The sequence below is a fragment of the Natrix helvetica genome (assembly GCF_964273705.1).
Source record: "Natrix helvetica genome assembly, chromosome: 3".
In the NCBI taxonomy this organism is placed as follows: domain Eukaryota; kingdom Metazoa; phylum Chordata; class Lepidosauria; order Squamata; family Natricidae; genus Natrix; species Natrix helvetica.
Genome location: NC_138549.1, coordinates 61,978,506 through 62,100,401, shown reverse-complemented (window position 1 = coordinate 62,100,401; position 121,896 = coordinate 61,978,506). Strand labels below are relative to the sequence as shown.

At 40.9% G+C, this 121,896-nt stretch overlaps 2 protein-coding genes and 1 long non-coding RNA gene across 6 annotated transcripts in view; 1 reads left to right on the top strand and 2 right to left on the bottom strand.

Moving 5' to 3' along the window:
* Positions 1–10,559: 10,559 nt before the first annotated feature.
* FMO1 (flavin containing dimethylaniline monoxygenase 1) lies at positions 10,560–54,041 on the bottom strand. 3 transcript variants are annotated; one of them, XM_081948242.1, is made up of 11 exons: positions 53,885–54,041; positions 53,034–53,141; positions 51,929–52,004; positions 45,409–45,545; positions 44,144–44,332; positions 43,696–43,858; positions 40,764–40,906; positions 32,307–32,506; positions 27,171–27,526; positions 23,683–23,755; positions 10,560–16,007 (listed from the first exon to the last, which is right to left on the bottom strand). In XM_081948242.1, the coding sequence occupies exons 4-11, from the start codon at positions 45,538–45,540 to the stop codon at positions 15,665–15,667; spliced, it is 1,599 nt and encodes a 532-aa protein (XP_081804368.1). In that variant the 5' UTR covers positions 45,541–45,545; positions 51,929–52,004; positions 53,034–53,141; positions 53,885–54,041; the 3' UTR covers positions 10,560–15,664. The 3 variants fall into 3 exon arrangements, with proteins under 3 accessions (XP_081804368.1, XP_081804369.1, XP_081804370.1); XM_081948243.1 differs by lacking the exon at positions 53,034–53,141 and having other exon boundaries at positions 53,885–54,029; XM_081948244.1 differs by lacking the exons at positions 53,034–53,141; positions 53,885–54,041 and adding an exon at positions 52,353–52,955.
* A 13,632-nt stretch (positions 54,042–67,673) lies between these two features.
* Positions 67,674–117,246, bottom strand: LOC309389647 (dimethylaniline monooxygenase [N-oxide-forming] 2-like). 2 transcript variants are annotated; one of them, XM_081948240.1, is made up of 9 exons: positions 117,234–117,246; positions 95,062–95,198; positions 86,582–86,770; positions 79,875–80,037; positions 78,613–78,755; positions 76,810–77,009; positions 74,521–74,876; positions 69,509–69,581; positions 67,674–68,608 (listed from the first exon to the last, which is right to left on the bottom strand). In XM_081948240.1, the coding sequence occupies exons 2-9, from the start codon at positions 95,191–95,193 to the stop codon at positions 68,257–68,259; spliced, it is 1,608 nt and encodes a 535-aa protein (XP_081804366.1). In that variant the 5' UTR covers positions 95,194–95,198; positions 117,234–117,246; the 3' UTR covers positions 67,674–68,256. The 2 variants fall into 2 exon arrangements, with proteins under 2 accessions (XP_081804366.1, XP_081804365.1); XM_081948239.1 differs by lacking the exon at positions 117,234–117,246 and adding an exon at positions 96,348–96,388.
* Positions 117,247–118,486: 1,240 nt separating this feature from the next.
* LOC309389658 overlaps positions 118,487–121,896 on the top strand; it is a 5,304-nt gene continuing 1,894 nt past the window's right edge. Inside the window, exons 1-2 of the long non-coding RNA XR_014174983.1 lie at positions 118,487–118,592; positions 121,112–121,896. The exon at positions 121,112–121,896 is cut by the window's right edge and continues 1,165 nt beyond it. This is a non-coding gene — a long non-coding RNA (uncharacterized lncRNA). The remainder of the gene's footprint in view (positions 118,593–121,111) is intronic.

The following is a 121,896-nucleotide window of genomic DNA, read 5'->3' as shown; positions in this document are numbered from 1 at the left end:
ACAGCTCCGTATAAATAGCTGTCAGGCAGGAAAATGCTGAATTCCTTTGCTGTATATAGTTGATGCCTTGTTGTTAATAAAGTTGGCTGTTAGTTGCCTCAGACTGAGTCCTGCCTCATCCTTCGGCCAATCTTTTACAGATAACTCATACATGCACTGTATATATGGCTAGTACTTGACTTACAATTCATTTAGTGAATGTCTATGGAGATTCTCAGTCATCCAGGTCATGGTTGTCCCAAAGATGCTTTTCCAAAAGGCAAGTGGATTTTGTTTTTCCTTGAAGACATTTCACTTCTCATCCAAGAAGCTTTTTTAGTTCTGACTGAATGATGAGAATTGGAAGGATTTATATTCCTTGTGGTCATCTGGTCTTTAGTACTTCGAAGGTCGGTCATTAATACTCTGAGACTCGTTTTTTTTTTTTACCAAAAACTTTTTTATTTATTTTTAATTTTCAAAACAAACATAAAAATCCTCCTTCTTTACATCCTGTAGAAAGTGTATCAGTTGGTTACAAACGGTTTTTGTGCATCTCTTCTACCGTCATCAAGTATAATTCATATTAACTCTAGTATCTTAACTCAAATGTTTATACATATTACCATCATCATACCTCCACTTTTATTTGACTATACTTGTTTAAACGTCCTTCATCATGAAATATAGCAAAATTTAATACATAACCACATACTGGCATTTCATTTACTTATTTATAAAATCTTCCATTAACATTAAATCCTTATATCCTATTCTAGCTAAACATCCATAATATTTAATAACAAAGTTTTCTAATCCTCCTTTCCAAATCGCTGTTTACAATTTATATCCAGTTTCCTTATGTTGTACACACACACACACACACACACACACACACACACACACACACACACTATTATTATTATCATCCTTTCTTTATTTGGGTATATTCTATGTCACAACATTTTCCCCCTAATAATCAAAACTTAACTGTGTCAAAGAGCTCTAGCTTGGAAGGTTTTTTAAAGTTAAAACATGGATTCACAAAAGCCGTTTTTCCCCTCTTCTGAAAACACGCTTCAAAGGGACATTTGGCTTACCCCTATCTCTCTGTAATGAGCCGTCAAAACAAATGGTGAAGAAAGGGAAAAGTTCCGCTTGAATACACAAGCTCCAATCAACAAAGCCTCCCAGCACGTAGCACTTTTAAAATATTTCTTTTTTTTTATATCTGTTTTATATTTCAAATTAGAAAAAGAGGTCCAGTCTTTAAATAAATTAAAAAATAATAATACTCACAGCGATGAAAGAGGAAAGCTTTGGTTTATAAATCACCAAGAGTCACAGGAAAAAAAGATAGAAACAGAAGACTTAATCCGTCCATTTTAAAAAGCTTGTAAAGGTTTCATCCATGAAGATAGCATATAAAAAAAATGGGATAACCACTGTCCAGAATCGTTGCAAGATTAATTTCGCTGCTTGATTCTTCTATTCTTCAATTTAAATCAATTTTTAAGTTTTTATAAGCAGTCTCTCTTTTAAAACAATGAAGATTCCTCACCAGCTGGAAACACTTTCACTTTCCATTCCTTCCGTTTTGGGACCGCCCCGACTTCATCAGCCTTGGCTGGATTTTTTGTCACCGGCTTGAAGAAATTTCTCTTGCTTCTTTTGGGGATTTTGCGATATCCCTGAGTTTAGCAAGACATTTTCTTCCTGTTCACTGTCTACTGGACAGTTTAGATCCGTTTGGACCGCCCCCCCAAGGGCATAGTTTCAATCTAATTCTGAATGCCTCCCTTTGTGTGTGTGTGTGTGTGTGAGAGAGAGAGAGAGTGTGTGTATCTGCTTCCACAACACAGAAAATACAGACATTTTAAACAAAATCTCCCTTCCACTAGACAGAAATCTAAGGTGTTCAGAACTTGCTGTGCTAGCCATTCTCAAATACAATTCTTACATGAATACATTAAACTGATTACAAGTTTGACTCTCCTCCACACAAAGCTGCTCCTAGGTTGATTTTTGCCCTGGCACAAAAAAGCCTGAGCAGTGATATCTCCCTTTTAATCCCACGGGGGAGGGTCAATTCCCCTCAGGCAATTCCCCCACTTGAAGAGTAGCAGAAAGGATCTTCAAAACCTGAGCTGTGACTGACTCAAAAATGATGCTGCCCCATTGCCCAGTAAAGCAGGATATGTTGCACTGGTGGTCTCATGAATAGGAGTCCCCGGACTTATTGTGTGTAATTTTAAAAATACTAAATAGCCTGGATTGCACACTAGCTAAACTCAATTTGTCCTCACTAAAATAAGAGCTAGGGCAGGTTCAAGAATCATCCCTTTGAAATGGAAAGCCTGTAACTTAAAGGAAAAGCATGGCTGTGAAGAATTCGGGGACTTCTGCTTCCTTGAAACCTGTGTGGAAGCTCACAGAAAGTGATATCTGATATTAATTGGCATGGAAAATTGGATACTGTAAATTTCTTTCCAGAACTTGTGCCCTGGTTGCTAGACTTTCATGGTTGAAAGCTCTCTGGGAGCCACTGAAGGGATCTTTCTGCTGTCTCTCTCAATGTCTTTCCATTAGAAAAATTAAGTCTCCCTGATCTGACCAATTTTAATCTTTTGTCAAGAACATGTGTGTTCCACTCACAGGTTTTGAAAAAAAAAGGAGGGATTGTAGGAAGTTATCACCCAGCCCTCTCCCAGAAAAATGAAATATCCTAGGAAATATTGAAAAGGCAGAATATCACATTTCCCTGGATGTGAAAAGGAAGAAACATGTTTTATAAAGACAGAATAGCTTCCTGCAGCTTCCTACCCCCTCCTACTTTGTTAATGGGCCATTAAGAAGGCCAAGTCATCCCTTTACATAATTAAGAGTTCTCCCCTTCAGCTCCATGGGGATGGGATTAAGGCATGATAATATTGGCCCTTTACCCAACTCCCCACATGGCATCTGAGAACTCAACCAAACCTGGATTCAAAACGCAGCCTAGAGAGTTGCCCCTGCATGGCCCCATGGGAGTCTGACAACCAATCAGAATACAAGATCAAGATCAAAGGCCAGAGAGGGCATAAAGCCAGGGATTTTCAGCATCTTAGCCCTTCCTTCTCTTCTTCTCCACCAACATTGAAGCATGTGATCACCTTTTCTGTTTAGGACTCAAGCCATGTGGTCCTGTCCACCATTAATCCATCTTTTCAAGCAGCCTCCATGTCTCCAGTGTCTTTTTCCCTACTTGGAGCCGAACCCAGAAGGATATTTCTTTCAACACAGAGAAATGTAATATTCTGCCTTTTCAATATTTCCCAGGATATTTCATTTTTCTAGCAGAGGGGTGGATGCTAACTTCCTACAATATATCACATTGTCTCAGTGTTTTATCATTCGAGTGGACAAGCTTCTGCCTTAGTGTATTCTTAGGTTTAAGTGTGCATGTATGTTGCATTGGTTGAAAATCCTCCTAAGCTTTTCAGATATTCCTGCAATATATGGAATGACAACATTGCTTGCTTTGTTGCTTTTTTTCCGTCTGTTATGGAGGAGCTTCTGCTGGTCTTTTTTGGATTTGATGAAGATCCAGTTGGTATAGCCATATGTTCTGAGGGCTTCCTTGATTTATTTTAGTTCTTCTTTTCCCTCTTTGCTAGTAGGCAAACCTTCAGCCTGAGTTCTGATCACTCCCATTTTGTGTTCTGGTGTAACATTTTTTTCTTTTCAAATTTATGTTCTGTCCCACTCCATAAATGTTATCATGAATAAAACTAGAAATGCTTGCTAATTATTATGCAATGACATTTAAAATTGTTAATGTAGTTAATGTAAAATTATTTAAAGTGTTAAACTAGAATTTGTTAATTATAGCATCTGACAGCAAAATATCAATGGTATTAAACATATTTTATATGATATTATTTAAAGCAACGGTTTTCAACCTGTGGGTCGTGACCCCTTTGGGGGTCAAACGACCCTTTCACAGGGGTCGCCTAATACACGGGTGCATGCTGCCCTCTTCTCTCTGACAGCCGCCTGGTTAAAAAGCCATCCCTCATGGCGTTTTTCCCTGGGGGGGGGGTCACAGAACATCCAAAGACCGATGCTACCACATCTGCCCTCTTTGGGGCAGGTCCTCTTCAGAAGGATGAGGCCCCACTGATCCCCTTCGCATTCCTCACCTTCCAGCCACGGCCCCACGCCATGGAAAACATAGGCGCGCGCACGTCCTGCATAATTACAGCCCAGAGCAGAACCAAAGCCCCTCTCTCAACTGGCCCTTCCTCCCTTGGAGGGCTTCAGGGAGAAGCTTCTGCAGAAGCCCAGGTGAGTGAGAACCCACCACTACAAAGTCTCTGAGGCTGTAATTGTATGGTGTGTGTTCATGCGCCTATGTTTTCCACAGCGTGGAGCCACACTGAGGCTCTGGGCGGCCGGTGATTACTCCGGAGCCCATCCGTGGGGGGCGGGGTCCCCCTCACGTTTCTCGTCTTCCCAGATGGGCTCTGGAGTCATCGCTGGCTGCACAGGGCCTCAGCGAGGCTCCACGCCATGGAAAACATAGGCCCGTGCACTCCCCCGCACAATTACAGCTCGGAGTCTTCGTTAACAGTGGAAACTTGTTCTCACTTGCCCGGGCTTCTGCAGAAGCTTCCCTCCAAAGCCCTCCAAAGCCCTCTAAGGGAGGAAGGGCCAATTGGGAGAGGGGCTTTGGTCCTGCTCTGGGCTGTAATTGTGCGGGGCATGCACGAGTCTATTTTTTCTTTCTTTTTTATAAAAAGTTTTTTTTTATTTTTTGTTCTCTATATACAATTATAGGTATACATTCACATAATTATTATTCTTTTTTTCCCTTTACAATCATGGTTCTTATACATTTATCATTCCATTTATAGGATTATACTATAAATGGGTTGCTTTGTTTACCATCCCTCGCCTGTTCCTTCCTCCTTTCCCTTCCTTCTTCCCTTGCCTCTCCCCTCCTCCTCTCTTCCTCTTCCCCTTCCTACCCTCTCCCCTTCTCTCTTTCTCTCCTTCTCCCTTTCATCTTCCTCTCCTCCTCTCTATCTTCCTTCCCTCCTCTTCCTCTCCTCTCCTCTCTTCCCTTCTCTCCCTCCCTTCCTTCTCTACTTTCTTCTTTCCTCCTCTCCTTTCCCTTCCTTATAACCATACCTCTCCTCTACTTTTCTCTACCTCTTCCCCTTCCTACCCTCTCTCCTTCTCTCTCTCTCTCTCCCTTCCATCTTCCTCTCCTCTCTCCTCTCTTCCTTCCCTCCCTTTCCTCTCATTTCCTCTCCTCTCTCTACTGCTGCAGGTGTCTCTTCCAGCTTTTAATTTATATTTTCTTGGGGTGGTATTTCCGCGAACCCAAAAATAATTGAATATCATTTCTTGTTCCTTTTCCTTCTCTCTCTTAAAAAAAAAAAGAATATTTTTCTTTTTTGGACAGACATAGACAGACAACACATAACACATAGAACCTTCTTCAATCGCATACAGCATGTCGTTTGGTTGCCAATTTTTTGTGCGTCATTTCCATAGTCCTCAATTTAAATTGTATATAAAATCATAAATTATCAATCTGATATATATGTATACATTATTATCATTGTCATATCAGCAATCCAGTGTATTATATAAAAAGTTATTATAACTATTAAGCATGCATTTGACTATAAATTGCTTTTACATCCTTTTGTATGAAATATTCTAAATTTGAAGTAAAACTATAAAATGGCATTCCAGGAAATCCTCCTAAAATCATCCAGTGACCTTTATAACATATTCTAAATAAAAAATGGTTATATTTAATAACAAAGACTTAAACTTCCACTCATAGTCCTCATTTGCAGTTTGTATAAAATTTCATATCATCAAACTAGTGTGTGTGTGTGTGTGTGTGTGTGTGTGTGTATAAATAAATAAAGGGAGACTAGTATAGATCTATTTCAACCTATTTAGGTCTCATCAGCTAGCCATACACTTACTGGGAATTGAACCAGGGCTGTATGGCATATTAGGCCGATGTAATTGCCACTAAGCCACAGGCTCTCTTCCTTATCAGCTAGGCCAGGGAAATAGGTATGTATTGAGAAAGGAAGCAAATAACAAAGGCAACATTAAAAATAATAGCTTTCTGTCTGGATGGTCTCTTGGGCTGAGCCGATAGACAGAGAAAGGAAGCAGTATGCTTCCTCCCATATTTGGGCATACCAGGGGTTGTAACTCAATACATACATACATACATACATACATACATACATACATACATACATACATACATATGCATTATTATTATTACTCATTTATGTGACTATAACTATTCTCACACCATTTTATACATGATAGTCTAAATTTAACTAAGTTTGACTTAATTTTTATTATAAACTTTCATTACATCAACCTGTGTCTTTCCAAAAGTAGTGCAGTTTTATATCTCATGCCATTTGTAGAATTAATATTCTAGTTGTTTTCTTGATAGGTCTTATATGGGCTTCTCTTCACACCTTGTTGTTCATTGCATATTTTATGAACATTCAAAACCTTCCATTCGTTCCTTCCATCATTTTGGTTATCATCGATAATTCTGTCAAGATTTCTCTCCTTACTTACATCAAATTTTCTCTTTTTTCTTCTTCTGTACTTTGAGGTCTGAGATAGAGTTCCAGTCCATCTGTCTCCCCTTTCCATAGTCCACTCTTGCTATTTCCAACCACGCTCAGTTTACTGCCAGTATCAACAATTTCCTTATCTCTTTGCTCCTTTTTTCCTTCAATTTTTGGAACTCTGTCCTCAACTTTCTCCATTTGATAAATGTCCTCAATTTTCCCATCTCTTTTTGCTGATCTTCATTCTGCATTCTCCATTCTCGCCTCAATTTTCTCCATTATTACTAGTATTTTTTGGATTTCAAACATAATCATTTGCAATTTTAATGTTTCTTTTTCATGTTGCACCATTCTTCCAACATATAAACACTACCAGTATAGCTTTCAAAGCTTTTTATTACATTTCAAGCAAGTTCATTATAATCTTTCAGTTCAAGGCTTTGTCTTCACTCCAGTCCATAAAGCTCTCAAAGAGCACCTGCAAATAATTAGTGCTCTTCCCACTATCTCTCTCAATAAACAAACTGAAATGCCTTGAAGTGTAACTCCAATGATCAAAGAAAAGAAAGAAAAAAGAATATTTCCAAGCCTCCAGCCTTAAAATGGCAGTGTTACTTTTTTCTCTCTGTGCTGTTACAGCCCTTTTTATTTCCAAACTTACGGAGAAAAATTCTTAAGAGAAAAGCAATCCAATCAAGCATAAAAAAAGAAATTTATAGTCTAACAAGTATATAAAAAAAATGAAAGAAGAAAAAGTAGAAGAAGAAAAACTAACCCATCCAATTTAAAAAGTAGGAAACATTTGCAGAAATTCCATCCGTAAAAAGAAAAATTAGAAAAAGATAACACACTAAATTTATGTAGCTTAATCTCGCCACTTATTTTCTTCTGTCTTCTATTTTAATTTAGTTATGATTTTCTTTGGGTAATCTCTTTTCTAATAATAAAATTTCCTCACCAATTCGACGTACTTTCTCTTCCGCTTTCTTTCTGTTCTGGAGCTGTCCCAACTTCAGCAGCTTCAAGGCTGCATTTCTGTCATCAGAAAAAAGAGCTTTTCCTGGATGGATCAGGGACTTAGCGGTGTCCCTGAGATCAGCAGGACATACTCTTCACTATTACCATCTCTACGGGACGGTTTAGGTCCAAAAGGATCATCCAGTGACAGAAATATCGACTGCGATCTTGGAGCTCCAAGATCGCATGTCGTATCGTCGTGATGTCTGCTCACTCCCCAACGCACGCCTATGTTTTCTATGGTGTGGGGCCACGGCCAGAAGATGAAGAATGCAGGGGGGACCAGCGGGGCCTCGTCCTTCTGAAGAGGACCTGTCCCCGAAGAGGGGAGATGTGGTGGCATCAGTCTTGGGATGTTCTGCGAAGCCCCCCCAGGGAAAAATGCCGCTGCTGGTACTTTTAACCATATATTTTGGTCCTATGACTGTAGAATGCTGCAAAAAATCATAAATGCAGGCCAGTTGTTGAGTGTTTCAAATGTGATTGGAACACTCAACAAGGTGACCACAGTATGTGTGTCTGTGTGTGTGTGTGAGTGAGAGAGAGAGTGAGCGAGAGAGGGACAGAAGGAGGGAAGGAATCAGAGAGATACGGACAGACACAGAGAGACAGAGAGAGAGACAGAGAGGGGGAGGGAGGAAGGGAGAGACAGACAGACAGAGAGAGACACAGAGAGAGAGACACACACAGAGAGACACACAGAGGGAGAGAGACAGAGACACAGAGAGAGAGAGACATATACACATAGTGAGTGAGAAACACACACACACACACACACAGAGTGACAGAGATGGGGGGAGGGAGGAGAGAGAGGCAGAGTGATACAGAGAGAGAGAGACAGAGACAGACAGACACACAGAGAGAATGACAGATAGAGACAGAGAAGGAGGGAGGGAGAGAGAGAGACAAAGAGCCACACAGAGAGAGGCAGACAGAAAGAGAAAGAGAGAGAAAGAGAAAGAAAGGAAGAAAGAAAGAAAAAAGAAAAAAAAGAAAGAAAAAGAAAGTGGGAGACAGAGATGAAAGAAAAAAGAAAGAAAGAAAGAAAAAGAAAGAGAACTTATGACAACAATTGAGCCCAAAATTTTGGTTGCTAAGCAAGAACGTCATTAAGTGAGTTTCACCACATTTTGTGCAATTGTGGAACGAGTTGGATGCGTCGAATAATGCTCTGCTATTTCACATTGTGCATACTGTCGCAAAATGTAGCAATGTAGTTTACTGTTGTTATATTAAGACTGTTACTCATGCTACATCATGCTTCAAGACAAAATTTCATTTATTTGTAATTAGAAATAAATATTTCACAATATATAATTGCATATTGTTTTTGTGATTAATCACTATGCTTTAATTATGTTCAATTTGTAATAGTGAAAATATATCCTGCATATCAGATATTTACATTACGATTCATAACAGTAGCAAAATTAAGGTTATGAAGTAGCAATGAAAATAATTTTATGGTTGGGGGTCACCACAACATGAGGAACTGTATTAAAGGGTCGCAGCATTAGGAAGATTGAGAACCACTGATTTAAAGTATTTATAGTGAAATTTGCAAAGCATAATATCTTGACAACAAAGATACCTATTGACAAGGTCATAGTCTTATCAATTTAACATGTCAAAGCTAAGTTAACAATTAAAAAGGCTAATGGATCAATGGCTTTGAATTGTGACAGTGGAGAAAGTTTTTGAGAATATCTTGGGCTCTAAGAAGAATAAATTTTTCAGTACCAAAATAGAGGTAAAACCATACTGCTGTGCACTAGTAATAAAGTTAAAAGTTTAAATATTTTTGATGTCGTGCAAATTTCTTTCGAGAAGGCACCAATATATGGTAAATATAGAAGGAAAAAGAAGAAAAAGAAGTTTTAATAGGCATGACTATTAAAGCTGATATCCTGAACAATAGTTTATTTAAGATATGATTATGAAACTTCAGTTAAGAGTTCTGAAACTTGATATTTTTGTCAATTTTCTTTCACAATTTTTTCGATTATAGTTCCCATTATATCTGATTACTAACAATGATGTCTGAGCCTTGAGAGAATTATAGCATAAAATGCATATGCCAATATCTATTACTCATCATAGTAAAATCGAACTCTGAACTTAGTTGCCAGGTTAAAGAATCATATTACTTTCATGTTCCATTGATGGGCTGGCTGCTAAAGCAAGGTCATGGCACACACTTGAAAGTAAATCAGGAAGACTGTAATGGGGGGTGGGGGGGTGGGACTCTGTCTGGCAAGAACAAAGAATGCTTATGAACAGGAAATATGCATTATGATCTTTAAAGCGCTTCATGGCACAGGGCCTAGTTATATGCAGGATCGCATCCTGCCCCACACATCCCTACGACCAATTCGCTCACACAGAGAGGGACTTCTCCGGGTGCCGTCCGCCAAACAGTGCCGGGGGGCGACACCCAGGAGCAGAGCCTTCTCTGTGATGGGCCCAGCCCTGTGGAATGACCTCCCCCGTGACATCAGGATTACTTCCGATCTCCGCTCCTTCCGTGTACAGCTGAAGACCCACCTCTTTCAATTATCTGGCCTGGCTCAATCGCAATTGTAATTTTCGCATTCCTCCTAACTGTTTTTTAAATTGTTCTTAAATATTAATTCTTAACTGCATATTGGGTTTTTACAATTGGGGTATTTTAAAGCTGATTTTTAACTGTCTAATGATGTAATTTGTTTCCTCCTCCGTGTATGTATGTATGTGTGTTGTGTATGTATGTACGTTTTTGTGCTGTTATATATCTTTTATGTTTTATGCTCCATTGTACGCCGCCCCGAGTCCTACTCGGAAAGGGAGCGGCTAATAAATCCAAATTTTATATATATATATATATATATATATATATATATATATATATATATATATATATATATATATATATATATATATATATATATATATATATATATATATATATATATATATATATATAAAGCCTGTAGCAATTATGGGCAGCTAGAAAGCTGATAAAAAGTAACAATTATTAGAAAACTTGCAGACCTCAGCCAAAAGTTAGCAATGGAGATGGTCTGCAGCAAATGAAATCTCTATTAGATAACTCCTGGAGCATTAATTAGCCAAGGTTTAGTAATGGGACAGCTAGAGACCAATAGAACAAATTGTAGAATTATTACTAAAACGTTTATTAGATGATATTTCTTATTATCTCACCTTGTCCCTCCTCCTTCTGTAGTGAAAATGTATAAAGCTCACTTAATCCTTTGTTCTTGGTTCTTGGCCTTTTGACTAGGACCCCTTTTCTTTGGAGTACTCCAATAAAAAGCAATCAGAAAACTTGCACCTCATGTCTGGTGTCCATCATTGGCTTCGGCACCAGGCTCATACCTGAATTGGGGACAACAATCTGGGGGCTCGTTCTGGGATTCCATGCCTGGATTCAATTGGAAGACACCAAAGACTACCAGAGGAGGGCCCCTGGACAGGTAAGACTTAGTGGCTGAAAGGTGTGTGATTGCTCTGAAATAAAACTCCCCGTCAGTGACCAAGACTTTGTGTTTCTTCACTGCCAGCCGCCCTCAGGGCTCATGAGTCTTTTGACAGTGATTGAGTACTCTGAAAAGCAAGGGGTAATGCAGAGATCCGTGTGTCTCACTGATGCAAAGCGTGGATTGATTGAACGTTATGAGTCACTGTCTAAATGAACGTCCAGCCTTGGTAAGATCCTTGGTGACTTCTTAATTGAACTCAAAGGCTGAAGCCCTGAAGAAAGCAAGGAGTAGGAACCGGTGGAGGAACAGAAAGAGGCAAAACTTCGAGAAAAGGTAAGAACTGGACAGGAAATAAGGGGTATCCGCCTGCGATCTAGCCCTAAGTAAAAGGCAAAAAAAGACAAGGACTGGACAGGAGACGTGCCAGGGGATAAGAAGAATCCACCTGATCCAGCTTTGAAATGGGAAACTGGTAGCAAAAAGGCATCCAGTCCAGGAGCGACAGAGTTGCCAAAAGGGAAGCTGCCCAAAGATTTGCCGGTGGGTTGTATTTTGCCTCAATCTGAGATATTAGGAGGATTAGATATAGGGATCAAAGGCAGCCTTCTTCTCATTATTGTATGTCTGTCTGTCTTCAACTTCCCTTCGACAATCCAGGTGATTTTGGCCATTTCAGGTACCTCATAATATGGGACTTATTGAGCAACAAAAAGCAATATTGCAGAAACAAAAGAGTCAGACATACAATATTTGAGTTTATTTGTGAAACTTGTTAATAGTCCATTTCTGTTAGAGGAGTGTGAAGATAGTGTATACTTGTTTCTATGTTATGTCATTTCCAAGACTTGGGAGAGGAGTAAGACCCTCTAATAACAATAAACAAAAATACATTATTATTTATTATTTTACTTTTAAAAAAAGAATTTGGAAAAAATGGAGCTCATTGGCTTATGAAAGCTCCCTAAAATAATGATAATAATGATTAGTTTGCCTGGAGAAAGTATGAAAAGAAATATTTGTATGTGGATTTTTTATGCAAGCAGTTTGAATGGAGGATAAATGTGTAAGTATGATGATGTATAAATGCTTGTGTGTTGACTCCTTATCCTCAGACTGTGAAAGGGGTTAATTATTTTGATTCCCTTTCTTATAAAGAAACCCAGTGCTCCTCCCATTAAATTGGAAGACTCTGAGACTGGTCTGCCACCCCCTATTTAGTCATGGAATGGAACACTCCAGACAAAGAGATCTCAGAGGGCGGGGTGGGTGGGTGAGAAACAACGTAATCAAACAGTGAGTGACTCTTGTGACATCCAATCTCGTTCAAAACTAAAATCAGAGATGCAGGCTCACTCAGAGAAAATAGAGTGGTAGGAAATAGATTACGTTGAATGCTAGTTTACACATCATTTTCTACTTCTGACCTTTATAACTAGAAGCAACAAAATTCCAGTTATAGGGAAGACCCAGAGAAAATGCACTCTCTGTTCTTATCTATTATAAGGACACATAACCCCACTTGGGCAGACATTCAGACATTGCTGGGTGTCCTTTTAACACCAGAGAAATAGAGACTGGTGAGCGGGGAGAGCAATGGAGCGGCAGTTAAAAAAGAAAGAAAGAAAGAAAGAAAGAAAAAAAGAAAGAAAGAAAGAAGAAGCATGAGAATGACAGCCGCTGTGAATGCCCCCCTCACGGAGCCAGAATGGGATCTGGATGATGATGGGGACAACATGAGCTACAAAATTTTCAGCCTTTAGTCTTATATGGAATCCAAAAATGGAGTTCTCTAAATTAAGACTCTTGTAAAAGTATATGAAATAAGGCAAAAGAGAGATGAGAGTCCTGAGGACTTTTCTTGAAAGAATATACCAGGATTACAGGCAACAATCAGAAAATGATAAACATGATTATTAGAGGGAAGTTAGCAGAGGATATTAGAAGAAAGTAGCAGGAGGTCGTGGAAAGACATCTCAGAATTGGTTGAGATAGTTTAATGGAGGGTAAGAAGAAATAAGAAAGAAATTCAGAAGGCTTGCCGAAATGCTATCTTCCTAGCAGAAGCCCTTAGGCAGGAAAAGGTGGGAGGAAGAGGGAACATACCGGAAGAGGTGGCGAGGAGTGGAAGTTTAGGGAATCTGAAAGTAGTATGGGCATGGAAGAGGAAAGGTCCCCTTGGGACCCAACCAGTGTGCTATATGCAGAAGGGAAGGACACTGGAAGAATGAATGCCCAATAGCTAAAGCCATGTGAGCAGAAGAAGAAGAGTGAAGAGGCCAGGGGCAGGGAGGAACCCTTTTCCTTGGAGTACTCCAATAAAAAGCAATCAGAAAACCTGCTCCTCGTGTCTGGAGTCCATCATTGGTTTTGGCACCAGGCTCAGACCCGAATTGGGGACAACACCATTTCCCAAGGGATCAGGTTCAGCAATGCTAAAAGCAAAGTTCTGAGTCATCCAGTATTCTCTACAAGTTTCCATTCTTTCAAAAGATAGCACAATGCCCTATGGAGTAAATTAATGTCCTGGCATTGCAAACGTAAAAAATATATTTATTAATAAATATGTATCTATTAGCATATATGCATATGGTAGCTAAACATAGGAAACCACTTTGTGTGTAAATAGTGCATTAATAAGTATGCTACTTAAAAGTAGGAAGATATTGCTACCACAAATGCTAAATGACTACAATCCTTTGCTTCTATAAAATGATTTGGGGTATAGTCTAAAACATCTGGGGAGTAGTAGATTGGGGAGGCTGACTTGGTTAGTGCATGTCCAGTAACATAATTAACCTTTTTATATATAGTTTTTCTCTAATGAGCTCTGTAAATGGACACTATTATATTCATCAAAGCAAAATTAAAATGAAGGCAACATTCAAACAAATCTCTTAGCCTGGTTTTCTTGCAGTCAAAACAAGACATCTTATCAATGGGGGGTGGGTGGGTTGTGCAGTTATTGGTCACAGATTCTGAAGGAGAAGTTAATTCCTGCATGGGAGCCTTCCAAATGAAAACAAGTTGATTGGTTTAAATCTGCAACACTGGCATGGAACTCTAACCTCTCTTTGAACACCAAAGATAGATTGGTTTGGACCCCCTTTGGATGTTACCTTTTTACCTTTGCAAATGCATCCAGTTGGCCACTAAGTGCCAGACAATGCTGCATTATAGCCTGATGTGACAGAGCTGTTATGTTCTTATTATTAAGAGGAAATTACCATTTTTACATCTGATTTACAGTATACATCTCATCTCCAAGTCCTAACCCACCTAAAATCATGAGGGTATCAATGAATGGATTAAAAAAAAAGGAAAGTCAATGCTTAGAGGATCCAGAATTATGAGACATGACACACAGTTAGCAGAGAGACAAAGGGTAACAGTAAGTTCAAGCCATTAACTACTATAGTTAATAAACTTTGTGAAATGGCTATGTTTGCCCTTGAAGAGGTGTTTGATGCCATAGTAACATGGCAGTAACTCACATCGGAATGTTTCATACTGACTTGAAGTTTCATCTGGCAGTTCCAATACAAGTAGCCTTTGACTTATGACCACAATTCGTCCAGGACTACCTGTAATATAAATGCACCAAAGCCTCTGATTTTTTTCAAGTGTTGACTAGAAGGGTGATGTAATGGGCTGTGAAAATAACCTTGCAAGACAGAAGGAAGAGCTGCAGTCTAAACAATTGTCTGATAAACAAAATTTGAGACCAAATGACGAATGCAGGTGAAAAAAAATATCAAAAAGGACTCTTTCTAATTCTGTAGAAAGTAAAAGCAAGGGAAGGGGAAAATGCTTTTAGACTTGCAAGATTCTCTTACTGTAACCTTACAATAAAGGCAGCATTAGAACTCATGTTTTGTTTTCCTGCCTGAGTTACGGTACCTTGAAAGGCTGACAGGCAGGAAGAGTCTGCACAAGCATAGGAACCTCTTAGGCAATTAGAATTACCAGATGAAATAAGAGCAATGCAAAACAAACTAAAGCAATGTAATTGTTTTGCTTTTAGAACGAAGAGTGGGATCCTTCACATGAAATGCGGAATTTACTCAAACAATGTGGAGTTGAATTTGAATGATTTTGCAGGGGATTAGAAAAGGAAGTTTATCAATAAGTATTAATCACAATTGTCTGATTACTGGCTTTTGGGGAACGGGAATCACGAGCTACTTACATGGTCACAAAAAGATCAATTAATTGAAACTTTTATATATTCTAGCAGGACTTTTTATATTACCTGAATGACTATAAGAAACTCAAGAAAATGTCATGGCTAAAGCTGAAGACTAGATGATGGCTTTCAGGTGGCATACCAAGGCTGCCCTTCAAAAAAAATAGTTAACTGGTTCAGGTCAACATTTACATCTTCTTTTACTTTTAAGTAAAATCAAATGTAATTAATCTGATCTGGTCAAGTTATTGGAGTTATCTGGTCAAGACCACATTTAAAATTAATATTTTGTAATAACGTTTAGAGAATTCTAACTTTTTGAAGAGGTACTTGGAGTAGTATGTCCTTTTTAAAAAGAGAAATTTGCACATTGGTCGTTCCAAAGTGGTCTGCAAAAACTAATTGAAACTAAGGTAAATTCCAACCAAAATAACAAATAGGGCAAACCCTTTCAATAGGCAAGAGAAGCAATTTAAGGAATCTTCCACAACTCGGGTTCTTATGGGCTTCAGGACTCGTTCCCACTGGTTGAGGATGGCATTTCTAGCCCCATTCCACTTTCCTGGTCCAGTCAGACGATACTGGTAGGGAGAGCAGGGGCCAAAGAAAATCTTCATCGCTAGTATGGGATCTTTGAGAAGTAGAGCTGGCACACTAGGCTTTATACCAATGAAGGAACCAAGTTCATCGCAGTACACAAGGCAATCTGTCTTCAGGACTTCATCAAAGGTCAAGCCAAACCTGAATCGAATAGCACAAAGGAAGAGACAGGAAATACGTACAATTAGTAAATTAAATACACAACCTGACATTGAAAATTCTGTCCTTTTTCTTGGGGACTCTGGATCTTTAATATTTAGCTTCCTCCAAAACTTAAAATTTCTACAAATCTGTTTGGAGACAACATATTGTAATTGTTATGATTTAATTTAGATGAACAGAAATACCATTTATTTGCTTTTCTGATTAAAAATAAACCTTAGCAACATTTGAGATACTATTATTTGCCTCATACTGCAGGGGTGACACAATTCACCTTGCTGAAGTATAAAGGCAGTACAATTTCAACCAGCTTTTCCAGTATTTGAAAGGGGCTTTTTTGCACACAGAAAATATCTTCCAGCAATCAAAATGTGAATCCAGATTGTGAGGGAGGCCCTGGAGCACCTCCAAATGAAGAAGAGAGGCTGCTTCTGTTTAGAAGTGAGGACTACTGTTGTTAGATATTAACATATATCGGAGGAAGTCTCCTATCTGGTCCGCTACTACAGCGGGAAACAGGAGTCGCTCTGATTGGTCGAGAGGCGTACCCAAGTACTATAAAAGGGGAACCCTCCGGCCACAGAGCAAGCTGGATCACTACTACTACTAATAAAGAGCTGTTAAGTCACTTCGTGTCCGCAGTCTGTTCTTTCGTTGCCCAGATCTAACATTGGTGACGAGGATGGGATTGAGAGACAGATAGGATGAAGATCTCTACTCCAGAATCTCCGGATTTGATCCAGCCTAGGAATTCGGCAGAAATTCCGGCAGCCATCTCAGGTCACCACAGCGCGGCAAATTCGAACGAGAGAAGATGGCGATGCACACTCCCCCCGCTCCATTCGACCCAGCGAACGACGAATGGGAAGCCTTCATGATTCGTTTCGAGTGTTTTCTCGAAGCGAACGAATACAGGGGGATCACCGACGCCCGGAAGAAAAACATCTTCCTCGGCTACTGCGGGAAAGAAGTCTTCAACACGGCCAGAGACCTCACCGCGCCTACTCCGATACAGGCAGTATCATGGACGGCGTTGCAACAGACTCTACAGACTCATTACGCGCCAAAACCTTCCCGCCACGTTTGCCGCAAGGAATTCAACACGCGGAACCAGAAAGCGGGAGAATCAATCAACCAATATGTTGCAGCCCTGCGAAAAGCAGCAACTCACTGCGAGTTCAGGGATCTGGACGAGCATATCTTAGCACAGCTTATCTGTGGGTTAAGAGACATTTCACTACAAAAGAAGCTGTTGGCAAACCCAAATTTAACCCTACAGATAGCTCTAAACGAAGCAAGAGCGTCAGAGTCAGCGGAGAAATCATCGGTAACCATACAACGCGGTTTCAGCGTAAACCAGCCAGCACCAAGGCAAACCAGAGTTCACTACGAGGACACAAGCCCCGACTACGAGGATCCCGAGTTCGAGGACAGTCACCTGATGCGGAGCAGTCACTTGAGGCCAGGGGGGAGACCCGGATTCCGTTTGCCGCCCTGCGCAAGCTGTGGAGGGAATCACCCCAGGTCTACCTGTAGGTTCAGGAACGTTGTTTGTTCGCACTGCAACAAACTTGGGCACATCGCACGAGTGTGCCGGAGCAAAGTCCCTGCCTCACGGCAGCCACCTATGTACCGCCAACAGAAGCCCAACCCAGGGGCTTGGCGAAATCAAAAAGGGCGCCCAGAGAGAAATCCACAAGTGTTTACCCAGAGAGAAAATTCCCAAAGAGCTGAGCGAGCGTATCCCCAGAGAGAGTACACACAAAGAGCTGAAAGAGCGTTCTATCAAGATGCTCAACAAGAGTATTTTCAGGATACAGATGCTGAAATAGAGTTGACCCAGAGAGAGGAGTTGCGAACGTATCTCACCACAATAAGTCAGGTCCGCACCAAGCGGCCTAAAAAGCTGAAAGTCACAGTCCTCTTGGAGGGCTCACCTTGCGAGCTGGAAGTTGACACAGGATCGTCCCTGACGATCATTTCATGGGCATCCATGAAACAGGCTATCCCTAGCCTCAAAAAGAGCCAACTACGCGTTCCAGACATCCTGCTTCGAGACTACCAGGGGAACCGAGTCCCCATCGTGGGCCAAGGCACATTCCAGATCCGTTTCAAGGACATCGTAGCCCAGCTGCCCGTGACCATCACCAGCGCGCCATTGCAGAACCTTCTGGGACTAGATTGGTTTGAATCCTTGGGGTTAGAAGTCACCGGAATAAACGCCGTGGAGAACAGCAGCGCTGAGCAGATATTTAAGGAGTTCGAGGATGTGTTCAGCCCCGGTCTTGGTAAGTATGTGGGTAAACCAATCTCATTTAATTTAGACCCCAAAGTGGCGCCAATCCGACTTAAGCCGAGACGAGTGCCTTTTGCACTCCGCCCAAAAATAGATAAGGAGATAGATAAATTAGTAGAGCAAGGAGTCCTTGAGCCGGTGGATCACGCGCGTTGGGAAACTCCCATCGTGACCCCAGTCAAGCCTGATGGGTCAGTCGGCATCTGCGCGGACTATAAATGCACAATTAATGTCGCACTACAACAAAGCGCATATCCTGTGCCTGTAGTACAGCACTTATTGCACTCGTTGGGGCCAGGAAAGGTATTTGCTAAATTAGACATGGCTCAAGCTTACCAGCAGTTGCCCGTAGATAGCGCCACAGCGGAGGCCCAAACTATATTGACGCATAGAGGAGCATTCAAATGCAACCGGCTACAATTCGGTGTGAGTATTGCTCCAGGATTGTTCCAGAGCGTCATGGAACGACTTTTGCAAGGGATACCGGGAGTCGTCCCTTATTTTGACGACATCTTGGTGTCCGCTGCAAATGAGGAGCAATTAAATAAAAGAGTCAGAACTGTTTTGGCCAGAATCAGAGAAAAGGGTCTCCGCCTAAAAAAGGAAAAATGCCAAAGTAACGTGCCTAGCGTAGAATTCCTGGGTTATAGAATCGATGGTCAGGGAATACACCCCACTTCAAAGAAAATTAAGGCGATCCAGGACGCCCCCACACCACGAAATCAGACCGAGCTGCAGGCCTTCCTCGGACTACTTAACTTCTACAGCGTTTTTCTGAGACAGAAGGCGACCATTGCTGAGCCACTACACCGTCTACTCCAGAGGAACACACCATGGAAATGGGGACGATCCGAAGCAGCAGCTTTTGCCGGGGTAAAGCGCCTGCTCACCACTGACTCGCTGTTAGTCCAATACAGCCAGACCCTACCGCTGGTATTGACCTGCGATGCATCACCCTTTGGAGTTGGTGCAGTCCTTAGCCACCGGATGCCAGACGGAAGAGAAGCACCCATCGCATTCTACTCTAGGACTCTTTCATCGGCCGAAAGGAACTACAGCCAGATGGACAGGGAAGCATTAGCTGCTGTAGCTGGAGTAAAACGTTTCCACGAATACCTCTACGGCCGCGATTTTGAACTAATCACAGATCACAAACCGCTGTTGGGACTTTTGGCGGGAAACCGCCCCACTCCGGTCTCCCTTTCTCCACGCATGACCAGGTGGACTGTTTTCCTGGCGGCGTACTCCTACAAGTTAATTCATCGACCGGGCTCCACTCTTGGACATGCAGACGCACTCAGCCGTTGCCCATTACCTGACCTTCTGCCAGACCCCACTCCCGAAGTACCGGTATTGCTCATTGACTGTTTGGACTCTGGACCGGTCTCTTCCTGCGACGTTGCAAGGTTCTCCTCTAAAGACAATTTAATAAAGTAAGTTCAAACTTGGGTTTGGAGGGGGTGGCCGAAGGGAAACGTGGGCCCGGAATTCAAAGTGTTTTGGTCAAAACGGGACGAACTCTCAGTGTTACAAGGTTGTTTATTATGGGGGGGATCGAGTTGTTATTCCTTATGCATTACGTAGAAATGTGTTAGATGCATTACATGTTGGGCACCCGGGGATCGTTAGGATGAAGGCGTTAGCGAGAAGTTACGTTTGGTGGCCAAACATGGATAAAGAGATAGAGGAGTGGGTGGCCACTTGCGATCCATGCCAAGAATCGAGACCAGCACCCCCGGAAGCGCCCGCCACAGAATGGGAAAAGCCGAAAGCACCCTGGTCGAGAATACACATCGACTTCGCAGGGCCAGTTCAAGGTCAGACGTTCCTTATAGTTGTGGATGCATACTCCAAATGGCTAGAAGTAGTCCTAATGACTTCAACCACGGCAGAGGCAGTCATTAAGGTTCTACGGCGACTTTTCGCCACTCATGGCCTGCCCGACCTCCTGGTATCCGATAACGGGCCCCAGTTCACGGCCATGCAATTCGAAACATACTTAGCAGGTCAGGGAATTCGGCATGCCCTCATCGCGCCATTCCATCCGGCATCAAACGGACAGGCGGAGAGAATGGTGCGATCCGCAAAAGAGGCCCTCGCTAGGATGGGTCCAGGTGATTGGCAAACACGCATTGACCATTACCTATTAATCCAACACATTACTCCCAGCGCAACGATGGGTAGGAGCCCCGCTGAGCTACTCATGGGCCGCCGTCTACGGTCTCACCTGGACCGTCTTCACCCAAATTACTCTGCCACAGCACCCCCAGACTCCACAAGCAAAATTCGGAATTTTAGCATAGGGGATTCAGTATACGCCCACAACTATGCAGGGGGGACATTGTGGATGCCGGCAAGGGTCATAGGTATCACGGGTCCATGATCGTATCTGTTGGAACTGGAAGATGGGCGGAATTGGAAAAGGCACATCGATCAACTTCGGGGTCGCCTAGCACACTCAGATCTACGAACCGAGGACGAGAGCTACCTACCAATGCAAAGTCAGCCACTCGAGAGCCCCAACGCAGAGAACTACGACATCTGCGAGCCCAGGTCAGAACAAGAGACCGAGCACGAAGCAGAGCAACCCCCAAGCAACATAAGCGAGCAGACCCCGGAACGCCCAAGCAATGAAAGCACGAAACCCCCCGAACGCGAAGCAGAGAAAGCATCCGATCCTGCAACCACTTCTAACCAACCCGAACTGAGACGCTCCTCCCGAGTAAGGCAAACACCAACGTACCTAAAGGACTATGTTATTAACCGCAACGTTCCGTCTAGGAGGGGAGGGGTGTTAGATATTAACATATATCGGAGGAAGTCTCCTATCTGGTCCGCTGCTACAGCGGGAAACAGGAGTCGCTCTGATTGGTCGAGAGGCGTACCCGAGTACTATAAAAGGGGAACCCTCCAGCCACAGAGCAAGCTGGATCACTACTACTACTAATAAAGAGCTGTTAAGTCACTTCGTGTCCGCAGTCTGTTCTCTCGTTGCCCAGATCTAACAACTGTGCTCCTTTGTAGAACCTTTTTAAAGACGGATTTGTATGCCCTTTGACATAATGAAAGTCAGCTTTGTAAAGGCTACTAGACATTCTAGTAACGCTGGCCAATGAAAGGAGAATCAATCCATCAGTTCAGGTGTCCTAATATTTTGTACTATATTATGGTTTAAGCAGATTCACTCCTTCCATTTAAGATACATTAAAAGTTGGACATTCCATCAATTTTTTTATGTGACCTGCCTGCAAAACAAGTGCTTTGTGATTTAATTATGATGATTTGCCCTAGCCTAGAAAATCAAAAGATTTGAAGTGGTCCCAGGAGAGCCAGTTTTATTTATTATTTTATCCCTTTTTTGAGCTACAAGCATAATTCTAATCAAGAAATTGGTTCATATATTGATTGCTCCAGAAAATGGACAAAATCTGCATGCAAAATTCGAGATATCACATGAAGAAACTGTTCCTACACGTAGTCTTCATTTAATGACTGACTTACTTAGAATCTGCTTGCAGTTGCAATGAGGATGAAAAAATAACTTCGTGACCAATACCTGCCTATATGACTTTGCAGTTCTGTAAAGCAATTGAAAGCTGAAGAAAGATTATAAGTGTAGTTGTGGTTAGCAGGCACTTCACTTCATGACCAATTTTCTGGTCCCAATTGTGGTCATTAAACAAGATCTATTGTAAAGATTGTTTGATGTAAACTCATGATTGATTGGTGTCAAACTCATGGCCAGTGGGCCAGATGCATCACACGTTGGCTACACACGTCCCCGTTTTAGCGAAGGAGGGAAAAGTAGCGATACGTCCTGTGATGACAACGTGACGATGTGAGTTTAACTCCCCTGCCATAGACCGTACTTAATTATCACAATTGGGACTGGCAATTCTGTCATTAACCACTGTGGTTGCTAAGTGAAAAATCAAATGACTGCAACAGGCTTATGATGTCACTTCCCATTCAGTTGTTTGGCAAATCACCGTAAGTGATAAATGAGATATTACATGACTGTGACTTGTGATTTTATTTCTACATTCTCCATTAACTGTGCTTGTCAGAAATCAGTTGTGGAGCACATTAATGCAAGGATTGGTCACAAAGCTGATTTATTTTACATTGCTGTAACTTTGAATGCTACGAATATTGCTAAGTGAGGTCTAACCCTGTATTCTTCTGAGCTATGACCGCATCTGTTTACTGATTGGAAATACTGCCTGCTATTATCCTTGATTTAAAGCTAATTTTCTCCCTTTTGAGCCTTGTAATGGTATCATGAAAGTCAGCAATCATACCGCACTTTGCAAGCTTTCCCAAGCAAATATCTTTAATCTACTAGGTTTAGATGCCACCATGAAATGAAAATAAACTGTATTTTCCCAACTATTAAGACACACCAGAGTATAAGACGCACCAAGATTTTGAAGAGGTAAATTCTTTTTAAAAAGCTTTTGCTCTCCAGGGCCCCTAGGAGCACTTTGCAGGCCTCCCGAACCCTCTGCATGCCTGTTTTTCATGAAAATGGGGCATACAGAGGGTTTGGGAGGCCTGCAGAGTGTTCCTGGCGGCTTGGGAGGGCAAAAGCAGCCCCGTTTTTGTGAAAAACAGGCCTGGTTTCACTCATTTTTGCCCTCCCCAGGCCCTAGGATCATTCTAAAGGGCTAGCCCTCTAATAAAACTGAATTAAAATCAAGCTGCTGGTGAAATGGCTGTATACAAGATTAAATCTGGTTTAAGTCAATTAATATTTATGGAAATAATTTTTTTAACTATATTGCCAGTGCTTAGCCATGTGACCTGAACTAGTGGGCTATTAGCTCAGGATTTTATCCATGTCACTCCAATTCCTCTTAGTTCATTACAAAGAGATATTAGTTCCTTCTTGTCTCATTTAAAGCAGCTTTAGTTTATGATTAGCAATAGCAGATAGATTTATATACCATTTCACAGTGCTTTTACAGCCCTCTCTAAGCAGTTTACAGAGTCAGCATATTGCTCCCAACAATCTGGGTCCTCGTTTTATCAACCTCAGAAGGATGGAAGGCTGAGTCAACCTTGAGCCTAGTGAGATTTGAACTGCCAAATTGCAGACAGCCAGCAGTCAGCAGAAGTAACCTGCAGTACTGCAGTATAGCACTCTAACCACTGTGCCACCATGGCTCATTAGATTAGATTGTTTATCTGCCATACAGTACAAAAAGTTAGCAATCAATGTTTACACTGTATACATTTTTTAGTGTTTTCTGAATATCAAACATGTGCTGGAAGCTGGTCAGCTAATAATTATAGTGCATTTTTTTCCAGCCAAGGAGATTTGGTCCAGTATGGTCTTTATTACATAAAAGGACTTACCAATTGACTTTGTTTTTTTTCTTTTCATTGATTTCTTCCATCATGGTTTTGGGTGGAGGCAATTTACACAGACCTGAAAGGAGAGAGAATGTTTCAGCAATATTTCAGAAAGTTGTTGTTTTTTTGCTCCAAAGCAAGTAAATGATAACTTTAATGGAAGATTATTACCAAACAAAAAACTGTCTGTCTGTCTTTCAAAGAAGATGTATCAAATAAAAAAATGCCCAACTGGAAATGAACATGAGAGTATCTTGTAATTGTATTTAAATTATACTTGAAGGTATAGTTGTTTTCCTTAGAGATATATTCTAAGAATTGAAATGGCTGTAAGTTGCCACCCCAAGGCTCCCTACTACTAATTTCACCTTAATCATAAAAACAGCCCCCACCATCATGACACTGAGAAATGAAACAAGATGCCACCTCTGATTTGGGGAATTGGATCCTCCTCCTCCTAGAACTCAACTCTGCAAACAAGAGTGAAGGGATAGAGAGATGACTTCCGGTCCCCGAGGGCGACGGACGTGTGCGTCCGCTGCTCGCCTTTTCGGTGGGCTCCCTTTGGGAGCACAGGGTGCCTTGGGGGGGGGCGCTGCTGCAGGGCAGCTTGCTGGGACCCCCTGGATTGGCGGCGGCCGCAGGGGGGTCTCCAGCTTCACCCCAGGAGCCGGGAAGTGTGGGGTGTGTACGGCGGCGCTGCATGTCACCGCGCGTCTTCGCTGAGCGGAGCCTGGAAGGAAATAATCAATTTGAAGGCTACAGCTGAAGTGCGGTGAGGTGGGAAGTCTCCCCAAGTCTTTTGTTAATCTACTCAATTGATGAACTGCAGTCTTGTTAAAACTCTGTTTCAATCTTCGGAAGAGTTTAAGATTGGAGGGGGGGGATTCCACCCCCCTCGGAAAAGCAGCATTTGTAACATTTCTCCCTCTCAGAGGAGAGAGAGCTAAAAACTGACTTTCACTTCCCTTAAAAAATGGGAGGATGATTTTTCATTACAATTGCAAGAGAGAGGATGGCTGAGTTGATCTTTTTTTAAACCAGTTATGAGAACTTTGGACTTGTTGTTTCCTGACCTCCTGTGGAAGCTGAGCCAAGATGGCCAACTTCCTCCTTCTTCTTTGACTTCATGAATGAGATTCCCCTTTTGGAAGATTTTCTGGCTTTGAACTATTTTCCACCCCAGAGACCTCTAGGACCCTCTCTTATTATATACTTCCCTTGGATCTTGGATATTGGACTTAACTATTTGGCTAAGAGCTGCACTGGAAGACTAATATTCCCTTCTGGGTTTGCCTGCCTCGTGATCTCTCCTGGTTGTGCTTTTCCACAGACGCCATTTCTTTGTATAGATTTATAACTATCTCTGAGCTTTATGATGGGTCCTAAAAAATTACCGCCTGGTAAGGCTTCTTCGGCCCCGACATCTTTTACATCTAGTCCGATTATTCAACAGTCACAATTGGGGTCATTTCTACAACCTAAAGCCCCCAAAGAGAGTTCAAAGGACTTATCCATCCACCAGATGCTTCAATCTCTTTTAAAGGGACAGGACAAACTGAAAAAAACAACTGACAGACTTAAATGAGCAGCTCAGAGAAATGCAACAACAAGCCACACAAAATAAACAGAGAATAGGTGTACTGGAGGAGGGTGAGGTTGGGATGAGGGAGGAGGTTAGGACAATCCAAAGGGGGAACGTAGAATTTGAAAACCACATAATAAAAATGGAATTCGAAAGGATGTCTTTTTTCCTTAGGTTTCAAAATCTGCCAGAAACTGAGAATGAAGACCTTAAGGAGATTATGACCACAATATTCGCAGAATACATCAACAGAGACAAACAACAGCTCTGGTGGGATATTGACCTGATTTATAGGATTAATTCAGTATATGCTAGAACACACAATGTTCCAAGGGAAGTCCATGTTAAATTTCTTAGAAAGACCACAAGAGATGAGGTCCTAGGTGCCCAAAGGGTGGGACCACTAAAATATAAAGACAAAGAAATAACCATCCTTAAACAGATCCCAAAGAAAGTAAGAGATAAGAGGAAGAAATATTCCTCTTTAGCAAAAAAATTATATAATAAAGGGGTCTGGTTCAGGTGGTTATTGCAAGAAGGTATGTTGATTTTCTGGGAGGGCAGTAGAATTAGAATTAACACAGTGGTGGATGCGGAGGCTTTCATTAAAAAACATAATGCTCTTCTAGACGAAACAGGGGATGGTACACAAGATATGAAGGAGGGAGGGGCTGAGGCTCTGCCAGAAGACAGGGGGGAGGATCCAACACTGAGAAGACTCAGGTCACAAAAATGAATTGAAACTTTATTGCAATTGTTGTTACAATGTGATTTTTGGAAGTGACACAAAAAATGATTGAATACACTGATGATTTAATGTAAAATCAAAACTGCTAATATCTACTCAAATGTTGATGCTTTTTCTACCTTTTTTTGTAAAAGTTACGAGATTTGGGGGGATTACCCTCCCCCGCATGATGTAGCTGTCAAAATTTTCTATACCCTTTCTTTACCCCTTTTCCTTCAAAAAATTTGTAAAAACCAATAAAACTTTTTCAAAAAAAAAAGAGAGTGAAGGGATAAAGTAAACAAATGGCTTTAAAGAATAGAAGTGAGAAGGGGTTTGTGCCTCAAGTCATCTGAAGCATGCAATGGGTGCAATCTTTGGAAAGGAAGTTATTCTGGAAATTGAATGGGAATACTATGAAATTAGAATAGGCCCCTTGAATCTCCAAACAGCACACAAGATGAACACAAGTTTGTAATGAATAATCTCAGATTAATAAAGTAGGATAGTTTCAAAAACTAAACAACAAGGGGATATCATCTAAGTCAAAAATATAAAAAGATAGAGGATGTAACCACTCTGTTAAGGACAAGCAAGTATGGATCTAGTTAGTGTTTCAGAAGGGGGCTACTTGGAGTTAATTATTAAGATTGGAGATATGATAGTAATACCATTGTCAGTAATGACCTTGGCTGAGCTGGTTATCTACAGTTTTAAGATTGGAGATATGATAGTAATACCATTGTCAGTAATGACCTTGGCTGAGCTGGTTATCTACAGTTTTAAGATTGGAGATATGATAGTAACAGCATTGTCAGTAATGACCTTGGCTGAGTTGGTTATCTACAGTTTATCTATGATGGTATTGAGCAGGGGTATTTCTGAAAGCAGGCTGGTAACTCTTGTTGAGAAGTTAGTTACTATCAAACAATACCTAATTTAGTTTATATCATCACTCTGTTGTCCAGCAGCATTTTGATATAAAATAGATATGCTCAAGGACTCATTAGACTGCAGGGGTGTCAAATTTGTGTTGTCACGGCAGCATCACATGACATATTGGGACTTTTTCCACCTTCTCCTAACCAGGCAGGGGCAGGGGCAGCACCTGACGCATCCGCCCTGCGGGCCGTGAGTTTGACACCCCTGCATTAGAGGATTGCAACTCAATCTACATACCATTAAAGACACGTGTGGCCCAACGTGCTTGGATTTCCACCACTGGCATGATTGCACCAAATGGCTTGATGAAGCCTATAATGGCTAGTGTTGGTTTCTCTAGTTGAGGAAGAAAGATGTATTTGTACAAGGAAGCATGACGGTTTTCAACCTTGAGGATTGATTCATCAATGAAGGGAAAAGAAGCTTTGTATCCAGTAGCAAAGACAACAATATCTACTTCCTCTGCAGTGGGAGCATTGACAAACACAACAGCATTCTCTTTGAACTCTTTGACTGCAGGCATAATAGAGATCTTTCCAGTGATAATGCATGAAGGAAGTAAATCATTTAATACAGGTTCTCTCATCACACTCCTAGGAAGAAAAATAAATGCAATTAGTAAATTGCAGGCAAAGGAGATACCCCCTGGATTATCTTTTCTTTTCAGCATTTTTACAGATCATTCTTATTGGAGAAAGTTATGAGAAAGACATTCTCCCCTTGACTCAGAGTCTGGAATTTTCATTCATTTAACTATGAATAGTTAGTGGCTAGTAAAGTTACCCTCCAAGAATGCATATGTTTGTGTGCGTGCATGTGCATGTTCTAGGCTGGCTAAACTAATGGTAATAGCTTGTACAAATAAAGTCCACTAGCATGATGTAAAGATGTATTTCCTTTGACGTTTTCCAAACCTCTTGCCCATTAATTCCATTAGATGACCCAGAGATCTAGTAATATGGTGAGGGGAAAATTCATTTATCTCTCTCTTAAACAAGATAAAAGAAGTGGAGTTTGCAAACCTCTGCTCTTCTCTAGCATAGCTTACAATCCTCAAACTACGGCCTGCATTGTCCATTATGGATGAAGTATGTGTTGGTGACAAAGATACAAACAGATAGAAGGAGCACCCATGGGATCACCCCTCTCACCTGTCATTGCAAACTTATACATGGAACATTTTGAAACCAATGCCTTAGACAAATCTGAATACAAACCCAAACTCTGGCTTAGATATGTTGATGACACTTTCGTGATTTGGCCACACGGAAAAGAAAAACTGGACAACTTCCTCACACATCTCAACAGCCTACACCCCAAAATACAATTCACCATGGAAATAGAAGCAAACAACCAACTTCCCTTTCTGGATGTCCTAATCTACAAAAAACCTAATGGCTCCCTAGGACACACCATCTACCAGAAAAAAACACACACCAACCGCTACTTAAATGCACAATCCCATCACCACCCTGCACAGATCAACTCTGTAGCCAAGACCCTCATCTCCAGAACCAAATGCCTAGCCGACAAAGACCACCTGGAAACTGAATTACACAAACTCACAAATGTATTAATCTCCAATGGATTCCAAAGAAAAACAATCACCAACCTAATCCAAAAGGAGACTCCCCAAAAAAACCAAGACACAGAACAGGACAATGGCATCGCCCTCCTCCCTTATACCAAAGGCACCACAGATAAAATCAGCAAAATTCTCCACAAGCACAATATCAGGACAGCCTTCACCACTGACCAAAAAATAGCCAACATCTTAAGAAACCCCAAAGACAAAATCCTGCTAGAAAACCAAGGAGTCTACAAAATACCATGCAAAATCTGCCCAGCAATATACATAGGACAAACAAACAGAAGGATAAATGCACGCACCACAGAACACAAGAACGCAGTAAGAAAAAAAGAAAAAACTTCCTCCCTTTTCCAGCACCTTAAAGCTACAGGACATGAAATCAACTTTGAAGGAGCCAGGTTAATCTCCAAAACAGAACACCTCCACAAGAGAATAATCATGGAAGCCATCGAAATAGAGAAACACCCCCACAACATGAACAAACGTGATGATACCTCCCGCCTACCAAACATCTGGAAACCAGCCCTAGCCAACAAACGAACACCACCCACCACCCAAGCCGTTAAAATACAAAACAACAATGCACACACAGCCTGCACCAATCAGCACCAATCTACCAATCATGATACAACCACACAACCAATCATTCTACTTACTGAAACAAAGCAAGCACCCCATCCCCTCCCACCAAGACTTACAGAAAGACGGCAGCTCCGATCACATTTTAAGCCCACAGCTTGAAGATGGCAGGTGAGATCCTGCCGAAACGTTGCAAAGACAATCTCAACCTTACACGGGAAAAGACCCGAATACAACAAAACCAGCATACCTACACCCGTGAAAATCTACGAAAACAAATATATATATATAATATTATATACATCCGTCCGTCCGCGCCCGGGAGCTGCGGAGGGTGGAGGCAGAAATGTTGTGGGCGCTGCCGGATGATGAAGGCACGAAAGCGACAGTCGCTTTCGTGCCTTCGTCATCTGGCAGCGCCAACAACATTTCTGCCTCCACCCTCCGCAGCTCCCAGGCGCGCCTGGACGGAGGTAGCCAGAATGGCGCCGAGGCGGTCCGAATGGACGAAAGAGCGAGTGAGGCAGCCTGATCCTCGGTCGCTCGCCCACCGGACTGCCTCGGCACCATTCTGGCTACCTCCGTCCAGCCGCGCCCAGGAGCTGCGGAGGGTGGAGGCAGAAATGTTGTCGGCGCTGCCGGATGACGAAGGCATGAAAGCGACTGTCGCTTTCGTGCCTTCGTCATCCGGCAGCGCCAACAACATTTCTGCCTCCGCCCTCCGCAGCTCCCAGGCGCGCCTGGACGGAGGTAGCCAGAATGGCGCCGAGGCGGTCCGGGCAGACGAAAGAGCGAGCGAGGCAGCCTGATCCTTGGTTGCTCACCCGCCGGACTGCCTCGGTGCCATTCTGGCTACTTCCGTCCGGGCACGCCTGGGAGCTGTGGAGGGCGGAGGCAGAAATGTTGTTGGTGCTCCCGGATGACGAAGGAACGAAAGCGACTGGGGAACGATGAGAACCTTCCTGCTTCTGCTGGATTTCGCGTGCTCCTCGCGACTGCAATATGCAGTCGCGAGGAGTGCGCAAAGTCCAGCAGAGGCAGGAAGGTTCTCGTCGTTCCTCAGTCGCTTTTGAGGACTGCGGAACGCGAGCCGGCGGAGCACACTCAGGAAGCGGGGAATGGGATCACGTGTGTTGGAGGCTGAAGCATCCTGAGCCTCCAGTACACGTCCCATTCCCCGCCTTCCTGATGATGTCACCAGCCTCACCAGCCATAAACCTCACCACATGTCACAGATAGATAGATAGATAGATAGATAGATAGATAGATAGATAGATAGATAGATAGATAGATAGATTAGATAGATAGGGAGGGAGGGATATTTCTCAAGCTCCTTGGGGCTGAGAAGAATTGCTGCAAAACTGAGTTTCTAAAGTGAATCACTAGACTCCTAAACAACTGAAAAAATGATCTAATAAAAAGAAAAGGCAACCAAAAGAGCAATATGCAAACAAAAGCAAATAAAACACCCCTAGGAGCATTGTTCAATGGACTGTCAAATTGGCCTAGTCCTAGTCACATGACCTAGTGACACCCACCCAGTCACATGACCACCTAGCCACACCCAGACAGCTGGTCCATCCCTCCAACAGTCTGAGGGACCATGAATTGGCCCCCTATTTAAAACGTTTGAGGACCCCGGCTTAGGAAAATTGTACATTCAGAGAGAAGCTTTAAGCATTATGTAAGAAAAACCTCTCAAATCTAGAATTTAAAATGCTTGCTATCTTGTTAATTACAGATAGATTTGTACAGTACATCTTTAATTAGCAAATTGGTCTGCTTGTCTCCAGAAGAGGGCTGCCTTGTGCTGAAAGACTGAGGCGAATCTGCTCAAGGCAAGGAATGCATAGTAATTCAACAAAATAATGTAAACCCTTGAGTCCCCTTTAATATTCATGTTTTGAATGGAGACTATATATCCATGATGGTGAACCTATGGCATGTGTACCATGGGTGGCACGCGGAGCCATTTGTTAGGGCACACGAGGAACTGCCCTTGAAGCTTCCTGAATGTGAAAAACCAACCCTATGGGCAAACAGGAAGTTCGGAAACAGATTTCCAGTTTGGCTGTAGGGCCGTTTTTCACCCTCTGGAGCCTTCAGGAAGGCTCTGGAGGTCGAAAATTGGCCCTACGGACAAACTGGAAGTCAAAAAACCTTGCCAAAAGCAGGGGAGGTATTGCTGGTTGCACGCACATGCATGCGGCGGGGAGAGTGTCACATGCATAGCATTATGGGTATGGCACTTCTGCGCATGACCCCCCTGCACTCCCCCTGCTTTTGGCACTGGAGCCAAAAATGGTTTGCCATCACTGCTATATAACATATTGTATATGTACAATCCATAACCTCTTGCGCGAGGAATGGCTTTGTCACATATAGGTCAACAGCCATTCTCTCCTTCACAAATAAATAGCTTAATCTTTTTAAAACAAAGGGCAAGAATCTGAAGAAGGAAATTGGGAAGGAACATAAATAGTGCTGGGTTCCTACTTGGCCAAACCAGTAATGGTATGGTAGACTGGGTCACTGGAACAGGCAGCGACCCAGGCCTGCCACGCCCCCGAACCAGTTCCCTCATCACTGCCATTGCCACCACCATCTTGTTTTTAGTTCTGCGCATGTGAAGAACAATTTTAATTGAATTGCACCCTTCTCCGTGCTGACTCATTCTCTCTGGAACATCATTCCCCCAGATATTAGGATGGCCCCCACTCTAGTACTCTTCCGGAAGGCACTGAAGACCTGGTTCTGCCAGCGGGCCTGGGAAACGCAGAGCGGGATAGAGCCCAATGAATAGCTTGTTTGATGTGGGACGGGGGGGGGGGGTTATTTTATTATATTATATTAATTTATTATATGATTCTCTCTTTATTAGTTTTATTGGTTTTTTTATATGAGGTTTTTATATTCTTGTAATCCGCCTTGAATTGGCATGTGTGAATTGGCAACAATGGTTTAGTTTATTTGTACCTCATACAATGAAATAAAATGTCATCTTCAGTATACATTATAACTATAAAAATGAAACACAAACGCACATCCTTCACATTATATACAATTGAATTGAAAACCCGATATTGCATTAATATTGCACTATAAAGTAGAATTCAGTATAGTTACAATATACATTTTGTAAACAAACAAAGAAACAAACTTTATTATCTACCCGTCTTTAGCCTCCAATTTATTCCCAGTACCTGTCTTGGGGAATTATGCCATAGTTTGCATGGTTAAACCACTGGTTCATTCTGTTTGCAATCATCCACGTTGTGATACGTCCAGGAAGGCTATTTCGGATAATATTCAAAAAACGACTTAGGAACACCATGTCCCAAGGGTAGCCATTATCAAAAACACGGCTCAATACCCAAGCACCTCTTTCTGTGCTGATCATCACCTAAAAATAGAAAATGAAAATAGAGCAGTAGCCTGATATAGTCAACAATCTTAAGTCATATCTATACCTCACACAAAAATATTTAAAAGTGTTATCTCAGTCTAGGTTTGGGACTCGTACAATGAGAACTTGTATTCACTCACTCACTCATTGTCTCTCTCCCATATTATGTACAATATAATGTTAGGCCATGAAGTGCTTAATGCCAATTGTAATTGAGGTGATATAAAGCTTCATAAATAACATTAACCCATGTAGGGCTGACCCTCTTGAAAGGCATTAGTTATGTAGATAAATTCCAGACTTCTTGCTGGGTTGAGACAGGTCTGAGAACTGCTTGCGGTACTTCTTCTAAGTGCCCACCTGGTTCTTTTAATTCTGCTGGCTATATTATGGCCTGCCAATATCCATCTAACTGTGCCCACTAAGTAAAAGAAATATCCAATACACACACACACACACACACACACACACACACACACACACACACGCCAGCTGAGGCCACAATAAAATATCAACTTTCCCCATGTAATTTATATATACATGTCAAAGCTACAGTAAATTAACATCCAGGCCCTATTGCCTGGGAGATGAGCCAAAACATCATGGTTTTCTGAAAGGCCAATATTTTGACTGATGAATTTCAGTTTTGAGGCTGCCCAACTTAACAACTCTGAGCAGCTTATAATTACAAAAGAGAAATAACTCTTATTATAATAGAATAATAATAATAATAATAATAATAATAATAATAATAATAATAATAATAATAATAATAATAATAATAATAATAATAATAATAGAAAAAGTGACATATAGAGGTACATGACAGGAAGATTAACTCAGTACCAATTTTAAAAAACCCAATTTATGGAGATGCCACAACTGTTGCACCACAATGTTTGGGAGAACAACCAACTTTTAAAGGATTTTCTGAATGTAATTGGGGTGTATGGATTTTGGGGGTGAGTGGAAGATGACAATGTTTAATCAATGGGACCCAGAGGGCACTCTGCCTAATCTCACCGGTCAGGAAGAAATAACTAGAGGCTATCCATATCCCTAGGACAGGGGTGTCAAACTTGTGGCGTCACGGCAGTTCCAAGTCATGTATCGGGACTTTTTCCCTCTTTGCTAAACCAGGCATGGAAGTGGCCAGTGCGTGATCCATCTGGCCCACAGGCTGTGAGTTTGACAGCCCTGCTCTAGGGGGTGGCTGTTCCATAAAACAAAGGCTGTGACAGAGAAGGCATCTTCCCAGGACTACAGGTAGTCCTTGACTTTTGAGCACAATTGAGTCTAAAATTTCTGTTGCTAAGTGAGACAGTTGTTAAGTGAATTTTGCCCCATTTTATGACCTTTCTTGCCACAGTAAATAAATGAATCTCTGCGGTTGTTAAGTTAGTAACACAGCTGTTAAATGAATCTGGCTTCCCTATTGACTTTGTTGTTAGAAGGTCACATAAGGGGATCACACGAGCTCAGGATGCTGCAACGGTTGTATAAGCGTGAAAAGCAATCATCAGTCACTTTTTTTTTAGTGCTGCTGTAACTTTGAACAGTCACTAAATGAACTACTGTAAGTCGATACTTCGTCAAGAGGACCCAGAATGTTCCCTTTGTGGCAGACCTAGTGTGATATGCAGAAAACATCAGGGATAGGCAGTCCCACAAGCATCCTGGCCCCGTGCCATGTATGGGTTAAAAACTGACAGACAGTACTGGAAGCCCACTGGGAGCCAGTGCAGCTGATTCAACAGTGGTGTTACATGAGTATGCTGTGATGCCCTCAGAACTGTATGTGTTCTGCCTTTTAGACCAGTCACTGTTTCCAAAAACTGTTCAGGTCAGCCCTGTTGCAGTAGTGGAAGTAGGAGTTGATTAGTGACAGAGAGCAGTGCCTCCCAGCTGTAACCACACAAGATGTATTTCTGCAAAGGCTGTCTTGTTCTGTGAGCAAGCACTTTGAGTCCAGGAGCATCCCCAGAGGAATCAACTTTACCTAGGCCAGCGATGGCGAACCTTTTTTGGCTCGTGTGCCATAAGTGGGGGGAGCGCAGGGGGGGTCGTGTGCTGGCGTGCCACATCCATAATGCAATGCGCGCTCCCCCCATTGTGCATGTGGACACTACAGCCGTGACCCCCCCATTTTTGCATGTTTTTTTCGCTCTCCCCAGGCTCCAGAGGCTTTATAGGAGCATGGGGAGGGCGAAAACAGCCTCCCCCACCCCCGGAAACCCTCCGGAGGCTTCAGGGACCTTCAGGAGGCTTCCCTGAAGACTCCGAAGCAGTCAAAACGACCCTCCGAGCAAACCAGAAGTCACTTCCGTTTTGCTCCGAGCGTCGTTTTAAGTGCTCCGAAGGCTTCAGGGACCTTTAAGAGGCTCCCTGAAGCCTCTGGGGCAGTCCAAACAACCCTCCGAGCAAACAGGAAGCGGCATTTTTTTGCGCTCCAGAGGCTTCAGGGAAGCTCATGAAGCCTCCGGAGGGCCTTGGGGGGGGGGCGGGGGAGGCTCTTTTCGCCCTCCCCAGTCTCCTATAAAGCTTCTGGAGCCTGGGGAGGGCGAAAAATGGCTTTAAAAAAGGGTGAACTCAGCTGGCCAGCGTGCACATGCGCGCTGGCCAGCTGACAGGGCAGCGCCTTGCGTGCCCTGACAAATGGCTCTGTGTGCCACCTGTGTGACCTAGGCAATTGTAACCCCATGCAGAGTTAACAGTAGAAAATAATTAGATACCAAGGCTCCTAAAGCCTTGTCAGGGTTGAGCCAAAACTCTTCCCCACTCAGACTAGACAGTCTCTAGGCACAGGGAGAACATTTCAGTTTCATCACTTGGATAGCCTGGGCAGAGATGCATAACTCAATGCCTTTAGGATCCTGATGATACAATTTCATTTATATATTGGAGCACTGCAGTCTTGTAAGTCTCGGTCATCAGACGTCCCTCATTTTGTTGCTGTGTAAGATATAAGGTGGCAATTAAAAAAAAAAGGAAGTGTTCGGATTATGGGTTGCTTTTTGGTGGAAGCTTGCAGTTACTACTGTGTGTAGTTTGCACCCAAATATAATATTTATTTTTTTCTTAGGCTTCTCCATTCAATTTTCATCTGGTCTAATTTTGAGAGTTTTCATTATTGCTCATATATATTTTGCTACTTTTTGAATATTTTCCATTCCATTGTTTTGTCTTGTGAAATTTAAATCGGAGGAGGGAAAATAAGATTGTAACTATTCACTAGAACAGTTGATGGGCAGTACATTTTCCCAAGGGGCCACATGAGAAACTGGAAATGTTCTGAAGGGCTACCACCACCCGTTCTCCCACCACTGTCGCCCTGCCTCCTGATGCTACAACTGCCCTGCCCCTTACAGCCAATGCCACCAACCCCACGGCCTGGACAAGGATAGCCTTAGAGTCAGATGTGGCCCTTGGGCTATGAAATTCCCAGATCTGCACTTGAAAGAAGTCCAGAAGTCATTAGAGATAGAGATCCCCTTTAAATTTCTATACATAAATTAAATAAAGTTTAATAAGAATAATTTTAAAATACAATGTAAATGGCAGTGTAATTCATACTCCTTATGTGCCCCTTTCCTTTGTGTGAATAAGCTCCAGTGATATCATTGACAAGGATTATCAGAAGGCCTTCGTAAATGATTTTAACTGTACAGTCAGGGTTATATAGGGCAAAATTCTTCTGCTAATTTGTACAAAATCCTGTTGTGGGAAAATCTGGAGATAGTTATTAGCATATGAAGAATCTCTCCATTGGCTATAGAAAAAAAATATTCAGGACATAGTTTTTCACACAAGATGGAGCTACCATTCCACTTAAAGCTTCAAACAATAATATGGAAAATCTGAATTTTTCCTAAACCTTATTTCAATAAATTCCTCTGTAACTTGTTTTGAGATATACTGTATGTAGAAAAATGAAGATTTTTCTATATCAAACAGCTTTATGTCATGTCCATCCAGTTATTAGTTATAGTTGTTGATCAATGTTTCCAATAGATGATTTACCAAACCCAACCTGGAAAAGGATGGGTTATAATTCTCTGCATGAAGAACACATGGTCTGCAAATAAACATGCCCATGCTTTTGTATGAAGGACAGGAAATGTAATGTGGTCCAAAAATTTCAGATTTTAGGTTCTACCGTGTTTCCTGGAAAATAAGACCCGGTCTTATTTCTTTTGGGCTTGAACATAAGCACTTGAGCTTATTTGATTTAAGTGTGCGGGCCGATGGGAATGGGAGCACAACTACCACTGGCCCCACCCTCTCTGTCCCACTGTCTGCTTGTCCGCAGCTGCAACGGCCAAGCTCTCAGCATGCCCCAGCCTCCACCCACCCTGCCCGCTGGTCCAGCTGCTGCTGAGACACTTCTTGGCCACAGCACCTCATGGAGGCTCTTTGCCCTTCTGGCAGGGCAGGTGGAAACTGGGAAAAGCCAAGAGCTTGGCCCCAATTGATGCCGTGGGCAAGCAGATAGTGGGACGGAGAGGGCGGGGCCAGTGGTAGCTGCCCAAACACTTTTTGTCAGAAGTAAACTAAGCTTTGTCTGCTTGCAAAGGGTATACTTCGAAAAAGAGCTAATCACTCCATTTCAAACTGTCCCCTTTGCAATCACACAAAGCTTTGAGTCTCCATCATTTCTCTGTCCAGGTGAAAAGTTCTGCCGTGAATGGCTTTCTGCTGTGAGCAGCTCCACCTTTGCTATGAGCCTCATGGGGTTGTGCTGCAAGCGGCTCCAGCGGTGCTATGAGCTCGTGGCATTGTGCCACAAGTGGCTCCACCGGCACAACGAGGTAAGCAGGTGCAGGGTGTATGGGGCAACTCCGTCTCCCCACCCCAGCCCCAGCCCCAGCTTGATTTTTACACCTGTGCCTCACCCCACTGCGTACAACCAGATGGTGGGCAGGGCTTAACTAGGGCTTATTTGGAGGGGGGAGGGTGTTAGGGATGTAACCCTAGGCTTGGCTTGGCAATGTATATAAGCTATGATTACCTTACTGTTACTTTAAATCAGGCATGTCCAAAGTGCGGCCCGGGGGCCAAATGCGGCCCTTTTTCAAATTGCAAGCAGCCCGCAGCCTCTTCTCCCCACCGAGTTATTTGTTTAGTCTTTCATAAAATACCGTAATTTTCGGAGTATAAAGATGCATCTTTTTCCCCTCAAAAAAGAGGCTAAAAATCTGGGTGCATCTTATACACTGAATACAGCATTTTTTGCCTCCCAAAACTCTGCCCCCTTTACCAAAATGGCTGTGCATAGCCTTTAGGAGGTTTTCAGAGTGGTCCTGAGGGCTGTGGAGGGCATAAATGAGCAAAAAACGGGCCGTTTTTTGCTCAACTTTCCCCCCCCCAGCCCCCAGGAGCACTCTAGAAGCCTCTTAAGGGCTATTCATGCCCTTTAAAAAAAAGGCCCGTTTTCACGAAAAATGGGCCGTTTTGGGGAGAGTGCAAAAACTTTTTTTTTAATTTGCCTCTTCAAAATCTTGGTGCATCTTATACTCCGAAAAATACGGTAGTTAATTCGCATTTAATGTTAAGGGTTCAAAGAATGTCAGGCTGAATGATCGGCCCCACACATTTTCACCTCACCAAATCTGGCCCTCCTTGCAAAAAGTTTGGACACCCCTGCTTTAAATGCTTAACAGATGTAATTGGCTTGTTACCTCAAGCAGCCATAAGAGGGAGCCAGAATGGTTGTTAGATCTCTCTCTCTGTTTTGTTAGAAGCTGATCGGTGTATTTTGAGGTATTGTGGCTTGCTACTGTTTAGCTATACTTTGTGTGTTAGACTGACTATTTTGATAACTGAATTACTGAACTGTGTATGACTTGGACTGTTAACCGAACTCTGAATACCTCTATATTTCTACATAGTAAACTACTATATTTTTATACTATTCAGTGTCTCTGTATGCTGGTTTGTGCGTGTTATTCCATATCAGTCTCATTACGCTTCTCTGCATACTTGCTCTTCTAACGGGGAGCTTAATTACTTAACAGAGGGCTTATTTTAGACACAGGTGTGAAAATCTGGCTAGGGCTTTTTTTCAGGTTAGGTCGTATTTTCAGGGACAGTAATGTAATGTTCAATCAATGTGGACAATAGCAAGGGATTGAATGAGGGAGATGTTACTTATGACACAATTTCTTCCCAGTGGTATCTATTCATCCTGTTGGATCCAGCAGGAGTAGAAGCTGCTCCCGATCCTGTTTGTGACAGAACATTAGCTGGTGGGACCCAGGAAGGTGAGCTTTTCTGTCACAGTCCTCACCTCTAGAACATCATCTCTTTGATATCAGACACATTCTGACCTTTGGTGTTTTGCAAGGCCTTAAAGACCTGGCATCCTGAGGGTGAGCCTCTTGGCTCTATTGATTGGGGATGACTGATCAAGTCTGTTTGGATAACACATCTTTATGAATCTGGAGCCCCAAAAGTCCCTTCTGACCAATAGTCAGGCAGATAGACTATAGCAATCAGTCAATACTCCCTGCTCAGGTCTATGTATAAACATACCAAATTTCATCTTTCCATAAAAATGAAAGAATTGCATTTTCCCGTGTTGCTGCATTCCTCATGGCAAAAACAAACAAAGAAACAACCCAGAGCCCCACCTTCTCTGCCTAACAAATTCCTAACAGTAAAGTTAAACATTCTGCTATGGTCCTTAAATCATACTTTTTCTTTGACAAGCTTGAACCTCTGTAACTTTCTAAGCTGAGCAACACATACAGTAGTGGACTAGAATCTGTTGGGAATGCTGCATCGTTATTCCCTTTTAAAACATATTTGGAAAAAGCTACTTTGTTGAGGCAACTCTGCCTTTGTCTTTAACATAAATGGTTGCACACTCATATTTGAACCCTTTTCTTGTTAAATTTGCTTTTGTTTATTTCTTATGGGAGGTTGAAAGTTCAAAATCCCCAGGTCGTCTGTATTACTAAAGCTGGGGTGGCAAGTAATTTGCATCTGAGCTCCTTTCGAATGCGGCCGCACGGGTGATTATGGGGAGTACAAGGTACTCCCATGTGACACCGCTCCTGCGCGAGCTGCGCTGGCTTCCTGTGGTTTATCGGGTGCGTTTCAAGGTCCTGATTACGATCTTTAAAGCGCTCCATGGCTCAGGACCTAGTTACTTGCGGGATCGTATTCTGCCCCATACATCCCTACGACCCATTCGCTCGCACAGAGAGGGACTTCTCCAGGTGCCGTCCACCAGACAGTGCCGAGGGGCGGCGCCTAGGAGCAGAGCCTTCTCTGTGGCGGGCCCAGCCCTGTGGAATGACCTCCCTCCGGATATTAGGACCACCACTGACCTCCGCTCCTTCCGTGTAAAGCTCAAGACCCACCTATTCCAAATAGCTGGCCTGGCTCAACCATAACCTCATATCACTCCTGACGGGTTTTTAATTTGGTAATTTTATTCAATGGGATTTTAAATTGTGTTTTTTAATTGTTTTCACTCATCAGTCTACCTCCTCCATGCACATGTATATGTCTTTGTTCTTATGTATGTTTGTCTTTATCTGTATTTTATTTGTTTTGATTGTACGCCGCCCCGAGTCCTTCAGGAGAGGGTTGCAGCTAACAAATAAAATTATTATTATTATTTATTATTATTTCCCTCATCATGCTACCACAGGGGGATTCCAGAATGAACCAAGAAGTTTAGATCCAGTAAGTTTGTAGCTCACATAGTCAAGCAAAAGGCAGTGATAGGCTGTCATTTATAAAATGATATTTGCTGCTTTGAAACTACATTTTCAGTCCATAGATACAAAACCACTGGCAAAGGACTATACTGAAGGTGCTTGTATCCACAAGCCCTTTGTTTAAGCCATATAACATGTGATTGGCTCACTTAGTCACAGGCATTATGCCTTCACTTGGAAGATCTCATCTGTTAGCAATACAAATTTGGTGTAGAACAAGCATTACCAATCTTAAGTTCTGAACTTATTCAGTACAGTAATATGGAGCACCTTTTACTGAATGAATTAAAAAAAAACCAATTCTCATTTTATTATTCTCATACTCATATTAGCTGAGTGGTGTGTTTTTCAGGAAGATTTACCTAGACGTTCCTCACACATTAGAACAATACTGATAAGATAATAGTTTAAGTGACTATTCTCTTATCAGTATTGTTCTAAAGTGTGAGGAACTTCTCTACCAAAATCAACTCTAAAAAGTAGCCCAGTCAAGTTCCCCAAAGTGAAGCAGTTCTGAAGTACTTTACCTTTTTTGCTGTTTGAGTGGCTTCTACAGCAATATCAACTCCAGAATTCCCCATGCCAATCACAAGTACCTTTTTATCTCTGAATACCTCTGGGGTTTTGTATTCCCGGCTGTGAAAATAGTGACCATTAAACTTTTCTAAGCCTGTGGGGAAACAAAGGCAAATCCAATCAACTTTCAAATAAAGCTTATAATAAATAATAGCAGATTTCATCTTGATTGCAGTGGTGGCATTTATATAGAACAAACCTAATATGCAAAGAGCTTGACATATATTATCCCAGTCACCCTTACATGAGCCCAACAAAGTATATTGTAGCCCATCATTGGTGAGAAATCTGAAACTGTAGTTTGCCAACTAGATGCTATCTAAGAAATTCATAAAGCATTTTCCTCAATATTCCTACAAACACGCATAGATGGGTAGCATTTGGGGGGATTTTAAGGGCTGCTGATAATCCTTCATTTAATGCCCATATCTGAGTTTCATAAAACAATATTCAATCATATGTTTCTGGAATAGAGTTGATGCTAACAGTCTTTGCTGGACCCTGTCACATAAATTATCTTATAGTCCTCCATTGCTGTTCCCTGCTGTAAATTAATTCTGTTTGTTTTTTTGTGAAGATTTTTAGAAGTGGGCAGAAGGTCAACCTTTCTAGTCATAGATTTCTTTGTTTCTTGTGGAGAATGCTGACTTACCTACAGCTTGGTCATCCAGCAAGACTATTATCTCATTCTAAAGTAAACAAATATTTTAATTGTTCTCAAGCTTCAATTCCTATCAATCAATGACCAAGATGAAAATTGGTAGGATTAGAAGTTGATCAACATTTGGAAGGCCACAAGTTGTCTATGTCAACTTTTAAAGTGTTGCCATGACTATTATCAGGTTGGCATTCGAGGGAGGATTCCATGCATATCTTCGGCCAGAGTTGGATCTCATAATTCTACAGCCTAGTTCGTGAATATGATCTATGTCACATGACAGAAGGGAGGAGATAGAGGGGTGCAATTAAGTAGAAGCCAGTTTTGGCTCCGCAGGAGTACATGCCAGAATGTTGATTCTAATAAATGAATGGATTTCTTTTTAACTTTGTCTCAAGGCTCGTAAATTAATTAGGTCATCTTCTGGGAACTTCACAGTCTGTGCCAGTTCTTAAGTAAGACAGCATAATTAGGATGACTTAATTTTTTAAAGAGATCCTGCTTTGTAAATTAAAGTAAATTCAATAAATACTTTTGTAAAAACAGAGAAAAACCCAAAGTGACAGAAATGAAACCATCTCATCATAAAGAGGGGAAGTACAAGCTAACAGGGAAACCAGAGACCAGGATAATGATGGAGATGCAAAACAGGATACAGCCATGATGGCGAACCTATGGCATGGGTGCCGGAAGTGGCATGCAGAACCATCTCTCTTGGCACGCAAGCCATCACCCATTGCTCTTCCGGGTTCTGGCGCACCAGCCAGCTGGTCGTCACACATGTGGGAGCACTGGAAACCAGAAGAGCAGGCACTGGTGCGCATGCGCACCCCAGGAAGATGATCTTCTGGTTTCTGACGTGCACATGTGTACCAGCCACCTGGTCTTCTGGTTTCTGGTGCGCACAAACACCAGCTACTCTTTGTGTGCAGCTGCTGTTCCGGCTTCCAGCACACGCTCCTATTTTGGCACTCAGTGCCGAAAAGATTAGCCAACACTGGGATACATCAAGGCTCTCTAATATTGCTTGACTTTCTTATTTTTTTAAGAAATTGTTTTGTTGATGTCCATTATGTATCAATATACCTAATTACAATGGGTCATTGTAACTGAGAGGTAGAAACTGAACTGGAGAAGGATTTAGTCTCCATTTTGTGCCCTATAGAGAGCTCTCATATGGCTGCAGCAAAATGATAATTTTCAAAGGCATTTATTTTGGGTGGGTCAGGGGACTCCTGTAAAAGGCCAAAATGTATTAAGTTTGCACATTGTTTAGCATAACAATTTATCAGTATAAATCTCCTCAAATAATATTCCTTTCTCCTTCCACCTCAGATAGTACTGCTTCCCTACATTTTCTGTTTCACTAAGACACCAAAATGCAAACAAAACTCCTTTACTATTCCAACAAACTCAGCTCTGAGTACAAGAAGCTAAAATTAAAACATAATTCAAACTTTTCTTTAGCACAGTTTATTAAAATGATTGTGTAATGCTTTGAGAATTCTAGTAAGTGAACTAATGTCCAACTTAAACCCAATAACTCTCAGTGTCTATTAAGGTGGAGAGTTTCTAAACTTTTTTTTCACAGCCCTATGGTACAAGTATCTCTACCAATAATGGGGAGGTTTGTTGCAAACCTGGTTTGTTCACTTAAAGGTTGCTTAAATTTGGATAAGTCTTAGAACCAGCTCTTACACCCTTCTTCATCTTAACATTGCAAATGTGATGTCTATGTTTACAAAGTCCTTGGACAGCAAAAGCAATTAACAAGCAAGTGTTAACACCAGACATGTCACTAGAAGGCAAAATCATGAAACTGTGTCTCTCTCACTTCACTGGACTTCATTGGAGAAAGCAATTATATTTGGAAGAGTTAGCGATAAAAGGAAACCAAGCCATCAAAGAACATGGTGGCTGGACACTATCAAAGCTGACACCAGCCGGAACATAGAAAAATGCAAAGAAATTGTGCAAGATTGGAAGACGTGGAGAGACCTGGCCCATAGAATTGTCGGGTTGGACTTGACTGAATGGATAAAATCATCATCATCATATTTACAAAGATGCTTAAATGTGTATGTACATAGATATTATATTGTCATTTCCTTAAGTATTACAATCTGTAATTTAACAAATGAAACAGATGTATTAATGGCAAAAATCCCTGCTCATGAAGCACTCTAGATAACACAAGTTGAGCAAAGTGACAATTGATTACTTACCTGGGTAACTCTTGAGTGGCAATAAAGGCTCAGTAAGGTAGCCCACACAAATCATCACAGCATCAAAAGTGGTTGAGCTCTGCTTCCCATTGGCCTCTGTAACAACTTCCCATTGGCCAGTGTTAGAAAAATCAGGACACTTTGTTATGTTGATTACTTTTGTCTGAAACATTTCCAGAAAATAATCAGTTGTGATGATGCAAAAAGGACTGAACTTGCAAATACATGTGGCTTTGAGTTCGTAGGCAACTTTTTAGGTTAGAAATAGATGAATGTACTAATATGAACACAAGTGAACAAGTGAATAAACCAAATCATATATGTGTTCTGGAAAGTTTAAACTTTGAGAGGCGAAGTCTGGGTTGGAGTTTCACTGAACCAAAACCTCTAAAAATAAATGTACTACTTTTTTTAATGTGAACATTCAGCTAATACTTTTAAAGCTTACCTTTACTTGAATATATTTCTGGAGGTCAAAATGTTTTGTATACATCCTCAAATATTCCAGAAGTTGGTGATGGGATAAAAAGGCTGGAAAGTTTTCTGGATATGGAAAATCTGTGAAGGCAGACATCTCCTTAGAGCTGTTACTAACCACTGACCTGTACATGCTGGGTCTTCCATCTTCAATATAGTCCTATTCATAAAATATTACAAGATTATGTATTAAAAGACCAGTTTGTTAAGGCATCAGACAAGAAACCAGGAGACCGTGATGTTTGTCAATATCTGTTAAACTATGCCATTTTCAGATTAAACGCAATACTTGTTATGAAAAGGATATGTGAGGTGATTAAAGAAGGCTAACTGCAATTCTATTACCTGTAGGCAATATCTGTTAAATACAAAGATTTTGACCCAAAAAACTGGAAGGCAGATAGATCAAATACTTTGCAATACTTGGAAGGTGGGTACATTATTTCATGATTCTCCCACTGTGAATAAAATATGAAATTTATTTTGCACAATAAATGGCATAACTGTAAAAAAGAAATAAATTAAGTGATATTGATATTACTGTTTCCATGACATAACTCCTCATAAGTTTACGCCTGGAGAACATTGAGGTTAATGAGACACTAAGATATATAGAAAATTATGGGATTTTGCCATTATTTTGCAGTATCATCTGTTTTCCTTATATGAAGTATAACCATGTGTGTGTATGTGTGTATTATACAGTTTGTTCTGTTTCCACCTACATAGGTGCAGTGATTAGAATGCAGTACTGCAGGCTACTTCTGCTGATTGGTAGCTGCCAGCAGTTCATTAGTTCAATTCTCACCGACTTAAGATTGACTCAGCCTTCCATCTTTCCAAGGTCAGTAAAAATGAGGACCCAGCTTGTTGAGGGCAATATACTCATTCTGTAAACCTCTTACAGAGGGCTGTAAAGCACCGTGAAGCGGTATATAAGTCTAAGTGCTATTGCTATTTTAAAAGAGAATTGGAAAAATAGATATTGTACAATTATTAAATATTTTGTGAATATTTTGAAATTATTGGTAGGATAAATATATTGAATACTTTTCATCAGGACCTGCTGAGGGAAAAATAGTTTTATTTATCAGTTACTTTGCTGTTTAAATAATAAAACGTGCAATAAAAGCCAATCTCTCAAAGTATAAACATTCAGTTGTCTCTTTTCATAGTTAAGCAACATAACACATGGGCATGGTAGAGATGGGTCTACCCTCTACTGTCATAACTTACTGTGAATCGCCACAATCCCCCTATGTCATCACTTTGTTCAAAACAGGTTGGCTCTAGTCCTTCTTCCAAGCAGCACTTAATGGAGGTCAGTCCACTCACACCAGCTCCAACAATGGCTACTTTTTTCACCATAGCTCCTTGCAGCAAGAAGAGCAGAAATATATGGGCTTACTATTTTAAAAAATGAAAGTAGCTACCTGTTTCAACTTGTCATGACAGCTAGCTGGACCTTTCTTAAAAATTGTGTTTAACTTACACTTTCAAGTCTGAATTTTGAAATTTGCTTTTCTTACACAGGAGGTTTCATTCAAGGTACTTTTATTTCCCATCTTTTGTTTGTAGCTTCCTTTCAGTAACATACCTCTGTCTGTTTCAGATTTGCTCTTGGTAGAATATAGAATAACACAGTTGGAAAGGACCATGGAGGTCTTCTAGTCTATCCCCCTACTCAAGCAGAGACCCCATACTATTTCAGACAAATGGTTGCCCAGTTTCTTGTTAAAAGCCTCCAGTGATGGAGCATCTACAACTTCAGAAGGCAAGCCATTCTACTGATTAGTTGTTCTCACTGACCGATAATTTCCCTTTATTCTAGGTTGGGTCTCTCTTTTTTAAGCTTCCATCCATTATTTCTTTTCCTGGCATCAGGTGCTTTTGAGAATAGGTTGATTCCCTCCTCTTTGTGACAGCTCCTCAAATATTGGAACACTGCTATCATGTCACCCATAGTTCTTCATTAAATTTGACAATCCCAATTTCTGCAACTGTTCAGCCTCCAGTCCCCTAATTATCTCTGATGCTCTTTCTGTACTCTTTCTAGAGTCTTAACATCTTTTCTATCCCTCTTAGATGTAGCCTAGAACTGTATTGGCCTTTTTGGCAACTGCAGCATACTGCTGGCTCACAATGTTGTCTATTAGATTTTTCTTGCCTGTGAAAAACCTTATTTTTCTCACCACTGAATTACATTCTGTTAGATAGGATGTTCAAGTCTATCAAGATCCTTTTAGATCTTGAGCCTATCTTCTAGAACAGGAGTGTCAAACTGGTGGCCCATGGGTTAGATGCAACATGCACAGGCCACACCCATTCCAGTTCTGCAAAGGGGAAAAACATCGCAAAATGACGGCAATGTGACACTGCAGGTTTGACACCCGTGTTCTAGAGTGTTGGCTAATCCCCCCAGTATCACCAAGAATGATATCACTATGTAGGAGATAAAAAGGGTGCATAATTGAAAAGAGGTTTGCAGAAAGTTACATCTCATCAATGGATTGTTGGTCAAATTCACATGGCCTGTTAATAGATTATTATTTATTAGAATTCTTGCAAAAAAAATGTGGAAGAGGATAAATGCTTTTATGATGCCTGCTCTTCAGACCCATGCCCAAGCTCGGTACATGATCTTGTGAGACAAACTGTTAAATCACCCATAAGATATAGTAGTATATGTATTCTGGTTGTTTATTCTTATTTCTAAAGATGCAGACATTCAGATATTATGATTAATTGTATCGATTATTCATATTTTGATTATCTCTAGTATAACTTAAATGCAGCCATTTTTGAGCATAAATGGAATATACGCTAAGTAGGAAAAAATTTAGGAAGCAGAAGAACAGGTAAAAGTAGGTCATGAAAATAGAAATAAAGGAATTGTGCAGATATTTAGAATTAACTGGAAAATTGAAATTGGAACTGAGCAGGAGACTCTAGTCTGAAAGAGATAACTAGATATAAGCAACAATTGTATGATTCCCAGGAACAGTCAATCTAACCTATATCAGCAAACACTTTTGAGGCAGCAGGTGCATCCTCAAAGCCCTGGCCTGGGGAAAGACACCATATTACTAAGCAAAGCTACCTTTGTTGCATGATTGTGTGTATCTGAAGGAACATAGCTCATAAACACATCTTTTTAATACAGCTAGGTGATGGTCTCAGCTTGGGCTGTTCAATCTCTCTGCATCTCTATCTTGAAGAGCAGAACTATCATCCACATTTGTATAGGATACAGATCAGAGGTGAGTTGCTCCTGGTTCGGCCTGGATCAGGCAAACTGGTAGTAGCAGTGGCGGGAGGCTCCGCCCACCCACCTGGACGCTTCTCTGCATTTGCAGAAGCGTTGCACGGGAGCGCACCTGAACTGATCGTAAAAAAATCAGCAACCCACCACTGATACAGATATGGTCAGATAAACAGAATAGTGTCTTAGCTTTGTGCGTAAGAATTCTTTGCACAACAGTGCATATTATTGGAGAGATGTCAATAGTCATATATCTTGGCAAATTTTACATTGAGTCCCAAGTTTCTTGGAAGTGGATGTGAGAGGTAATATATTTATTACACTCACAAAATATTAAAATGTTCTAATGATTTTATTTGGTTTAGTTTACAGTGATACAGGACATGGTAAATTAATATATAGCAAATGATTATGTATGTCTTACAGGGTAAAGACTGAACACTCATATCTGTGCCAATAGGAAGATTGAAATTAGTCAGATTAAGGTATTCAAGCTCTTGTGAGTTAGAAAAAACAACACAGAAGATGAGATATATAGAAGAAGAAAAAAGGAGGAATTTTGTCGTAGTTTGTCCCAAGAATAAACTTTATATTATCTTTAATAACCTTTCAAAAATAAAGTTACCTGAGGTACAAAAGTAGTTCATCAATATAAGTATCCAAAACTTGTAAAGGGACTGATACTATCCTCCTAATGCCCAGGGTGATGCAATTCATGCCTTTAAAGCTTGACAGAGATTGAGGGCTCCAGAATCTCTCTATGCTTTCATATAACTAAGCTTGATCAGTGTGGAAATATTTATAACTTAACATTCTAAAACATCTTAATTAGCCATTAAGTATTTATTAAAGACTAAAGGTTCTGCTTTTTATATAAGGTATAAAGGAGGGCATAAAAGTACACACGTAGATTTGGTGAAATCTATATGTGAATAACTGTGGCAGTAACTGTGAGACAGATCTTAAAGTCTTAGTGGACAATCAATTAAATATGAGCCAGCAGTGTGCAGTGGCAGCCCAAAAGTCAATGCAATCCTAAATTGCATTAACAGAGGGATACAATCAAGATCACATGCGGTACTAATACCACTCTATGAAGCCTTAGTAAGACCACACCTAGAATACTGCATCAGTTTTGGTCACCACACTATAAAAAAGTTGTTGAGACTCTAGAAAGAATGCAGAGAAGAGCAACAAGGATGATTAGGGGACTGGAGGCTAAAACATATGAAGAACGGTTGTAGAAACTGGACGTGGCCAGTCTAGTGAAAAGAAGGACCAGGGATGACATGATAGCAGTGTTCCAATATTTGAGGGGCTGCCACAGAGAGAAGGGATCAAGCTATTTTCCAAAGCACCTGAAGGCCAGACAAGGAATAATGGATGGAAAATGATCAAGAAGAGATTCAACCTAGAAATAAGGAGAAATTTTCTGACAGTGAGAACAATTAACCAAAGGAACAGCTTGCCTTCAGAAGTTATGGGTGCTTCATCACTGGAAGCTTTCAAGAAGAGACTGGACAGCCATCTGTCAGAAATGGTATAGGGCAGTGATGGTGAACCTTTTTGGTACTGAGTGCCCAAACATGTGCATGTGAGTGCGTGAATGGGCATGCATGTTGGAGTATCCGGCATGTGCATGCATACCAGACAGCTGATCTTCGCAAGTACCAGAGTGCCAGAAACCCGAAGACCAGGTCACCAGTGCGCTCATGCACACCGGCCAGCTGGTCTTCAGGTTTCTGGTGCTCTGGCACTCACAAAGACCAGCTGGTTGGTGGGCATGTGCATGCCGGAAACCAGAAGAGCAGATGGTGATGGCGCATGTGCCCAGAGAGAGGGCTCTGCGTGCCACTTCTGGCACACTTGCCATAGGTTCACCATCCACGGGTGTTGTGGCCCAGCAGGCGCCGTTGCCGCTGCCACCAGACTCCGAGAGTGAGGGTCCCTATGAGTCGGCTCCAGAGGAGGTGGGGGACCCTGGACAGGATTCCGACGCTGAGCAGGGATCGGAGAGTCTGGTCGGCCACCAGGAGGCGCCTGAGGCATGGAGCAGCAGTGAGAGCCAGAGGAGGGGGGCTCCCGATGCCATGCCTTGGAGCAGCAGGGAGGAGTCACGAGACAGTGAGTCAGAACTGAGCAGGGAGTTCCTGGACGCTCGTTACCGCCACGCCCATAGACGCAAGGAGCGTGGGCGTAATTATCGGCGATAAGAGTTCTCAGCTGCTGATCAGGAGGCTCCTCTCCAGGTTATAAAAAGGGTTGACTGTGCATACGCCCTTTGCAGCAGTCAACAGAGGACTTATGCCAGAAGTTCTAGTTTGGAATTCTAGCAAGCTGGATAGCTGCTTTCGTGTTTTGTTTTTGTGAGTTTTGTCTTGGTGGTTTACTGCCACGGAACCTTCTGTTTGTTTGTGCAATAAACCTTGTTCCCTTGTACTGTTCCGGAGTGTGTTCTGTGTGGGCAAAGGAGGAAGGGGGGTCAGAACACACGGGTATAGGTTCTCCTGCTTGAGCAGGGGGATGGACTTGATGACCCAAATGGTCCCTTCCAACTATTCTATTCTATTCTATTCTATTCCATTCCATTCCATTCCATTCCATTCCATTCCATTCCATTCCATTCTATTCTATTCTATTCTATTCCATTTCATCTCATTCCCATTTCCATTTCCATTCCCTATTCCTATTCCATTTCCTATTCCTATGGCTGCAAATGTTCCACTGATGTTCAGTGTTAATACCACATTTCCCAAAAATAAGATGGGGTCTTATTTATTTTCTTTTGACCCCCGAAATAAGCGCTTGGCCTTATTTTAAGGGAGGTCTTATTATTTTTGAGGTTCAGGAGGCCCCTTAACCTCGGCCTGTGGGCCCCAAATCAGCTGATCCAGAGAGAGCCAGAAGTTCTGCCTCTGTTTCTTGCACTCTCTTGCTAGCCCTAGTGTCGCTGGGCCTGCCACTCTTTTTGCGGTTGCCACTAAGAGAAGGGGCACGGTAGCCAGGGTTTGTGGTAGCGGCCTTTGTGAGGCATTCTTTGTATGTGGGGCATGTTTCCACCCCCAGGAAATGGTGAGGACCGGCTGCACATGCATTTAAATATTTTAGGAGAGGCTTATTATTTTAGCGCATGTGCTCAAAAGCCCAATTGGACTTATTATCTGGGGAGATCTTATTTTCAGGGAAATAGGGTAGTTTTCTACCCTTAAAGCACAAGGGCCAAAAATAACAGATTCAATATCCTGCCCTGCCATGAGGAATGATATGGATAAGACAAAAGGCATAAAGAGTCAGAGGGGGAAAAATAACTGTGGCCAGTTCCTCTCCTATTAAGTAATGTGTAGTTGAGAGTATTCAAGTAGAGTTTTTCTGTCTCCCAGATGACAAGTGTGGCCAACATTCTCTTCACAACTCTACAAAGCATAGGAGATTCCTCCTCTTTGGTACCAATTACCATATCACTGATACCATCTTATTAGCAACTGATGCACCCCTTCACCATGATAGTATGGTGAAAGAAAGCATGCAGCTTGTAAAGACTGTAGTGTTTGCTTTCTTGCTTCTTTTTGCTGAAACACTTAAATTCTTATCTTGAAAATATTGCATAACTTTTTGAAAATGGATTGCTCCCAGCCATTTGGAAATCCCTCTATTACAAAATTAATTGAGTTCCAGGATCTTGAAGTTTTCCTGCACTGTTGACTTAAACCTGTACATTTAAAATATCACATGGATCAGCTGTAGTCCTCATGAAATGGAAATCCTCTCACTGTTAACTTTTAACTGATGATGAGTTGGCGTTTCAACTTTCAGTTAGAGTTCAATCAGCTTGTCAATCAGAAACTGTAGATAGGAAGCTGTACTAATTGTTAGAAAGATATGGCTGTTTTTCTGTATTGAAATCAAATGGAATCCTGCTAAAAAGAAAATTACACAGCAGATAAATTTATTCTTAACACAGTTTAAGGTAGAATAACATCTCTTTTCCATTCTTTGAAGAGATTTTGCTTTCTAAATGCCAAGTGCAATGCATACAGCCCTTGGTTTACAGCAGTGTACTCCATACCAAACTCTGGCTATGGACCCAGAATCCATACATTTTAAAGCCAAGTTTGGAAAAAAATAGTTTAGAGAAATAGTTGATAGTACAAATTCTTCCAAATAAGAGGATTGGATAGAGCTGCCGTTGTGACAAAACAACATCTAGGGAAGGAACAGGGTTGATTATAAACTGCAGGAAAAGAGAGCAAATATTGTAATAATACTAACATTTTGATGTAAAGTGTAAGCGTTTTTATGCATGGGAAAAGAAGCAATTAGCGGAATATTATCATACATATATTGACATATATGAAATTATAAGGGAAAATCATAACAATTATACCCAATATTAGTAGAACTCGAAGACTGAGATGGTGAATATAATTACAGTAAATCAAAGATGAAAACTAAGCATGAACAGATGAATTAATACATTTAAAAATAAAACAATACCTTTAATACGACAATTTCAGATATCTTAAAAAGTATGCAAGCTTTCAGGTTCTCCAGTACTTTTCTTCATGCAAGACTGTAAACACAGCAATCAGTTAGTAGATAAAGTGAAGAAAAAATGATGATAAACATAAATCTACACAGGGTATGATGGCACATTTTAATGGTATTTTGGTTAAAATTTTAAGGATTGGCTTATTCACAGATGGGCTCATCCACAATAGTCTTAAAATAAACCATTTTTTCACAGAAAGAACAAGATAGGTATGAAGTGAAATTTCTATTTCTTAGCTAAGTCATAGAGAATTTTTTTGTACTGGACATCCATTTGAAAATATGAGGTGAATGGGTGGGATAGCTGCTCATAAAATGGCTGGCACATGTGGCTGTGACTCTACTTTTTCTAGTTCCTTGAAATACTTACAATACAATTATTGCCTTTGTCTGTTCCCCTGGCAGTGGGTGCTTCCAAGCACGGCACACTTATTGCAACACCCTTCCCTCTATTTTTATTATGTTCATGCAAGGTACAAAAATAAGGATACTGTCAGAGATTTTGTTATATATTGTATGTAGTGTCAAATTATTTTCTAATTAAAACATTTGTTAAGCTGGAAAAGAAATATAAGAAAGTAGTACTGTATGTAGCAACTGTGGCAACAACGTTGTGGAAATAATAAATTGTTTCCTAGAAACAATTAGAAGATTGTCTTATAAAATGAATGAAGCTAGCAGAAAGGCAAAGCTGACTAATTTGGTCAGGGAAAATACAATAGAGACTTTTAAAGGATTAGAAACTTTATAGAGAAGTTTTGCTGAAAGAAAAAAAGACTGAACTGGTGATTTATGGATTTGCAGATTAAAAAGGGCTGAAGAGGCAATTACTTAACAGACAGGTGGAAGTCATAATTCTATGCTTTTTTTCTTTTCTTTTTTCCATTATTTTTTGTTTAATTTATATATTTTTATTGTATTGAAAAATTCTCATGAAAATATTATAAACCAATTTAAAATATCAATTATTTGTCCATCCATTAAAAAGTGTGGTAGAGATTATAAGAACATTATAAGAGAAAAAGTCATGATTCTTAATTGGTTTGCTTACCTTTTTCTTAGCTTAAATCTTCAACTATGAGCAAGCACTCCTAAGAATTAAACCTGGATTCAAAATTTATCCTTAAAAGGATATGTAGATTAAAGTACCAGACTTCTCCTAGGATGTGAAAAATGAATAATTTGGAAAGAAGTAGAGAGCCAGTTCACTTACAGACATTAGAGTTTCCACAGAATTTCTTTTGGGGACCTCATTGGCTACCTCCTCTGGATACAAATTTAAGCTACTGCGCCTTTTGCAGCCTAATATATTCAGTTAAAGCCTTTATTGGTTTCATGTACAGAAATTTGTGGATAGCCAACATGTGAGGTAGTTTTATGAGCTGCAAAATGTGAGGGAAACCTTGGTTTTAGTCCCCTTTTAGGCATGAAAACTAGCTAGGTTAGTTTGATTGTGCTCTGCTCTCTTAGCCCTTGTTTCAGGCTCCGTGATCTCCTGGCTGGAAAATAATCATAAACTTCATTGCAAGAATTAGGGGAGTACAGTATGAAAATAAGAAAAGCCTGCAACTAAGCAGAGCAAATGCTGTGAACATGTGCTGAAATTAATTATTGACAGCACATACAGTATCACCACAGAATATACAGTATATCACCAGAAACACATATAAGATTACTTTCCATATTCAAAACTTCTGTAAAGGCAAATTATAGTTATTCTGGTCAATTGGCAAAATTAACCCTCCCTGTATTATATAATTCTAAAAAGCAATAGAAAAGGATTTTAGTGACAAATCAATCCCTAGCTACATTCAGCAGCAAAATTTTATTTATTCTCATTATACATATTTCCCTACTTTGGAATGTTTTTAGCAGAAGACTGTCAGATTGTCACAATCTTACCTCATTTCATAAGTCCCCTTCAAATCTTCTTCAATTTTACAGGCTTACATAAGTTGCTTTGAAGGAGTTGCTTTGAAATACAGTACTGCAATGGATATGCATAGCAAGATGTTGCAAGACTGTGTGGAAGGGTGGAACTGCTTTTTCTGGGAGGGCAAAACAAACATTCTTTTGATTAATATTGGATTACACAACAGAACTTTGTAAACTGACATGATCAGCATGTGGAAAGAAGCTGTTTAATCAGATTCGATCAGAGGAATCTGATCGAAGTTTCAGCAGACATGAATTGTTTGTGACAATCTCATGCTGTCTCCTCTTAATTGTAAGACTACTCACAAACGAACTGCTTTTCAAGGACCTTTCCCAGAAGAGATGTCTTGTATTTTCTGTTATGGATTGCACCAGTAGAGGCTAAACCAATTTTGTTGTATACATGATGTACAATGACAATATTACTCATTAAACATGAAACTCAGTCAACTGAACATTTAAAAATGTGTCACAAATACCATTGACTGGTGCTAATGATTGATACGGGTTGCTGCCAGCGTCCTCGGTAACAACCAAGTATCTTCTTAAAATATATGATGTTCCAAGTAGCACACTTTTTTGCAGTTCCGCTGGTGTTATTGCAGGAAGCTGCAATTTTGTAAAATTCTTGGACATGGTACCAAGTGCCCCGATGACAATGGGTATCACTGTTACATGTTTCATCCATAGCTGTGTAGTTTCAATGGCCAGTTTGCAATTTTTTGTGATTTTTTTCAAGTACTTTTTCTTCAACTCCGGCGTCTTTTGGTACAGCAATATCAATAAACTGTACGCTTCGGCCATCAATAACCATGATATCAGGTGTGTTGTGTTCCAAATGACAATCTATCTATATTCGAAAGTCCCATATGATCTTCACTGGCTCATTTTCGGTAACTTTTTCCACTTTATGTTCCCATAGCTTTTTGGATACAGGTAGAGTGTATTTTTTACATAGTGACCAGTGGATTAATTCAGCAACTCGATCATCAAATCCACTCTTTATCAAATCCTCTCTTCTGAAATCCAGTTTGCAACTCCAATTCTTCTCATTTGCTCCTCTTTTGGATATCACAAATTCAAAGATATGGTAATCATTTTCTCTAGGATGCCAGTCACTTTCACTTCTTCAGCCATTTCTTTTCTGACAATTATGTCTAGGATAGAAGACCTCCATGTTGTTTCTTCTATAATCTTCTGACAAATGATGTTACCAGCAAGAGAGGACAAGAATTTGTTAGACTACTTACTCTTGTCTGAATTAGTTCCTGTAAAGCTCTTTGAAAGATTACTAATCTTCTGACCACATCTATACTTTCTGTCTGCTTAACTGGTCTATAAAAACATCCCTTCAATGTTTTTCTCTCCTTTTAATCTTACACAAATACTTTCAAGAGAATGTCTATGGCCTGGTTCTTCAATTTCTGTACAGGTTTATTTTTTCTTTACATACAAAATGTACAGCAAGTTGCCAAAATGTGATTCTTCCAGCTGGGTGGGAAAATCTTATGTTTTATTGTCGTAGGTTCATTTTTGGCAATAAGAGTGAAAATATGAAATTTAAACTGTCAGAAAATTCACTTGGACTGACTTTTGGGCTATACATCAAGTAATAATTGTGCAAAGGTGATTGATTTTTGAATTTTAATAGAGATTTAGTTACTAAAGAAAGTGTTTGCTTTTGCATTTTTTAAAATAAGGTAAGGACGCCAATACGGCATACCTAAGTTTCATACCTTACATAGCTGAGATGTTAGGCTGGCTGTCAAACCACTGATAAGGGGGTAAGGGGCACTTAAGAAAAGTTGGATGAGAATTGGAACCTGAATCTATACATTTTGTTATCCTTCAAATGGATCAAGTGACTGTAAATAAACCTGTCAGGTGTGATGGCCTTGGAGGCATTTATATGGGCATACTGATGAGTGCAGGAAGGATTAAATGCTACTTTATACTTGGCAGTTCTTTTTAATAAATACCTAGTTCTGCATTCATAGGAGCTTGGAAAATTCTAACAATGTGATGGTAAGAATTACTTAATGGAACTGTGCTTTAAGATCACTCTTCACTTCTCAAATAAAAACAAAATATATTATAACTCTCAATGCATAGTTCACTTTTGTAGGCCATTTAGAATACAAATAAACAGTTCACCAGAATATTTTTATATTGCAGAAACAGGTTCCCTTGAGGAATAACTACAGCATAATCAGTTATACTGTAACTTCCTGCAGTTAAAACAGTTTAACACTTCAGTACTTTTTAAAAAATGACTTTGACTTTGTCTTGTCTCCTGACAATTCTCAGGACAAGTTCATGGCTGTATTTTCAAAGTGATTTCTCATTGCCTTCTTCTTATTGCTGTGGTGGAATTAATGATATACCTACTTATCCACTTCTAGACAACTCCACAGTACCAGCCCAATTTTGTTCAAGTGTGCTACATTTATATTTTAGTACTAGATGTACCTGGCCATGCGTTGCTGTGGCCCTGACTGGTTAAATGGAAAAGAAAGAAAAGAGAAAGCGCACAGGGATCGGTCCTCTTGCCTCTCCTGTTCAACACATATATGAAGCCGCTGGGTGAGATCATTCGTGGTTTTGGGGTTGGATACCATCTGTACGCTGATGATACGCAGCTGTACATCTCCACCCCGAACCACCTCAACGAGGCTGTCGAAGTGATGTCCCGGTGCTTGGAAGCCGTACGGGTCTGGATGGGAGGCAACAGACTCAAGCTCAACCCCTCCAAGACAGAGTGGCTGTGGCTACCGGCGCCCCGGTTCAACCAGTTGACCCCATTGCTGGCCATTGGGGGTGAGCAACTGGCCCCCGTGGAGCGGGCGTGCAATTTGGGCGTCCTCCTAGATGCCCGGCTGTCAATGGATGACCATGTGGCAGCCGTGGCGAGGGGGGCGTTCCACCAGGTTCGCCTGGTGCGCCAATTGTGTTCCCTATTGGACCGGGACGCCCTTCGCACAGTCACTCATGCGCTGGTGACGTCCCGTCTGGACTACTGCAACGCTCTCTACATGGGGCTCCCCTTGAGATGCACCCGAAGACTACAGCTGGTCCAGAATGCGGCCGCGCGGGTAATCATGGGGAGTACTAGGTACTCCCATATAATTTATTTATTTATTTATTTTCAATATTTCTAGACCGCCCCCTCTCCCTGAAGGGACTCGGGGCGGTGTACAGGTGTGTCATTAAAACGAATACAAAAGACGAATATCCCATACCCTTAAAAACGAATTAAACCTCATACAACTGTACAAAAATTAAAAATTAAAAATTGAATTAAAAAACAACTAAAAGTATATCCCTAGAAAATTTTAAAAAATGCAGGCTTGAGGAACTAAAATTGGGAATTAGGAATTAGGCCAGGCTGGCTAGATTGAACAGGTGGGTATGGGATATTCGACCTCTCCTGCGCGAGCTGCACTGGCTACCTGTGGTTTTTCGGGTGCGTTTCAAGGTGTTGATTACCATCTTCAAAGCGCTCCATGGCACAGGACCTAGTTACCTGCGGGATCGCATCCTACCTCATACATCCCTGCGACCAATTCGCTCTCACAGAGAGGGACTCCTCCGGGTGCCGTCCACTAAGCAATGCCAGCGGGCGGTGCCCAGGAGTAGGGCCTTCTCTGTGATGGGCCCAGCCCTCTGGAATGACCTCCCCGCCGATATTAGAACCACCACTGATCTCCGCTCCTTCCGCAAGAAACTCAAGAACCACCTGTTCCAATTAGCCGGCCTGGCCCAATTATAGTTTTATCCTTTAATCCTCCTGGCAGTTATTTTAAATTCTGGTGTAGATCCTAATGTTGTTTTTATTTTCATCAGTATTGTACAGATTTTATGTAATTGGTTTTATGGGTTTTGATGCCTCCTCTGTAAATGTCTATGTAAATGTTTATGTATATGTATATGATATATGGTGTTTTTAACTTTTGATTGTACACTGCCCCGAGTCCCTTCGGGGAGAGGGAGCGGTTTATAAATTTAATAAAATCAAAATGAAATCAAATCAAGTCCCCCGGCAGAGGTGGCCCCTGCATGGAAGTGAGCCACAGTGGCCCCTGCAAGAGCCGCCACGGAGGACGCTCCCACAGGCCCTGGCCTGGCCGAGCTGAGGAAGAGAGGAGGAGGAGGAGGCCACCGCCCCCGACCCAGCTTCCCTCAGAGGTGGCAGTGAGAGGAGGCGGCCGGTGGCCCCTGAGGAGGAGGAAGAGGAGGAGGAGGAGGAGGAGGAGGAGGAGGAGGAGGAGGAGGAGGAAGGAGCCACCCTTGACGACACAGCCGTGAGGCAGCCCCCGCTGGCCACAGCCCCATCCAGAGACACCGTTGCCTCTGCAGTCGCTACCTCACAGGGCACCCAGTGACCGCCCTAGCCCCGCTGAACCTCAGGCTGACACCGCTGCTGCCCCGCCAGAGCCGCCTTGGCGAGGCCGTAGCTGGCTCCCTGTGAGAGGTTGGAGAGTGTGCGCAGCTGGCCGGGCTGAGGAGACACTCTGCCTCCACCTCCTCTGGAGTTCCACTGAGCTGGGCGAGGGGAGGCCAGCTTAAGGGTGGGAGGAGGCAGCCGAGGGATGGGGCAGGCACCATCCCGCCACAGACAGCAAAGGCCTGGCGGGAGGGGAGGAGAGGGGAGGGGGAGGCCGAAAGGCTTTGGCTCCCCTTGGTGGAAATGGCGAAGCTTGTCGGAGGAGAGATGGAAAGGGGAAAGGGTGCAGCTGCAGCCCAGCCACACATACAAAGGGACCATTGGGATGAAGCTGGAGAGAGGCTGAACTGTTCCAAATATACTATACTTAAGAAATGAACGCTATGGTAAATGACACAGCTGAATTCCAAAACAATGTCACACGAAATAATTAAATCAAAATGAAAATAAATCAAAATCTGTGAACATTCAATATAACAATGCATTTGGAAACATTGAAATGGAAGAGTGAAATATTTAGTATAGCGTGTATTGCTTTTACGTCCAGCAGATGGCGCTGGTTTTCAAAAAAGCATGTTTTTGCAAAAAGCATGTTTTTTCCTGTCATGTATATAATATAATTTATGTATATAATATATAATATATACTATCCATATATAAAAACATGCACGTCGTTGAATGCAATGTTGTGTCAAAATTCCAAAGCAATCGGTGAAGAACTTTCGGAGATTTGATATTTTGAACAAACAAACATTACATTTTTATTTATATAGATTAAAGGAGTATGGTGTAATGGGTTACTGTTAAGTGGGAAGGGAAAAGGCTGTATGTTGGCTTAAATCTCTATCTTGTTAATATTAACTTAAGGATGTATTAAGAAACCTAAATTATTATCCCTATTAGTTTGGTTGTTAGCACTTGATTTTATGTTTTACTGAACAGCTTATTTTTATTGTCAGAGTCTGTCAAAATAATGGGGTGAGAGATAGCAATACTCACATTTTTGTAATGTTAACACTTGCAAATGCAGCTAAGCAGCAGTCATTCCTCCGTTAAGTTTGAAAACATTTAAAATGTCTCTATAAAAATAATAGAAATGCAATTAAGTCTACAAGCGTGACAGTATATTTAGTTTGGGAGAATATAATTTATAGCCAATTGAAGAATACTGATAAAAGGTGAGGGTAGAGGTTCATTCTTCGAGCTTGTGGGTTAATTTCCAAACATTTCATTACCAGGCTAGGTAACATCTTCAGCAGAGTTTAAGGGGGTGTCAGTGTTTTTCTGTTTATAAGGGCATCTGTGGTAAGTGCGTCTTATAATGGATCAGGTGTGAATGTGTCAAGTGAGAGTCTTGTAATGAGTCTTGTGATATCTCCGGTGGGAGTCATCAGTGAGAGTCTTTTTATAGGTCTTGTGATGGGAAGGTTATATCAGGTGAAGGTCATTGGGAGGTGAAGTGCTGGTGGAGGTGCTTGCATGGGTTGGTTGAGGGTCGATCCTGTCTCTGCTTAGCTGTGTGGTTGATTTGGGTTCTGAAGGGTTTGTAGGCTGGTTGTAGGTCAATGTGTCTGTTAATGGAATTGCTTGTAGAGTGCCAGCATGAGCATGGTGGGTGGTAGCATGGCCAATGAGTATTGCATTGCTCCAATTGAACTGGTGCTGTTTGGTGTCAGTGTGGGTAAAGGATTTGTGATTATGATGTTTGATTGATGAAAGAATTAGCTTTTTGTCTTAAATGTTGGGCATCATTATCATGTCAGTTAGAAATGTCTGGATTTTTTTTTTGCCTATATGCACTGTCAATCTTTTAAAAATTATTCCTTTTATAAAGATCCTGGAGCACTGGGGAACTGCCAGAGGACTGGAAAAGAGCTGATGTATTTCCCATCTTCAAAAAAGGAAAAAAATAGATCCAGGAAGTAGATACAGACCTATTAGTCTGACTCAATACAAGGGAAGATTCTGGAAAAGATAATCAAGCAACGAATCAGCAAACACTTAGAAGCAAACAAAGTAATAACCAAAAGCCAACATGGATTTGCCAAAAACAGATCATGCCAGACTAATCTTACTGCATTCTTTGACAAAGTGGCAAAATTAGTGGATCAAAGGAATGCTGTCTATATAGTTTACTTGGACTTCAGTAAGGCATTTGATAAAGTAGACCATAACCTACTACTAGATAATATAGAAAAATGTGGGATAGACAGCATCACCACTAGATGGATTCATAACTGGCTGACCAACCGCATTTAACGTATAGTCCTCAATGGAACTGCATCTATATGGAGGGAAGTATGCAGTGGGGTACCCCAAGGCTCTGTTTTAGGCCCAGTACTCTTCAACATCTTCATCAATGATTTGGATGAGGGAATAAATGGGGAACTCATCAAATTTGCAGATGATACCATGCTAGCAACAATAGTCAACACTCCAGAAGATAGGCCTAAGATCTTGACAGACTTGAACATTGGGCGCTATCTAACAAAATGAAATTCAGTTGTGAAAAAAGTAAGGTTCTACGTTTAGGCAAGAAAAACAAAATGCACAGATGCAGTATATGTGGTACCTTGCTTAATAGTAGTAATTGTGAAAGGGATCTTGGAGTCCTAGTGGACAATCATTTAAATATGTGAGCCAGCAGTGTGCTGCAGCTGCCAAAAAAGTTCTAGGCTGCATAAACAGAGGGATAGAATCAAGATCACGTCAAGTGTTAATACCACTTTATAATGCCTTGGTAAGGCCACACTTGGAATAGTGCAGCCAGTTTTCATCGCCACAATGTAAAAAAGATGTTGAGACTTTAGAAAGAGCGCAGAGAACAGCAACAAAGATGATTAGGGGACTGATTAGGGGACTAAAATATATAAAGAACGGTTGCTGAAACTGGGTACATCTTTAGTCTGATGAAAAGAAGGATTAGGGGTGATATGATGGTCGTATTCCAATATCTCAGGGACTGCCACAAAGAAGAGGGAGTCAAGCTATTCTCCAAAGCACCTGATGGTTGGCAAGAAACAATGGGTGGAAACTAACCAAGGAGAGAAGCAACTTAGAACTAAGGAGAAATTTCCTGACAGTTAGAACAATTAATCAGTCCAACACTGGTTGTTTTAAAGAAGAGTTTGGATAACCATTTGTCTGAACTGGTGTAGTATTTCCTGTCTAAGCAGGGGATTGAACTAGGAGACCTCCAAGTTCCCTTCCAACTCTGTTATTCTATTCTATTCTGTTCTGTTCTGTTCTGTTCTGTTCTAGTCTAGTCTAGTCTAGTCTAGTCTATTCATCTACAAATTGACTAACTAGTAAAAGTCAGCATGGACTGTCATCTCATCTACTCTTATGGCTCCTGGATGAAAGACAAATTAAGCTAATTTTCATTCCACCCCCCCCACCCCCCAATGTGGCTAGAATGCTTTGTTTTGAATGTCACTGCATTAATTGGTTTGCGCATGTCACAGTTCTTATCTGCAATGATTTACTGCGCAAGTCGCACATTCTTTCTTAACTTTCACTTCTGATCTTTTGTTTGCCTGCCAAGAGAGGTAGGCACATAGCTCTGCCAAGATGTAATTAATTCAGTTAGCAAGTTTGTATTTTTACTTTCTTTTATATTAAAATGTTTTTTTTTATTAGATCATGCCTCGGGTTTATTTTTGCTTATTCAAGAAGTATACTTTGAGGAGAAGCCACGATCCATCATCATTAATTACAAAGGGTCTAAATTATATCCTTGTCATGGTAGCAGAGGATGGTTGTCTATTTTATGGCTTTCTCCTTGTTTCATTACTTTGAAGATAAGTGTAATAGGCTAATCTAGATAAAAATGATTTATCTCGTGACTGAGGAACGCCTGGCTTAGATCATTTTCTAACACGCTGAAGAAAAAAAAGAAACCAAAAGATTTCTCTTCAAGGCATTCAGATATTTTCACCCTCTCCGATGAAGAGAAGAAAAGTATTTTACAAAGATTTACAACCCTTGATGCAACCAGACCGGGTGAAGAACCTACTGTGGGAGAACGATCTCAACAAGATGGGACTGCTCCAGGAGATGACAATCTACAACTGAGGTCAGTAGAGTATCTTCCTGATTATGCATGCTCCCAAACTCTTAGAGATTTTGAAACACTCGGTGCCAGGCCAAAGCTCTCGCAGCCACAGCAATTTCACTCCCACACACAAGGAGATATGTACAATTCTCTCCGCACCTCTGAGCAAACTATGGAAAGCTTTCGTAATCACACAGAATTCTTTGAAAATGAGTTATTTCAAGCAAAAAGGGCTTATTCCATGCTCAAGTCAGAGAAGAGAGATTCCTATGCTTTTCAAATTTCTGAAAACACCATTTTGCCTTCTTCTCCAAAGCCTAAGACACACCCCCTGGTGGATATTGTGTCAGGCAAATCAGAACAGAAAGATGTGCACACGTCACAATTGCCATGTGATCTTCTTTGTTCTCCAATTACTCATGCCACACAGGCAGAAATATTACAGCAAAATGATGTAACCACAGCACCATCTCCTGGCAGAAATAATTTACTTAAAAGGGCTGATATGCATGTAAGAATTCAGGAACAATTTGAGACACTGCAGCAAACTCTCACACATGTCATTAGATTACTCAGATATTCAGGCTGCAACGTATCAAGTGCCTCCACAGGCCCAATCTTCAGCACCCCCTGGTGGTGCACGTGCCTTCTCAGATGGAACACAACAATACTTAATGCAGCAAAGGCAGATACCTGCTCCCCAAGCAAGCCATGTTAATTTTGCTACCCAAGCACCAGCCCCAGCTAGATTTCAGCAACCACAGGTGCAACAGCAGCAAGCTTTTCAAATGCACATCCCTCAACAAGCATTTTTTGCTCCTCCATTGACTAGTGAGTCGAAACTAAAAATGTCAGGACAGAATTATAAAGCCTGGGTCATTGAGATTTCAATTTTGCTTCGCAGAGAAGGTACCTATTGTATGGTGTTTAATCCTCCTGCCTAGCCATGGACTCCTGCAATAAGAGACTTAGAGACTAAGGCTTGCACAACATTATTAATGTCCATGGAAACTGAACTGCAGGTTATTTTTCTGTCTAATACAACAGCCCAACAAATTTGGGCCCATCTGGAAGATTGCTACAGGCCCATTTCAATTGAATCTTCATGTTTGCTCATGTCTGAGTTCCATGGTTCGAAATTGAAACCTGGTGAATAAATAGGTGGACATTTAACCAAACTGAAAGGAATGAGAAAAGAATTGAGAGAAAGAGGCCATTTTATTGATGATGTTCAAATGATCAGCATTATCATTAACTCATTGAATTATGAATGGAAAGATGCCATTGCAAAGATTAACCATGTGCCTATTGCTCAACGAACAGTCAATAATGTTTGCAGGCTCTTAATTGAAGAGGAAGCTATCAAATTAGCCACACCACATTTGCAACGGCCACCCACATCGAGAGCTCCAGGTAGATGTCCCTTCCGAGGAAGAACCTATGCTCCAAGGATGCCAAGATGCTACATCTGTAACCGAGTGGGACATGACACCCAGGATTTTCCCCAACGAGTTCCAGCTCCCGTCACATACCAGCCCAGAGGAACAGACTCCAGAGGCAGAGGTGGAAGACAAGGTCGTTGTGGTCCAAGGCGTGATCCACAAGCTCCACTCGCCACGTTGGCCTTAACCAACAATCCACAACCTGATCCAGAGTACGACAGACGGCTTTTGTGGACTTTGGATAGTGGAGCAGCATTACATGTTACATTTAGAAAGGAACTTTTCACAGAGCTGCACAAGCTAGAATCTGATCTACGTGAACTTTATTGTAAGGTCATGGGAAAAGGAACTGTTTACATTGAAGAGCTCGATACATTCATCCCTGATGTTTATTACATACCTTCAGCAACCAGTAACTTGCTTAGCTAGAGTCACTTGTCTAGAATGTTAAAGTTCCAGGTTCACCACCTTGAAAAAGCAAGTTACATAGTTAAAAATGGAGATATTGTTGCTGAAACCATGCTAATTGGTGGTGTTTATTACATAAAGCCAAAACCTAAACCGCAAGCACAGGCAAGTATACAAACTCCAAAAAGGGAGGCCCAGAGAGAGATGGTCCAGTGAGAGATCCTGTTGCTACTCCATTTATTTATTTATTTATTATTTATTTCTTAGCACTTATAGACCGCCCCCTCTCCCGAAAGGGACTCGGGGCGGTGTACAGTCCGTATCAAAATACAACAAATTAAAATATAATAAATAGATACATAAATACGTATATGAGAGGAGGATAAAAATATGCAAAACTGTACAGCTAAGTAAATAAATCAGAATATACAAAATTTAAAATCCCAATATCATGAAGATTAAATTTAAAAGAGACAATCTCTCTAAAAACCAGTAAAAAATGTGTATGCCAGGAGGTAGACGTTATAAATTATGCCAGACCAGCCAGTCGGAACAGGTGTGTCTTCAATTTCTGTCGGAAGGAGTGGAGGTCAGTAGTGGTTCTGATGTCGGGGGGGAGGTCATTCCAGAGGGTTGGGCCCATCACAGAGAAGGCCCTACTCCTTGGTGTCGCCCGTTGGCATTGCCTAGTGGACGGCACCAGGAGAAGGCCCTCCCTGTGAGAGCGAATTGGCCGCAGGGATGTGTGTGGGAGGATGCGATCCCGCAGGTAGCTAGGCCCTATGCCATGGAGCACTTTAAAGATGGTAATCAGAACCTTGAAACGCACCCGAAAGACTACAGGCAGCCAGTGCAGCTCGCGCAGGAGAGGTGTTACATGGGAGTACCTAGTACTCCCCATGACTACCCACGCGGCTGCGTTCTGGACTAGCTGCAGTCTTCGGGCGCATCCCAAGGGAAGCCCCATGTAGAGAGCCTCCAAAGGCTCCTAAAGCCAACAAACAGAAAATAAGGAAGCAGGTTGCTGAGAATTAGCCTGAGGTTCCTCATGAAACTGTTAATGTTGAAAATTCAATAACTGGTAAACCTTTGCATTCTAGGTGTATCCACAAGTGGCATAGAGGATTGGGGCATGCCAGTTTCGGTGTTCTTAGGAAAATGCCGGAGTTCGCAAAAGGTTTGGATCTAAAGGGGTGTAGGGTGTTTTTGGATTGTGCAGTTTGCAGGAAAGCTAAATCCAAAGCAGCAGCCATTCCCAAACACACTGCATGCCTGTCAACACGCATTTTTGATTTGGTACACACTGACATAGTGGGTCCTTTTCCACCAACAATTGGTGGTAAAAAGTATTTTCTAACAATTGTTGATAATCATTCTAGATATGGATTTGTATATCCTATGAAAGAGAAATCTGAGACCTTTCAGATATTTAAAGACTTTGCAGCATTTGTTTCTACCCAATACCAAGTTCGCATTGCCAGAATCCAGAGTGACCGTGGTGCCGAATTCATGTCTCAGCATTTCCAGGACTGGATGCATAAGAATGGAATTCTTCATCAGACATCTGCTCCGTACACACCGGCTCATAACAGAGTCGCAGAACAAAGACAAGGGGTCCTACAAACCATGATGAGTTGTCTCCTAGAAGACGCCAATCTCAGTAACATATACTTGGGTGAAGCTATCAAGTATACAAATTACATTGTCAACCGTACTTGGAGTAGTGTAATAAATCAAACTCCTTTCTTCATGATGTATGGCTACAAGCCTGATCTCAAGAACCTCCACATTTTTGGTTCATACACTATGGTGAACATTTCCTTATCTCAAAGAAGAAAAGGAGATCCAGCAGCAAAGAGACTGAGATTTATGGGTATTGATGATAATTCAAAATGGAGCAAATTTATTGACCTTAAACATGTAATTGTGATTTCACAATCTGCTAATTTTGAGGAAGATATTGACTGGTCCAGGATTCATTCCAATGATCCTGGAGTTTATTTTCCTAGAGATGATGTTGCAGACGCCACGCAGCCTGATGACCAAGATTTACAGGCAGGTATTCAATCTACTTCTTCACAACCTGATGTTCCGTCTTTGCGAGCCGCAGATGCTGATGCTAGCGATGAATATGAGGACGAGGATGAATCAGAAGAAGAATGGACTGTTGTTCCAAGACGTTCCAAGAGGGCCACAAAGGGAATATAGCAATATTCTTCGCAATTGACAAAAACACCCTTGCCTTTGATTTGCAATGTTACACTTCCTCCTGATACATTTACACAAATCAAGCAGCTTCCTGATTTAGAGCTACAGAAATGGTATGAAGCAATGCAGGATGAAATGAACAGTTTAAAGAAACCCAATGTATTGCTAGAACCAACACATACTGATTATGCAGAATTATGTTGTTATGCAGATTCTGATTGGGCAAGTGATAGGAAAACATGCAAAAGTACTTCAGGTTACATGATGTTCCTGAATGGATGTCCTGTTTACTGGCAAGTGAGAAAACAGAATTTTGTTTCTTGTTCATCTACTGAAGCTGAATATGCTTGTGTTTCAGATGCATGTAATTCTCTAACATGGTTTGATGCTTTGATCGCAGATATCTGGACACGTCCGATTCGACCAATAATCGGTATATAAACCGATAATGAATTGGTGGTTTATATTTCTGAGTCACATTTCACAGGTTCTAGGTCCAGACACATTGACATCCGTTATCAAAACATAAATCAATTAGTTAAACAAGGTTTTGTTAAATTGCAATATGTATCTACAAATGATCAAATTGCTGATATGTTCAACAAACCGCTTCCAGCAGCTCAACACGAGTATCTGCGGAAGAAGATGTGCCTTAGTTGATGTTATTCACCCAACTAGCAAAAGAAGGGGTGTCACTGGGAGGATGGATCATACTTATTTGTAATGAACTTTCAGCCAATAAATACTAATTCTTTTTAGTAATACTTGTGCCCAGAGAATTGGCAACTAGTTAGCATTTGGCTGCTGACCAGTAATAGCTCTTCAGAGAAACTGAAGAGGAAATAATATTTGATGAACTCATGTTTTTGCTCGCTATGCCTGATTTCAGCCTCCTAAAATGATTGATGTTGTCATGTTAAGATTCCTGATATTTGGTTCCTTTGTCCAGTCTAGTCAATATTGCTATAATCAGAGAATTTGGGTTGGGAGGCAGAGCAGCCATGACACTCCTAGTAGGGCAGAGGCTACCTATTACCTATTCCCACAGGGAAACAAAATCTGTATAAAACCAACTGAAACACAGGAAAACAGAATTTTCTTGTTTTCATAAGCTTAAAGCTACAATGTCATCTGATGAGTGTGTATGCATCTCATTTTGATCTGCACAACAATCTGAAAATTCTCTTACTGAAGGTGATGTTAAGAAGTAAAAGATCTTTATTTATTGGGCCATGATTTATTGTATAAAGACAAATTCGGTGATTTTGCATAAAACATTAAGCCACACTTCATACTACACCAAGTATGATGGCAAATTTCATATAAAAACTAAGCTCCTTGAGCAAGGCCCCACAGAGGAACATCACAGCATTTCATGAAATATATATTTCTGCCTTTAGACATTAATAGACATGTTCCGGATAGGATTTTATATAATTCAAGTATGAAATCCAATTTTGCTCCTTTTTTAAAATTCAAGAATGAATTGCAATTCACAATGCTATCTAATGTTAAAAGGAATCAGAAAAATAGGCATGTTGTTGGGGCACCTTAAAGCTGCACTTGGCATGTTTCCTTCCCTTTCTGAAAAAAATCTTTCTTGCATCCCCCCATTTTCCATATCTCTTCCTCGTTCATAATTTCCCAGAAAGTTGCTCAAACAATCCTCTTTTATGTTTGTGAGCATACAGAACTAAAGTACAATAGATGGTAATCATTAGAAGAATAGAAAGCGTGGTTTTGACATAAGCAATTGTCATTTTTTTGTGTTTTAGGAGGGACATCAGTGCTGATCAAGGAAAAGGAAAAAAGCAGCCAAGATAAGAAGGAGACCAATGGCTGTGAGCAGGGAGAACAGAGTGTGGTTTGAAGAGCTGCTCACAACTCGTGTTTTTGTGGGTTTAATGATCCGCTCCCTCTGGGTGAGGATGGCATCCCTGGCTCCAGTCCACTTTCCTGGCCCTTTCAAACGGAACTGAAAAGGGTTGCAAGGTCCAAAACACATGGCCCAAGCCAGTATGGGATCCCACAATAGCAGTGAGAACAGATCTGGTTTTGATCCCAAGGCTGCAGCAAGCTCGTCCAGGTAATCAATGAAATTGGTTTGGATTGACTGACTGCGGCTGGTGCCAAACCTTTGTGGGTGGGAGAAATAAAGAGACGGTAGTTGAGAAGAGTTACAATTCTGTAATGGAAATACTTATTCTCCTTCCAACAGCAGATTGTCAATTCTACCCTTCCCACTCACCACATATCCTTGGTACGAAGTGAATTAAGATGTTGTGGAATATTATTAAAAATAATGTTGAAATGTCATGTTTTGATTACTTGATTGGACTATTCCTATTTTAAAAAGTGAAAACTCTCAATCCTACATTTTGTATTTTCTTTCTTCCCTGCAGCATTTTGTGTCTGAACAGAAATAGTTGCTAAAGAAAATTCTAGATGATAGAGTTAGAAATAAGAAAACCAAATAATAATGCTACTATCCAGCTCCACTCTGATATTGGGTTTTACATCATTGATATGAAAACATTCTTAATTATTTCATGGTGAGCAAATAAGTATATTTATAATATTTTAATGTTATAAATCCATGCCAAAGCATGTTTCCTGATATTTCTCTCAAGTTAAACTATTTTAAAAAATCATTGCCCACTGATTTATAGCAGAATTTATGAACATATTATCATGTTTAGTCCCTTCACATTTGTTCCCATTTGGGAAGCTTTATAAGATGGAGAAGTGTTTCCAAATAAGAAATATCAATGTTCTTTAGGAATATAACTATCAAGTCCTAATCATGCTAATGCCCAAATGTCAAAATGTGTGTTGTGATGTCACAAGGCAACTTCTGTTTTTCTCTACTTTTACTTTTTACTTCTACTTTTTTTCTACTTTTCACCATGCATGATGATATTGCATTCAAATATATAAAGGACAATGTTTGCACTGTAACCATTATAACACAAGTTTCATTACTTGCTGCCTGTTACCCTCTCTACATATGCCAAAGCCTAGGAGAGTTCTCTTACCACTTAGTCCTCTTCTCATTTCTTTTAATAGTATCAGCCATCATGGCACGCTCTGAAGGCAGAAGGCTTAACCCTAGGGGGAGAAAAAGTTTGAGTCTGAACAAGCCACTTATGCCTCTCAGAAGACACCATAGTCATCTCAGTATAGTTCATTCCAATTTCACATAAGGCATATAGATGTACAAGCTTAATTGGTTTATAACTCACTCTTGCCCTCCAAAAAGATAAAATCCTATTTTCCTTCCCAGTGATATAAAAATCTTGGATGTGGTTGCTATTGTTTTTATAATCATTATCACTGTCATCTACTTTTTCTTATAATTTTGATAACTAATATAGAGATTATATGTCATTCTTTTTAGAGTATGTAAAGTGGGTGACAGTAGCAGATAAAAATTTTAAATATCACTTCCTCTTACCATTTCTTCAATTTTCCCATACTCTATGTATTAATCCCTTTGTCTGTGTTTACTTAAAATGTACTTTTGAATAAAAAATGGAAAAATCATTCACTGCTTCAATGATTTTTTTTTGGGGGGGGAGGAATGAGGATTAAAAGGGCAAGCATACAATATCTTTATATTCTAATGATGAACACATACACAAACCTATACACATACATTGTCCATCAATTTCATGGACAACTAGGAATACAATTTATATAGCTCCACCAGGCATTTTTATTCTTTCCTTTGCTGAAATTTACTATTTTGAAGGATCCTTGATGCTCTCTGAGCTTTGTTGTTTTCTTGCAGAAGTTTCATTACCCAAACTAGGTAATATCATCAGTCTGCAAGAAAACAACTAAGCTCAGAGAGCACCAAAGACCCCTCATTTTAACACTGAGCTACAAATATTCTCCTTTATTGGTTTATTATTTTAGTTTATGTACAACTAACCTGTCAAATTCATTTGCATTGGGTGGTAGTCACCAGTTTAGATGCTTTTAAAAGTGGATTAAATTTGGGATGAATTGGGTTATCAATGGTTTCTAATCCTGAACTTCCTATTTCACAGCCATAAATATTAGGGAGCAACAGTAGAAGAGTCCAATTGATTCTTTGAGTTTCCTAAATGTATCTTTTTGGCCAAGGTAGGAGACCTTATTCCATCCTGATTGGTTGTTCAATTTTTTCTTGAAACCTACAGCAATGGAGCAGCCACAATTCTACAATTCTGGAAGGCAAGCTGTTTCATTGATTAATTGTTCTCACTGTCAGGAAATTAGATTGGATCTCTCTTTAATGAGATACTGTCCATTACTTTTTGTCCTGCCCTCAGGTACGTTGGAGCATAAGTTGATCCCCTATGACAGCCCTTCAAGTACTGGATGACAGCTATCAACCCTAATACTTATGTTTGTTGGGCTATAGTTAAACCCTTAGCTGTTCATCCTGCAGTTTAGGCTCTAGACAAACTTATAATCTTTGCTGCTGTTATTTGCATTCTTTCTGGGTCTCAGCATTTTTTTAATATTGTGGTGACCAAAACTGGACACAGTAACTGTGGCCTTATTATTTAGAGAGTTATTATCATTTTTATGACCTTGATGTTCTCCCTCTGTTGATGCAACCTAGAACTGAGTTGACTATTTTGACAGCTGCAGCACACTGCTGGCTCATTCTGAAGTGGTGATCCACTAGAACTCCTTGATCGTTCTCACAAGTACTACAGTTGAGCCAGATACTGCCTATTCTGTACCTGTGCAGGACCTTACTTTTTTCACTTTGTTGCATCTTGTTGGATAGGGTCCCAAGTCTGTCAAGTTCATTCCAAATCTTGAGTCTTTCTTCCAAAGTATTACCAATTTCCCTCAGCTTAGTGTCATCCACAAATTTGATGAGCTCCCTTTCAATTCTCTCATCTAAGTCATTTATGAAGATGTTGAAGAGAACTGGTCCAAAGAAAGAACCTTTAGATAACCCATTGCATGCTCCCCTTCATGTGGCTGCAATTCCATTGAAGACCACATGCTGAGTACAGAAATTGCTATACCTCAGGATTTTCTAAAAACGACAGTTGGGATTCTTGCAAAAGATACTAGAAGAATCAATCACATCCAATCAATAAGATACTCTGATTTGCTAAAGAAAGAGCATATTGAAGATTACTCGCATAGAAACCACAGAACATTTAATTATATTCTCCAGTACACAAACTCTTGTTTGCAAATGTAAAGTGTCTTAGTGCAAAATTAACTTGGGATTCTTTGAGTCTAAGGATTAAAAAAAAATAGTTCACTCAAATTCAGCCAATCTTCTATCACTAGTACCTTGTTTACTACCGTATCAAGTTTTTTTTCTTTTACCTAATAAGTTTCAGAGCTTGAAAAGGTTTACAAATTGTAGACCTGGAAGATTGTGATACTTTTCTTTCTCTTCATCTTCTTTTACTTTTAAAGATGCACAAAATTGAGAGAAATATAGACTTCTATGTAAAGTAGACAGGCTACAAAGGGAAGCAAAAGCTACCATTTGCTCTAACCAGCTATTCTATATCTTAACCAGAGTTCATGTTAGTGAAGTTGTTTCTAGGGGAAGGATTTAGAAAACAAACGTTTCTTGATTTAAGGAATATATAAAGATAACTTCTGCAACCCCTCAGTATACACTGCTTTATAAAGAAACAGGCCTCTTTCTTATCAACAATCTTTTCTTGCATTATTATTGGCTAAAATCTACTCAGTGCTTATGATTGGAAGGAGCTAATAAGTTTCTTTGTTTATGTATCTTTCATTTTCCTTTCCTTGACTTGATATTTATTTCCAAGATATCAAAATATGGAAAGAATCCCCATCGTACATAACCACCCAAAATCTGGCATATAGTAGCAACGATTATGTTTCAGATTTCAGCCATAAATTCACTAGTCTGTCATTACCAGCTTCCTAGGCTGAAATCTTCTGTAGGATGAGAACCAGAGAAAATTATGAAGCTCACTAAATAATTTAGGATTAGTATCTGAGTTCATTGTCCCAGACTAAATTATGTTTTCTTTTAACCAGGATTTTAGAACAAGCCAAATTTACTAATAAAGATAAAATTCTAGCTGGCTGGCTGGCTGAATGCTGATTTATTTCAATCCTCTTCTGGACTTTAGCTGTTCTCTTTTTTCGTTTTCCTTTATGCTGTTGTTCTAAATAACTTTTGTTTTCAGTATGTAAACTTAGTGTGCTTGTCGATTATGAAGTGTTTTCATTTATTTACATTAATATTGGACTCTCACCACAAGGTTTTTGTTCCTTTTCAATTTCAAAATATTTGGAGTTTGTTTCTTTTAAAAAAAATTTAAATCTTCGATCGAAATCCAAGAAAACACTTTGACAGAAAACACATTTTACATTTCCTTCTGCTTCAGCTTCTTTGTTCTCTGGTCAAGCTTCATAGAGCAACAATGTTTCAGAGGACAGACAAGCAATGGCTGAAATATCAGAAAATACATTTTGGCACCATACAACTTCTAGTTGAAAGCTTTTTTAAAAAGTTTGATGGGATGATAATGGTTGTGGAACATATTCGGAGGCATGTAGCTTTGGAGGAATCTGATTTGAAATCTGTAGATCAAAGAGATATTGATTGTACAAACAGAGAACTGAATTAATTCCATGCATCTCTTTGAACTTCAAATGTGCATTTGTTTACAATACTGGGAGCCTGATATGGAAAAGTGACAAATTGTTTTTTTTATTAGAAAGATAGCAGAGATTAGGGAATGGATTGATTATGCTTAATTGCAAACCACTTTTATCTGAACTTTATTAGGAAGATAGACCAATTGTGGAGATTTAATATATTATATTTAACTCATCAAGAAACAAATGTGGATATTTGATCCAGGATGAATTACTCTTTTGGGATGATTTGGGATAGATAAGATGCCATGGTAAATTTTCAACAAGTTGATTACAATAATAGTTCGTTAACAGAGGGTTTTGAAACTCTAAACTTGTCCTTTTCTGATTATTATTGTTCTTACTGTTAACTGTTTTGTTTGACAAGCAGATTTATTAGTTTTTTTAAAAATTAGGGGGTCTGTTTCACAAAGTGTAGCCTTGTATTAATCAATACTCAACCTAGGGGGGATAGTATGTGTATATGTGATGGTTTTTTTTTCTTTTCCTTTTTAATGCTGTTTTTAATGTCTCGCGTGTTTGGTGTCTTTTGTTTGTTGTTTTTAAATTTCTTTGAGTTTTATATTTTAACATTTTTTGAATAAAATACAAATTGCTAAGAAAAAATGAACTTAAATCTAAATTAAATTATATTTAATAAGTATTAGAGGTAAAAAGGCTGCAACTTTGGTGGACCTTTAAACTGTACTTGTTATCAAAAAGTAAACAGCAAGCCAACATTTCAAACTGTGGTTTATCAACCTCAAATAAATTCTGGTTTGTTTATGTATGTGAATAATATATATTACAGTTGGTCCTTGACTTATGACCATAATTGGGACCAGATTTTCTGTAATCAGTTTTTGTGGTTGTAAGTCGAGATGGGCCTTATTTGCAACAATTTTTATTGAAAACATTGAGTGAATCATGTAGACATTAAGCAAATCATGTGGTCGTTAAACGAATTCAAATTTCATTCAAAATTCAGTTTCTCCAATTGGTGTTTTTTGTCATTTTTTTTGTTGGAAATCAGTAAAAAAGTATTGCAAATGACAGTCACGTGACTGCAACCATTGTTAATGTGAGCCAGTTTTCAATGCCTGAATTGCAATCTCATGACCACAAGGATGGTGCAATGATTCCCTAAGTGTGAGTAGAAGACATAAGTCACTTTTAACAAAGCCATTGTAACTTTGAAGTGTCATTAAACAAATGGTTGTAATTTCAGGACTACCTGTACCTTGAATAAGTATAGTGTTCTTCATTTTCTATCATTATCCTGTATCAAATTTTAGATTTCAAGTTTCTTAACTTAGCATATTATCCCTCTGTACTCTGCAGGTCAGGATGCCCACTGTTGGCATCGCTTTATATAAAATATTCATCCTCTTTATAATCTTACCCTTGAAGACTCTTGTAGCCCAGCGTGCCTGCAGTTCTGAAGTAGGCATAATAGGACCAAGGGGCTGGATGAGACCAATAACAGCCAAGGTTGGCTTCTCCAGATGAGGAGGGAAGACATGTTTATACAGTGGGACACGATTATCCTCTACCTCAAGGACGGATTTGTCCAGGAAAGGGAATGCAACACTGTAGCCTGTTGCAAAGATGACAATGTCTACATTCTCCACCACTGTCCCATCTTCAAATACGGCTGAGGTTTCTGTGAATTGCCTGACAAGTGGTTTCACGTTCACATATCCACACAGGATACGGCTGGGCAGATCATCATTGAACACTGGTTCTTTCATCAAGTACCTAAAACGTATAGAACAATAGATGGAAAACACTGCTAAGAAAAATATATTATCACCAGTTGACTTTTCATAATACTTTGTACAATTCGATTTTGTCATATTCAATGAAGAGAAGAGCATTTCCTAGAAGGGGAAATTATCTTCCCTCAGGAACTCATTCTAGTTTTCTTAAGCCAATCTACACTAACACGCTCCTTTGTTTTGTAACAACTCTCACTCTATACAAAACGGCTTTTCCCACTAACATTTGATGACATCTCCCATTTTTCTTCTAAACTAGTTTTAAACTTAATTTTAAACTGTACAATGTTTAATTGAAAATTAATTAAAAATTTGAAACGAGCCAGTTAGGTCTAGTGGTGAAGGTATCAGGCTAGAAACCAAAAGAGTTATAGTCCTGCCTTAGGCATGAAAGCCAGCTGGGTGACTTTAGGGCAGTCACAACCTCTTAGCCCAATACACTTCATAGAGGAGTTGTTATGGGGAAAATAGGAAGAAGAACTTCAAAACTCTAGAATTTGTTTTGCAACATTTTCTGCCATTTTAATCCTGTAAGTAGAGATGGGAGGGATTTGTTGAAAAAACATTTTTAAAAAGGATATAGTTATGAATAACTCATTATTTATTTTAAATCTGCATCTGTACATACCTGAGAAAGTGCATATGTGATTAATTTTCTTTTTTTTAAAAAAAGAAAGAAACAAAAACCTTGAAAGTGGAAACTAGATACTTGAAGGCTTGATTTCTCACATAAAGCAGCCTGCTTTTCTACACAAATGTAATGTATAAATACACTTGCAATTAAGATGATTGAAAGACTATTAAGTCATTGAAATACTCCACACTAGCTTCTCCTACATACTCTAAGCCAATAAAGACTTGGCTGTTCCCCCAGGCATTTTGGGTTGGGACAGGAAGAGATAGGAGGTATTGAGTGAGCTCAGGATTGGTTTTTATTGTTCTTGTCTCTATTGGAATATTTTCTGCAACTTTAGACATTTGGATTATTTATTTTTGCTATTGGTTTTAATTCCTATATGTCTGTATAATACAGTAAAGAACATGCTGTATTCATTAGAGTCCTCATATTGCATTGCAAAAGCAGCCAGCAAACTGATACTGAAGAAAAGAAAGGATTTCAAGGGTAGATGCTGTTGTTGAATAAATCCCTGTGTCAACTCACAAAGCCTTCCCGACCAACTCTCGAGCTGCCATCGGCAGCGGGATGGGGAATTGAGCCTCGCAGCTGTATCAGGGAGTTTGCACCTCAGTCAAAACAAAGCACATTCCAGCCGACAAATATCAAGGCCATCTCTACGGACATCCACAGTGGCCGGAAGGAGTGACTTTTGCAACCCGTGAAATTGCTTCATTGGGGAATGTGACTGATGATACACCTTGGGGGGGAGGGGGAAACAGGATCAGAGCCAAGGCGTGAATTAAGTGAGGTCAGAGTTGGTTTCACTTAGTACATACCGACATGACACTCCTAATAAATAACTGGATTTCTTTTGAACCTCAGCTTGAGATTCATGTTTTAATTAGGGCATTGGTCAGAACTCTGACACTCTGGAGATCAGCAAGGCAACAAAAGTTATCCATGAAGAGACACAATAAGAAACATGTTTTTACAGATACGTGAGTTTTAAAGTGGGAATTGCATATGGTTTTTCAAAATAGAAATAAATGGAAGCTAATACTGATAGTCAAAGATTATTTAACTTTACTCATAAAAATTTATTTTAAGCAACATACCAATTCAATTTTGCTTGGTTTTGCAGAATGGTACAGGAGGTGAAATTCAGCACAATTCAAAATCTTGACTAGCTTTAAGGTTAAATTACTAATTTTGCAAGTGATTGTTGTAATAACTAGCAATAACTATAAAGACAGTTTCATGACAAATATATAATTATGCATTTCTCCTCATATACCTGTTTTGAGGCACCAAGCCATAGTTTTCATGATTGAACCATTGATTCATCTTCTGTTCTGTCATCCATTTCAAAACAAACCATGGGACAGAATTTCGAATAAAATTAATAAAGCGAGTGTGGTAAATGGTGTCCCAGGGGTAGCCATTGTCATATACTCGACTCATCACCCAGGTGCCTCCCCTGGCACTGAGGACCACCTATATAATCACAAGAGAAGGGTTGAAGGTATCTATTTTGATGCTATCCTTTTCCTGAAACCAACTTTCTTTTCCTTAGCCTACTACAACATTTGAGCATAGGTACATAATGCTCTCATGATCATTTCCCACTCTATAAGTATGAACCTTTCTATAGTACTCTGTTATTTTTAATCGTTTAATTTATAATTAGTGGGGTTATTGTTTTGATTCTCAAAGAAACAGCTTTTTTCAGCATAGACCTCAAACTCATGCTGTAATTACAGGAGGGGTACTATAGATTTTAGCTCTTGTTAGATTGTGATTCTGTGCTTTGCTGGTAGAGGTTTGGAATTTAAATATGTCCCACCTAGTGGGTATTTTCTATGCAAATAAAAGATGAAAATAAAAATACTACAGAACCATGATACCAAGTCAGATAATAGGCCAATGTACATAAAACCTAGCAAATTTAAGGAAGGAAGGATAGAGACTCATTTTTCACCCCATTGATATTTCAGTGTCCAAAGAATATCCAGAGATCTGAGAAAAGGAAATGTTAGTACCCTAAAGCTCAGAAATGAAGAGCACTTAATGTGGCTATAAGATCAATGAATGCTCAGAGATCTTAAACATCCATAGCTCTTTGCAAATATATTTGCCATTAAATTAGCTTGAAATAGATTTCTCAGAAATTGAAATCCTTACAAACTTGTAAAGTTTATCTAGTTTTAATGAAGGTCATAATATTCAACTGTTGTAACAGATTTCAAAATATGTGAGATTTGTGATGCAAGCATCACATATTATTCAAAAAGCAATGTATACAGGGAAAATTCAGGAACAAGATTAGCACTAAATTGGGCTGGACTATCATTCATTTGAATTTGGGAAATTATTTTTGCCTTTTTCTATGGTGTTTGTCCTGGGACATTTAAAACTCACTTGTTTGCATTGTTTTTTCTGTGGTTTATCTGCTTTCTGACACACTGAAATTAGAAGGGGAATTATCCTCCCTTCCTTGGTAATCCGTTTGGATACAGAATAGGTGGGATTATTTTAATATGGCAAATTCTGAGTTTATTCCAGATTATTACATGAATCAAAATGTTTGCACAGTTGAAAAGTGAAACCTCTTGTATCCACTCCAGGTGGTTTTAATGAAGTTAGGAATGAATTTGTTTTGCTTTCTAATAACTAGATTTGGTTTTATGTTTTGGCAAATGGATTTTACAATTCAAGAAATGCGGAGAAGGCCTAGGGAAAAAATTCTTTTTATAAGAAACTGATGATCCAGTATCATATTACTCTTGTTTCAATGATTCATTCTAAACATTTGTTTTTGTAAAAAAATATCCCAAGAGTATGGTATGCAATTTTTATATTTATACCTATATTGTTCTGTATCCCTTTGACTTCCCCTATTCTTGTTCTCTCGTGTGTATGGATGCATGTTCTTTTCAAATTGAGTAATCCACTTTCATGCTTTGGGCCTACTGCAAAATCTTAAGACCACATCTGAAATATTATAACCTCCCCAAACAACCTACTCTCTTATTATACCTTATATTATATATAATATAATTAGTATATTATTATACCTCTCTTATTATACCTACGATACCTTATTTGCTTTCTTGCAGATCTCCACAGCAATGTCAGCAGCTGAATTTCCCATTCCAATGATCACAACAGTCTTCCCTTCAAATCCTTCTGAATCCTTGTAATTTTGGCTGTGGAATGAATTCCCCTTGAATTTTTCAAAACCTGCCGTGAAACAAACCACAACTATAGTACAATAATTTTAGGCTGCAAAAAATTGGTTTTGATGTGCCAGATTCTGATCCCTTCTCCTCTGTGTAGAATTTCAATTCCTTCCCACTTTAAAGAAATCAAAATATGAGCTTGCTATCATATAAAAATAAAGAGTATTATTACATGATTTGCTTTCATCATTTTGTTTGCACAACTGGACATAAAGGATACATTTCAAAATCTGTAACTTTTTGTAACATTTTGTTTGGACTGAGGACAAAACGTTACATCAAGAATGACAGGGATAAACATAGATATCATGAGTGACAAATGCTGCACCTATACAACAAAACATAGAAACAGAAAACTGACAGCATAAAAAGTCCTAGTGGTCCAGCAAGTGGACCTAGTGGCCTTTGAGGTGTTTTATTTCTTTGGTTTTTAAAAATTGTTGTTGTTAAATTTGTGTCAAATGACATATATGTATTTATCCCAGGCATGTTTAAACTCGGTTACTGATGACTGACTCACTACCTCTGCTGGAAATTGATTCCAAGCTTCCACTTCTCTTTCTGTGAAGCAATACTTTCTACCATTACTTTTCAACTTCCCTCCTGTCAGTTTGAAGTTATGCTCCTATGTTCTTGATTTTTGCTTAATGGTGAAAATACTGCCTTCTAGAACCTTACTCACACCCTTAATATTATTAAAGTTTTCAGTAATGTCCTCCCTTTTCCTTCTATGTCCCAAGCTGTACTTATTCACTTCCTTCAATCTCTCCTTATATGTAAAAACTATAATCTATAAAACTATAATCAAATATAAAAAGCTAAGCAAAATAGTGTTTCTGATCATATTTTTCAGGTCTGTAACATTTCCCCTTCCATTTCCAAATGCATCTGTGTGGCAGGCAAGAAGTCAGGTTCTTAGTTATGTACCATTTTCAAGATATAATTAAACATCACCCCGCATTCCAGCATTCCAGCACGATCCATGGCTATTTCATTAGTCTCTATGGCAGAGCTGAATTTATCTCATCCCCAATCGCTGGATGCTGGGGCTAGAATGTGCTATTCCTAAACATTTGCAAAAACATTCAAAGCTTCGATGTTCTGTTAAGCCCAGTCATACCAGGAAAATAATTCAGTGGAGCATATGCTTCTATCTGGTGTCCTGAACAGATCATGACAGCATCAAAGGTGAAGGATTCCTGTTTTCCATCTTTCTCTATAGTCACATTCCATTGGCCAGTGGTAGAGAAATCTTGACATTTTTCTACACGGACAACTGGAGACTAATATAAAAACAGAGAAGGAACACAGTTATTATACACAGTAATTGTTGGCTGCTAAAATAGCTTGTCTCATTTTGTTTTCTTGAATGAAGTTAAAGAACAAGTCTGGAATTTACACAATTTCCATGTTTGATGTGCATTTCTTCAGCCAGGAGAAATGAAAAGGCTGATCGGTTGAAGTTGTATTTACAGATTTTATGTGGAACAAATTAAGGTGAATTCCTCCTGCTTTCTTTTATCTCTCACTGAATGTCACCTGCCATGAGAAATAAATATGATACACCAATCATTCTTCCTGTGGACTAGAGGAAGCAGAGACTTTTGAGTATTACAGCAGTATACATTTTGGGAATGAGGAACACTGTGAAAAAATTACTGAGGCACTAGGGAGCAAACTCACAGTGTCTTTTTAAAAATAACAGTGTCTCCACAAAGGGAGCCTCCTTAAAAACAGAGTCTCCCCACAGTCTCTTGAGAAGTACCACTTGCTAGGAGATTAGCATAAGTTTGGCCTAAGGCTGGCGGCCTCTGCAACAAAAGCTTCACCTCACCTCGCCTGGCCCAGGTTCCTCTGAAAAAATAAAGGTAAGTTGGATGTTGCTTGGCCCTAGAAGTGAGTGTGGTCCCTCAGGTGGCTGGATGGGCAATTGGCTAAGGCCTACAAACTATAACTTTCCTCCCTGCATTGATAGCTCCTTTAGGCTCCGTTGCATGGCTAAAAGGCCAGCTTGCTAGCAGGACTCGGCCTGGGGAAATCCCAAGGGAGAGGGAGCATCAATCTCTCAAGGGTGGGAGAGGCCTGGAGCAGGTGGGCCTGAGTCTGTGCTAGGCCTCCAAGGGTCTGCCCCACCCCTGAGGCATCTAATTCTCCACCTAACAACCTGTACATTCATTTAACGATTCATTGATGAGAGCAGGGATGGGGCATTAGGCTTGACTGTTAGATTCGGGCAACGAGAGAACAGACTCCAGACGATAGTGACAAACAGCTCTTTATTTATTATGTAGTAGTGATCCAGCTTGCTATGGGGTCGTGCAGGTCCCCTTTTATAGGGATCTGGCAGACCTCCCGTCCAATCAGAACAACCCCTTGTTCCCCCCCTAGTGGCGGACCTGAGTGGAGACTACAGCAGTTTATGCAAATATCTAACACCCCTCCCCTCTTAGATGGAGTGTTCCGGTTAGTGACAAAGTCCTGTAAGTATGCCGGTTTCTGCCTTGCTCGGGTGGACCTGCGAAGTTCGGGTTGTGCCGGAGCGGGCGTGAAATCGGAGTGTCCTTTTTGTTCCGTTGCCCTGGCTGGGGATGGTAGGTTCCTCTCGTTGGGAGGGTGCTCCGCTCTATCGTTGGTCTCAGGTTCCACTCCAGGCTCTGCGGTGCCGTAGTCGTCTGTGCTGGGAGATTCGGGTTGTTGCATCGGCTGTCTTTCTGATGGGATGAGTTCTTCATTTGATGATCGTAGGTTGGAGTGCGTTAGGCGACCTCGGAGTTGGTCGATGTGTCTTTTCCAGTTCCTGCTGTCCTCCAATTCTAACAAGTAGGAACGAGGACCGGTGATACCTATTACCTTTGCCGGAATCCACAGTGCCCCCCCTGCATAGTTGTGGGCATATACTGAATCCCCTATGCTAAAGTTCCGAATTTTGCTTGTAGAGTCTGGGGGCGATGTGGCAGAGTAATTTGGGTGTAGTCGGTCTAGGTGAGATCTTAACCGGCGACCCATGAGGAGTTCAGCGGGGCTCCTTACGGTCGTGGCACTAGGGGTAATGTGTTGGATTAAAAGATAATGATCGATCCGTGTTTGCCAATCACCCGGGCCCATCCTAGCGAGAGCCTCTTTTGCAGAGCGCACCATTCTTTCCGCCTGTCCATTCGATGCCGGATGGAATGGCGTGACGAGGGCATGCCGAATTCCCTGACTTGCTAAGTATGCTTCGAATTGCATGGCCGTGAACTGGGGCCCGTTATTGGAGACCAGGAGGTCGGGCAGGCCATGCGTGGCGAAAAGTCGCCGTAGTACCTTGATAACCGCCTCTGCCATGATCGAAGTCATCAGGACTACTTCTAACCATTTGGAGTATGCGTCCACAACTATTAAGAACGTTTGCCCTTGCACTGGCCCTGCGAAATCTATGTGTATTCGCGACCAGGGTGCTTTCGGTTTGTCCCACTCCGTAGCGGGTGCTTCAGGGGGGGCTGGTCTGGACTCTTGGCACGGATTGCAAATGGCTACCCATTCTTCTATCTCCTTGTCCATGTTTGGCCACCAAATGTAACTCCTAGCTAATGCTTTCATCCTTACCATCCCTGGATGCCCAACATGCAAAGCCTCTAATACATTACTCCGCAGTTTGTACGGTACAACAACTCGATCCCCCCACAATAAACAACCTTTTAAAACCGACAGTTCATCACGCTTAGACCAAAACAGTTTGAATTCGGGTCCCACAATACCTTTGGGCCACCCCCTCCATACCCAAGTTTGCATTTGTCTGATTACGTTGTCCTTAGCAGAAAACCTAGCAACGTCCACAGAAGAAACTGGCCCTGTGTCCAAACAGTCAATCAAAAGGACTGGTATTTCTGGAGTGGGGTCGGTTAACAGTTCCGGTAGCGGGCAGCGGCTGAGCGCGTCTGCATGCCCCAATGTGGAACCCGGTTGATGTACCAGTTTGTAGGAATACGCAGCCAGGAAAACAGTCCACCTGGTCATGCGCGGGGAGAGGGAGACTGGTGTGGGGCGGTTTCCCGCCAGAAGACCCAGCAATGGTTTGTGGTCTGTGATAAGTTCGAAATCGCGGCCGTAGAGGTATTCGTGGAAACGCTTGACTCCAGCCACAGCGGCTAACGCTTCCCTGTCCAGTTGGCTGTAGTTGCATTCCGCCGAAGACAAAGTTCTTGAGTAGAACGCGATGGGGGCTTCGTTCCCGTTTGGCATTCTGTGGCTGAGTACTGCGCCGACGCCGAAAGGTGATGCATCGCAGGTCAATACCAGTGGTAGGGTTTGGCTGTACTGGATGAGTAGAGAGTCGGTCGTCAGCAGGCGCTTGACTGCGGCGAAGGCGGTCGCCTCGGAATATCCCCAGGTCCATTTCGCGTTCTTGGCTAGAAGTCGGTGTAACGGCTCAGCGACGGTGGCTTTCTGTCTGAGAAAGACGCTGTAGAAGTTAAGAAGTCCGAGGAAGGCCTGCAACTCGGTCTGATTCTGTGGTGTGGGGGCATCCTGGATGGCCTTAATTTTCTTCGATGTCGGGTGTATTCCCAGTCCATCGATTCTGTAACCCAGGAATTCTACACTGGGCACGTTAATTTGGCATTTTTCCTTTTTAAGGCGGAGACCCTTTTCTCGAATTCTAGCCAAAACAGTCCTAACACGTTTCAATAATTGCTCCTCATTTGCAGCCGACACCAAGATGTCGTCGAAATAGGGGACGACTCCTGGTATGCCCTGCAAAAGCCGTTCCATGACGCTTTGGAACAATCCCGGAGCGATGCTCACACCGAATTGTAACTGGTTGCGTTTAAAAGCACCCCTGTGCGTCACTATAGTTTGGGCCTCCGCCGTGGTGCTATCTACTGGCAGCTGCTGATACGCTTGTGCCATGTGTAATTTTGCAAAAAATTTTCCTGGCCCCAACGAGTGCAATAGGTGTTGAACCACGGGCACAGGATATGCGCTTTGTTGTAGGGCGACATTAATTGTGCATTTATAGTCCGTGCAGATACGGACTGACCCATCCGGCTTAACGGGGGTCATGATTGGGGCTTCCCAGCGAGCGTGATCCACCGGTTCAAGGATCCCTTGCTCTACGAGCTTATCGATTTCCTTATCAATTTTGGGATGGAGCGCAAAAGGCACTCTTCTAGGTTTGAGTCGGATTGGCGCCACATTTGGGTTCAAATTGAATGAAATTGGCTTTCCCACATACTTACCCAGGGCGGGGCTGAACACATCCTCGAACTCCTTAAAAATCCCTTCAGCGCTGCTGTTACCCACGGCGTTGATTCCGGTAACTTCTAGCCCCAGGGCTTCAAACCAATCCAGTCCCAGGAGGCTCTGTAATGGTGCGCTGGTGACAGTCACGGGCAGCTGGGCTGTGATGTCTTTGAACTGAACTCGAAACGTGCCTTGACCCACGATGGGGACCCTGTTCCCCTGGTAGTCTTGAAGCAGGATGTCTGGTGTTCGTAGCTGGCGCTTCTTTAGGCTCGGGATCGCCTTTTCATTGCTGACCACGAGATGATCGTTAGGGACGATCCCGTGTCGACTTCAAGCTCGCAAGGGGAGTCCTCCAGGAGGACAGTGAGTTTCAGCTTTTTAGGCCGCTTTGTGCGGACCTGACCTATCGTTGTAAGATAGGTTCTCAACGGTTCTCTCTGGGTATACTCTCTCTCGGCTCCCTGGGAATACTCTCTCTCACCTCTCTGGGAATACTCTCTCTCAGCTCTCTGGGAATACTCTCTCTCGGTTGACTCCCTCGGGTCTCTCTCTGGGCGCCCTTTGTTTTTCCGCCAAGCCCCTGGGTTGGGCTTCTGTCGGCGATACATTGGAGGCTGCCATTGTGTGGCAGGGACTTCGCTCCGACACACTCTTGCAATGTGCCCAAGTTTGTCGCAATGCGAGCAAACAACGTTCCTGAAACAGCAGGTAGACTGGGGATGATTTCCTCCGCACCTTGCGCAGGGCGGCAAACGGAATTCGGATTTCCGCGCCGGTCTTGTGTGACTGCTGTGCATGCGATGGCTGTCTTCGTACTCACTGTCCTTGGCTTCTTGATCGGTGGCCTCGTGATGCACCCGGGCTTGTCTGGCTCCTGGCTGGATTGCGCTGTACCAGCGTTGTATCATTTCTGCAGATCTGTCCGCTGATTCAGAAGCTCTTGCCTCATCTAGCGCAATCTGCAGGTTTAGGTTGGATTTGGCCAACAATCGTTTTTGCAACGAAATGTCTTTTAACCCGCATATGAGGCGTGCCAGGATTTGCTCGTCCAGGTCCCTGAATTCCCAATGCGTTGCTGCCTTTCGAAGTGCTGCAACGTACTGATTGATGTATTCGTCCGCCTTCTGGTTCCGCGTGTTGAATTCCTGGCGGCGAACGTGGCGGAAGGTTTTGGCGCGAAATGTGTCTGCAGTGTTTGCTGTAGTGCCGTCCATGTTACCGCCTGGATGGGGGTTGGCTCCGAGAGATCCCTGGCCGTTTCGAAGACTTCTTGACTGCAGTAGCTCAGGAACATATTCTTTTTCCGGGAGTCTGGTACTCCCATGAGATCGTTTGCCTCGAGGAAGCATTCGAATCTCAGCATGTAGGATTCCCAATGCTCCGTGATTGGGTTGTATGGAGTCGGTGGAGCGTGCATCGCCATCTTGTCCTGCGTTTGAATTTGCCGCGCTGAGATGGCTGCCGGAATTTCCGCCGAATTCCGGGGCTGGATCGGATCCGTAGATTCTGGTGGTAGATCTTCGTCCTATCTGCCTCTCGATCCCACCTTCGTCGCCAAATGTTAGATTCGGGCAACGAGAGAACAGACTCCAGACGATAGTGACAAACAGCTCTTTATTTATTATGTAGTAGTGATCCAGCTTGCTATGGGGTCGTGCAGGTCCCCTTTTATAGGGATCTGGCAGACCTCCTGTCCAATCAGAACAACCCCTTGTTCCCGCCCTAGTGGCGGATCTGAGTGGAGACTACAGCAGTTTATGCAAATATCTAACATTGACATTTCTCTTAATGGCCATTGCAACTTGCAACTGTAATGGTCAGGCTCCATTACAGTCATAACCTGTATTTATTTTTACCCTGTCTTTATTTATTTATTTTTATAAATAACTCAAGATGGTGAACAAACCTAATAGTCTCTTCTCCTATTTCCCCAACAACAAACCTGTGAGGTAAGTTGGGCTGAGAGGGAGTGGCTGGCCTGAAGTTACCTGGCTAGCTTTTAAGCTTAAAGTGGAATTAGAACTTAAAGGGTCTTGAGTTCTTCACCTCTAGAGTAATTAGATAGATAAACTACATTAAGTAGAATTACTCTAGCTTGGGAAGTTTACCAGTCAGGAATGGAGATCTGCAACCAGAACAGGACAAGCTACACTCTCTTTCAAAGTTGAAGTGCTGTGTCTGGGGTTGATGGAAAACAAATACATCATCAAAGGGATGCCTTTTACAGTTCTGATTATTTCACTGCTCCTCTGTATAAAAAATGGGTTATTTTCTCAGTTATAATTTATCTGGTTAATAGACTACTATACTTCATTCTATTTACAGTTGCCTTGGTTTATTTAAACTGGCATATATGTATGTATATGTGTATGTGTACAATACACATGTTATGTAGTCCTTTGAGATATACATTATGCTTAATGCTATTACACAGATGATTTCAATTTTATTTTATTTAAATCAGTGTTTTTCAAATGCTGGCTGGAAAATTCTGGTAGTTGAAATCCACATATCTTAGAGTTGTCAAGTTTGAAAAAAACACTGATTTAAACAGTGCTAGTGTGATGCGTCCATATGGTCACTTGGAAATTCAATTCTACTCACCTTGAATCTGATATATTTGAGCAGCTCAAAATGTTTTGCATACAGTCGTAAATATTCCAGGAACTTTATATTGTGCAGAAAGTTTGGAAAGTTATCTGGCATTGGAAAGTCACTGAAGCAGCTCATCTCTTTGGAGGAATTACTGGTGAGTGACCTGTAGATACTTGCTTTTCTCTCCTCTACAGTTTCCTAAAGAATATAAAAAGAACATTTTCTCCAATATTCTCTATACAGAAAGCCACCATGTATGATGATACATATGATGATTCTGACTCTTTAGTATCTCTAACATCAATTCTCAACAATGAACAAGAACCAGACTTCATTCTGCATTCTAAACAAATATTGATCACAGGCCTAACTTTTGACTTGAGCTGATTGCTCACATTTACCTGCATTCTTCTGATGAAAGAAATATCCTTCGGGGTTCGGCTCCAAGTGGGGAAAAAGACACTGGAGACATGGAGGCTGCTTGGAAAGATGGTTTATTGGTGGACAGGACCACATGGCTTGAGTCCTGAACAGAAAAGTTGATCACATGCTTCAATGTTGGTGGAGAAGAAGAGAAGGGAGGACTGAGATGCTGAGTCCCTGGTTTTATGCCCTCTCTGGCCTTTGATCTTGAGCTTGTCTTCTGATTGGTTGTCAGACTCCCATGGAGCCATGCAGGGCAACTCTCTAGGCTGCATTTTGAATCCAGGTTTGGTTGAGTTCTCAGATGCCATGTGGGGAGTTGGGTAAAGGGCCAATATTATCATGCCTTAATCCCATCCCCCTGGAGCTGAAGGGGAGAACTCTTTATTATGTAAAGGGACTGGCTTGGCCACCTTATTGGCCCATTGACAAAGTGGGTGGAGGCAGGAAGCTACAGGGAGCTATTCTCTCTTTAAACATGTTTCTTCCTTTTCACATCCAGGGAAATGTAATATTCTGCCTTTTCAATGTTTCCTAGGATATTTTATTTTTCTGGGAGAGGGCTGGGTGATAACTTTCCACACTTCCTATAAAAATGAATTTGGAACAAAATGTATCCAAATCTATTCCATCAAAATTGCAAGAATCTGAGCTTTGAAATTTTGAAATTGAAATTTTGATGTATGGAAAACACAGACTACCTAAAAGAGAATCTCTTTCCTTCAGGTGGAAAGCCATTTAACTATAAGAAATATATTGCTTTAGAAACAACATGGAGGATTACTTATACCATAGTACTATTTTTTTAAAAAAAATGACATTTTCCAAACATTAAAATCACAATTACACTTTTACAGCTTCTGTTATCAGTATTTCTTTTTTCTGATTTCGGGTTTTCCATTTTCCATTCTATTATTTTATACATATTCTTCTTTGTTTACTTTCTCATTTTTACAATATATACATCTATATAAAATATTTCCATCTCTATTGCTTTCTAAATATATACTATCTCTTTTCATTGTGTTTACTACGTGTTCCTTATGCATTGATTTTACATCTCTTTTCAAGCCAGTTATACCACCTGTTCCATATCTTGTAGTACTCTGTTTCCTCTCTATCTCTTAGTTCCATCGTTAGTTTGTCCATTTCTGAGCATTCTAACACCTTTTTTATGGTTTCTGCATTTGATGGAATGGTTTTTAGTTTCCAACTTTGGGCAAATGAGATTCTGGCAGCAGTGATTATATGAAGCATTAATATTGGAGATCCTTCCTTACTAATATTTTTTTTAATTATTCCTAGAAGAAACAACTCAGGGTTCATGTCAATTTTTTGTTCTATTATTTCTTCAAACCATTTTTGAATGGTTTGGTTTTCGTACATGTCCATCACATATGATAGAAGGTCCTCTGTTGGTGGTTACATTTCCAACAGTTTGGAGATCTGTTTGGGAACATTTTGGCCAATCTCGCAGGGGATAAATTTTTTTGTAAATGTTTTCCTTGTTGGATGCCGACATTGTCAATTTATAATTTTTCCCCCCATATTTTTTCCCAGTGGTCCAATTCAATATTATACCCGAGGTTTTTAGCCCAAATTATCATTGTTTCCTTCACGGTTTCCTCCTCCATTTTGAATTTTAAGAGACAATTGTATGTTTTGTAATAATTTTTTCTTCTGTTCCTGTTACTATTTTGTCCAATTCTTTGTTCATTTTATTTATTTATTTATTTATTTATTTATTTATTTATTTATTTATTTATTTATTTATTTATTTAACTTATTAGTCGCCCCCTCTCCCCACAGGGACTCGGGGCGACGTACACAAGCAACAGTCAGCACAGTGTCGTACAGAGGAGGTAAAATAAATAAATAAATAATTGCAATACTAAAAAAGGTTAAAACCCCAATAACATTAATAGTTTAAAAACTAAAATTAACAATTAAATATGACCTAGGGGTGGAAAAGTTGTCGAGTTATGCCAGGCCGGCTAGCCGAAACAGGTGGGTCTTCAGTTTACTGCGGAAGGAGCGGAGATCGGTTGTTGTTCTGATGTCTGGGGGGAGGTCGTTCCAAAGGGTAGGGCCCGCCACAGAGAAGGACCTACTCCTGGGCACCGCCCTCTGACAATCTCTAGAGGACGGCACCCGGAGGAGACCCTCTCTGTGTGAGCGAATGGGCCACAGGGATGTATGGGGCAGGACACGATCCCGCAGGTAACTAGGCCCTATGCCATGGAGCGCTTTGAAGATGGTAACTAACACCTTGAAGCGCACCAGGTAGGCCACAGGAAGCCAGTGCAGCTCGCGCAGGAGCGGTGTTATATGGGAGAACCTCGATCTCCCCATAATTACCTGCGCGGCTGCATTCTGGACCAACTGCAGTCTCCGGGTGCACCTCAAGGGGAGCCCCATGTAGAGAGCATTACAGTAGTCCAGGCGAGACGTCACCAGCGCGTGAGTGACTGTGTGCAGGGCCTCCCGGTCCAAAAGGGGTCGCAATTGGCGCACCAGGCGAACCTGGTGGAACGTCCCCCTCGCCACGGCTGCCACATGATCTTCCATAGCCAGCCGGGCATCAAGGAGGACGCCCAAATTGCGTGCCCATTCCACTGGGGCTAATTGTTCATCCCCGATGGCCAGCGATGGAATGTGCTGGTTGTACCGGGGTGCCGGAAGCCACAGCCACTCTGTCTTGGAGGGGTTGAGCCTGAGCCTGTTGTCACCCATCCAGACCCGCACGGCTTCCAGACAACGGGACATCACTTCAACAGCCTCGTTGGGGTGGTTTGGGGTGGAAATATACAGCTGAGTGTCATCAGCGTACAGATGATATCTCACCCCAAAACCACGGATGATCTCGCCCAGCGGTTTCATATATGTGTTGAACAGGAGAGGCGAGAGGATCGACCCCTGTGGGACCCCACAAGTAAGGGGCCTCGGGGTCGACCTCTGCTCCCCTGTCAACACACATTGCATCCGGCCAGAGAGGTAGGAGCGGAACCACCGCAATACGGTGCCCCCGATCCCCAACCCTTCCAGACGGCGCAATAGGATACCATGGTCGATGGTATCGAAAGCCGCCGAGAGGTCTAATAGGACAAGGATGGAGGAACAACCCCCATCCTTTGCCCTCCAGAGATCATCCACCAACGCGACCAAGGCCGTCTCCGTGCTGTGACCGGGCCGGAAGCCGGACTGGCGCGGGTCTAGATAATCATCTTCCTCCAGGTGGCGCGGGAACTGCTGAGCCACCACACTCTCAACAACCTTCGCTAAAAAAGGAAGGTTGGAGACCGGACGATAATTTGCTAGCTCCATTGGGTCCAGGGAAGGCTTCTTGAGCAGGGGTCTCACCACCGCCTCTTTCTTTTTTTTTTTTTCAAAAAATTTTATTGGTTTTTTTAAACATTTATAGGGAAAAGGGTAGGTGGAATAGTGTACAAATTTTGGCAGTTGCAAGTGCGGCAGGCGCCCCCTCCCTCCAAACTCATTAATTACATCTAAGTATATAACATTAATACATGATCATATAAAATCAGCATATTAGTTCTAGAAAAATTTTCAATCAATTTATATATTATAATATAAAGTCTAGATATAATTTCATTATTACTTTCGGTCTGTTTATAACAATGTGTTTTTCTTATTCAGTTCCGGCGGCTATGGCGACGGGCAAGTTCCTTGCCTGCTCCCGCTTCCCGGTGGGCTTCCCCCGCCCTTGGGGGGGCACAGGACGCCCCGGAGAGGCGTCCTGCTGAGGGAGCGGCTCGCGGAGGACCCTGGCATCGGCGGCGGCTGGTGGGGGCTCCTCCGCTTTGCTCCAGGCATCGGGGAGCAGTTTTGGAGGGCGCGTGTGCGTCTCGCTCCATGCTGTTCGGACGATGCAGAATTGAAGGTGCAGCGGCGGTGTGGTGAGGCGCTTCCTCTCTTCATTCCCCTTCTCTTGATTTAATGGACTTTTCAGCATTTTTAAAAGTAAAACTCTCGGATCCTTTTTGAGGTGCGGCTGGAGGGAGGGGGATTTCCCCCCCCCTTGGACAAGCGGCTTGAAAACCACCGCCTCTTTCAAGGCGGTTGGTAAAAGGCCATCACCCAACGAAGCGTTCACCAGTCCCAGTAGCCAGCCTCGTGAACCCTCCCAGGAAGCCAGTACCAACCAGGAGGGACACGGGTCCAGTAAACATGTGGTGGCTCGCAGTCGCCCGTGCAACCTGTCCAAATCTTCGGTGACAACAGGGTCAAACTCCTCCCAGCGCGGAATCTCAAGACTAGCCTCGGACGCCCCCTCTGGAGTACTGGAGTGGGTCCACCCCCTCCGAATCTGATCAATTTTATCCTGCAGGTATTCCCCAAACTCCTCTGCCCTGCCCTGCAATGGGGGGGTCCCGCTGTCCCTGCGACAGCAGGGAGTGGGTCACCCGAAACAGGGCGGCAGGGCGGTTCTCTGCGGACGCTATAAGGGTGGCACAATATTGACGTTTGGCCACCCTTATTGCCACAAGGTAGTTCCTTGAGTAGGCTCTTACCTGTGTTCGATCGGATTCGGAGCGGGAGGATCTCCACTTGTTCTCCAGGCGTCTCCTGTGGCATTTCATCGCCCTTAGCTCACCGTTAAACCAGGGGGCCCGGGTCGATCGTTGCCATTGGAGAGGCCGCAAAGGCGCAACCCGGTCCAAGGCTCCGGCGGCCGCACTGTTCCACGCGGCCACCAGGTCCTCTGCCCGGGAGCGAGACAGGTCTGCAGGAGGTGGCCCAAGCTCCGCCTGGAACCTATCTGGTTCCATCAGACACCTGGGGCGGAACCATCTGGGACCGTCTGGTTCCGCCTCCCCGCGGCGGGGAGTAGCGCCAGGGAAGTCCAGTTGGAGAAGTGAGTGATCTGACCATGACAGGGGCGTTGATGACTAAATTCCCTCTTCCCAGATCACTCGTCCACTGGTCGGAGACAAACACAAGATCCAGTATGTGGCCTCTCTCGTGTGTGGGGTCCCGAACTACTTGAGTCAGATCCATGGCTGTCATGGAAGCCATGAATTCCCGGGCTGCCTCGGATGCCTCTCCCGTCGACGGCAGATTGAAATCCCCCATCACTAATAACTTGGGGGTCTCAATCGCCATCTCCGCGATCAGCTCGAGGAGTCCGGGCAGGGCCGTTGATGTATGGCGGGGAGCCAGGTATACTATCAACAGACCCAACTGACTCCCTGGGCCCCATTTCACGCCCAGAGACTCACAACCAGATGTCTGCGACACAGTGAATTCTCTTGGAGCCATTTTGAAATGCGTACTGTTCTAAGTCCTTTTTGTATCTTGTTTAAATTTTAAATTTAAACGGCCACCAGCCTATTCAATTCCCTGTAATTTTAATTCCTGATTTGTTTTAAGTTTTCCTTTCCCATCCAATAACTTCATATATATCAATATCCTATTCAAATCTATTACATTGGGGTACATAATTGTTTCCATGGTTGATATGCATCTGTGAATTTTTGTGTAGAAGTTTTTTTTTTATTTTCATCCATATTTCTCGTAAGGCCCCTCTTACCTGATGCCTCTGGAAATATTTATGGGCTTTACTATTTCCGTCCCAGATAAAAGCATGCCAGCCCAGCTGTAAATCATGATCCTCTATCGTCAATATTCTTTTATTTTGAAGTACTATCCATTCTTTGAGCCATGTTACCACTGCTGCCTGATAGTACAGTTCCCAATGTGGGAGGCCAAATCCTCCTTTGATTCTAGAGTCCTGTAATTTTAATTTTATCCTAGCTTTCCCCCCCAGCCAAATAAATTTTAAAATTATTTTATTTTGTTCCACGAAATTTTTTCCCCCTAATTTTATTGCTACAGTTTGGAATAGAAATAAAAATTTTGGTAGGATATTCATTTTTATGGTCGCAATTCTTCCAATCAGCGATAATTGTAATTTAGCCCAATTTTCCAAGTCCTTTCGTATGTCTAAGTCCTTTCGTAATAATTTTGAATATCCTTTTGGGCATCCTTGTCTGACCCCTTTATTTATATTGACTTTGTCTGTTAGATCTTCATTTACCATTATTTTAGCTGTCTGGTTTGAGTATATTGCCTTAATCATTTGAATAAAGTTTTCTCCAAATTTCATAATAGCTAATTGTGTGATAAGAAACTGCCAATTGAAATTATCAAAAGCTTTTTGCACGTCTACCAATGCTAATGCTAATTGTTTTTCTGGGTGAGCTTCATAGTATTCCAATACATTAATTATAATTCTTATATTATTTCTTAATTGTCTTTTGGGTAGGAATCTGTTTTGATCCGAATGAATAATTGTATTTAATATTTTTTTAAGTCTTTCCGCAATGATCGTCATAAATATTTTATAGTCAGCATTTAGCAGCAAGATTGGCCTATAGTTTTGAATCAATTGATTGTCTGTTTCTTCTTTTGGAATTAATGTTATAAATGTCTCAGTCCATGAACTTGGCATTTTTGCTTGTTCTAGTACTTCATTGTACAGTTCTAACATGATTTCCTCAAAAGTTTCTTGAAATTTTTTATATATCTCTGCAGGGATCCCATCTGGTCCTGGTGATTTATTGGTTTTGTTTGTTTCTCAATTGCCTCCTTTATCTCTGTTAGAGTTATTTTCTCATTTTGCATTTCTCTTGCTTCCTCTGAAATACTTGGTAGGTTTCTCTCTTGTAAATAATTTTGGATTTCTTTTTCTGAAATGTTTTCCTGACTGTATAGAGTCCCCTCTCTGTTGCTGGTCCCTCCGAGACCCAGCTTTGCCTTTGCAAGCCTCCTGGATGGAAAATTGAGGGTAACTCCACCCAGAAGTCCCCAATACCATAGTACTCTTAATGATAGGAGAAAATGTTTGTTTTAAAAAGCACACTAGGCAATAAGTAACACATAGAATACAATCATATATTCAATTCTGGATGAGAGGCTAGAATATTTCATTGGTAATAGTCAATAATAATAGGTGGTATTGATTAAACACTAGGACATTAGCTGAGTTGCTAGATAAGAAAGATGCATTCAATCTTTGTAACACCGAAAATAGAAAGTGATCTTATTTTGAGGCAATGTTTTTATGCTAGTAGGTCTCCAGGCAGATTTGCCTAGTGAGGATGTATTTACTGGGAATTTTTGAGCAAGTATTACTGTGTGATGACAAAGACCTGAAAGATCAGATTAGGGACGGATCATCATGGAGCAGATATATCTATGTGGGTGACTAAGGGTAAGTAACCACAGAGACGTCTTCAGACAGCGCTGGCTCTTTGACTTTGAAACGAAGATGAGCACTGCCCCCTAGAGTCAGGAACAACTAGCACATATGTGAGAGGAGAACCTTTACCTTTAAGGGTAAATAGTAGGTTAATGGTGCATAATTGATCAATTACTGTAATGAAATGTAACTACTACTAGTATGCAGTTCATGGGGAGGAAGGCTGTAAGGTTCATTTAGATTTTTCATGCAATTCACAAAGTATCTTTAGTTCAACTCTACTATATTGAAGGGTCAGCCCACAGCCAAACTAGAATTAGACACAGCATTCAATTGTAATGTCTGTCTGTCTGTCTGTCTGTCTGTCTGTCTGTCTGTCTGACTGTCTCTCAAAATGTTAATTGTTTGCACACAGTTAACATCATGCCTAGTTGGCTTTTAGGATTAATTCTTGACGAATGTTATGTTGTTAAGAGAGGGCTGTACACTTTTTTACATATATCATACATCTGATCCACATAAATAGGGTGAGTGTTCAATCATGTAGTTATGGTCACCTTAACTTTTTTAACCTACCTTATCTGCATATGCCCTTAGAATCCTGTCTAAGAAATACAAATTGCTAAATTAACCTCAAAATTCAATTTATAAAAGATTTTACACAACTACATTTTTCCTACTGGTAGGATTGCTATCAGATTTAGAGGAATACTCTGTATAGGATTCTTTCTCTTCTGAAGAGGAAAATTCCTAAGGGGATTTCAAAACTCCAATTTTCCAAACTTTGCCTGCATATTATACTTGTTTCTATAAGAAAGCAATTAAAAATTTTCAGTCTACTTACTGTGAATCGCCATAGGCCACCAATGTCATTGCTTTGCTCGAAACAGGTGGGTTCAAGTCCTTCCTCCAGGCAAGCTTTGATGGATGTCAGCCCACTTACTCCAGAACCAACAATTGCTACTCTCTTTGACATGGTTCCTACAATACAGAATGATCAGGAGAATTTTTCGGGAGCGGGGGATCCCTACTCAAATCCCTCTTTCAAATATAAAGGCCTCCAATAAATGTTATTAACTCAAGATAGTATCTTTTCCAATTTGTTATATTAATAATGGCTAGAAATTATAAAACGTACCGTAGGAATTTCCTTTTAACAAATTCTATTAATATATTTTCTTAACACTTACAAAGCAAGGTGCCTGCTTTTGCCAGAAACATCATGATTAAAAAGAAACACTGAATCCATGCTTTAAGCATAGACCTTTGCTTCATAAAAGTTCAAATCCTTTCCCCTTTGCCCAGATAATTCCAATTTCTTCCTCTTTTGTCCTTGTTTTTGAACTAGACTTACAAGACATCCTGATATGCATTTTCATTATCCATGGCAATTTATAATCCATCAAATATGTATTGCTATACTCATTCAAGTTTTGAATTAAAGAATAGATATTATCTAAGAAATGCTAAATATTAATTGATCAAAAAACAAGTAGATGGGGAAGAAAGAGGAAAAGCATACAGAAATATTCAGTAAAATAGTCTGCAAGAAAGAATTCTACAGCTCATCTTACATTATACTACTTTGGGTTAAGATTAAATATCGGGCTTTGCTATTCATGCATTATTGTTATATCATCTTGTCAAATTTTGCAATACTTTTTTTTCAGGCTGCCACTAATACATATGAATTAGAGTTATTGCCATATAACGCAGTCAGCAATTATGCATTAACTTCAGGAAAAGCAAATAAAAATGAAATGGAGTTAAATAAACAATAACTTTGGAAAATTGGGATCCACGTGTCTGTTTTTAATCATATAGAGCAGCTGTAGAAGGCTCAGATTTTGAATGGAATAAAAAGAGTTATAATCCTTTCTCCAATGCTGTCTTTACAATCTAAATTGAATCACACCAGATGAATACAGAGACACCAGGATCTTGAAAAGCTTTCAATTCATCCAGCACTGTGCATGCATGTGTAAGAGACAAATTTTAACTATTTCGTGCACTTGCATGCTATTTCCATCAAACAGAAATTGTTCCTCTCTCCTTCTAGACTTGTTTTCTTTTAATCAGGATGAGCTGCTTTGAAGAGAAAAAGTATTACAGAGAAGGAACAACTCTTACCTGGTGTCTGTCTTCTAGAATAAGCTAATTGTCCCTTTAGTATCTGGAGGGAAATTGACACTGACAAGCAAGGTCGAGAGAGCTTTAAAGAAACAAGCAAAACCTCACGTGGTTTTCTATTCCACTGGACAAGACCCAAACAGCTAAGAATATAGCCAGATCCCTTCTACCCTGTCTTTTTTATTGAAATATTACACTTATGAAATGATAATGGGAGAAAATAGTGTTTAGTTGTCATATAAAATTTATGTGTTTTAGGAGGGAGATTTTTCAAAAATGCAAGTTTAACCAGGGATCAAAGTTGGAACGCTTTCTGGAATGAAGAAGCAATAAGTCTCCCACACTTGTTTTTTTGGAATACTCTGAAAATATTTAATAATAAATGATGTAATAAAATGTGAAAAAAGGACACTAACTTTTGAAATTGTTTAAAGGAGGTACTTTTGGTTGGTGCAGAAATGGAGAAGGAAAAAAAATACTTGCCAAAAATCTCTTTTCATAGACCAGAGCCCTATGAGTCCAATTCCTACTACAGTCTTCCTCCCAAATGACCATTTACCGCACCTTCTGCTTAAAAGAGTTCCAGGCTGAAAGGATAATTTTTCAAATTTTGGGGGGTGTTGGTGTTCATGTATTCTATCTTCCCATTTACCCTACAAACAGCTTGCTTTTTGTTCTTTCTTTGTCTCTCTTGTCTGCAAGTCTTCATGGAATTTAAGGTTGGAATCTCTTCAAGGTGATTTGCTAGCAATGCCTCTGTAGTGTTCCTTTCCCCACAAACTTGGGCAAAGAGTGAAACGTAGTGAGGGGATGGAAAAATGTTTAGGATAATAGTAGATAAATTTGATTCCAACAGAAAATGAGTTTCAGACAAATTCAATATCCCAAGGGAAACAAGCTTTAGGACAAATATTTAATCGAGTCTCCTTGAACTGACATGGTCTATCTGAAAACAAATGCAAAATATTTTTAACAACTTTTTGTTTTGGAAACAATCCATTCACTGAATAAATTCCAATGCTGATTATAGATTTCTTCTTCCCAATTTCTCAAGTACTTATTTTGGGAAAATATTAATGCATTTGATGCAGTGTTCATGAAACCAAAACGAATCTGTAGATCCATTCTTTTGTAACTAGCTATCACATAAAAACCAAAAAGCCAAGAAGACCAAAAATATTATACCGATAGAAGACAGGATAGGGAGATGGGCTTGCCAGAAAAAAATATTTTGGGAACTTGAACATAAAAAGCATATTACCTTTAAATCCCTAGAAGTAAGATTTTTATATACACTTGCCATACTCCCAGTACTGCATTCTGCTTGCCTGCTTTCCTTCAAATGATCTTCCTGCTTATTTAATCCTTTTCTCCATGAACCATTGAATAGCTACAAATATTAGAATAAGTCCATCTATAAAGCAGCAGCTAAGACAAAAGTGGGCGAGAAAATTCTGTTTTCTTTCATCAAGATGATAGTTCAACCTTTTTTTAAACCCAGAAGGACAGTTATTGTATTATGGAAGAAAACCCATAGATCAGTTTTAAACTGGACTTTCAGGTTAAGCAAAGCCACCATTATTTAGCTAGAACCTAATCTAGTGTAATGTCTATTCATACCCTTCTCTCTTACTGAATTACTGAATCTTTTACCAATGACATAACAGATTTTTGGCTCAACACTCTCTGGGCGGTTTACAATGTAGAAGCATTATTTGCATATTGCCCCCAACAATCTGGATTTCATTTTATTGTCCTCAGAAGAATGGAAGGTTGAGCCAGTCAGGATCAAACCCTTGGCAGTGAGCAGAGTTTTCCTGCAATACTACATTTTAATTACTGCACCACCAGGGCTCTAAGGAACAAACTGGCTCAATATGGCACTTTTCCAATTTAATAGAATTTTTCTAACTAGATCTTATCTCTCTCTTTTTTCTTTTATTCCATCATGCCCTCCATACTCAACTCCAATTTTAAATTTCAAATTAGACTGTGAGTCTATTCCTGCCTTTGACAGGAAGCCATTTGTATGAACATGGGCCAGGCCTTCTCAGCCATTAGAAGAAGGCAATGGCAAGCTACTTCTGAAAACCTGCCAAGAATACTTCAAAGACTTGTCCAGGCAGTCACCTGGAGTCAACACTCAGGCACACATACATACAAGAAGCATGTGGGAGCATTGCAGAGCCACCATGCCCTTTTCAGCTAAACAAATTGGAAAGTGCCACAAAGTCAGTCAATACTGTGCACTCTTCACCATCAGTCCTGACTGATAGATCATTCTTCTTTCTATGGGATCAAGAACTGACATTTGTTCTTTTTGGACAGAGCCCTTGCTATCTCTACAGTTCCGTAACAGTGTTAGGCCTCTTGAAGAGTTTTCAGCAGTCAGCAAACATGTCTTCCTCCTTTCACTCCTCTTGGCAGCTGTTTGGGCTCCCTCTTCTTGTGTCCCTTCCAACAATTCATTAATCATTCCTTTGCTTGGCAAATGCTTTTCCTTTTGTAGCCCAAGTGCTCATAGAGAGCAGGGATTGTGCAAGAAGAACAAACCACAAGGAACAGCATGTTTTTCCCATGCTGCCCAGTCCCACCAGAGAGATAATTTCTAACAGATACATGGATTGAGAAATAGAACATAAGACATGGGGAAGTCAGAAAGGGTGGATAAACCTTTTGAGTGGGGCTGAGAAGTCTGAGGTTCTAGTCTATTCTTAGCCACAGAAACTCTTGTGTGATATGGGGTCATTCATTATTCTCTCTCAACCCGATCTCATAGGGTTAATTGCACACTTCAAAACCACTAACCACTCTGACCTCTTAACTGCAGAGTTTCTTATCTAGTTAAAAAGAGTCACATAAAAATATTTTTAATAGAATAAATACTCACCAATGCCTCACATTAGGGAGTGTATTTGAATAGAGATGGATCTATACATACGTAACTATGTCAATGAATAAAGGAAACAGTTTTATCACATGGTTACTGCACATACTATACTCAGTATATATAAAATACAAACATGAAAATTTCCTATGAAAACACTCTAAAAGTGCTTACTAATCTAATTTCACCAAGAATACCAGACTGTGACAGATACAAAGATAATAACTAACCAAATAAATAAATAAATAGGTATAACCCTCATCTGGATGTAGAGATACTTTTGTCATAAGAAGCTGGAGGAATTTATCTACATTATTTCACCTATCTTAAGTCACATGTTCAAAGCCGCTGCATAGCTAGAAGATTATTACATCTGCCTGCTAAAAGTGTCAGAGGAGGCGCATTAAACTGAGCTTTGGAGAAGGCACTGTGACCTTTGCTGTAAGTAAGTGTTCTCTAGAAGACCAAACTCTTTCTGGACTTTTTCTAAACCAAACTTTAGAAACTAGTCAGGGAACACAATACCAATGACGAAAAAAAAATAACAGCTCCCAAAAGAAACCAGCATGGCTGCATATAGAACTCTCTGACAAATTGAAAGACAAAAAAGTTAAGTATAAAAAGTGGAAAGAGGGGGACATAACTAAAGCAGAATATCCGCAAATCAGCAAAAGTAAAAAATAACAAAAAAAGAGGTTCTTCCAACATGTTAAAAACAAGAAAAAGGTTAAGGAAACAATTGGTCCATTGTTGGATGAAAGTGGCAAGAAGGTGACAAGCAACAGGGAGAAAGCAGAACTATTTAACTCATGTTTTGCATCTGTCTTTACACAAAGGGATAAAACAGCCCAACCTATCAAAAGCAGCACCACAAAAAACAGATTAGGAACACAAATTGAAATAGGGAAGAAAATGGTAAGTGAGCACCTGTCTACCCTAGACGAGTTCAAATCACCAGGGCCAGACAGATTACACCCCAGGGTTCTGAAGGAACTTGCAGATGAGATCTCAGAACCTCTGAACTATATCTTTCAGAAATCCTGGAGCACTGGGGAACTGCCAGAGGACTAGAAAAGAGCTGATGTGGTTCCCATCTTCAAAAAAGGGAAAAAATAGATCCAGGAAACTATAGACCTGTCAGCCTGACCTCAATACCAGGAAATATTCTGGAAAAGATAATCAAGCAACGAATTAGCGAACACCTAGAAGTAAACAAAGTAATAGCCAAAAACCAACATGGGTTTGTCAAAAACAGATCATGCCAGACTAATCTTATTGCATTCTTTGACAAAATGACAAAATTAATGGACCAGAGGAATGCCGTCGATATAGTTTACTTGGACTTCAGTAAGACATTTCATAAGGTAGACCATAACTTACTACCAGATAAAGTAGAAGAATGTGGGTTGGACAGCATCATCACCAGATGGATTCGTAACTGGCTGATCAACCGCACTCAATGTGTAGTCCTCAATGGAACTGCATCTACCTGGAGGGAAATATGCAGTGGAGTATCCCAAGGCTCTGTTTTAGGCCCAGTACTCTTCAACATCTTCATCAATGATTTAGATGAGGGAATAAATGGGGAACTCATCAAATTTGCAGATGACATCAAGCTGACAGGAATAGCCAACACTCCAGAAGACAGGCTTAAGATACAGAAGGATCTTGACAAACCTGAACATTGGGCACTATCTAATAAAATGAAATTCAATGGTGAAAAGAGTAAGGTTCTACATTTAGGGAAGAAAAACGAAATGCACAGGTACAATATAGGTGGTACCTTGCTTAATAGTAGTAACTGTGAGAGGGATCTTGGAGTCCTAGTGGGCAACCATTTAAATATGGGCCAGCAGTGTGAGCAGCTGCCAAAAAAGCCAACACAGTTCTAGGCTACATAAACAGAGGGATAGAATCAAGTTCACGTGAAATGTTAATACCACTTTATAATGCCTTGGTAAGGCCACACTTGGAATACTGCATTCAGTTTCAGTCGCCACAATGTAGAAAAGATGTGAAGACTCTAGAAAGAGTGCAGAGAAGAGCAACAAAGATGATTAGGGGACTGGAGACTAAAACATATGAAGAACGGTTGCAGGAACTAGGTATGTCTAGTTTAATAGAAAGAAGGACTAGGGGAGACATGATAGCAGTTTCCCAATATCTCAGGAGTTGCCACAAAGAAGAGGGCGTCAAACTATTCTCCAAGGAACCTGAGGGTAGAGCAAGAAGCAATGGGTGGAAACTAATCAAGGAGAGAAGCAACTTAGAACTGAGGAGAAACTTCCTGACAGTTAGAACAATTAATCAGTGGAACAGCTTGCCTCCAGAAGTTGTGAATGCTCCAACACTGGAAGTCTTTAAGAAGATGTTGGATAGCCATTTGTCTGAAACGGTATAGGGTTTCCTGCCTAGGCAGGTGGTTGGACTAGAAGACCTCCAAGGTCCCTTCCAACTCTACTATTGTACTGTACTGTAACTCTTTAAAAATGTGCCATTTGTTTATAACATTTTCTTACTATGAAGGATATATATATATATTGAATTTCCCTTGAGTAACATTGAAGAAAAAAAGTCTTTCTACCATGTCTCTAAGAGAACTTGCATCATATTTCAGCTATACTTATGATTTTTTGAGCAGTGCTATTTTCAACTTTAAGACATCTGGGTTAGCGCCCTTGGCAAATCAGCCAGTGTGTTCTGATTCATCAGAGTGGGGTATTGGAAGGAAAATATGTTCTTTATATCCGAAAGAATTTTGGCATGGATAAAAAGTAATTTCTTCCCTTGACTAAAGATGCAAGAATGGCATTGTTAGCAAAGAGTGGCTATGGCTAGCAGCACATGTTAATAATACAATACAATAGTAGAGTTGGAAGGGATCTTGGAGGTCTTCTAGTCCAACCCCCTGCCTAGGCAGGAAACCCTATACCATTTCAGACAAATAGCTATCCAACATCTTCTTAAAGACTTCCAGTGTTGGGGCATTCACAACTTCTGGAGGCAAGTTGTTCCACTGATTAATTGTTCTCACTGTCAGGAAATTTCTCCTCAGTTCTAAGTTGCTTCTGTCCTTGATTAGTTTCCACCCATTGCTTCTTGTACCCTCAGGTGCTTTGGAGAATAGTTTGCCTCCCTCTTCTTTGTGGCAACCCCTGAGATATTGGAACAATGCTATCATGTCTCCCCTAGTCCTTCTTTCTCTTAAGCTAAACATACGCAGTTCCTGCAACCGTTCTTCATATGAAGAATAGTTCTTCATATGAAGAATAGAATAATAGCCAGAGGTGTAGGAAAATGGCATGGAAGAAAATAAAGGAGGATGTAAAATATCAGTCCACACCAAAATAATAGAATAATAAAAGGTATGACCTTATGACCTCTTGTTGATAGAAGCACTGGAAAAAACATATAATGAATTTATTGGTGATAGAACTCGCAATACACAGTTGGCAGAGCCTGGTTGCCTTTTTCCTTTTTCTGGGCAACACTGTGGGATTTAAATTCATATCTGGTGTTCCTTCAAAAGAGCATAATATCTTTGTTTAAAACGAATCTAGGTCTCTTGACTAGTCAGGTATTACATGGACAAATTCTTTTGCAAAAGCCAAGTGCCAGGCTGTCCTGCAACCTAAGGCAAAATGGCTGTGAATGGCAGAGACCAGAGGAGAAGAACCAAAGATGCTTTTTTAGGAGGCAACTGGACTTGTTTTTTCTTTGAAGACATTTCAAAGGATGCCGCCAGTTTGACACCCCTGCTCTAAAACAGTGTTTCTCAAACTTGGCGACTTTAAGTCCTGTGGACTTCAACTCCCAGAATTCCCCAGCCGGCTGGGGGATTCTGGGAGTTGAAGTCCACAGGACTTAAAGTCGCCAAGTTTGAGAAACACTGCTCTAAAAGAATGCAAATGACCAGCTGACTGCAAGAAATATAAATCCTTCCATTCCCCTCTATCCTGTCAGAGCTGAAGAGGTTTCTTGGATGAGAAGCAAAAGTCTTCAAAGAAAAAACAAGAAAGTCCAGTTGCCTCCTGAAAAAGCACCTTTGGGACAACCATGACCTGGATAACTGAGAACCTTTATAGTCTTTTAGTGATATTATTTGGGATGAACAACCTTTGAATGGTATGGGAGTAGGAATGGATTCCAGAGGAAAAATTGCAGACTACAGGAACCAGGAGCACAACTCAGGTGACCCCCAGGCCACAGATAAACCTCTGAGAGCTTCAACAACCCTCTGAAACATGGGCGTCAAACTTGTGGGGTCATGTTGCCATCACATGATTTAGCACAACGTTTTTCCCTTTTGTGGAGCTGGGGTAGTGTGGCCTGCACATTATATCCCCCCTTCCCTTTTGACTGGCGACACGGAGCCGCTTGGCCCAAGGAGCGGCAGTTGGCTCGCTTCTTCTCTTCAGTGAGGAAGGAAAGACACATGGGGGCTGCTGAAATGGCATCTGAGTGGCAAAAGGGAAGCCCAAAGGAAACAACCCAGCAAGGCTGCCTCCTTGAACAACCAGACTTGTTCACAGCCCTCTTTGCAACTCCGCTTCCTTAGTCTCAGGGAAAAAGCAGGTCCCAGGCTGCAGGGAGACTCCTGACCTGGCACGCCTGGGTTCCGAAGTTTCCTTTCCATCCTGCACTTCTTCCACTAGCCAAGATCCCAACAATGCCAATAGCTTTTCCAGGAGAGAAAATGAAGATCTAGCATCTTGAGCTTTGAACTCATCACTTTGTGATGAGGAGATTGTTTCTCTTCCCTTCCTCTTCCCTTCCTTTTATTTTTACTATCCCATAGAAATGTGTACGATCCTATTTGCAAATCATGACCTTCTAGAGTCAAGATTCTTTTGTTTTTTGATTCCATCCAATCCCTCAGTTATGTTAATGCTGCTGCTTGTGAGTATAATTCCTAGTCCAGTAGTGCTAGACCAGTGATGGCGAACCTATGGCACGCGTGCCACAGGTGGCACACGGAGCCATTTGTCAGGGCACACGAGGCGCTGCCCTGTCAGCTGTTCACCTTTTTAAAAGCCATTTTTCACCCTCCCCAGGCTCCAGAGGCTTTATAAGAGCCTGGGGAGGGCGAAAAGAGCCTCCCCCCCCCCAAGGCCCTCCGGAGGCTTCAGGGACCGTCCGCAGGCTTCCCTGAAGCCTCCGGGACGCTTAAAACGACCCTCTGAGAAAGGTCATTGGTCATTTTAAGGACTCGGAGGGTCATTTTAAGCGTTCCGAAGGCTTCAGGAACCATCCGGAGGCTTCCTTGACGCCTTCGGAGCGCTTAAAATGACCCTCCGAGCAAACCGGAAGTCACTTCCGGTTTGCTCGGAGGGTCGTTTTAAGCATTCCAAAGGCTTCAGGGAAGCCTCCGGACGGTCCCTGAAGCCTCCAGAGGGCCTCCGGGGGGGCGGGGGGGCTCTTTTTGCCCTCCCCAGGCTCCTATAAAGCCTCTGGAGCCTGGAGAGGGAGAAAAAATCATATAAAAAGGGGGTGGTCACGCGTTGTGCGCGCATGTGCACTGGGGTGGTCGCGCATTGCATTATGGGTGTGGCACGCCTGCACATGAGCCCCCTGCGCTCCCCCCCTTGTGGCACGCGAGCCAAAAAAGGTTCACCATCGCTGTGCTAGACCTACCCTTTTCTTGCTGTCTGGCATTAGTTTTAATTTGATCCTAGCTTTTCCCCCCTGCCATATGAATTTGGATATTTATTTTATTTCTTAGATTTTTAGACCGCCCCCTCTCCCAAAAAGGGACTCGGGGAACAAATATAAATTTGTTCAGCTCTAGAAAGAATGTTTTGCCAGGATTGATTGGTGCAACTTGTAATAAAATTCTTGGAAGAATGTTCATTTTCACTGTGGCTACACATCCCATTAGTGATAATTGTATATTCTTCCAACTTTCTAGATCTTTCTTTATTTGCATCATTAATTTATTGTAATTATCCTCTTTGATTGTGGAGCACTTTGCCAATTCCCAGATCCCCAGATATTTCACTTTCTTGATTGTTTGCATTTTAGTTCCTAATTCCAATAAGTTCTCTTGCTTTTTCATCATATTTTTATTTTTTATTTTTTTTTGAAATTTTTTTATTGTTTTAATTAAACAAAAAACACACACAAAAAACATTCTTCATTACATCTTCCAGAAAGCATGTCGATTGGTTACAAATAAATTTCGTGCGTTACTACCACAATCATTCTTTATACTTCGTTCATATTGGATTGTACATTTTAAATCAAAAATCTTTATGTATTTTACCATCAACGTACCATCATTCTCATTTAACTATAATTGTTTAAACGTGCTTTTATCCAGAATCATTTATATTTAAAGACACAACCATATACTGGCATTCATTAGCTATTTCTATAAACCTCATGCTTATATCCAATTGCTTTCAGCAATACCAACACATATAAAATAATTAAACATTATCCATTAACATTTTGTTATTATTATTGTAATTATCTAACATTTTTATAATAAATCTAGACAAAGATTTATTAGTAGAATTTATAAGTACCCAGGGGAGATTATATCTTTATAACAAAATCTAAACAAAAAGTATTAGTAAAATTGATAAATCTTTTTCCCAGGTCCCAAGTTATAGTTTATATCCAAATTGTTTTTACTAATTAAAGTTATTATTTCGCTATTATTATCATAATGGATTATCTATTAATGAATAAACATTTTAAAAACAAAAACATTCTCATTGTCAACCTGTGTCTTTCCAGTAACAGAACAACCTTATCTCTTTAGCCAGTAACATTTCGTTATTGTTATTGTAGTTATCTAACATCTTTATAGTAAATCTAAACAAAAATTTATTAGTAGAATTTATAAGTACCCAGAAGAAATTACATCTTTATAACAAAATCCAAACAAAAAAGTATTAATAAAAATTAATAAATCTTTTTCCCAGGTCCCAATTTACAGTTTATATCCAAATTCTTTTCACTAAAGTTATTATTTCACTATTATTATCATAATGGATTATCTATTAATGAATAAACATTTTAAAAACAAAAACATTCTATAGCATCTACAAAATCCTACTTATTAATCACCAAATATTAACAAAGTTTTTAATTATCAACATTCATTGTCAACCTTATCTCTTTAGCCAGATGTTGCATCAATTCTCTTATTAACTTCTTTATACAGTTCTTAAAGACTTCTCTCCGCACTTTTTGCTCAGAAGATCTCTCATATAGTCTCTTTGCCCTTCAGTTGGTATTAAGATTAACATGTCTTTGATTATCAGACGTCTTTCTAAAGCTGTTTCTCTTCTTAATTCCATCATCAAATCCATATCTTGACAAGAGGGGTAGAGCTCCAGATAATCAAATTCACTTTTCCATATCTTTCCACTTTCACTCATGGGTGCTTCATTAGTAGGTTCATCTGTTGTCTTGCCTTTATCTTCTATATCTTCATTCTCTTCTTCAGGTTTTGGGGCTCCAACCCCTTCATCTTTTGCTGCACATAACAATAATTTCTCCAGCTTCTCATCAAATCTCTCGAATCCTTCCAATATATTTTGAGGTCCATCCAAAACATCTTGGAAACTTACCTCATCCTTGTCTTCATCTTCATTCATTTCTTTATTTTCTGGGACTCCAACTCCATCATTCTTTATTGTAGGAGATAGTAGTTTATCAAATTTCTTATCAAAACTCTCAGATAACTTTTGAATTTCAGTCAACAAATCTTGAAGACTCAGTTTTCCCTCATACATGTTTCCAAATAAAAAAAAAGCAAGGGGGAGAAAAAAAATCCCTTCCTTTGCCAAGAGTGTTTTAAAAAAGCAACTTTGCCCTTGGGTAGGCTTCTTATCGAATTGCATAAGATAAGTTGCAAAGCTCCAAAGCTACAGAACTACAAAGCTCTTTGTTACAGCATCAGTGGAATCGGAAACAAAGTTTCAAAGAGAGACAAAAAAAAACAGGTTCTAACTTCCGAACAGCAGATTCAATTCTTCTCCTGTTTATCTCAAGCTTATGGAGAACAATAATCTTTAAAAGTCTTTAATAAAAGTTGATGAGAAGTAGCAAGAAAAATTATTATAATAAAATAGGTTTTAGTTCCAGCCAACAAATAAGGCAGCAGAAAATAGGAGAAAAGAGAGTTCGTTCACTTACGAGGAGAAACAAAGAACGTTACAATCACTTCAATCCACAAAACATCATTAACAGGAAGAAAGAGAAATAAAAACTTTCCAAGGCAATCCAATAAAGATAAATTCCACCGCTTTATTCATTGTTTAAAGGACTAATTTATCTAAAAAAAAAAAATTCCTTTGGGCAATCATTTAAAAAAAAAAGGCTCACCAGATGGACTCACTTTTAGCTGCCTTCTTTCCGTGGCCGTCTCCAACTTTGTCAGCACAGGGCTCTCTGTTTATCACCAACTTGGAGCACTTCCCTTGGGTCAATCAGGGACTTTGTGATGTCCCTGAGACCAGCAAGGATTTGTTTCCCTATCACTGTCTCTTCGGGATGGCTTAGGTCCGTTGGGACCATGTAGCAATAAAAGAATCAACAGCGGTCTTGGGACAATCGAGACCGCACACTGTGTCATCGCGACTTGGCCACTCCCTCTCCTTTTTCATCATATTTTTAGTTATCATTTTTGTTTTACTTTTGTTAATTTTTAAGCCTGCCACGTCCCCAAATTCTTCCAATTTTTGAATTAGTTTGGGGCCTGATTCCAGGGGATCTTCCAGAATACACAGTAGGTCATTGGCATATGCTTGCGTTTTGTATTCTTCGTTTTTAATTTTTGGTCCTTTTATCTCCTGATCTTCTCTAATTTCATTCAAAAGTGTTTCCAGAGTTAGTATAAACAAAAGGGGGGGGGAGGGCATCTTTGTCTCACTCCCTTCTTTATTTCAATCTTATCTGTTAGGTCTCTGTTCATGAGAACTTTGGTTATTTGGGTATTATATAATTTTCCTATCATTTTTGTAAATTTCTCTCAAAATTTCATCATCCCCAATTGTAATATTTAAATTTCCAATTCACGTTATTGAAAGCTTTCTGGGCATCAAGGAAAACCAGCACAGATTGCTTTTCGGGTTGTGCCTTGTACTATTCTAGTATGTCCAATATGATTCTCATATTGTTTTTAATGTCTCTATGTGGTAGAAAACTGGTCTGGTCTGGTTGGATTTGTTCATTCAGTACCTGTTTGATCCTCTCCGACATGATTGCTGCAATTAGTTTGTAGTCCAAATTTAGTAGTGAGATTGGTCTATAATTTTGGATTTCTTGTGAGTTGGATTCTTCTTTAGGGATATTATTGCTTCCGTCCATGAGTCAGGAACTTTGGCTTCTCCTAATACTTCATTAAAGACTTTTAGTCCCAATTCCCCCATTATTATTTGATTGTGTTTATAAAGTTCTACTGGGTTCCATCTGGAGTTTTATTATTTTTCTGTTTCTTCAGGGTGGTTTCTACTTCCGCTGCCATAATTGGTCTACTTATTGCCTTTCTCTGGTCTTCTGAAATTAGGTTCATCTTTCCTGAATTTAAGTATTGCTTTATTTTATTTTCTGCAATAACATCCTGTGAGTATAATTTTGTGAAGTATCTTTCTATAATTTTCTTCTTTTCTTCCGATCTATATTGAGTGACTCCTTCTTCGTCCTTTGATGTACCATTCTTTTTTCTCTTTCGCTGTTCAATCTATATGTGAGCCACTGTCCAGGTTTATTGGCATGTTCAAAGAAAATTTGTTTGGCCGCTTTAATTTTCCGGGCTAATTCTTTTTGGGTTACTAAGTTGAGTTTTTGTTTTATCGTCTCTCTTTTTTCTTTTTTGGATCTATTTTTTGGATCTTTCTGTAGTTCTAACTCTGCTTCACTGAGTTCCCTTTGAATACTGTCTTGTTGTTCTTTTTGTTTTTATTTTTTGTTTCTGAAAAGACGTAAGTCCTCTTATGTATGCTTTTGTGGTGTTCCAGAGATTTTGCAGCGATGTATCTTCTGTTTTGTTCACACAGAAATAGTTTTAGTTCTTTTTCTAACATTTGAGTGTATTCTGTCTCCTTTACCACATTTTGGTTCATCATCCATCTCTTTCTCCTTTTTTGGCCCTTCCATTTTAATTTTATCAGATTGTGATCCACCTATTCATTAGTTTCTATTTCAATTTTTTCTAATTCATTTTGTAAGCCCGATGATGTTCAAACCATATCTATTCTCGACCAGGATTGATGGGGGTTCGAATAAAAAGTATATTGTTTTTGTGTATCATGTGTTGCCCTCCATATATCATGTAATTTGTACTCCATTGTCATACCAAAGAAGGATCTTGGTAATATATTTTTCTTGGTCTTATTTTTTTTTATTGCTTTCATAATCCATCCTCATACCCATTATTGCAATGTAGTCCACAATTAAACAAATGTTTCATCATTTAATTTATTTATTTTATTATGTATTTTCCTGTAAAATTCATGTTGGTTCTGGTTTGGTGCATAGATTACTATTAACACAATTGGTTTTTGTGTTGTTTCTAAATTGATCATTAGAATCCTACCCTCTTCATCAGCAAAGATTAATTTGGAATTTATTTTTTCTTTGATGTATGTTGCTATTCCTCTTTTTTCTTATTTGATAGTGATGCATATAATTTTCCCAAGTTTGAATTTTTGAGTAGGTTAATATGTTCCTTTTTAATGTGTACTTCCTGTAGGCATATTATATCTGCTTTCAATTTCTGAAGTTTGGTAAAAATCTGTGTTCTTTTCTTTGGTGCATTAAGTTAATTAATATTTATTGAGATGATTGTTGTTTCCTGTTCCATGCTTAGTTGGGCTGCCTTTTGTTACTTCTAGTTTGTATCTGACTTTTTCCTCTCGCGACTTCCCTTTCTGCTCTCTCTCTCTTGCTTCTGTTCCTCTTCTCTGTTTCTTTCCCTTTCCTTGGATGTCTCTTCTTCTTGACTTCTACTTTCTAGCTCTTCTCTAGTACCTTGTTCTTCTTCTGTTGCAAAATATTTTTCAAAAAATTATTGACCTTTCTCTATGTTGTTGATTTTATATATTTTTCTTGCCATATAACAAGTATCCCTTCTGGTACCAGCCATCTATTCAATTTCAATTTCAATTTATTAGCGCTTATAGACCGCCCCCTCTCCCGAAAGGGACTCGGGGCGGTGTACAGTCCATGTCAAAGAACAAAATTAAAACAATTAAAATTACTAAATGGACAGTATACATATACAAATATAAAATAGATGGATAAGAGGAGGATAAAAGATGTGCAGGACTGTATTGCTAATAAATAATTAAAATAAACAGACATTAAAATCCCAATACCCAATAAAATTAAGTCTACAGAATAATCCCCTTAAAAACCAGTAAAAATATAAATGCCAGGAGATAGGCGTTGAAATTATGCCAGGCCAGCCAGTCGGAACAGGTGAGTCTTTAATTTCTGCCGGAAGGAGCGGAAGTCGGTGGTGGTTCTATTGTCGGGGGGGAGGTCATTCCAGAGGGTTGGGCCCATCACAGAGAAGGCCCTACTCCTTGGCGTCACCCGCTGGCATTGCCTAGTGGATGGCACCAGGAGAAGCCCCTCCCTGTGAGAGCGAATTGGCCGCTGGGATGTATGTGGGAGGACGCGATCCCGCAGGTAACTGGGCCCTATGCCATGGAGCGCTTTAAAGATGGTGGTCAAAACCTTGAAACGCACCCGAAAGACCACAGGCAGCCAGTGCAGCTCGCGCAGGAGCTGTGTTACATGGGAGTACCTGGTACTCCCCATGACTGCCCGCGCGGCTGCGTTCTGGACTAGCTGCAGTCTTTGGGCGCATCCCAAGGGAAGCCCCATGTAGAGAGCATTACAGTAGTCCAGGCGAGACGTCACCAGTGCATGAGTGACCGTGCGTAGGGCATCTCGGTCCAGGAGGGGGCGCAATTGGCGCACCAGGCGAACCTGGTGGAACGCCCCCCTTGCCACGGCTGCCACATGGTCATCCATTGACAGCCGGGCATCTAGGAGGATGCCCAAATTGCACGCCCGTTCCACAGGGGGCAGCTGCTCGCCCCCTATGGCCAGCATTGGGATTAGCTGACTGAACCGAGGTGCTGGTAGCCACAGCCACTCAGTCTTGGAGGGGTTGAGTTTGAGTCTGTTGTCCCCCATCCAGACCCCGACGGCTTCCAAACACCGGGACATCACTTCGACAGCCTCACTGGGGTGGTTTGGGGTTGAAACGTACAGCTGAGTATCATCAGCGTACAGATGGTATTCAACCCCAAAACCACGGATGATCTCCCCCAGCGGCTTCACATATGTGTTGAACAGGAGGGGCGAAAGGACCGACCCCTGCGGCACCCCACAAGTGAGTGACCTCAGGGTCGACCTCTGCCCCCCCGTCAACACACATTGCGACAGGTCGGAGAGGTAGGAGCCGAACCACCGTAAAACGGTGCCTCTGACTCCCATCCCCATCTATACATTACTCCACGTTTGTTTAACTGATTGGTTAGAAATTGGTATTGCCTTCGTTGTTCTCTGACTCTCGGTGGGATTTGTTTAAGTGTCATTTGCTCTTTTCCCTTATATGTTATTGTCCCCTCTCTATTTTCTTATATACCTCGTCTCCGATTGCTCTTTTTGCAAATCTTACATGGACTTCGTTGGGCAATCTATGTCTTCTTATATAGTTAGTGTGTAACCAGTACACCTCATCGATGTCTCCTCTCATCTCTTGCTTGTTTTTTTGTAAAATTTCCCTGAAAATTTCTGTCATTTTTCCTTTCAAGTCCTCCTTTTCTTTGGTTATGTTTTGAAATCTTAAGTAATAAAAAGGCTTTTTCCATCTTGAGGAAAATTATTGATTCTTCTAATTCTCTATTTACTTGCACATATTTCAGGTCTATTTTTTTCATCCTCTGATCCGTATGTTTTATTTTTGTTTCAATAGTCTTTATTTTCTGTTCATTAACTGTTATAGCATTCTGAATGTTTTCAAATTTATCACCCATATTTTTAATGTCCCCTTTTAATTCTGCCATTTCATTTTTAATTTCCTTGTGGTGACTTCTTATCTCTTCATGGTTGTTAGCTATAGTTTCTTGGGGTTTTGTCATCTTGAATCATCATTAATATTGCTTGCATGTTTTGTATGGTTTAAGCCAAATCAGATGATGATGCCTTTACTCCGTCTTTCTCCAACCCCAGTGCACTCTCGATTGTTCTTTGGTTTGATGGCAACTACGATGCTGATGCAGGATTTGACATTGTTTTATTTCCTGCCTTAGTTAGGGTGGTAATGGTCGCCATCCTTATCCCTCTATTAATACTCTCTCACAATTGCATACAAATTCATAAATTCACCAAGACCCTATTATTCACATCATATAAATCAGTAGTTCCCTACTTCAAATCCAATCTCCAATCCTCCCTTGTTTCCAAAGTTCCTGTTCTCTAGCTTGTCTCCAATTTCCTTCCCAATGTATTCTTCGCAGTAATTCTATCTATCAATAAATAGTTATATCCAGAGACTATCCAGAATATTACTATGTTTTAAATGTTAAATATTAAATAAATACTAAGTATCACAATATTATCTTATATAAATATATATTAATTAATTATGCAGATGTACAGTGCTATTGCTCTAGCCCTATATAATTCCCCCCCCCATATAACTATCTAACCCCTGATTTCAAGTTTCTAAATCTCACTCCTTCCTTCCATCCAATGTTGTTTATCAATCCAATTTTTTAATCTGTATTATTCTTCTATGCTCTTATACGCTATTGTGTAATATTAATGATAACTATAATTCCAATTTCATTCAATGTTCAATTATGTCTTTGTCTACCAAGATTCTTCTTCTATTTCTTCTTCTGTTTCCCTCAGAGTTTTTTCTTTCTTTCTTATGTCAATGTCACTTCTTCTTCTTGTATCAGCCTTTAAAGTTCAAAATTATAATTATAATCCACTTCTGTCTTCTCTGAAGATTCTTTCTCTTTCCGCTTCACCAGCTCCAACAGTTCCATCAGCTTCACGATCTTTCTCCTCTTTTCCTAGTTTACTTTTCACTACTGGTTTCCCCAATCTGTACTGCTTTCTCTAATCTTCACTTCCCTCTTATGCGGCCGCCATCGCTCCTGTCCTGTCAAAGTGACAGGATATTTCTTTGTCGGTTTAGCAGGTTTCTCCCATCCTCTGAAGGGTTTGCCTTACCATCCCAGTGTCTTCAGAGTATCCCACTGTCTCCACCAATCCCTTTGGGTCCAGCGGTGCTCAAATCGAACCCTGACAAAGGTATTTGGGTCTTGGATTATGGGAGCTGCTGTTGCTTAACCCTGTGCACAATGATGCCACTGCAGGACTTCTTTTGTAGATAAGCTGGCCCAGGCTTTGTCTTGTAGATAGGTTGGCACCAATAATCTGCTGGGGGAGGGGGGAGAGCTGAGGCTCTGAGTTTATGTCTTTTAGAAACATGTTTCTCCTTTGGGGAGAATACAATATTCTGCCTTTTTAATATTTCCTAAAATATTTTTTTCTTAGGAGAGGGGTGGGTGCTAACTTCCTACATTATCAAATGAGCAGTGATCCATTTGATTCCCTAAGATTGATATTGATTCCAATACCTCAAAACAATAAAAATAAAAAGATATCATTTTACATACCGGTAATCTAATATGTAGGTTTATTCATGTTCCAGCTTCTATTAGATTCTAAGCTAAAACTGTATAATTAGAATTTATCTTTCATCCCGTGTTGGAAGAAATGTCCTTCTGGGTTCGGCTCCAAGTGGGGGAAAAGACACTGGAGACATGGAGGCTGCTTGGAAAGATGGTTTTAATGGTGGACAAGACCACATGGCTTGAGTCCTGAACAGAAAAGGTGATCACATGCTTCAATGTTGGTGGAGAAGAGGAGAGAAGGAAAGGGAAGAGAAGAGAAGAAGGGCTTGCAGGGCTTTTTATAATCTGTTCGGCCCCACCTATCTGTTTCCTGTTCCTGTGTAAGAAATGTATTCTGATTGGTTGTCAAACTCACATGGGCCCATGCAGAGGCAACTCTCTAGGCTGAGTTTTGAATCCAGGTTTGGTTGAGTTCAGATGCCATGTGGTCAGTTGAGTAAAGTGCCAATAATATCATGCCTTAATCCCATCCCCCTGGAGCTGATGGGGAGAACTCTTTATTATGTAAAGTGGACTAGCTTGGCCTTCTTAATGGCCCATTGACAAAGTGGGTATGGGCAGGAAGCTGCAGGAATTTACTTTGTGTTTAAAATGTGTTTCTCCCTTTTTCACATCCAGGAAAATATAATATTCTGCCTTTTCAATATTTCCTAGGATATTTCATTTTTCTGGGAGAGGGCTGGGTGATAACTTCCTACAACCCTGCATGCTAAGAAGAACTTCAACTGCTTAGTTCTAATAATAACAAATTGTGCCTTGATGCTAATCTGTACGCCAATCCTGCCTCCCTCAGTTAAATTCTATTGCTCTTGTTGCCCAAGTAGCAGTCAGTGAATTACCTTGCATAGGATGAAGCTTGAGGACTCCTTCCTAGTTCTATACCAAACAATTGCATACAAATGCATATGTGCATGAATGTGTGTGCATTGAGTTAGTTGTAGGCTACAGGGTGATGGGTTAGCACTATAAAGGAAATGAGTGGAGTTCAGGCGTTTGATAATAATGCTGAAATTTATATTCTATTTGCAAGCAAACTTGAGCAAAAGGAAGCAAATAGAAGGAAGAGCTGAAGCTTTTTGTATACCCTGCTACATAACAATTCATTTCTGGAAAGCAACACCAGCCCAGAACTCTTCTAGGGCATTACAAAAGCTGGTTTCCATAGCTAGGGTAAAGATTGGGTTGTGGGAATAAGCCATTTCTGCCATCACTAGCCAAAAATCAGGAATAAAGTTCAAGGTTACTTTTCTTCTTTTTCTTTTCCACATTTTTATTTGAAAACAAAAGCTCTACGGAGGCTGTGGCAAAAGGCTCAATTACCTGCATATTTTTCTGAAGTTCTATCTCTTTCGTTATTTTGAAATAAATGACCTGCAAATTTCAAAATCCTGGAGACACATTTGATCTGGGTCACCCAGTATTTCCCCACATAGGGGACACATACTGTACTTTGAAAACGACCTGATCTATAGAAAGATTTAAGTGAAACATGAAAATGATGTTTTGCATCATTTGCATGATGTTTAGATTATATTTCCTGAAACTAGAAAGGTGTTATTTCCCATTTCCCACAAACTAAACATTTTGTATTATTTTCCACTTCCTTTTTTAAAAATAGGGGCAGTCCATTTATTAAGCTCACAGAACTGCCACATTTGACCTGGACTTCTGGGACAGTTTAAGAGATACAGCCTTGGTTGCCTTTGCATTTGATTTTATCATTTGCAGCAGGGTTGCTTCCTATTTCTTATCTATCTCAAAAACAGTATTTGACTTCAATATATCTTTCTCATAATGCCTCCTTAAGCTAGGACAGCTTTCTGCTTTTAAAAACTGCTTCTAACCACCTGAGTGTTCCTGAAAGAATATTGGCATTTCAGTTAAAATGCCAATATTTTAGTTAAAGTGCCAATGCCTCTTTAGTTCCATCCTAAAGAGGAGGAAGTGACACGGTGGCTCAATGGCTAAAACGCTGAGGTTGTCAATCAGAAAGGTCAGCAGTTCGATGATTCGAATCCCTAACACTGCGTAACGGAGTGAGCTCCTATTACTTGTCCCAGCTTCTGCCAACTTAGCAATTCGAAAGCATGTAATAATGCAAGTAGAAAATAGGGGCTACTTTAGCATTTAGTCATGCTGGCCACATAATCATGGAGACGTCTTGGGACAGCGCTGGCTCTTTGGCTTTGAAACGGAGATGGGCATCACCCCCTTGAGTCGGGAACGACTAGCACACGTGTGCGAGGGGAACCTTTACCTTTACCTTAAAGAGGAGGAAATACTATATGCCAAAGACCAACCATCATTGCTGCAGATACTTTAATACTGAAGACATGTATAAGAAAGCAGTGTCAAACCAATGAAAGAAGCACTTGAGGCATCTCACCTAAAAGACTGAGCTATATCAAATTCATTTGATTTCCACTATGCTCCAATACATTAACTAAAAAGACATTCAAGGCCACTTTTGGTAGTGCTTTAGAAAATTGCTAAGTCTATTTATCTCAATACTACAGTACAATGGGACCAAAATAAAAGTGGAAACTAGAAGTGAACAATGCCTGTTTTGTAATGTATATTTTAAAACTTGTCTACTTCCATGCCCAGGTGTACTGCTGGCATATACCCAGTGTAGTGCTGGCATGCACCCAGTTACCCAGGGTGTAGTGCTGGCATATACCCAATTTCAGGATACAGTGCTGGCATATATTCAATCTTCAAATGAATTCTGGAATTCTAATCATGCATTCTGGCCTCCTCTTGTATCTAAAGTATCCATTCTCAAGAGTCTGTTGATAAAGGGTCAAGAAATACAGTCCATATATTTGGGGGTGGGGAGACAGAATATCCTCTTTTAGGCATTCTCAATTTGGAAGTTGTCAAATACATTAGGTACCATGAATATTCTAGAATTCAGGTATCTGTGCAACTCACTCTATCCATGAACATTCAGGAGCTGAGCCCCAGATTTGGATCTCAATTTCCTCTGTGGATTCTATATAGCTTTGCTGTTTGCCATACAAATGTAAGGTGGGAACTATAAATTACTTTGGAATAGAGGTGGATTCTTCCTGTATGCTATGGTACTCTAGAAGAAGAAGTGAAAATCTGGCGGACCGGACCACTAGTAATGGTAGCCACATGCCCAACCGGTTCTCCCGTCAGAAGCTTCGTCAGAAGCTTTTTTTAAAAGCCTTTTTTCCCTGACAGTTCAGGCAAGGGAAAAAAGACTTTAAAAAGTAGAAGAGAGAGGGAGGGAGGGAGGGAGGGAAGAAGGAAGGGAAGGGAGAAAGCAGGAAAAGAAAAAGAAAGGAAACTCACTTTTCAGCCTGGAGATTCAGCAAAGGAGAAAAACAAATGCTGTCGCTTTAAATCTGAGTTTCCAAACTGAGCATGGCTGGGTGTGGAATTCTGGGAGTTGAAGTCCATGAGTCTTAATGCTTCAAACTTTGGAGACCCCTGCTTTAAACTGAAAAGCTGTTCGAAAGGAGGTTTGCAAAGTGACATTTAGCAGTTGAACAACAAACCTGATAAAAGGAAGGATACTTATATGGTTCTATGTTTTTGAAGTTTTGCGGTTTGTGCAATATGGGCTTTGTGTTTGGATGATTCCATGCTTGTGTGAATGGAGCCAAACTTTCTATAGTCTCATTATCTCTTTATCTCTATCTGGCAGGAATGTGGAATGAGCCTGAGGCAGGTTTCTTTGTTAGCAGCTTAATTTTTCATTTTCTGGGAGTATTTATTTATTTATTTATTTATTATTTATTATTTATTTATTTATTTATTTATTTATTTATTTATTTATTTATTTATTTATTATTTATTTATTTATTTATTTATTTATTTATTATTATTTATTATTTATTATTTATTATTTATTATTTATTTATTTATTTATTTATTATTATTATTATTTATTATTTATTTATTATTTATTTATTTATTTATTTATTTATTTATTTATTATTTATTTATTTATTTATTTATTTATTTATTGGGGGGGGGAGTTGCTTTCCATAGATGAAAAGGAGAAAGAAAGAAAGAAAGAAAGAAAGAAAGAAAGAAAGAAAGAAAGAAAGAAAGAAAAATAGCACAGCAATTTAGGGCTAGGAGGCTATACGGAGGTCATCTAGTCCAACCTTCTACTGCAGCAGGAAACTACATTGTCTGGATTATTTTGGTGCCTCTAACAGAGAGAAAAATTGCCAGAAAGGAGAAGAAGTTTACTGCCATGCAGAGGAAGGCAGAGATAGTCCTTGACGTATGACTACAATTGAGCCAAAAATTTTGGTTGCTAAGCAAGAACATTGTTAAGTGAGTTTCACCACATTTTACAAGTTGGCCACACCACCCAGTCACATGGCCACCAAGCCATCCCACAAAATAGGCCATGCCCACAGAATAAGTAGTAAAAAATTTTGAAACCCACCCCTGCTTTGGAACCATTCTACAGTGATACTTCTACACTTTTGTATGCATTCATCACTGATTATGATGCACACAAGCTTCTCTGTTAACCTAGAGAAGTCTACTGGGGACTTTGTTTATATAGAATGAGCATATCCAGAAAAAAATAAATATCATTGATGAGATGATAATTGTATTATTTATTGTAATTGCTTAAAAAACCATTGAGATTGTTACACAAGATAAAATTAGTTAACTACCCTACATTAGGTATCTGAACAGTGGACGAGTGATCTGGGAAGAGGGGATGTAATCATCACTCCCCTGTCATGGTCAGATCACTCATGTCTCCGGCTGGACTTCCCTGGCGCTACCCCCCACCGCGAGGAGGCGGAACCAACCTGTCCAAGTTGGTACCGCCCCAGGCGCCTGATGGAACCGGATAGGTTCCAGACGGAGCTTGGGCCATTCCCTGTAGCCCTGACCCGCTCTCGCTCTGAGAACCTAGTGGCCGCCTGGAATAGAGCGGCCGCTGGGGTCCTGGACCGAGTTGCGCCTTTGCGGCCTCTCCTGCGGCAACGACCCACCCGGGCTCCTTGGTTTACCGAGGACCTGAGGGTGATGAAGCGCCATAGGAGACGCCTAGAGGGCAGGTGGAGGTCCTCGCGCTCCGAATCTGACCGAACACAGGTAAGAGCCTACTCACGGACTTACCTTGTAGCATTAAGAGTGGCCAAACGTAGACATTGTGCCACTCTTATTGCGTCCGCCGATAACCGCCCTGCCGCCCTGTTTCGGGTGACCCGCTCTCTCTTATCACAGAGGACGCGGGAAGCCCCTTTACAGGGCAGAGCAGAGGAGTTTGGGGAATATCTGCAGGACAAAATTGCTCAGATCCGGAGCGGATGGGCCCCCTTCAGTGGACCAGAGGAGCCGCCAACAGTGAGTCTTGTGAGACCATTCTGGGAGGAGTTTGATTCTGTTGCCCCTGAGGATTTGGACAGGTTGTGTGGACGGCTGCGACCGACCACATGTTTAATGGACCCGTGTCCCTCCTGGTTGGTACTGGCATCCTGGGAAGTGACACAAGGCTGGCTCCTGGGTCTTGTGAACGCTTCATTGGAGGAGGGGTCCTTGCCGGTCGCCTTGAAAGAGGCGGTGGTGAGGCCCCTACTCAAGAAGCCTTCCCTGGACCCGGCAGAGCTAGCTAATTATCGTCCCGTCTCCAACCTTCCCTTTTTAGCGAAGGTTGTAGAGAGTGTGGTGGCACAACAGCTCCCACGTCACCTGGAGGAAACCGACTATCTAGACCCGCGCCAGTCCGGCTTCCGGCCCGGACACAGCACGGAGACGGCCTTGGTCGCGTTGGTTGATGATCTCTGGAGGGCCAGAGATAGGGGTTGTTCCTCTATCCTGGTCCTATTAGATCTGTCAGCGGCTTTTGATACCATCGACCATGGTATCCTATTGCGCCGGCTGGGGGGGATGGGAGTTGGAGGCACCGTTTTGCGGTGGTTCGGCTCCTACCTCTCCGACCGGACGCAATGTGTGTTGGCAGGGGGGCAGAGGCCGACCCTGAGGCCACTCACTTGTGGGGTGCCTCAGGGGTCGGTCCTCTCGCCCCTTCTGTTCAACGCATATGTGAAGCCACTGGGGGAGATCATCCGTGGTTTTGGGGTGGAGTATCATCTGTACGCTGATGATACCCAGCTGTACATTTCCACCCCAGACCACCCCAACGAGGCTGTCGAGGTGATGACCCGGTGTTTGGAAGCCGTCGGGGTCTGGATGGGGGACAACAGACTCAAGCTCAACCCCTCCAAGACTGAGTGGCTGTGGCTACCGGCACCCTGGTTCAGTCAGTTGATTCCATCACTGACCATAGGGGGCAAGCAATTGCCCCCTGTGGAACGGGCGCGTAATTTGGGCGTCCTCCTAGATGCTCGGCTGTCAATGGATGACCATGTGGCAGCCGTGGCAAGGGGGGCGTTCCACCAGGTTCGCCTGGTGCGCCAATTGCGCCCCCTACTGGACCGGGATGCCCTACGCACGGTCACTCATGCACTGGTGATGTCTCGGCTGGACTACTGCAATGCCCTCTACATGGGGCTTCCCTTGGGACTCGAAGACTGCAGCTAGTCCAGAACGCAGCCGCGCGGGCTATTATGGGGAGTACTAGGTACTCCCACGTAACACCGCTCCTGCGCGAGCTGCACTGGCTGCCTGTGGTCTTTCGGGTGCGTTTCAAGGTGTTAATTACCATCTTTAAAGCGCTCCATGGCTCAGGACCTAGTTATTTGCGGGATCGCATCCTACCACACACTTCCCTGCGACCAATTCGCTCTCACAGGGAGGGACTCCTCCGGGTGCCGTCCACTAAGCAATGCCAATGGGCGGCGCCTAGGAGTAGAGCCTTCTCTGTGATGGGCCCAACCCTCTGGAATGACCTCCCCCCCGATATTAGAACCACCACCAACTTCCGCTCCTTCCGACAAAAACTGAAGACTCATCTGTTCCGTTTAGCCGGCTTGGCCCATTCATAGTTTTATTCTACCTCCTGGCAGATATTTTTTAATTGGGTATTTTTTAGGGGTTATTTTAAATATTGTTTTTAAATGCTTTGCTTTATGTACAGTTTTCGTATAGCCTCCTCTTTTAGGTACTGAGTATATAATTATGTTTGTATTTTCGATTTATTTATGTGTTTATCTGACTGTACACCGCCCCGAGTCTCTTTGGGGAGAGGGGGCGGTATAAAAGCCCAAATAAAGTAAAGTAAAGAAAAGTAGAGTTACACATGGTTTTAAAGCTGGATAAAATTCAATTGAAACCACCAACAAAAACTGCAAAAGTTTTGGACTGTAAGGTATAAGGAATGTTGCATGTACAGTAGGAACATACATGTGATCTTATTAGGTAAGTGTTTCCCATGAGAAATATAAGTTAAGACAAAATGGAAGCTGCTGAAAATGTGTATGTGGGATTCTGTTTGTACTACCTTCTTAAGTGTTCTGAAACAATTTGTAGGTGGTGACCAGGAAGAGTCTGAAGGTGGGCTCAAACACATCATTAGTTTGGAGTTGCTATGTTCCTACAAGAGGCCTAAATCCAGCCTCCTATGAATTTTGTTAACTTGTGCCAATTTGCCTTGAGCGTTAGATCAGTAGAGTAGATCAGATTCTTGTGTAAAAGTAGCATGTAATAACGTTTTAGTGCTTTAAAGTGAACTCTTGATCCTGGATGAAATAAATTTAGAGTAGATTATATAGAATGATTACAATGGAATTATGAGTTTAACTATAACTGAAAGTTTGGAATGAAAGAAACATGCTGCTTAATTGCCTATTAAAGAGATAGGAAGTTCTGGGATTGCAGTTCATTAAGGAAATGTTTTTGTATTACAGTTGACTTTGCACTAAAGAAGGATTATGTATAAAACTGTATAGAGGAGAAAATTTATCACCTCATAATTTAGTTGAAACGTCTGGTTGAAGGGATTGGTGTAAATGAAATTACACAGGTTGAATAAAATTGAATTATTTTGTCAGATGCCTGTGAATTAAAACATCATTGA

What these genes read in the sequence shown, in the direction of transcription:
- LOC309389647 (XM_081948240.1), bottom strand. Translation starts at nt 95,193, where the DNA reads ATGTCAAAGAGAGTAGCAATTGTTGGTTCTGGAGTAAGTGGGCTGACA. An exon ending in GTGGCCTATGGCGATTCACA is followed by an intron (nt 86,771 to 95,061) that starts GTAAGTAGACTG and finishes TATATTCTTTAG; the next exon opens with GAAACTGTAGAGGAGAGAAA. An exon ending in AATGAGAAGAGGACTAAGTG is followed by an intron (nt 68,609 to 69,508) that starts GTAAGAGAACTC and finishes CCACCCACAAAG; the next exon opens with GTTTGGCACCAGCCGCAGTC.
- FMO1 (XM_081948242.1), bottom strand. Translation starts at nt 45,540, where the DNA reads ATGGTGAAAAAAGTAGCCATTGTTGGAGCTGGTGTGAGTGGACTGACC. An exon ending in CCACTCAAACAGCAAAAAAG is followed by an intron (nt 32,507 to 40,763) that starts GTAAAGTACTTC and finishes TTCTATTTTTAG; the next exon opens with GTGATGATCAGCACAGAAAG. An exon ending in GGCCACACGTGTCTTTAATG is followed by an intron (nt 23,756 to 27,170) that starts GTATGTAGATTG and finishes CTCTCCTTTCAG; the next exon opens with GTCTGTGTAAATTGCCTCCA.